The 144,179-nt window shown below is 36.5% G+C and overlaps 1 protein-coding gene across 1 annotated transcript; it reads left to right on the top strand.

Moving 5' to 3' along the window:
- Positions 1-24,035: 24,035 nt before the first annotated feature.
- Madm (MLF1-adaptor molecule) lies at positions 24,036-136,937 on the top strand. Its single transcript, XM_068773465.1, has 10 exons — positions 24,036-24,483; positions 131,682-131,906; positions 132,744-132,874; positions 133,332-133,510; positions 133,800-133,974; positions 134,160-134,278; positions 134,835-134,982; positions 135,726-135,906; positions 136,347-136,466; positions 136,750-136,937. The coding sequence occupies exons 1-10, from the start codon at positions 24,358-24,360 to the stop codon at positions 136,849-136,851; spliced, it is 1,506 nt and encodes a 501-aa protein (XP_068629566.1). The 5' UTR covers positions 24,036-24,357; the 3' UTR covers positions 136,852-136,937.
- Positions 136,938-144,179: the final 7,242 nt, after the last annotated feature.

Below are 144,179 nucleotides of genomic sequence, written 5' to 3'. Positions count from 1 at the left end.
TTTGACGCCATATTTTTAAGCATAATCCTTGGTCATTTATATGATTCGCGATAAACACATACACACAGAACAGTGGAAAACCACGTGGATTATCCGCTAATCGGATTAAGTTAAATCAATATCTCGTTTTTCCATTACTACTGCCCTGAGGAAAGCAGATGAAGGTATGGAAAGAGCTTGTCATCGGTTTCGTCAATGTGTTTTAAGATAAATATAACCTTAACACACATAACACATAAATGAAGAATCTACAAGCAGAAAATTGCAGAGTCCGCTTCCAGGGATATACCTATGTAGATGTATGTACCATTGTCGATTTAATTTTTTCGGTTTTCTTTACTGTGGTACAGTTTATCTAAGACCATAGGTACTGTGAACCACATGAAATGTCGGAAACATAAAAAATATTCCCCAATACGTTTTTGTATCAATTATACTTCCTACTTCGATCTCGTAAGAAAATGGTGCCTCCAAATGATTACAATTTTTAAATAGTAAATTATATATTTTAAATTTATGGTTAATATTTACAATTATATAGTTTTTACAAAGGTTCATAAGCCTGCTATAGCTTGTATGAATTTCAGTCAATTATTTTTTTACCTATAAAGATTTTATTTAATTTAAAAACACTGTTCACAGTTCCACTAAATGTGCTTTGTTCGTTCTTTACATTCGAAACATATTGTAATGCCCACTCTTTAAATGCTCGCTTATATGAAAAGAGTTACATCTGAATGTTAAAATACTTTTCCCTTTTAACAACTCCTGCAGTAAGGTTATGAGAAATAAATAATTAATTAAACCTTTCATATTAATAAATAACCATTAAATAATTATTTATATTATCTTTCTACACAACTGCTACAAGCTTGCTACGCGCTACGTATCTGCTACGCTCTACAAAGTGCTACGCGCTACACATTTGCTGAGTAAAAATCAAAGTATCATTCATGTCAGCTTTGCTGATAGCAACTTAAATTTGTAATCACAACATGCTTACAATTCAACGTAGTCTGACAATTTTCATATATTAAATTAACAGATAACAACGTATAAATCCGAAGGTTCTGGCAGTTCGAGCGACGAATCTCTATTCTTTGATCAGTTCCTATTTGTGCCAAATAACATTCCACGACCTACAAATATTCGTACCTTCAAAGATTACTTTTTTAATAATCACCCAATTTTACAACATTACACAGTCTTTTACATAAACTAAAATAATATACCTATATTTTGGCGAAAAGTTGTCAGTTCATAGGAGTCGTGTAAATTGCATTTTAAAGAGTGAGCCTCGGAGTTACATCAATTAATTTCCCTGTCTCCTCTTTTCATCGGTCATCAAGAAGCACGAATTCTTGACATCCATACTCGGTTAAAATCCCTTCGAGCCACAATAAACGTACTACTTTTATAGTGCGAACAGCGGAAAAATTAAACAACCTATCGGCGACGTTGTTTCCAGGTAGCTATAACTTAGGAATTTTCAAGTCAAACATATAACGTCGTAGACCTCGTCATCGCTTCACATCAGGCGATACAGAGTTTAAACGCTTTACAGGTTGGTAACTAGATTTTTTTATGCTTTTTAATGCAAGGAAGATGATGTCAGTCAAGTGTGATTAATAGTATTTGCATATTTACAGAGAATATTAACAATATAAAGTTTCGACCTCGAAGTAATGGCAGCAGCTATAGTCCTAACGGCGGCCCAATTTGAATTCAAACACACAAAAATAGTTTAACAATAAAGAGTATTGTGAACGTAGTGGGTAGTTATACTCAGCGTGAATGCTACAGTTCTGTTACGGGTCTGGAATTGGTGAGGGTTCATATGCCTTTACATTTTTTACTAAAAACTTTAATAGCCAAACCATAAATTTGGTGCCTATTTACTACGTATAAATATGTCACCGTCGTTATATAATTTTCTTATTACTTATTATTATTACGGACTCTGTGTTTGGCACAAATCGATGTAACATAGCTCCTGAAGATGCCCCGTGGAGGGGTGAAACACGTGTTGAGTGATTTGGCGGTGGCAGTTTTGTGATTCGCATTGTTTGCCGCATACGCATTTATCAGCGGGCTGGCGGGCGGTGCACTTTGTTGCACGACTACTACTGCATGTGCGGATGTGGCTAAATATTGGTCCTTTTCTTACTTATAACATGACAAGGCATACGCCTACTTCAAAGAATCGCCAAGATATCGCCACGTTGACGGTCGCAGTATGGTATTTTGATACGCAGAAAAAGCTGCTTATCCTCTCGAAACTTGTTTTTGATCCAACCCTTTATAATGAATGCTAAGAGTGTAAATAACCTAAGGTTGTATCTTAGGAATCAATCCCGTGATGACGATCGTAAATCTCACTCCACTACCTCTAAGCTACCACTACACAGTCCGCATACAGTGGCAAATTGTAATATTTATATTTTACACCTTAAGAAAGTACCGATAAATATCTCTATCGATTATATAATTCTAATTGATCAATTACTCGGCTGTTCGAATAAATCTTTCATTTCAATACCGCCATTAAATAATTTATAAGCCCGATTTGGCCGCGGAACGCTTTGACGTTTATAATTTTCCGAATTATTAATTTTCGCGGATCGCGTGATTGTGACGCCGCTGTGTATTCGCGAACGAAAATCCTTAGAGATACTTATGTAAGATTACAAAATAAGCAGGCGCCCATCTGACGGGTGCTTTAACTTAAATATTTCATAATTTAGAAACGGTATTAAGAAGTTACTAATTTTGGCAACAAAGCGAATATAATACCATAATCATGAGAGATAATGGAGAGCTAATTAATTATTACTTCGTTGTTAAACGTTCATTCGTTCATTTAATACAGTGGTTCCCAAAGTGGTCTATATCGATCCCTAGGGGTCTATGACAACCTGCAAGGGGTCTACGTCAGCGAAAAAAATTTGGGGGTCCATGAAATGAAAATGGGGGTCCACCATAGTGGATCTCAACACATACACTGATAGTACCTATTTATTTACATCATACTATCTTATAATATCAAAACATTTATATTATTTATAAAAGTACCTATGAAGTAAAAAATTATTAATATGTTAGGTATATTATACATAACAGATACAAAATTTTATTTTTAGTAGTTTTAATTTAAAATCAATTAATAAATGTATTAATTAACATGTGTTTTACTTTAAGTTTTTAAAAGTAAACTTAACTACAGTTAGAAATTAACATGAAATCAATATCAGGTAAGTAGGGGCGTCTACCCAACATGGAAAAACATGGCAAGGGGTCTACGACACAAAAAAGTTTGGGGAACTCTGATTTAATACATTACTGAGAATACGTCATGACAAGTATACCAAAGAAAATCCGCTCTGATGTGCGAAGACTACAATCTCAGGCAGTTTTTTTTTGTGACCACTTACCTAATATCACAGCAGTTGCAGAATCAATTTTTAGAACAATCTAACACCCCAAAATTAAACTTTTTAAGCTGATAAATAACAATATATTTAATAGTCTAGATAAAAGAGAATTCTAATAACCTACAGTTGCCCATAATTATTAAAATGTGTGTGTATATAGAGAGGATAATGTCTAAAAAGTTTAATAAAATGGAAACTAGATAATGTTATAAAAAAAGAGATGCATATAACACAAAGCACATCTACAGGATGATTAATTATAGATATAAATGCTTCAAAAGTATGAATGTGTCTCTTATTTTCAGCCAATACACAGTACGCTTTATCCAGAAATGTGTAGTTCCATAAATAATAAATAACTTAATGATAATTATTGCCCCTCCGCTTGGCTTGTAGCGTCACACGTGGAAATATCTCCGAAAAGAAACGAGCGAGACGATAACGTGAACAAACACCTTTTTTAACTTTAAATACACACAAAAATACAACTAAGTATTTATACTAATTTTCACACAAACTACAGCTAATTATTACACACTAACTATGATAAACTATATTACGGGGTACCGTGTCCGAGAGAGAGAGTGCGTTTGGTTACGTTACCCTGTTCCGTACTTTGAATTACTCAGGTCTGCGCGCTGATGGAGAGATCGCTGATGGAGGTGGGGGTCGCAGGGTGGGGTTCCGCACATGCTCGCTCTACGCTATGCCAGCTGCCCGTAACAAAAAAATTGTAAAAATAATACTATCTAGTATTATTTCTGATGATGTACAAGCTAGTAGGCCGTGTGGCTTTTACAGCTTCACCGGTGATGAGTTTAAAGAACGGACGGATCCGTTAACAAATAAATTGCTGGGTTAATCGGGTTAATCGTTAGGCAATGACGAAAGTTGCACGAATAGGGATGATAGCAAGGATCGCTCGGCGATCTAAAGTGGGATAAGCGATCTCACCTCTGATATCATTGTACGCGCAGGCGAGGGCGGGCGGTCGCCCCCGGAACCGAATTGGAATTTTACCATCTATTCCTTGAGACTTTGTACAGGCGGAAATTATTAGCTGTCGGAATCGATTACAAAAAATAAATTAATGTAAACGTGTTAATAGTGATTAGTTTATACAAAATTATTATAAATAGGTACACATTCACACCTTTGAAACTTGGACTACTAATTAATCACCCTGTATATAGAATGACGTCGTGGTATTGCAGCGCTGCGGTCACGTGACCCGATTGGATTACACTCCGAGTGGTAGCTAACTGATTTATCCACGCAGATTGTATCCGGTCGCCGGATGGCTCGCGTCAGCTCGGCCCAATTACATATGCCCCCTACTCATGCACTAATTAGGTCTGAAATATTGTTAAAATGGTATATCCTTTTACATCTATAACATAGAGTATCGTAGAATATGGATCACAGGTTTGGAATCTTAAGTAATCTTGCTATGTCGATAGGATCGAGCGCATCCAACACCGGTTCCTACATTATCTTCAATATAAATGTGGTTTACATGACAATGTAAACTCAATCGATGTAGGCGTCACCATCTACTGCCCTTGGTGAAGCTAAAATTTTATATGACTCTGTCGATTGCCTCGGACTCGTCAGTTCTATATTTATACGTGTTCCATCTTTTCAGCAAAGAAATCCTAAGCTACTCTCTGTTCCTAATGGTCGCAGTAACTATCGAAATAACTCATTTCTGTTACATGTGCCACGTACGTTAAATGAATTGGTCGAAGAATTAGAATTTGACGTTTTTAATGTGACGATTTCTTTGGTTCTCGAATTTAAAATTACAACTTTTTTATTTATTTGTACATTGTACAAATATATGTATGTGAGTATATGTTTATATGTATCTTGTAAAACTTGTAACATATGTTAGTATATAGAATAACAATACATTACAAATATTTAAGACTCAGTTGAAAGGATTGCAATTAGTTGTAATAAAATTCTATAAACTTTGAAAACATTTATTAAAAGTATTCAATCATTCATAAAAATGAATGACGCACGATTGGGGGAAAGTACCAGCAATTTTAACATTATTAAAAGGCTGAAAAATGATATTCAAAACCATTTCAAACGCGCCATGGTTTATTAACAACACAGAGATCCACGAAGTACTAAATATAACTTTTGGATGAGATAAAAGAAGCAGGAAGTAAATATATACAGGGACTAGAAAATTACCCGTAAGACTTAGTGCATTAGCAACTATAAGCCACACCCAACGACTGAAACGCCATGATATACAAAAATTTGGTTAGAGGTGATGAAGGGTGAGGTAGCGTGCTAAAGTAGTGTTTTTCAAACTTTTTCTTGCCATTCTAAAATGATTATGCCTCCCTATATTACACACAAATCTTATATTAAAAAGAAGGAGTTAAACTCGCGTCGAGTCCATTTTCCAATAGCCCTCCTGTACAATCAAATTGCCCGCCTGTAGGGCGTGGGCCTCTCGATAAGACCACAGTGCTAAAGGAAAAGGAACAAATCTGCTTATAGTCCGAAACTGATTGCAGATAAATATAGAAAAATAATTAAAAATTCTTTCATTTCAGCCGATAGGCGTCAACTGCATGGTATAGGCTTCCCTTGAAAATACCTATCTTACCTAATAACTAGTTTTCGCTACCAGAATCTAGGGACTACACGCATCCTTGATTATATGTTGATTATATATATTATATATGTGTGACAAATATTAAAATCAATACAAAATTACGATATCAGAATTACTATTTTAAAATATTTTTTACGTTAAGTACGTTGATTTAGCAATCGTCAAAAGAAAAACAAATTCAAATGCAAATTCTTTAAATTACAAAATTAATAATTTTTAAGAAGAAGTTTAATCTTAAAAAGCTTATTTTAATTTATCTACAACAAATATCTAAATATTACTAGATAATATTCAAATCAGCGTCGGACAAAGAGAAAGAAGCACTTTTTTAAATAATAATTTTTTCGAGGTGAGAAACGGTTGTCGCGGTTTCAGCCCAAAAACACCCACTGCAAAGCTTAGGTCTCCCCTAAAGATATCTATGGAATGATATACCATAATCTAAACGCTTAGCGAGGGTTGGCGATCATAGTGTGGTATTATGGTACGCAGAGGATGCTGCTATCCATCTTCTATAAACTTCTTCGTGAGTAGTAGAAATCTCATGCAATGTGAATTACATAAAAGAATAAACGTTGAATCGAATCTGCTATCTACGATCACAATTCTAAGTCCTCTACCGCTTGGCTACCACTGCTAACAAATCTAAAATATAAATACGTATAATATTAAATAATTACACAATATATTACGTGTAAAATTCTCAAACAACTCGACACGAAATTAATACGAGCATGTCTCACGTAATTTAATTACACTGACTTGCCTTGTGTAGAACAATTGTGAATTAATATTAATGAAACTCTGTACTTTGTTACAAGAATACGACAGTGTGTAAATGGCTTTAATATTATATGCGTATGAAGTAATAACACGACGAAAAGGTATTGAGTTAATGGATGGAAAAAGATTCTTCGTTGTTTAAATTAATAATGGGTGCGTACGCTATTGTTTGCAGCACTTAATGTAACTTAGTTCACAACTTCACCACCTTCCTATAATCACTTAAGCACTGTTACTATTTATCACCCATCATAGCTCAATTGGCAGATATCCAGCATGTGCAAGAAAGGCTCTAGGCAAGCTTCAACAAAAGAATAACGGAGCTCAAGGCACAGCTACAATTTGGCTGCACTGCCAACGACACAGTTGCACGAGCTGCTGAGGATTTCTGGACTTTCCGTGAGCTTATATTCAGCATGCTTAAACTATTTCGTCAAATATCGGAGGGTTCCCACAAGGTAGATTCTTTTGAATCCAGTCACGGGCGAAAAGCGACCCTATTCCTGGGAATCCCAGAGAGAATGAAGATTGCCCTAATATCGTAGTCAAACTCCTGAAGAAGCTGTTGTAATTGTCAGACATTTCAGCATCCATATTCAGTGTCTGCTATAAACTTGGGTCCAAAGACAAGGAGCGTCAGCGGCCCACATAGTGAGGTTCTCTAACCTTACTGTGAGGTCTGGAGAGCGAAGACTAAACTCAAGGGTACGATGGTGAGTGTGAAGGAATTACCAACAGGAGCGCGGCAGCTATTTTCGCAAGAACACGACAACATTTTGGCATACGTGAGACACAGGATTGTATTATTAATATAGAAACCAGGGACGCAGGTCATCTCAAGATCACATCAATCTAAGAACTGGAAGAGAACTGAAGAAGCTGCGTGAGTAATATGCCAAATGAAGAAAATCTTGCTCATCCCAATTATTAACGTTAGCTCTCTCCTTACTTCATATTATAACATAAATTTACTACTCAAAGACATGTCATGTTCTTGTCACATGACGAGTGTCAACCGATATTGATTTCTTTCTTTTTAGTATCGTTTAGGCTACGCCTCCATTTTTCGAGCCGTTCGCTTACAATTCAATTCTCTTGTTTTCAAATTTTGTGACTTTGTTTTTATATTTTTAATTGCGTGTACCCAGCCGGTGGGTGGTGCACAGATTATTGTTTATACTTTATTATATCCTCTCCCTGGATTCATTCCTATTCGTAATCACCACGTTGGTAGGAGAGGCGGTGGATGGCAAAATTTATAAAATTGTGGTTTATCAAATAAATATTTGTTAACATCCCTCTGCTTCCTTTAAAAAATATTTATAGTTTTTTGAAGATTACGGCTATTTGTTTTTCTTCTTCTTAATTTTCAGCCGATGAAGGCTGACTACAAGGCTTTAGGCCTCTCTCAAAGATCGCCACGATTATCGGCCCTGTGCAAATATAGACTCCACTGGTACCTTGCCCAGAAAACCTCTAGCATATTAAATCTAGCTCAACTACAGTAATAAGCGAATATATGTTACGACGTAAATAATAAACATACATTTCAAAATATACATCCATTACAAAGAACTAATGGCTTTTGAAGTTTATATGAATCGTAAAACGAATCCCGGTGCGAATGCACGCGTATTGTTAGAGGACACTTTAAAGTTTTAAATTATATACTCGGGGATCAAAGTTAACGGCTTTTATAAGCCTTGTCTCCATGTTGTGGGCTATCTCTGCGGCTACGTGAGTGAAATCAGACGCGCAACTAATATAGAACGATGTACAGGTTTATGTGTTGTAATGTTGCAAGTTAACGTTCTATAAATCTTAGTTAAAATTTTAACCAAAAAAATATAAACACGAGAAACATCTCATAAATCGTAACACAGCAAAAAATTGTTCAACCCGTAGCGAGGAACGGTACATCTCAAGTGGCGTAAAATCGTGGAAGCGTGCTATTGGTTCAGCGGACCTTTGTTTTTATAACAAAAATTCCAATGCGCCCGCGCACCATTCGCAGCAGTTTACATCCATTGCCCGGGAGAGCTACTCTTGCCGGTTCATTGTCTCCTTTTCAGAAATTTAAGAACCCATCAGGTGATGTGGCCTGTTCGCTGCCCCTTAGAATAAAACAAAAGAAAGCGTTAGGATTATCTTTGGTTAGTCACATTATTACTAAGGTTTTGGTTTGAGTAAAAACAAGACATAGACGCAATTCGTCAACCAGTAATTACGTCTGTTATAGTTAAAACAAATCTGTAATATCTTAGGAATGCAGAAGAGAGATGTGTGATAAAGTCTGAATGAAACACGAAGAATATGTGAAGAACGAAAGGTGATGAACAAAAGAAAAAATGACACTCGAAAGTCATCATTTACACTTGTAAGCAAAGTTCCTATCCCACATGTAGCGATAAAACTAGAACCATTAAAGAAAAGTTTTAGATCGTCTAAAATAAAAAAAACTGACGAAGTATGCTATTGTAACAATAACTTATGTTCGATAAAACTTAAATTTTACTCGATCGATCGACAATCTAGCGAAAGTCTTCCATTCTTCTATAGTATCGCAATATACACAAGATTTCGTTAATTATTTTCATGAAATCATTTATTCAAGCATTACAATATCTATGATTACAATTGCATTTTTACATTTTATACCAAATCCCGTTAATTATTTTCATGAGATGATTTATTCAAGCCTTACAATATCTATGATTACAATTGCATTTTTATATTTTATGGAAACACAAAATACACATTTCATTATTAAAATGTAATTTCTATTCCTAACATAACCATTTAGTCTCTGCGACTCCATTACCGTGTCTCGATCGTCGGTTTGAACATAAATGCATAAAGCCTGATACGTTCATTGCAATTTCATAAACCTTCGTGTAATTATAATTATACTTATTTGAATATGAGACCTGTATTTAAGTTGACCCTGGGGATTATGTGATTAGGTAGACCGATTAGTAACTTCGTTTCTACGCAATTCTTTTTACTGCCATTTGACTCATTGCGTACATCGATGTTTTAGCACAGACTTTATCTTCAAAAGATCTCGATAGTGAATTGATAAGTTGTAAATAAAAATATTTATACTTTTAAGTTCCAATTTTCATGCAAAATTTAATTTTATAGTATAAGAAACAAAAACTGGTACAATTTTAGAAAAATCAAAGGTCGCTGACAAATTTGTCGAAATCTTGGAGGAGACGAGATCTAATAATCATTCTCTATTAATCAACAAGATATTATTGGAAACTTGAGTTTTGTTACGCGTATCACCTTGTTGTTAGAAGACTGACTAATATTTTGGTCATCGTCGTCGTTTTGACCCGAAAATATCTATGCTATATATAATATATACCATATTCGCCACGCTTGTCAGGCGGTTTGGCTATCGCAGTGTGGTATTATAGTACGCAGAGGACGCTGCTGCCTATCCTCTGGAAACTTGTTTGTGAGTGTGATTGTGTCTCGGGAATCGAATTCGCGACTTAAAATCATGTCTCAGTTCTCTACCACTGAGCTACCACTGCTAGTAATATTTTGATAGAAAGTATCATTTTGGTACTTTAAAATAATTAATCTTGTAGTTGTGCACAATTTTTTACAAGATGAGAAACTGTACAAATGAAAAACCTAAGGTAAGAACATTCAAGATAATGTGTTCGATCGCACATTTCTTTCGGGCACGTTTTTGCTTTTTTACCTATAGCAAAAAAATCACAGATAGGCGTTTCATTAACAACGCTATGGCTTTGCGACTTTTAAGTTCACTTACAAAAAATGTCTCTTTGGAAAACATTTGCATGAATAACAAAAAATATTAATTTATATATGGTTGTTTTTAAATTCCCCTACTGTTGTTTTCTACAGTTAAATAACACGTAGCTCGTTGCAGGCAGATGATAAAAAGCATGTTTTGAAGCCAATGTCCGTTCTATGTGATCTCTTAGTTCGAAATACGAGGAATAAATCATGATTAAAAAAAATTATTAAATTAAAGATTAAGGTGGCATTATTAAAAGTACTGCATCAGTAAAATCATAGCCTGTAGACTGGAACGATGTTTTTGCCTTATATTAGAGCCTATTCCATTACGTCATTCCATCATACTGCCATTACACTGATATACAGTAAAGCTTTTAAGAATAAACTTTACGAGTCGCAAAATTAATGACCTTTAACGTTGAATAAACAAAAAGAGCTAGAACCTTTTTACTGATGTTTTATTACCTCCACAAAGCACGAGAGCTTATGCACGTAAACAGAGCTTCGACACTAATCACGAATCCTTGCATGTAGAGACATAGAACAGAAATAAAAAATAAAAAAGGCTTATCATTATCTTACTATTATACTTGTAGTATTATACATCAATTTTATAAAATTATTAAAATTACAACAAGCAAGATATTATAAAAAGTAATGCACTGCAGTGCAGGTTAAACCATTTCACAGCTATATTTGAATATTTATTTTTTATATGTCTAATGACTCACAATATCAATTAAAGGGATTTAAATATGTACAAAAAATACTTATACGAAATAATAATGGAATGACATAAAATTCACAAATAGAGCTACAAATTCAAATATACAATTTTAGCTAGCGAATAAATAATTGTAATTATAAACAAAAATATTAAAATTAAAAATTATAAACAAAGATAAATAATACAAAAGACATAGAATTTATGTAAATAATAAAAGCCTGACATATACTGTAATGCCCTATGGTATTAAGTCCGATTTTATATACTCTGTGATAAAAATAAAGGTAAATAGTCAGTTAAAATAGTAACAAATTATCTTTTATTGGCTCCCGAACATTAGGAAAGCAGATATTTTTTCCCTAGGGTGATAATACTGTCTGTAAAATTTTTTCAAGCGTCTGTTGTCCGTCAAAAGGTGAAAAATCATTTGGCTAGCCTAAAACCTACTGCATTGGTTCTTCACGACTTTCTTTGCTAAAACTTCGATTGACATCAATCCGTAACCACCGTATTTGAATTGGCTCTGTGACTTCTGCCAATTAAGCAAACTCAAATAACCAATGCGGGGATGCCGTTATAACAAGATTAAGGAGATAAAAACCAAATCGAAAATCTTAATGGCTATAACGTAAAAAGACTATTTCGAAGACCGGTAAAAGCGTTGGTAAAAGTGCGTTTTATTGGACGGGGATTACTCTGAAAGGGATAAAATAGATTTAGGAGAATAAATAAAGGATTTACATTTTATAAACAAATTCACCTTACTTTTTGATCACAGTTTGAATCTAACAAATATATCTCCCGTCTCATTAAAAAAGTTTTATACAAATAACTAACAATACTTGTTAATTAAATACCTATGACTGCCTCCGAGGTATAAAATAGAAAGTAATTATTTTTTTTAAGTAACTAAAAACTATATGTAGACATTTCTTAAATTAAATAATCTTTTTTTAGGTAACATAAGTACATAAAAAAGATTTAATTTTAGAAAAAAAAGAAAAAAAATTAGTATATAATTACATACTTTTGCAGCTTCGTATTTATCTTGAATAATAATTTAAAATGATTGATTGAATAAAAAAAAAAAGGTTTTCTCGAAGAAATCATCAGTTTCAGTTAAACAACCACTTTGTATTGTCTCGTGTGTTTAAAATCATTATCAACATCAACGTATACTCAACTGTATGTCGTCCACAGCTGGACATGGGCCTCCCCAATAAATTTCGAATAAGACAAATGGATACAACCTGCTGAGTTTTCCGACCACGATCAGTCAAACTTGTCATTGACTTCTTCCAATGCGCTTATCGGCCCACAGTTTTTACTGCAGAACTTTAAGTCAGCAGTCATCTGTTCTGAGTGCCATGTGACCTGTCAACTGACCCGCTGTGCTATGTCGGTTACTTCAGTTTGACTAAGGATTTTAAAATAATTAATGATTTATTTTTATTTTCCTATACATTAATGTACAAGTTAACAAAGTTAAGTTACAGAAGGTTTAGTAGTAAATTCAAAAAATAATAAAGCATTAAATAAATATTACAGCGATTAGCTTCCTTATTCTCCGAAAACAATAAAAGACTCCATCAGAAAATGTTATAATATGTTAATAACTTTAAAAATAGATAACTTTAATAAATGATAACATCTTAAATAGATTAGCATTGTAACGGATGTTTCGCAATACATTTTCAACAACATGTTATTTATACGCCATAATTAAATATCTTGACATACATAATAAATACAAGAAATAAAATTAAACTCGTAACGCCTACATTTCGTCTTTTAAAAAGTTAACAAATCCTTCATGGATCTGAGTGTATGTATATATAATAAAGTTCCACGAGATATCAATAATCAAAATGTGTTGAACTTGGTTTGTTGACTCATTTACATGATTGATGTTATAATGTACACATAAAATAAATACATTTAAAAAACTTTTAAGTTAAACGGTTTTTTGATACCCTTATTGTAGTAGTTGTGGAAAAATATGTACCTAGTCCGCCATATTGGAACGGCGTCCACCTTGAATTTTAAATTTTGACATAATCATCGTGTTTTACTAGTGTAGCCTTTTCATTTTATACCCATATTGAGGGGGTTAAGGAAAAATACGTAAACCGCCATTTTGTATCGGCGGCCATCTTAGATTTATAATGTTATTGATTTTATTATATTGTATTGTCATCTAAATTATATGTGTGTACCAAATTTCAGATCAATCTGACAACGAGAAGGTGCTTAAATTTCAATTTCTAATTTTGATCCAAATAAATTCCGTACGGGTCGAACTAAATAAAATTGTTAAAAAAGCAACTGCTGAGATTCTGGGCCGCTCTTGTCAACAGATCAGGGTTCCGAACCGGCGGTAGCTTACTGCTTATAATGTTAAAATAATCGACGATTCAAAAGCGCATGTTAATATCGACTTAAATAAATATATTTTGTATTTTGAATTTTGAAACCATCCGTCCAAATTCTTTCAATATTTTCCTCAGCGGTATGCTTATGCAGATGTTGAAGAATTTGCAAGTTAAGCGCTGGCTTGCGTTTGATGGATGACATCTAAGGAAAATATATTTGTATGATTTGCGTTTCGCCTTTTTTATATATTTTTATTGGGATAAACTTAGTTACGATTATTAACCTATAATGTTAATCATTAATCATACACTTCTTACAATTGTGATGATCGCTCATGAACAACAAGGAGAGTCGCGGAACCTTTCTATAGTACTGGAGAAGAGTCATAGAAAAAAACAATTAAAAGGTACAAGCAGACAACAATAAATAAAAAAGTGTATAAGACAAATCAAAAGAAATACCTAAATCAGTGATAAATGAAAAGAAAATAGGATTATATAAATTAAATTATAAAGGAATATAAAATCTGTAGTGTTCTAGTGGGAAAGAGACGAAAGTGAGGTGAGGAATGAAAGGATCAGGAAATAATGAAAGAATGAAAATTGAAGTGAAGAATAAAAAATTAATGAATAAATGACATTGAGAGAAAGAAAAAGATGAGAATTCAAAAAATAGGATGAGAAAAATACAAACGTATTATTAAAAATAGTCTCTGTGTACCCAAGACAGTGGAAGTAGAAAGGGCCTCCAAAGACGTGGACCATATAAAAAAACAACTGTGATACATTTATATATATTAAACTTTAAAAACTCTGGGCCAGTGTTTCTCAACGAGGTGCCCACGCCACAAGCGAGCAATTTGATTATTAAGAAGAAGGCGTGAGAATTTTAGAAAGGCTTGGCACAAAAAATATCGGAAAATAACGCTGAAAATTTACAAACGCGAGATTAATTTAATTTAAAATATTTGAAGGTTCTTTTACAAATTACCTTTGATGTACAAAGCTAGTAGTTTATACAGAGGATAATGAAAGCATTTGGAGACGTCCTTGCCCGCCCGCGCCGCCCGCGCCGCCCGCCCGCGTCGCCCCGCTGCCTCCGCGCTCGCGACAGGCGTTACTCGTAATTGACATCAACGTATTTACATAGTAATCGGATTAACTTAATTAAAGATGAATAAAGGTTTAACCGCTCCATACTTGTGACTAAATAACTGAAGAAACTTCACTGCGATTAAGACATGGTTTCGAATTTACGAGATTAGATGCTCTGAATATAAATTACAGATTAATAAAGGTTTAATCTGACAAAGCAAGATTTTAGGTTTTAAAGTTTTGTCTGCGCATGGCACCTGTTTTTAATGATATTGAGATGCTATTTATCTATTGCGTAGCTGTTACCATATACAAAAGTCATTGGCTTATCACAAAGTATTAAAAGTGAAATATAAAAATGATAAATTTTATCAAATCAGGATTCGGAAAGAAGGAGATAGCATCGACATAGTCACGGAGAAGTGAATAAAAATAGAAAGCAATAATTTAGACTTTATAAAATATAATGTATTAACCGTTATTGGGTTCGATGTTCTTTTTAAATACGAATCTAATACAGAAGCAACTATGCTTAAAAGTAGACTCCGGTGTAGTTAACTAGATTTTTTACGGTCCCCGTTTTTGTGGACCTCTTATACTTCTCCTGTCTTGGATACATAAGGACTATTTTTACAAATACATATTTGTTTAGTACTTACGTTCTCATCATTTTTCCGTCTCAACGAAATTTATTCATGCATCTTTTATTTTTCAGAAATTTTTTCATTCTTTTCATTTTTATTTAATCTTTTCTTCATCACTTTTATCGCCATGCCACTAGAATACTAGAAGTTTACATTGTCCTCGGTTTGCTTTATTTATTATTTTGTTTGCTTTTTTCATTCATTTACATTCCTTTTTAATTTTTACTTTCCTATTTTCACACTAGATTTATCACAAATTTAAGTTATTATTTTGACTAGTATTAAAAAGATTTGTTAATTTTTGCCTACTTGTTTCTTTTAACGGTCTCTCCTATGTACCTTTTTCAGTACTCTAGAAAGGTCCAACTCTCCGTAAGTGATGCGAAGTTTATCTCTTTGACCCCTTGCTGCAACCAAAACTAGCAATTCGTTCTTAACGCGCCAAATACGGGACAGTAGGTGATCAGGTGCGGTCTAGTCTGGTCCTTACTTATTAGTTTACTAGATTTGAGGCAAACAGAGCAATGGGCGCGCTTAGCTTAGACTTATTTACAGTAACAAAACTCGAGAGCTTCCACTAGAACTTGGCTTGACCGTTACATCGATTTATTCGACCGAACTAATCACTTTAGCGGACGTTACATACAGTGACTAGATGTAATGAACTCCAAGAGACCGAGGTATGGGTCGTCATTCTGAACACTTTTAACATTTCAACTGGCGTAACATTTCATAATGTTTTGAAAGTAAAACATTATGTACTTATTAACTTGTACTTAGTAACTTAATATTGAACAAATTCAAATTTAAATAATCATCATAATATATGCCGATTGAGGCCACTTCAAGGAATAAGGTATTCGTATGCACACTTAAAATCCAAAAATAATTTTACATTAGAGTAATTTGCAATATCTCATCCAAAACCACTATACTGATGTTAGTGTGTGGAGTTAAATATTGTTGAAGCTCATTAAGGAAGATAATAATTGTCGTGGACTCTTTATAACACTGTTTGTAATGAGCAACCCTGTAGGACTGCCGATACTGACATTTTATGTTGATTGACGATTTGAAAATGCTTGTAACAATCTAATTAATTAAAGATTATTTTCATTATATTTGAGATATCTTTTCTAAAGATCGTCACGATGACAGGTCCTGCGCTGCCCGCATCGAGTGACTTCCTGCGACCTGAACTATGTCAGAAAAGGACCAATATTTAGCCACTTCCGCACTTGGCTAATTATTGGTCCTTTTCTTACTTAGGATGGACTTCCGCGAGGTAACGCCCGATTCCATTAAATACTGAACTATGTCGTCGGTCCAATATTGCACCTTGAAAGAAAGTTGCGGTTTTATCTGCATTATTATTATTATTAAGTTATGATTCTTTAAAGATGTTCTACCTAAATAATCTTTAATATTCGATTGAGTTGGAATAAATTAAAAAAGGTTTCGATCCGTGGGAGCTAAACCATTACTTGATTAGTTTATTAATTTTCGGAATCTCAGATAACCAACTTATAAAGAATATGTTTGCTTTTAATATTCAAAAGTGAGCGTGCAAACAATTTTAATTTCAAACTTTATTTTAGAGCACGTTGGATTATAACTTCAATATTCATGCAACGAAGGTAATCGAGTGCAAATCTCGTTTTCTAGTTTTTAACTTTAATCAAATTAACTTGTGACGTTTACTTGAATTTTTTAACGCAAACTTTGAATTTGTTCAAACAGTAATTTAATATTCTTAGTTTAAGTTTTGACGAGTAAGATTATTCTTATATTATTCTAATATTATTAACTAAGAGGCCGACACAATTTATACTGTCATAAATAAACCTGTGGCATTACTTAAGAATAAGTAAGTTAATATAAACAGAGTGTGCTGGTTCTATGAACTGATTAATAGAATCAACGCACTAACTGATGGAACTTAGAATTTTTACTCTCCTTTACATTGTATTTACAAGGATTTTTTATTTTTATTTTAATGATCACGTATTTAAAAAGATAAAGATAGAGTGGCCTGGCGCAAATTGATAAGGAGACCCGACCCCAAATAAAGGGAAAAGGGAAGGAAGAAGAAGAAGAAGATCACGTATTTAAATAATACTGTGTGAACATGAGAGAAAACGTATATTGAAAGGCTAGATGGACAAAGACCATGATATCGTAGCCCCATACGCTGGTTCAATCAAGTCAGAAACACCAAATACCGTGCAAATCCCACGACATAGTGCGAAGTAAAGTTTCGAAGGTGGAACATAATAATCCAAGGAGGAGGACTTCAGAGACTTCAGAACTTCAGAGTGATCGCTTTATTTATTGATTAAGTGTGAAATAAGTTATTTAATTTAGTTATTTATAAATGCTGAGAGACGCATCTTTTAAATGATAACGCCACAAATAAACCGATATTAACTGTCAATCGCGCGCGTCAAAATAGTTAGCATCGGTTTAAACTAAACTGTTAAATGCGAAGTTTCATTAAACTTTCTTAAAATATTTAAAGTTATTAAAATTATTTTTCAATCTTATTAACCTATACAGAGTATTACAAAACCTTAAAAAAAGATAAATAAAATCGGTAGTCGTTTCGAATGTATGTATTATATGTCGTAAACATGAAAAATACGAAATCTATTTTATATAGAGGTGATTAGGTTTAAAATCGTATAGAGGTGAATGTACACATTTACTATCAATTGTATGAGATATATAGCACACTATAAAAATCAATGGTTTCAGAAGTTATTAATAAAGTAATGATATTATAATTAGATGAAGCGTTTTCAAAATTCAGAGGTACCCCATCAGCAGAGGACTGAGACTAACGATCGTAGGTCGCGGGTTCAATTCCCAGGATACAATCTTATATAAATCCGCTCACAAACAAGTTTCCAGAGGTTGGGCAGCAGCGTCCTCTGTGTTTCATAATACCAAACTGCGCCTACGCCTGCCAAGCGTGGCGGTTACAGTATATCTCTCCCTAACAGTCTTTAGGCTAAAACGACGATATATCCCTAAAAACTTTGTACTCCTAGTACAATTAATTCATCGCATTCCAATTACGAAAATGAATATGACATATTATATAGAGTAAGAACAAAATGAAAGATATTGTGATGGAATTAAGGTAAGAATAAAAGAAATTGAGAAGTATGACTTAGTGAAGAATAAAGATGAAAAATCTGAAAAACTTATTCGTAAACAAAGACCCTGATCCCAACTAATTAGAGGTACGAGAGGCTTCCAATAGCGGGGGCCATAAAAAAGACGAATTAGAGTGATCACTTTATATAAGTTGAATAGAATAGAATGAAAGATTATGTGAAGTATGAAAGTAGAAAATGAAAATAAAAAAATAATTATGTGAATAAATAAAATTGCCCATAAAGTCCCTGTCCCACCAAAGATAGGGGTACGAGACGCCTCCAATAGCGGGGGCCATAAAAAAAATATAGAAGTTGAATAGATGTAAAAGTTTGAAAGCTTTTTGCTTACAAATTAGCTATAGATAAACCCTTTTAAAGCAGTCATAGCTATACGGTAACAGTAAACCTTTTCCTAATATCTGATTGTTCTTTCAAATGAACAAAAGGACACACAATAATTATTTCAACAGATATGTTCACAGGAATGCACCGATGTCGTGCCAGTGTCTCGGATCGCGGGCATCTCGCGTGCGACGGCCGCGTCACTCAGAGTGTGCACTGGTTTGCAACCTAGTTGCTTACTATTTATTGGGTCAGCTCTTTTAAGTTATTATATGAATGCATAACTGAAAACCTTTGCAGAGTTTTTTTAAAGGAAAAATGTGTCCAACGTCGTGAACATTTAAAGCTACATCGCCGATGAGACTTGGATTTATCTATCTCTCTCTCTCTTCTAATAACATATATAAAATTCTCGTGTCACGGTGTTCGAACTTGAACTCCTCTGAAACGGCTTGGCCGATTTTTACCAAATTTTATATGCGTATTTAGTAGGTCTGAGAATCGGCTACTATCTATTTTTCATACCCCTTAGTGATAAGGGTGGTCCACCCCTAAATATTTTCTTTTATTTTTTTGACGAAATTTTTTGTATTTATTTTTTTATGATACAACATACAAAAATACATACAACTCTAAATTTTCACCCCTCTACGATTGACCCTTATTTTTAAATTGAAAATTAAAAATATTTTTTTTGCAAAACGTTTGCGGGATCAGCTAGTAGATATATAAAAAACAAGTTATTTAAACATACATGACTTTACAACAGATGATACACAAAAACTTGAATAATAACAATTATTAATTCAAAAAGACTTATTGACTTCCAGTGCAGCAGTGAACAGTTACGCTAAATAAAAAGAGAAATAAATTAAAAATTACAATAATCCTCGGTTACGCATAATAAATGGTTTCTCTATGAAAACAATTTTCAATAAGAATTTTTAAGCACAAACTCACCGGGAATCGTTAATTAGATCTGGCGCTTGTTTAACTTATGAAAACGGATGTGGTCCGCTTAGAACCGGAACGCATATATTTATACATACACATCGCTGGTTTTATATTTAAAAAAATCAAATCGTTCGAATGAAAGCCAGTGATGTAAAGCTAACTGCGATTTGCGGCTGAATTCATATATTTATTTGCAAGCATTGTACGCTTCTGGTAGACTTTCCTTAGTCTGGTTGACTTTCTTTAGTATGACCAATTTCCAACAGATGGCGCCACTGTCAATACTATGAATATATATCACCCTGACAGTTCACGCTGATTTGAATTGTAACGAAAACAGGGAATGAATGATGTCAAGTCGTGGGTGACATACTGATTTATGTAAATTGTGATATTAAATAGAAACGAAAATAAAAGCTAATTAAACGTATCATATTTTCAAATTCCACCCGGACAAAGTCGCGGGACGCAGCTAGTTAGGAATAAATAATAACTTATTACACCTTTCCCTAAGTACCATCTACGGTCTTACAATACACTTACATGTAATATCTCTGGATTACCGTGAATCGTGCAATAAATTAAATAAATTTCATCATTTTATTATTGTGTGAAAAATTTTAGTGATAATAAAGATCAGGAATGAATTACTATACTAATGTGTTATGTATTTTGTAAAAGTTTATTGTCGGCTATTCTCAACTCATGATACGTTTGGAACTTGAAGGCAACAAATTACTGTGGCAACTCTCTCGCTGACTTAATATTGAAGGTTTAATATCTGACGTCACTCCTTCATCTGAACTTCTTGAAGACACACGTCCCGCATTGGAACTCGAGATGTTCGATGCATATGAGTCAACATCAACAATCCTAGTTTCATTACACCAAAGCAGAAGACAACATGCCATAGATACCACTACAAGGGAGCTCAATTTGATTCTTGTTTTTTTTCTAATTAGACACACCTATCATTCTTCTCAGTGATCACAATAAATGAATAATAATAAATGTTAATGAAATTATTATATATGTACATACAACCTGTCGTCACAAATGACAAGCGTAAGAATAGGCAGTATTATTATATGTAACATGTATATAGACATAAACATCTCAGCCGAAGACTCAACAATCCGTGTTTATAAAACTCCGACGGCAAATGGCGAGCTACGAATGTCAATATTTGCACTGGAGATGTTCCGCGGAAGTCTGAAAGGAAACATTTTAAAACGGAAACATTTTTCTTACGCCGTCGAGTGTTTGTTTTTGTCTTTTGTCCATTTAGAAGAGTTATATCGTAATATATTGAAGTATAAATTCTTTAGCATCCTTACAGTCTTTTGTTACAATAGGCATTATTGTTATAATAAGGTCTCTAAACTTTCGAGATAATGCTTTTTCAATTGGTAGTAATGCTAGCCAGGTAATAGCAATTAACCAAGCCGAGGTTAGGTCTTCTCGGATGGCCCTGAGGTGGCAATGCTAAACGGATTTTATCGACAAATGAGTCCTAGCTGAGATGTCCTTGAGGGAAACCATGAGCGTTTTAATCGATGTAGTGTCCGTCTGACCATTCTAAGAGCTCTGCTCCCCACCAACTCGGAGAAACTGTAGTATGTAGCGGTCCAAACCGAGGATTCCCAAGTAGACCTCTGCGCCATGCTACCTGGAACTGGAATGTCGAGCGCAACGGTAACTAGGTACGATTTCATTAAATATTCAAATTAAAAATAATCAACAACACGTCATCATCCCAGTGTCCGCAGATTATAAAATGACGTAAACAAAGATGGCGCGGCACGATATACATACATATATAAGTATTAGGGGGACCGGAAAGTAAAGTCCTTTCTGTCGGCATGTTTCACAAAAAAACCCGATTGATATTTACCTCGCCGGCATTAAAAATATATATCCTAGATGGCAAAAGGTCATTGATAACGAAGGTGAATATATTGTTGATAAGAAATAAAAACTTGTTAAAATGTAGTCGTGTGAATTTAACTTAAGAAAGCGACTTAACTTTGCGGTCCACCCAATACATACACCCAGAACACCTTCATTATAAATTCTTAAAAACTGCTCATAGACGTCTGAAACTTAATCTTATATGAAAAATAGTGTCAGACACAATATCAATACACTCTAACTTACTCGGTCTAAATTTCGACTTCATAGAGTTAACAAATCCTTCGTTAGTATGGGTGTACACATAAATAATATATTTCCACGAGATATCTTAGACCTTCCGTTTCTTAATTTTAAACCTAAATTTAAAAGTATATCATTAAATAAATCTTATTATAACATTGCAGGGTTTTTAGTTGACGAAACTGTGTGGAACTTGCTTTTTGATTCCTTTACATGATTTATATTATAATGTACATATGAAAAAAATGTTAAATTTATTTTAAAAGAGCAATTTTTGAGTTTCTGCCCTCGTTTAATTACTGCGAGTCTCACCTACTCCTAATATCTAGAGTCGAGTCTTATTCGTATTTATTGTAATCTGCACCACTTTTTTACAATACCCAAGAAATGGGAGATAGTATAAATGGTAATAAGATAAAGGGCGGCGATGCTTGCTCCCTCTATCTTTCTCTCCATCACGGCCTCGCAAATAAACCGGGTCCTCAAAGCTCAGGACAGCTGGCAATAATATGCACCACGGTCTGGTCCACGGGTGAGCTTAAACCTGTACAGTGGGTGGGTGGTTACAAGCAGAGGCGTTGGCCTACCACCAGAATATTATCACCACTCGAAGGTCACGCGTAGGGTCCCGAGAGTAAAACTACGGACGCGGGGTCTCCAACCAAAATCAGAGAAATCAAAGACTGTTGTGTTAAGTAAACCGTGTAACTATTCCACACGGAACACTATCACGAAATCCTTTATTCGATAAGATTACATTGCTATCTATGCACCTGGAGGAATAATATTGACATGGACCTTCCCCGTAAACTTCCAACAGGACCAGTTGGAACCAGCGAGCATCCAAACTCGACCGCAAATAGTGTACTAATAATCAAATTCTCTAATTGGTGACGTTCATACCACTTCATACAATGTCTCGTTGGATCAACGTCCAACGCGACCAGTCCTTTCTGGTGATGGTTACAAATCCTGCTTGAGAACACGTGACGTTGACATTTTTGAGTTTACATTATTTATCAAGTATCACTATTAGAAACAATATAAAAATATTTTTATTAATTAAATAAGGTAAAACTTGTATTTATTTCATATATTTAGATCCACGAGCGACTGTTCAATTTATGACATAATACAAGAGACTATAAGTACCATCATTTTAAGTTCATACAGTTGTCCGGCAATCAAATTATAATAATTATTATTTAAAACCAATTGTAAAAAATATGAAGCAAAATAAAATTTCAAATCAGTATATACAATGCTTAAACAATTTGTGTAGATAATTATTGAAATAAAATTTAAGTAAGCGCTTCGATTTAGTTTATCTGTATAATAGTACAATATTGCAGATACTTTAAACCTGATACTACATTTTCGACTAACATAACTGCGAGTTCTACTAATAATGTTTGTATTACGTCTTGACGCTAATACTTTTTCTATTTTGAATCATGAAATCTCTCAATCCTGTTTAAACTTTGACAAGTATAACGAGTTTACAAGTTACAAATTAAACTACAATGTATCGTAAAGGGTTATTAAAATCATTGTGATTTCAAGGAGTTGCAGTAATTTTTTCGCCGTATATATTTACGCTATCTATTATAAATATCTTAAACCGTATGTAAATTGTATGTTTGGCTGCTGCTGTTTATTAATTTCATGTGTATGGCATAGATGGCGCTAAATTGAAATTAATGAGTGGGTTTAATATTTATTTATACCTAAATTAAGTTTGTAACGATAGATGTCGTACAGAAATAATCAAAGTATTTAAATAAACGTTAGTAAATATTATTTATTATAAATTTTATTACAAAAATTATAAATATGTTGTTTTCTAATACGAAACTTATTATTAAAAGGATGTAAATAAAACTGTCTATGGCTAACTTGAAAGACAGCGAGAGTTAACGTTGCTCTATGGTTTTATATTTGTGTCGGACAGAAATACGTCGAGAGTTACGCCGGCGAACAATTTATTTCAATTATCATGAGCGCGCTCATTACACGAGCTGTGCGCTGTCGTCTCGAGTAGAGAAATACCTAAACCGTGTAATGTGTCGATAGGCGGTCGTATGCCAGTGTCGTGTATCGAATAATGGTTCAGGATGAAACATTAGTGACGTCTCGCCTTGCAACCTTGCTTATGGTTACGAGAAAAAGTGTATTTTGAAAATATTCCGAGTGTTTTCTATTGGGAAACGTTCCTGAGATATTTTTCAAACTGTGCGGTGGCGGTTTTTGCGCTGTGTTGTCCGTAAAACAGTGTTATGTCGGGGGGAAGGAGTATCGACAAGGAGCGCAAGTCGCCACGGGAAAGCGGGGAGGACTCTGAGGATGAGAGCGAAATCCTCGAGGAGAGTCCCTGCGGGCGCTGGCTCAAGCGTCGCGAAGAGGTTAGTGCAAGAATTATATTTAGTCGCACCAATACTAATAAGTTGTACTAATTTAGGACGTTAAACATGCCATCAGCTGATTCCAAGGTTAGCTGAACGTTCAATTAAGACGCAATACCCAATATTTATTAGCACGTCTATTGTGTGTCAATTTGCGTTCAATAAGCGCCACTTTGCCTGGTTATGTTTATATATGAGTTGAAGGGCTTGTTTAGTTGTGTCAATGTTAAAAATATTGGCATTGGTGCACCTAACGAAAACATACCGCGTATTTTACTGAAAGCACTAAAAAGGCCAGAGCACTTGAACAAGTGACCAATGATATTTTTTAAGTTTTTTGTAGTATTAATCAAATACTTAAAACATTAAGTGTTGTTGTGATGCTTGAAGTGTAAATATTATCTTTGTCATGTTTCGTTTTGACATACTTAATAAATGTTGACTTTAGTTTTATTATGTAAATTTTAAATAGAAAAATGAAGACGTATTATTTTGTTTACAATAATATTTAGGTACTTGGGCCTCTTCTTAGTCTGAAGGCCAGTGTAGGGAATGTGGTTTTATTGACATAATATAATACTGAATATGAAAACAAACAAAAATTGCTATGGTTGGTGTATTCACATATAACTCTTGATTATATAAAAATTTATATTAATTGTTAGTTATGTATTAATTTAAAAACTTCTTCTGGTATTTTTTCTATAACATTTTTATGGTGCGATTTGTTATGAAGTACATATATAACATATAAAGTCATTTATTAAATAAATTACACTTTTCTCCATCATATTTTTTATCTCTTATTATAATCATGTGAGAGCTTATAACAATTAGACATACTTCTTTAACTTTATTTTGAATTTCAAAATGGTATGTCTATTTTGTTTGGGGTAAATTTTAACATATATAGACCATCACATTAGAAGATAATTATAGTTTTATACAATCAATTATATAAAGATATTTAAATTTTCTAAAATAATTTGCTGGTATATTTCATGAATTCTTAAATTTAGCATATTCTCATATCTGTTACAAGTAAACTGAGTATACTATATAATATAACAAACAATGCCTATATGTGGATATACATTATTTATATTGTAAGCACAAGCTATACAACATATACTGACTTTATGGGTCATATTGTTTTAAAAGCTTATCAGAAGCTTATTAGAGTGGAGATGACATGGTTGATCTGTAATTTTTTTTTTTGTTAAATATATTTTTGAATTAAAATTCTTATTATCTTTATTCAAGTAGGCATTTACATGCACTTTTCAATTGTCAATCAATTTTACATTAAAAGTAGTAAGCTAACACCAGCTTTGAATACTGAGAAGAGCCAGGCAGAAAGTTATGTTGCTATTTTGTTAGAAATTTAACAATTTTTATATGTAAAAGCTCTTGAATGCTATAATACGATTTATTTATTAATATAATTTTTATTTTTGATTTAAAACTAAGAAAAGACAGATCCAAGATACCTTTGGAACTTCAAAATGTATATTTACACTCAGATCCATGAAGGATTTATTAACTTTTTTAAGGCAAAATTTAATAAAATAGTGAAATTTAATATTTAAATATATATGTCAGGTTAAAGACATAAGTGTAGTAGAAATTTGATGAAATAAATAGATCATTCTCCTGAAATTTATAAAGCCTACCTATATGTCTTTAATACAGTTTTGTATTAGAATAACTTCATCACCAAGGAGGATAAGTTATATTTTTATATCCCAGTATTATTTGTAATTAGTTACCGTCTAACCAAAACATGTTGATGCTTCAGGACTACTATTCAACTAAACTGATTGCATATTTCTATTATTGATTTAGTCTTATTAGAGATTAAGTTTACCAAAAATGTTACGATAACTTACTGTACTTACTCTCTCTTTCATTAGTTACCTTACCTTAACTATTCATTTAAAAATTTATCCCTTTTCTTAATTTTCTCAGTTGATAGAGGGCTACTGTAAGGCATTTGCCTCAAAGATGGCAATACTGCCCACACCCGGTGACTTCCCCAGACCATGACTGTGTCATCGACCCATCTGTTGGGATGTCTACTGCATATTTTAATAAATAAGGATAATTATTAGTAATGCTTAGTAGTAGTAATACGATAAATAATTTATTTCAATTATAATGAGCACAATCATTACAGAGCTGTGCTTTAGCATCTCTAGTAGACAAATACCTAAATCATGTGTTGATAGAAGGTTAAATCACCGGGATTTGCCTTGCAACTTTGGTTATAGTTACAAGTAGCAGTGTATTTTGAATATATTCTGGGAGTTTTCTAATGGAAAATGTTCCCAAAAGATTTTGCCATCTAGTGGTAAAAATGGCTAATTATTAGTCAATATGCCAATTTCGTTATGTGTGATAAATTATTAATATATTATTTTTGAAACAACTATTAGTTTTCTTGTATACTATTGCCTATTTGTGTTTCTTTTGCTAAACTATGCACAATAGACAGTTCTTAGTTTATAAACCTGTAATGAATATATATACATATGTATACATATAACATAGGCTTAAATATTTTTTAACAATATTATCTGTATGTAGAAAATAATATATTAATGTAATGGTATGTGTACAAATTTATAAAGTATCAACCAACTAGTTAAAATACTATTAACTAATTACCTTTTATCTAAATATGAAATGTTCCTTATCTGTCTAATGTTATTTCCTTTGAGGTTTTTTCTGTCGCTTCACCTATATTTAAACACAATTCCTTTATTATTGTCATAATGTTTTGTAAATTATTTCTTGGCGCATTTACAAAGTAATCTATTTCTCTTTTTAAAATGTATATCCTCATTTTCAATTTTAATTTGGATATCGTAAGAATATTAGTAAAAGATTAAAAGTAGTCTTTCACTTCGGGCCTGATTGGCAAGATAACAGTCACTTATAAAGCCATGGGTAGAACTTAAATTGGGATTTCTCCTAGCTTGAATTAGGAATGAGGATATCTTTAAATGAAGTAGCTGTGGTCTGATCACTTAGTGCGCAGAACTGAGGCTGCTTTAAAGATCTGAAATGGACACCATAGACCGGCAGGTACATTGAAGGACTTCCTACCCAAAATTAGGAACAACAACTTTGTTTATGTTGTGACAGTATATACTCCGATTACAGGATGCTTATTACAGGTTATTTTGGAAATCTACAGGGAGGTGTATGTCCAGCAGGTGGACATCCTGCAGCTGGAATAATGATGATTAATTGTGATTTGAGTCCCACATATTTCAATTATTTTTTAAAATTGTATTATAATTTGATGGGAATGTAAATCAAAACAACTCATTAATATTTTTTAAAGCTGTGTTAGTCATTGTGTAAATCAAATAAGCATGTCCCTGATAGGAAGTAACATTGTTATTGTTTTCTTTTAACTTTATGTAAATCAATTTTTTATCTGTGTACTTCATATCATGATTGTATTTTTTTTACTTATTGTTAGTGAAAATTGTTGTCTGGAATTACTTTACTGATGCCCGTGTACCATTTTTGGCCCTGTATTTGTGGCCTCTCCTTCTCTTATCATTTCTTAGAACAGGGACATCTATTTCAGATTTTTTATTTACTCGTCCTTTTATTTTTATACTTTCATCCCTCACAATTTCTCTCATTACTTTCCTTCTTCGGTTTTTTATAAATATGTGTAATTTCCGTAACTTTTTTTTACATATGGGTATGACATTTATTACTTAGTTCATGCATATACATATTCTAGATCAGATAGTTTAAAGGTTGTTGTTAATCTACGAAGGCAGGTTAAATTCAACAGTGGGCGACCTACTGCTGAAAGTTTACTGTATAGACAATAAATAAAGTGATTCGTAACAATTTGTCTACTAAAATTCTCGATTCATGTAATAACTTTTGAAAAGACGAAGTCTGTCAGGGACAGCTAGTAAAAATGTCATCTGATAGTCCCCCTCTGCAAGGCATAGGCCCACTCCTAAAATCACTAAGATGACCAGTTCCATCTTGACTATGTCGTTGGATGTACCCATGTCTATAAGTTCGTGGGCTCCATACGAGTCACTTTCGGACCCTATGTTGCCACTTCAGATGAACAATTCATTCATAGTTTGGATCTGGTTTCCGATTCATACTGGCGGCGAAGCTTCAAGCTAGTAATAGTTAAATAAATGAACCGTCTGACGCTGCGGTTCGTCCCGCCGTCTGCTTATCGGCTGCGCCTGCGCGTAGTCAATTGAACAGCAGTCAAGTCGACTTTCCCCGGCGCGCGGTCGTCGACCGCCGGTTCGGCGCTTACACAACCGATTCACTGTCACTTTCTAGGCTTAGGGTCTCTCATAAGCGGCGCGAATTCTTTTCATACCTCTCAGCTTTGTAGCACCCTTATCTTCACGCTTCACGCTTTTTTCAATTAATAGGGTAAACAAAAGTTTGAATCTTATGTATACTTATCTATTTAAGAAAGCAAACTGAACACGATTTGATAGAAGTAGAATAAAATTTAGCGTCTTTTTTTGGACGAATAGAGAGGTATGTTCTATGAAACTAGTACATTATGAAATATAAAGTATTCATTTATTGATATCGGTATTCAGTTTGAATCATTAGTAGTGGTTAATTGTCTAGGTAATCATATAAAATGCTAGAAGATACCAATTTGGTGTATTATGATTGTAATTAGAATTAATTTAAAAATAGTTTTCATTTAATAACCACGTAATAAGCATTTAATAATCTATACCAAAGCTATGACCAATTTAATATATATATATATATATATATATATATATATATATATATATATATATATATATATATATATATATATATATATATATATATCGCAGTTTCAACCAATAGTCGCCAATTTCAAGGCTATATAGTTAATGTGCACAAAATGTGAATTTTCACCTCTTCCTGGATCTTCCTCTGGGTCTTGTGTTTGTTGTGGGCTCCACTTGGAGATGGTTTTAACAGCCCTGGTATGTAATGGCAACCTATTACTAATAACGTGACTACGAGAATTCCAAACGCGCCCTGATTTAAGTAGGTTCCAAAACAGATTGTTTTTAGTTTTAAATGAGTTTCGTTATGATCGCCTCATATCGTATAAATGTGATATCTATTGTTGCCTGTCGATTGTGGCGCGATATTGAACTGTGTGATAATTACATATGAGTGTTTTGCTAAAATCATTTAAAAATAATTCATTGTTTGCATTATATACCTTGTTAACCTTAACTTCAGAAATATAGTAAGAAATTAATTTTTGTTCAAATCTTCCCTATAACGAAAAAAATATTACGGTGTAAAATGAAAAGATTCAATATATAAAATAGTATAAATATCGGTGAAAACTCTTAACAATTGGAGATAATACAGAAAAGAAATAGAAAGGAGAATAAGTCTAGCCTGGAAGAAATCCTGAGGGTTGTGTGAAATAACGAAATTCATATTGACTTGCTTAACATACGGATGTCAGTCGGGGTCATTGAGGAAACAAGATGAAGATAGAAATAAAACTGCTCGGCTTAAAACTATCTGATAAGGACAACAATATCAGCATTAGGAATATAAAATTAAAATAATATATGTGAAAAGAAATATTACTCAAGTAGCATTAAGAAGGACACGACTTGACTACTGTCAGAAGATATTGGCCTGTTACATTCGAACAGAGTACATATTTGAGAGTGATCACTTTATACAGAATGATTAAAATAAGGCGTAAAACATCTGAATTTTCATTTGATTGTTTATTTGGTTACTTCTATGACTAATCAACCTGTGTACATAGATTGATTTGTAGCTTGTGTCCCATATCCTGAGATAACTCTTCGACTGACGTGACCAAAATCACCTTAAAAACTATCTCGTTTCAATGTATGACGCTATCGTACGGTTTGATAACGTCAGCTTTGTGCAAAAATTGTAATTTTGAGATGTCGATCAAACTGTACTTTAAATAATATTACATTTTTACTTGCAGTTTATCGTATAACAATGTATTAAGAAGTTTTCTTATACTAAAAAGGTGCAGTAAGGGGATTCTGTTTTGATTAGCATCAAAATTCATTATGAAACAACCGCTCGGGGTGGAGGGGGGGCGTTGACACTTCGCTTCGTTCTGAAACCGAGACACGTTCACCACTATCCGGACGAAGGGACGAATAAGACAAATGGGTAACAAAGCTATTGGCAGATAATCAATACCCTGCAGTACGTATAGACGAATATAAGCCCCTATCGTCCTAGACTGAAGAACTGCAGGAGTGGCTAACCTAACCTAACCTAACCTAACCTAACCTTTTTTTTTTTTTTGTTTCGGTGGGGGAAATCTTCCGGTGTTCAAGATGCCCTGCCTCTGGGGGAAGGACAGGGGTATGTGGGATTCCTACCCACTAACCCCCCCCCCCGGTGGTCGCCCTCTGCGCTAAACGGGGGACCGCGGTATCTCCCGGTCAGGGATCGCCTCGCGGTCTTCCCTTGCGCCTTGCTATTTTTCGATAGCCCGTCCCGGGGTATGCGTGGATGCGCTACCCCCGAAACCCTCGTGGTACTATCACGATGGTTCGGGACCACGTCGAACCATGGGCCGTCGCGAGGCACGTCTCTGCGCTGACGGCGTCGTCTCCGAGCGGGATCTGTCCTCTGCCGATCCCGTTCGGCTGCCTCCTTCTGGACCATGACGGTCTCACAAAAAGAGGCCACGGCCCTCCACGCCGATGACCCACTCAGCATCGCCGACACGATTGCTGGCAAGGAAAGGTCCTGTCCGATCTCGTCCGCCAGAATCCGCCGCTCCGACTGCCATGCCGGGCAGACCGCAAACGTGTGCGAGGCGGATTCCTGGGCGGCTCCTCCGCAGTGGAAGCAGTTCGCCGTCGCTTCGCGACCAATCCTACACAGGTAATCACCAAAGCAACCGTGCCCGGTGATCATCTGCGTAAGCCTGTAGGTGAGCCTTCCGTCTCGTCGCTGCATCCAGGCCTCGAAGACGGGCAGGATCGCTCCAACGACGCGTCTGCGCGCATAGCGCTCTTCCGAGAGCTTAGCGCGCCACGTCGCGAGCGCCCTGCGCCGTTCCTGCCGTCTGACCGCCTCGAGCACACGGTTCGGCTCGCCACCGCCGTCTCGGCGGAGGGTGCGGACTTGGTCGTAGACCCTCGCATCCGACTCCGCTAGAATGTCCAGGGGCGGAAAGCGCGCCAGGACTGTCGCCGCCTCGAACGATATCGTGCGATATCCGCGTACGATCCGTATGGCCATCCTCCGCTGGACGCTGTAGATCTTAGTTCTACAGCGTCGAATCGCCAGCCTTTTTGCCCACACGGGCGCCCCGTACAAGGCTACGGACCGTACGACCCCTGCATAGAGGCGGCGGACTTCCTCCGTGGGTCCCCCGAGATTAGGCAGCAGTCTATGCATGGCACCCGCTATCCTCTCAATCCGGGGGACGAGGCGATCGAAGTGCTCTTCGAAGCCCCAGCGACTGTCCAAAGTGAGGCCGAGGTACTTCATGTACCGCCCCACCGTGACATCGTGCCCACCGACGCGAACGCGCGAGTCGGGAGGTTCCCTCGTTCGAGGCAACCGGTGGAACCATAGCGCCTCGGTCTTGTTTGGCGCTATTTCCAACCCCAGCCCGCGTATTTTAGCGACGACGACTTCCGTCCCAAGCTCGGCGAGCTCCCTGGTCCTCTCGAAGTTGTCTCCGCTGGCGACTACCAGCGTGTCGTCGGCGTAACAAACGACGCTCACGCCGGCGGGGAGACTGACTTGCAGAACCGCATCGTACGCGAGGTTCCACAAGAGTGGTCCTAGGACCGACCCCTGCGGCACCCCGCGCTTGATCTCCCTCCGGTTACTCCTTCCGTTTTGGTCCATGTACACGATGTACCTGTCTCGCAAGTAATCGCCGATGACGCCTCGCAGGCAGGGAGGGACCTCATGCTGGATCAGTCCCTCCCTTATCGCATCCCAGGGCAGTGAGTTGAAAGCGTTGACGATGTCGAGGCTTATCGCCAACGCTACACCACCCCGCGACACGGCCTGCTCCGACAAGGACCGAACGCGCATGATCGCGTCGACGGTCGAACGCCCCCGACGGAAGCCAAACTGGCTGTCGGCAAGATCGGGGCCGACGCGAACCTAACCTAACCTTTCTCGAAGTGAACCAGACAATGTCAGCCGACTTAAAAAGCTATAATACCTTAGATATGATGGTGAGGGATGAATGGAGATGTGTGAAACACATGTTAGAAATTGAGAAGCAAGAAAGATGGATAATATAAGAAAATATTGTAAGAATGGAAGTTGAATTTAAAATAAAAAATGTAAACCAAGTCCCTATTCCACATATAGGAGTCAAAGCAAAGTTGAAGTTAAGTAATCTCGGGATTGCTCGAGTCGATGTTATCAGATATTAAATGACAGCCTCAAGCCGCCTCAGAGGTCCTCTGAAGGTGTTGCGCCAGGTTACTTTTTTTTATGGCCCCCGCTATTGGGAGCCTCTCGTACCCCTGTTTTGTTTGGGACAGGGACTTTATTTACAAATAATTTTTTCATGGTTTTATCTTTATTCTATACTCACTTTCATTCTTCTCAATTTATTTTATTCTTTCCTTTTATCCTTCACAATATCTTGCTATTTTTTTTGTTTCTTCATTCCTTTTTGCTTTCATCGCCTTCCTTTCCTCATCTTTTTTACTCTTAGGTAGCTAGGTACAATTTTATTTCTAATAATTATTTTATTCTTACATTTCTATCATTATCTTTTGATATTACAAAATTGTTTAGATTGCGCCAGGTTACTCCATGGAGCGCCGACCTAGTTGATCTCAGAGCTTTGCAGCCTTCCAATCCGATATAACTGTATGCGATGTAACGGCTCGAGTCTAGGTTTTCGAGGAAGCCTTCAAGCTAAGTTATGTAAACAAGGCTAACAGTACATTTTATATTACGCGGGTTGCAGTCCGCTTCCACCAGGTCCTGTTGAAAATCTATCTGTGATGCCTATGTTCAACAGTGAATGTCTTATGTCTGAAATTAAAATGAAGATTGATGAAGAAAGTTTAAACGTGTGTACCGCGTATCACAGGCGCGTCACCACTATTTACAGCGCGTTTCTCTTGGAACTGTGTGACGTGATTCGCACTGTTCGACCGTGAAATCGGTTTATAAAAACCATACACGACAAATGTCATGTATCTGGTTTTTAGGTCGCATCTCTTATTATCGATTTGCACAATTAGCGATTGATAGAAACATGTGAAGATTTTTGCAAAAATAAATTACGACGTTATCGCTTATGACTTACTTATAAGACAACCACCCACCTAGAGAGCAACAGAGAGATCTATGTTTAGGGTTTTGCTGCGAGATTGAATCAGAAATTATTATGCACACAAAAAAATGTACAATGGCGGACTTAACGCCATAGGCGTTCTCTACCAGTCTACAGTATTGAGAGGATCTATAGAACAACCAAGGTCACCGACGTAGTTGTGGAGCACATCCCTCGTGGAACCGATGGCTATTAGAGCCCAAAGGTTCTCGGCGTCCACGAAACATTTGGCATGGGTAGTATCTTCCATTAGGTGTATCTTCCATTAGGTGGATTGAGGACCATTGTTAAGGTCACAGGAGGTCACTAGATGCGGGCAGTGCAAGACAGGTCATCTTGGCAAGTTATGGGGAAGTCATATAACTTACAGTGGGCATCTATTGATGATACAAAGAAGTTACTTAAAATTAGAGCTCTTCTTTTGGCTAAGTCGTACTGCATGCAGTACATAGCTAAGTATGAGTTCCCATTGTTAGTACTGAATATGTCTTACTAGTATTCATTTTAATTAATCTCTTCTTCGAGATCTTCCTAAACTAGATTTCAAAGTTATAAGGTTGATATATGATACTTTGTGTTATATTAGTTACAAATCCATTAATCATATTTGGAAAGTCTTGTACCCAAGTATGTATGATTTTACAATGCACTAATGCAGTGTTTCTCAACGTGGGCCTTCGTTCCATAAGAGAGCACTAGATTATTATAAGGAGGAGGGGGGTTCTAAATTGACTTTCCATGAGTGAGAGAAAGAGAAGAGAAGAATAGAATGAAAATTGAGAGAGAAATGGCTAACATTTCGTCTGGGCCATATAAATGCAATGCTAGATTTCCAATCCAAAATAATTGCGCTTTATATTATTGGGTTCGTTTCATAAGACCGAATATCAGATGGCTGTATGGCTTCTTCAGGCAAACTTCCTGAAGCAGACAGTCTCTCCACGGAAATACCGGACGTTTTAAAATATCCCTAAACAGCACAGTTATTCGCATCTGAACGGACCTTCGCAACTTCTGTAGTGTTAATTTGAAATAAGTATTCTTCAAAACTATTGTAAAAGCTCGTTGATTTTCTTCCTGGTATATCTTTCTAAATCCTTTTCCTCTCCTTTCTGAAATCAACTTCTCATTGTTAAAACTATGTATGGGGCCTGTCTCAAAAAAGGTTGGAAAACACTGCTCTAGTGTAAGTGTGTAATGTTTCTGAATTGTATAATACATTTACATTGTAAAGCACTTTTTAAAGTATAACGCCGTGAATAGGGATCAAATTGATACTATTGTATAAAGGATAACTTTCTTAGTGATCACGATCAAAAATCCTCGTTAGGGCCATTAAAAGATAGTTCAATTCGATTCCAGTTTCTATCTAATTAAGCTCTGAGAACGTGCAATCACGTTTTTCTTTACACTAGTCCGTGTTATTACTTCACCGCATAAATAACAAATATAGCTCTAACTATTCCGAACATTGGCTATTGACATCAGCCCCGACGGTCAATTCAAACAATGACGCGGCATGTTATTTATTCCATGTATAAATATTTTCAGTTAGCTAATTTCATATATTACCCATGACGAATTGTATTTTTATTTTTACATGACTAACCTTTACTTCACCTTTAAACGACGTAGGTCGAACAAGTGCTCGTGTGAAATGGCAGTGGGCGAAAGGTTCTCGAGTGGCCACATGCCAGTAGACGCGGCGTGGGTAGGCAGCCCACTAGATGGACCGACAACATAGTCAAGGTTAGATACGGACAGCGCTGGACTGTTCATCGTGGCGATCTTTTAGGGTGACCTATACCTTGCAGTGGGAGTCGATTAGCTAAAAAGAAGAAGGAGAAGAACCCACTTCACTACTCTTAGGCAAATAATTTGTATTTAATCCTTATACAGAAAGTCTAATAAATAAAAACCGAAAAGAGAATTAATTAAAAAATGGTATTTTTAAAAAAACACGGCAGAAGTCGGGTTGTGTAATAATTTGAAGTACATGATTTGACAGAAAGTGTTTTTTTTTTTCTTTCAAAATCTAGCCAGAACAAGCAAGTGAGTTTTGTATGTCGTTTAGAGAAGAATAACATGAAAATTAAAAAAAAATGGAAATCGTTTGTAGTCATATTAATAGAGAGCAAATTACACGGTGCTTGAAAATAATTTACATTTATAAATCGAAATAATTTCATGAAAACGTGACATAGTTTTAATTATTGATTTTTGACATTTATAGGAAACCCTATGTAAACTAAAACTATAAATATCATCTTTCGTATCGACGTCTATCCGATCCCAACCTCTGATAGGTATCAGTGACGTTCCCGATATCGAAGTAATTCGAATATTATCATTAAAAGGTTTCCGCGCGCGGACAACGCCGGGGGGTGAAAGGTCGTTAAGGAAACTGCTGATAAATATTTAAGACGAAAGTGAATGCGTAGAATAAAGACCGTTAATTTCACGATCCAGCTCCGCGTGATTCGAGAAATGAAGGCGGAATTTTTTTCCGCTCCCCCCTCTTCATTGTCTTTCGGAGACAGATGCTAATGAATTATGAGTTATAAATTTCGCTTCAAATGCTCATTCATCTGTTGTAATGTTTTAATCAAAAATATTCTCATGTGATTTAAATTATTTTTGTCAGTAGAAAGTTCAGCTTTATCGTGTTTAATGTTGTCCTTGATTTGTGTACGTTGGCGTACCGCGTTGAACCACGGCGCGGATAGGTCCTCCACTAGATGAACCGAACACACAAATAAAGTCGTGAAAAGTCCCTGGATGCAGGTAGATCAAGACTGATCATTGTGACGATCTTAAGTGGATGCCTATGTCTTCCAATGGGTTTCTATCGGATGACATAAGTGAATGAATGAGACGCATTGCAAGGTGGATGATATTTCTAAGTCATCGTTGCTCATAAATAACGAATCAACGACGGCACCAAAAAGTAGATTTGATCGTCCATGTCTTTTTTCCTATAACCAACATTTTGTTAAAATTACAAGTATGTTTGCACTTAGCATATTAAAGTAATATAGGTAATGGAGAAATTGTAACACTATTTAAACAACAATGACTTGTTTTTCAAGATCCTTAGTAATTTCTGCTTTGCGGTATACGGTACGTAATACGGTGGTTGCTGAAATATATGATTCGAGTTTTTGGTAAAAAAGTCGCAAAGAAGAAATGCAAAATAACATTGACCAATCAAGACTTGTCACGTTTGGGTAATAAAATATCCTTAAGAATGGTTTTGAGCTGAGTCAAATGACATTTCAACTTTTGACAAACACGCATGGCAAATGTATAGAAAGTCCTACCAACATATAAAAAAATCGTGCCTTCCTATTGCCCGGGAGTTTAAAATACCAATGTCACTTTGATCACAGTAGTATATGGCTCAAAATACAGAATTTTTTCAGTTTTGCACGGTTCCAGCTGTGACCCTTACGGGACCTCTGATGCGTAGCTTGTTAGCAAGAGAGAGAAGGCGGGACCAGTGGAGAGGGTACGGCGACCCTTGCGATGATTGCATGCCATGCCATGTATGATGATCCATTTGAGGGAATACACATCCCATATACGTAGAGAGCAACTCTACCAACTAACATCGTATAACTAATTAGTGCAGAAATTTCATCGCTCCTAGATGCGAAAACACTTTCATTTGCAATGTCTAAATCGAGAGAGCACGATCTCGGAGCTTACGTACAAGAATTTTTATCGCGCGTTTGTTTTGATGCACCGCATCGTGGCAGAAATAATCCCGTCCAGATAAATCAAGCGTTCGCTATTTTTGTATTGCCTCGATTCATTGCTCCTCTCGTTTCCAGAAACGCGGAGCTCCGACTCCGTCGGGCCGATGGATGTGAAACAAAGTTTTAGCGAAAAATGTTGATTCTTTGGAGCGAGTTCTGCGGATCGGATAAAGGTCTTTGTTTGGTTCCGTGAATGACTATTGTTCGGTCGCGTCAACGTGCGGCAGAGCCTGCGGCGACCGTGACCGTCGCCCGGCATTCCGCCGCCCGGCCGCGCTGTCTTTATTACGCCCTTTTACAGCGGCTGTACACGTTTCCATGATTACAAATAGAATCCTTACTGTGAATAGCAAACAAATACTGTTATGTTTACGCTTATTTCAAATTCAATATACATCAGTTGTCATCGCATTTTTGAACGAGAATTCTTTTGACATATACCGTTTTTCCTAATCATTTACAGGTTAACCGAGTTTGTGGTGAATTACAGTAACTTTAAGATTTCCTTAAGGACCATGGCCCCGGCAAGTATATTAAGTTCTTTGCCAGATACAGTGGTTTTTAAATTAATACGATAATTAGGTAGCCTGTTTAGATTGTCAACTGTATGACTCAATTTTTCTAAAAGTTTACGATTTAATGGTTTTGTTGCAAGTTTTGTCGTTGTGCTTGCTCCAAAGGTTATGTTTCGCATTTAAATGTTTTGTTTTCGTAGTTCGTGCGCAATTACAACCTTGTTAGAACTCCAAAACTATCCCTATTTTGTTTTACGTGGGGTAAATACCTTCGAAAAGTCGAACTAAGGATGGATCTGATATAGATTTCCACTAACCCAGGGTTTTTTGCCGATATGTCTTCATCATTACTATGTCTTTTCGCAAACAATCTCATCTATTAACCAAATTTTTCAAAACATACTTTGACTTATGCCGTACCTCTGGACTTGCTTATCTGTTCACTAAGCTATTTCGGCTAAGCCTATAGCACTCACCTCTTTAAATCTTGTCTTTCTGTGTCAAAAGGAAAAGCAAACGGAGTTTTGGAAAAAGTGATTGTTTATGTAAGATGAGATAGTAAATGAGTATTTCGATAATCGTGATGAAGAAAAAGAAACATATTTATTGAGATTTATATGCGGGTATATTTAATACGGTGGATATAAATTTGAAGTAAGAACACAATGTGTAACACAGGCGTCTTAGGCGAGATTACCGGATGAGGCGGAGGTGGGATTAGCTGTGCAGACGGGAATTTATGGTCTGGCAGGCGCACCACACGGCACGGTTGGTAACACAAAACTTGATTGCTTCACTGTACCTATAAAACACTACGATGTTGGGCAACTTCCATGACAGTCCGTCATTTTTTAAAATTTAAAATTCCTGAGCCGCATACGTACGTTAAAGATATTAAAAATTAAACAAATTGGGTTGACTTATTTCAGATATCAACTAATACGAATCGATGTTTGTAATATGCTGATTCAGATTCGTGCCTTATTCTGAGTAATGAAATGATATCAAGAAATACAAGTAATCCATCAAAGAGCCGTATGTAGCTCAGATTTAGTTCTCCCTTCCCGTTCACTCCTCCCCGATACTACATTTTAAAAATGATCTTTCAATTGGATTTTGATGGAAGGGAACCAGAGGAAGGTAGACTGACCAAATAGGCGATTTGATGTCATAATCATAAATAAGGGAAAAGCTAGAGTATATTTTAGGGTTGAAGAGCAAAGATAGTCATGTATTTAGAGGAACCATATCTCGGAAGGTAAGCTTGTGTTGCAAGTATATTGCAATGGTACGCAGGAGGCTCGCCCCGCCGCATGGAAACAGCCCGACCTTTGCGTTTCAAATGCCTATGTAAATGTATGACCGCGCGAGTTCGCTCGCTGCAAAGCGTGAGAGTTTAATGAGTTTCACTATACACGGTATTGAACAAATAAAATTGACAATTACACTGTCTTTGGTCAACGCTTGTGTTCGTTGATGACGTAGTTTTTTTTCCTTCCGAAAATGACCTAAACGTTTTATGTCTTTACATTATTAGACCACCGGATGTACTTCAGCTTGTTAAATTAAACTTCTATGTTTATTCAATTTATAAAGAATATAAAGTCATGATCACGGAGCTTGTTACTCCTATATATTGGCATTGCAACGTTCCTAATTAAGTGACAAAGCTGCTCTCAAAGTGCGGGTAATTCCGTAAACTGAAACTCTATCGAAATGGTAGAGGCCTAGAGGAGATAGAAGTTAAGGTGATTCTGGTTTCCCGGGAATCACAATTACCAACGATAAACGAATTTTATCACTAGGGTTGTCACTAATAACTTTTTTATTTGAAATGAAAGTCATCGTTTAATAAAATATTTATTTATTTAAAAAATCAAAGGCGATTACGTTCTGTAACTTAATGCCTGTAAATATATTTAAGAGAAGAATACAAAATATATACCTTGTTAAGGACATCTGGCAGACGATGGCGCAAGATAGAGGAAAGTGGAAGTCTCTCGCTTCGGAGGACAAGACCCACTTTGGGTCACTGAGCCAGCAGAGTAGTAGTAGTAGTAAGGTCATCGGAGGATGCCGGATGCAAATACGTAGATGTCCTCGAAGGAAACGTGAATAGACTATTCGGTTAGTGCGTGTTACCAACTAAGACAACGTTAAGGCTCGTTTTTATTGTCCGTTACATGGGGAGTCCCCGTTTGCGGCCTAGCCAATGACAATTATCGGTTGGTATAACGTGGTGTGGTCACTTAATTTACAAGTGTCAGTGGAGATTATAATTCAGTGGGCCAAGTCAATTCGACTGTTTAAAACGATTATTGCATACAATTTCTATGGAATTCATTTATTTATGTCAGCTAATAGAAGCCCACTGCAAAACTGCCTCTCCCAAAGATCGCCACAATTACCAGTGTTGTGCTGCTCGCATCCAGTGTGACAGGTCCTCACAGTGGGGGGCCTAACCACGCCTGCCGGCTCGTGGCCATCAGTTACATGAGTGATTTGCCACGCCCACTTCTGACGTATAATTCTTCAAGCCACATCTGTTTTTTTTTTTTGTTTATGACCCCCGCTATTGGGGGCCTCTCGTACTCCTATCTTGTGGTGGGACTGGGTCTTTTTTGGGCAATTTATTTTTTTCACTTAATTTTTTTTATTTCCGTTCTCTGCTTCCATTCTTCACATGATCTTTTATTCCATTCTTTTATACTACATTTCTTCTTTCTTACCCTTTTGCTCTGTTCGTCTATCATTCTTCCCTTTTTCTTTTTACATTTTTTGATTTATATTTTTATTTTACATTTTTTTACACATTATTACTTAATCTATAATTATTTCTATCACAGTTTTGTTTCTTTTTACGTTTTTAATCTATTTATCTTTTTATACTCTGTTTCGAGCTACATCTGTTATTTTCATTCTGCTGATTTCCTCATGTCTCATTCAACCTCGCGGTAAACCCTACAATTATTAAAAAAATGCCTCTACATTGACAGGTGAGTCAAGGTGCAGTAAACTTGTGATCTCATCTCCGATGGTTGTCATTGATCCGGTAATTAATACGCGGCCAGTAAACCCGGGGAAAGTCGGTGACGAGTAATGTGTTATGGCCTGTTTTATTGCTCGCACCGCAATGACCCGCGCCGCTGGTGTTATGTAATTAAGCCCTGCTTGTTTTCGGATCGTTATCACAACACTCCGCTTTGCTCCGGCAACGATTTTTTTTGGGTTCCGTACTGATATATTTTCTGGTAATTATCTGGGATTTCTTTCAAGTAATACTTCTACCGCTTGTTTTAATAATAGAGAAGTCGTTATCACAATACTCCGCTTTGCTCCGGCAACCATTTTTTTGGGTTCTGTACTGATATATTTTCTGGTAATTATCTGGGATTTCTTTCAAGTAATACCTTTATCGCTTGTTTCAATAGCAGAAAAGACCACAAAGATGTCTTGTAGAATGCTATTATGCAACTTAAAGCTGTTACAATGCTATTCGTAAGCGACAACTTTAACATGAAGACACTTCATCCCAAAGTTTGTCTTCGTTTTAAAAAAATATAAATAAATCCAATATGATGCTGAACATAGGTTCACCATAGATTTCTAATAACACAGTTTGGAATCTGCCTGAATTCAGCACTTGGAGATCTTATGGGGATCATCTGTCCACCGTCTCAATATCATCTTGATGTTTTCAGCAGATCGACTATCATAAGCATACGTCTCCCCCAAAGATCGCGACAGTGGCCGGTCTTGACCTGCCCGTATCAAGCGACTTCCCACTTCCTTAACTATGTCCACGGTGTGGATAGGCCGACCCACACCACATCTATCGGCTCGTGCTGTCATGTAACGGCCATCGGTTACACGGGCCATCTGCCCAGTCTATTGCCACTGCAGATGAGCAACTTTTATAGCTACGTCGGTGACCTTAGTTTTTCTACAGTTTTTTTTTTGCGTATCCTTCTTAATATAGTGTATATATATATATATGTATATACACACAGTTAAAGTTTTTTTTTTTTTCAAACAATTGCTTATATTTCATTTTAATATGTACACATTGTACTGTTGTGATTGGTGAAGTTAAAAGAAACAGCAAATTCGGCAACAGAAGAAAAAAATATTTTTATTAAAAGTGGGCAGAAGGCCTTGTCTGGTCTCAACGTTACAGCATATCAAGTTATAACCCAAGGGATAGCATGAAACATTAATCCTTAAATGCATGACTTTTATTTATACTTTAAAAAAATATGTATTTTGCAGATAGGTACACTACAATGCAGAGGAAAATATATTGATATTATATATTAATTTTTTTCAAAACCTTATGTTGAAGGTATACAACACTATGCATTTACTGCTACTTATACCGTTTTTAGTTGTATGTTGCAGATTTTCATATTTATACATTTAAGGGTTAAAAGAAGAAGTTCACCACTGTTGAAATAAAACTATTCCCGAAGTGTCGGGAGTTTTGTAGGGATTGGATTGATACATCATGTCGCTGTCCAACGCGGTAGACACGTATCCGATATTCGGACTTATTCACTTGTCGGAAAACAGCGCCGGGCGCTGTGTATTACGCTCCAATAAATGGAAAGGGTTGTTGCCGGGTCCGATACATTTTTCGCCATAGCTCCGAGCTTTTAGCTCAAACAAATGTCTGTTATATTCGCACACACGCGCAACTGTTACGAACACTGAACTGTACGCGTGCGTTAGAAAATATTTGTCGTTTTACCTACTCTATTAAATTCCGAATTCCTGTTTGCTCTCACAGTTCGGAATTTTATCCAATCTGCATTTATATTAACTAACTTTACAAACATGAACTAATTTCACAGTTTAACCTTTTATCTGTAGATATATAAATCAAATCTTTATTTTCCCGTAATTTGAGGACGACTATAAAATTGTGGTAAACTTTTGTATTAAATTTGTCCGGTTTGATATCGAAATACTATGTTATATCTTGATTTTTTCTAGCCAGTGAAGTACTTAAAAATTTACGTGTCCGTCTTTAAGGACACGTTTAATTGCAAATGTAATATTTGTTTTTAAAATCAACTAATAAAAAGGATGGAAATAAAACCCTTAGAGAATTAATTTGCTGAAAACTGCGGCTCACTTCAAGTTAGTTTGTTTATTGAGATGTAAAAACTTTTAAACGGATAAAACTATAGCTAAATTGTCAGTAAATAGCTTTAGAGGTTTTACATCTACAATCACCCTGTATAAAGTAATCAATCTGAAATATGTTACGTTATTTTTTTTATTGGAATGCAAAAGGCTAATTATTTCTGGCAATACTAATTCTGCTGGGACAAATAGTTTCTTTTAACATGTAGTAATTCGAATTTTAACCCTTAAATGCATAATGATGTAAAACTGCAACATACCACTTAAACGTAAAATGAGAGAGTAAATGCATAGAGTTGTATATATGCAACATAAGGTTTTTTAAAAAGTAAGTTTAAAAAATATTATATACATTTTTTTGCCCTGCATTTTAGTGTACTTATCTGCAAGATAAATATTTTTTAAAAAAGTATAAACAAGTCATACATTTAAGGGTTAAAAACGCTTTTTCTATGTTATTTATTATTTCTGAAACCATTAATTTTGGGATACGCTCCATCATTCATTAATTGTTAGGCAATTAGATCATACATTCACCCCATTAAAGTCCAACTAGCACTTATATCACTGTTTAGAAATCAACAAGGCCTTTACCAATGCACATGCAATAACACGATCGGTTTGTTTTCAAGCTAGCTTTCAATGAGAGAGGAATGTCCGTATCCAGTGGTGCAGGTGTATGTAGCTACCTCTATAAATACACGATTTAATCTTTAATCACTTATCGTGCATTACGTGTAGAAGCCATAGAAGCATTGAGCGCCGTATCAAATCAATGCTTTAAATATTTCACAGACACAGACAATGTTTTTCTTGTTTAAAGGTATATTACTATTGTAGCATTTATAAAATAAGGACTAATGTACACGTGGACTAATGACATAGTTAAAGTCGCTGGATGTGGGCAATGCGGGATCTTTTGGGGTAGACCTCACAGTGGGCGTCCATCGGCTGAAAAGAAAAATTGAAACTTATTTTAACCACAGTAATGAATAATTAATGATATTTAATGTACGCATAAGTGATTTGTTCTAGATAACCTTCAGATGTGCATGTATTTGTGTAAAGCTGATCTGAGTTGTTCTTACATTTGTGTATACCACACATGGTGATTATTTAAAGGTTTAAAAGCCTTAAAAGGATTATTATATATAAATATATAACTCTTTTGCTGTCAATTATTGTATAGTAGATAAATCAAAAAAAAAGGTGTCTTGAAAATTCAGATTAGTACATATTAAAATAAATTATTTTTTATTGCTAGAATTTATTCGTTTATTGGGTTGGTCGCATTCGTGTGGAGTTTTAGAGTAAGTGCTTTATAAAGGTGATTGGAAATTGGTGTAAAAGTTAAGTTAGATTAAGTTCCCCTCTTTAAAGAGGCTTTTATATCTACACCTAAACAGCCTGTACATAGATATATAATTGAGTTAAAAATGTTTTGTAGTTTAATTTGGTTTCATTTAATAAAACGAAATGTTTGCTCTTTTTTATTCTGTATCTACTTCTGTCATTATATCTAATATATAAAATTCTCGTGTCACGGTGTTCGAACTTGAACCCTTCTGAAACGGCTTGACTGATTTCTACCAAATTTAATATGCGTATTCAGTAGGTCTGAGAATTGGCTACTATCTATTTTCTATACCCCTAAGTGATAAAGGTTGTTCACACTTAAATTTTTTTTTATTTTTTTAACGAAATTTTTTGTTTTTATTTTTTTATGATACAGCATACAAGAATACATACAACGATAAATTTTCACCCCTCTACGATCAACCCTTATTTTTTTATTTGTAAATTAAAATATCAATTTTTTTTTGCAAAACAACGTTTGCGGGATCAGCTAGTATACAATAAAACTATTGTCAAGAATAACGTCATTTCATTTGAACTCATATTTCGAACTTGAGATTTAAAGAAGTAACAAGAAATGAGTATTCGGTGACCGCAGGCACGGGGTCGCTGACCTCAAAACAGTTTTAATTGCTTCGGTTCGTCCACCGCCTCGATAATTCGTACCTCGAACCTTTCACTGAGCAAGCGGCCCGTACACCCGCTCATCCGATGTGAGCAATAATTGTTTTCACTTTCGTACAAAAAGCAAATCGGAGTACTTAATAACCGTGCCGGTGACCCACTGCCATCTAATTGCTTCTAAGCAATAACGTACTCTATGCCATTGAAATAGGAGTCACGTTATCATGTGGTTAGAGAGAAAAAAAACGACAAAAAAAAGCATTGAACGTGAGTGATGAATGGCCGGTGCGTGGGTGCCGCGCCGCGGGCGACCAAAAAACTATCGAATAGAAAACTATTCGCGATTGTCTGGCATTAATGTTTCTCGGAAGTGCAAATATCGCGGCTGTAAACGGTGTTGTCAGCTCTGAACTAGCGCGTTGCTATTGCAGATAGATATCTTACGGAGACGCTTCTGCACTGGTGTTAAAATTGATATCGAGCTAGAAATGGTACAATACTGTGTTTAAGTAAATATAAAATGATTCAAGTCGCAGCCATGTACTCAATAAAGCTTTCGATGTAAAAGATCTGAAACGTTCCAATTTTAAAATAGTCGAATGCATGCGTTTGAGTCTCGAGTTTAGTTTTCTGACTTCCAATAGGATTGGTTGGTAACGCTTACCGGTCCGCGGTCTTCAATGCAGTCTTAAAACCAAAAGGGTCAAGCCTTGAGAGTGATAAATAATGTGATGAATGGGAGAAGAGAGAATATAATAAATAGCGATGGATGAGAACTAGAGCATTCTAATTAATTAAGTAAGAAAAGGACCAATATTTAGTCACTTGCTCACAAGCAGTGTCAACTTGACTCTGTGTTTAGCACTAATCGGTGTAATGATGTATGATGCCCGTGGAGTGGTGAAACACGTGTTGAGTAATTTGACGGTGGCGGTTGTGTGATTCGCATTGTTTGCCGCATACGCATTTATAAACGTGCTGGCGGGCGGTGCACTTTGTTGCACGACTACCACTGCATGGGCGGAAGTGGATAAATATTGGTCCTTTTCTTACTTAGGATGGACTTCCGCAAGGTAACGCCTGATTCCATCAAATATCTAATAAATTAAATTATTAAAAAATATTTTGTAAGAAAAAGTCTTTGTCATAGAATGAAATAGGGGTTACGAAAGGTTCCAAATGGTTTGCCCATTGTCACTTCAATTTGCAATCAGCCGAGCAGTTCTGATTTTATTGTAAAACCTCATGCATAGCCGGCATAGCTCGGTAAACGTCTATGAGCTTGCCAATGAAGCTCAAAGTTTAGGCACTAAGAACAGGGATAAGAGATGGTTCGATGTTCTCTCACCTCCAATCCACATATTTGTAAACGTCCTTAAGCTAAAGATTGATTTCCCGCTAATAAAAAATATTCCTGAGGAACTTGCAAGGCTTATAGTAAGTAACAAAAGGTTTTCTGTGTGACTAGGTACAGCAAAATTATTAAAAAAAACAGGAGGTTAGACACTTCGCGGGTGTGACTCAGAGACATTCGACGGAACACTACGTGTCATTAGCCACGCGGCAGCCGGCGCAGACGCCATCGACTCGCAATTATTAGCCGTAGCAGCAAAACGGCATCATCGTTTATAAAAACACTTAGCGATACATTACCGCGTCACTACGACGTACCGGCGGCGCGTGCTTAGAACAACCAATACGCAGTGGCACCATTGTTAAAATTCCTTCTACATGTCGCATTACCGACGGTTCGATTAAAATATTAATGTCGTATTACTTACAAGTTAATATATACTTGATTAAAACTAAAATTACACCAAGTGAAGATATAAAATTCATTCATTCATGTTAGCCGGTTGAAGTCCAATGCAAGGCCTCCCCCAAAGATCACAAAGATGACCGGTGTTGCTGCTCGCATTCAACAACTCTTCCGACCTCAATTATGTTATCGGTTATGACTCGTGGTCGTCATTCGAGAACATTCGGCACCAACAGTCTTCCAAGAACTTATGTTTTTAATAATCTAAAAAATAAAGTTCTGTTAGTATTTTCTCGTTCAATATATTATGTCTCTCATTTAGATGTGACTCTTAACATAGGCCTCCATCTTTCTCCACTAAGGTCTATCTTCTGCTCTTCAAGTCGATTGGAGTCCTAAGGTCAGGCAGTAATCGAAATTTTTGTTCACAGTTCCTTATACCGACATAAGACGATAAATAAGCGCATGTAAACCAATCCTTAAATATATTTACAGTTGTTGTCGCTGCCGCTGCTACTTCTTCCGTCTCTTTCACATCTGCACTTAAAAAAGCTCCGTATTATCTCGTACAAGCACTAGTTAAATAAAAATAAGTTTACATTGAGTAATTCCATAAGTGAAAGTAAGAAGTGTATTACAAAAAAATACGCAATCTATTTAAAAATATAATTACATATTGCATGCTAATTTACATAAGATATCACAGTTGTGTAACACCGCAGATAAATATATGTTTGAGAGCTGAAAACCGTTGTTGTCCCAATACTTTCTCTCTGTACTGTGCGGGGTCAACGCCCCGTTTAGAGCTAGAAAGGCGAGCGTAGCCGCGGGCGAAGTGCAGTTTGCTTACATAAGCCTTGCACCGGCGGTCTCAGCTAGAAATGCCTTTTATCCCTAATGCAAATACCTGCAGGACGAACAAAGCAAATGGTTCTCTTTTTATTCTAACTTTTATACTTAGAACTGTCATGTAATCAATTTAAAGGATACATCGAACATCGAAAAAAAATCTACTATGACTTTGTACTGCCAAACTTTAGTTACAAAACTCGCATTTACAAAGAACAATAAGGAAATGTAACACATTTCAAGTAATCAATTTATTTAATGATAAAGTGTGAAACCAATACTGCTGTACCGCGCCTTAGGTATACGCGCGGGGAACGGGGGGCGAATCGACCGATTCGTTGCATCAGTCAACGGTCCTGGCGGCGATGGTCATGCTCTTTGGCCTCGTTCCTCGCTTAGGCGCGATTTCCAAAGGTGGGTTATAGTGATTTGAGTAGCACACGACCCCAATTAAGTGCAACGATGACATAATAAAGATCGCCTTGCAGTGAGTGTTTATTGGATAACATAATGATAAAAGGCCTGAGTACCCACGCGGCCCTAGGCCCATATTCGTCTCATAGACCTGGGGTAAGAAGAAGCATATTATAATTATTACGTATCCAACAACAGCTACAAGGTGTGAATGACATGTATATGGAATTCTAAAATAATATTCTTGGTTATTCCATTACCCCCTATGATGTTGTGGTCAAAGCATTGCAAAGAAAACTTGAAATTTGCTCGCATCTGTTGTCCGGACTCGCCCTACCGAGCTGCTAAGATGCTAAAAGTTATTTTCCAACTTAAGATGTTTTACCCATATTAATAAATGCAGAGATTTTTAATAAGTAACGAAAGTTATGGAATTAAGGTTCACTACAAAAACTGGGAAACGAAATTAGAAAAAGAATAGAGATTATTCTGCATTGAAGCGTCTTAACAATGATTGTCACCATTTCTTAGACCCTAGCTCCCATCACTCTTGTTACACAAAGCTTTCTCCCTACACACCTTAAAAAAGAACGTATTTTATTAACAATCCTAAAAGGAAAACGACTACCAAGTGTGTTCCTAGTTGATAGAAATCCCACATAACCTTGTTTAGAGGATGGCGGTGTCATATGCGTATTCAGATAAAATACTCCTGTAACCAAGAAAAGACCTCCAACAAAGATAGCTTATTCATTCTTCTCTTGAAGTACATTTGAACGAATTCTCAAACTAAAATAGTAAGTTAACTGTACGCAATAAATATAACGAATTGCAACTGAATAGTAAATAAAAAAATATTGTTAGGAATATAAAAGTAACCGAACGAGTCGAGGTACATCCCCCTCGGGTCGATCAAGCTGAGGTTACCTCGAGGAGGTCCTCGAGCTTGGGGATTTCTAGAATCGTCCTCTTTAGTAATCTCGAAATTATTATGTAGCGCACCTAGCCCAAGCTCCCCCGGGTGTCTTCGTGTTTTGCTCTCTTTAAATGCTGGGCAGCAGTATCAAATAGGTCTTAAGAAAAAAAATAATAAGTAGAAAATGTGTCACAAAATATAAGTGTCGATGCTTTTATACAAAATTAATATAATATTCGCTTTGTACATTAGAGAAACCTCCATTCTATACATAGTATGGGGCAATTAAATACAAAGTAACACAGCGTTTCTACCTAGGTGCACTTTCTAGTAAAGTTCAAATTAGAGGCCATCTATTAACTAAGCTAACGGCCTGCGGTACAAGGCGGGCTTATCGGGGAGCGCAGACAGCGGTTTAGCGTTATGGTATGAAATTTTATGCGATTGGTTATAGATGTAGAAGTTAGGAAACATCTGCAGGATGAACAACACCAGATGGGCAAAAATCCCACCCTATTGATGCAAAATGACATGAAAAGAAGAAGAAGACGACCAAATAAAAGGTAGAACGGAACATTTAGCCAAAGATGGAGACCCTTGTAAATGCGACCACTAGTTAGTAGTAGAAATAAATCATTTTAGTAGTTTTTTTTTGCACATATAAGTTCAAACTTAAAGTTTTTGTGAATGGAAAATGTATAGCACATTCGCTATCTATGATTGTATAATGCATTCATAAATCAATAGTTTTAAATAGATAATGTAACCACAATAAATTAATGTAACATATTACTTTATATAGGTTGATTGGAAATAAGTGTAAAAACATTTTGCTGATAAATGATATATACATTCACTTTAGATCTGTTACAGCTACAATAAATCGTCCTGTATGTAACTAGCTTTCTAGACAGAGTTTAGCCGGATGCAAGACAATAGAAATAATACATTAATAATACTGCAGCCTTAAGGCTAATTATTTTTCAAGATGAGCGTGATTTCTCAAATATATTGGGGCGAATGGAAAGTAATGTCGTTTTTGTTGACATTTTTACCGTCGTTTTCGAAAATTTTTATGCTAGATGGCAAAAGTTTGTTGATAACAAAGGTGAATGTATTATTGATTAGAAATAAAAACTTGTTAAAAATGTAATCGTGTGAATTGAACTTAAGAAAGCGACATTACTTTCCCGTCCCCGTAATATATGTGAGGTGTGGGCAAACACCTACATATTAGGTCTTCGTGAAGCTATAGATGCGTTATTGCCGGAGCGAGTTACAGAGTTTTCCTGTGTCGTCATTCGTTCAATCAAGCTGTACTAATAATATACTTAACTTTTGGGATGGGAAATGTTGGTAAACTTACGCGATGGGAAATGTTGGTAAAATAAAAGGATTTTTTTGACACATGGCATCTATTACGTCACGTCCGGTGAAGCTTCGATGAAGTTTTTTTTTCCATTTGTACACATTACGACGGATATTTTTTCTATGTATATCATTTAATTTTATTTAAATATTTAAGTTTACTAAGCTGTACATTATCTGATAATGGCAGCCGAGTTTCTGTCGTCTGGGAAACCCAATAAATAAAAGTTAAACGCAATAGGAATGACAATCTAAGCCTAAACCCTTGACACATTCTCAACCTGATGTTGATGAAGCAACTGTCTAAATTATTTACTGCAGAGTAACTTAGACCACCATAGCTTAAAGACACTTGAAAGTTTTAAACGCTAACTAGTAAACAGGGTTTGTCGATAAAAAAAAGGATAGTTTCAACTGTCTGAAATTAATGTTTTAAATTATTTACAAAGCACACTGGAACGAATTTTATATTAAGCAAAAAAAGCACAAGTAAATGACTTAGCTGAAAGTTACGATTTAAAACTTTTAATTATGGTTAATTTGTAATGAAACTTTTATTCTGTTTTCAGTACATAATTTAGTTTTTAACGATTTAGTTAGTTTAAGTTTTTCTTTTAGATAAAGATAAAATAGTTTTGTTATAGCAAATAGTTTTAGTACATACTTAATTTTTAATAAAGATGAAATTAATTTATTTAATATGAGAACTTTTGGTCGTCAACTTCTTTGTTAATCTATTTTATTATTGTCGCTATGCTACGCAAGTTGTAGAGAAGAAGCAAGAAGAAACTCCACAACATCTTTTAAGCAAAAGTCTAACAATGCCGATTGATATATGAACACTTTCCTCCATATATAGGCTACATGAAAACAACAGTAATCAAGCAATATCGTTGCCAAAGATTCTTATTGTTTAAATATTCGTATGAATGATATGCCTTTTTCATCAATTTACTTTTAATATGAATTTATAATTTTATGAATGGTAATCCAATAACGCTTTGTAAAAATATATATATAATAATATACATAAAAATGTGTGTGTGTATGTATATGTATTCGTATGCATCACATAAAAAACGATTATTTTGATATTGCAAACAGACATTCCAATTTTATTTATTTTTCTTCATTCATATCATTATTTTTATAGATTTTTGCTGATCAATAAGCCAACCATTCACTACTTTAAGGCTCTTACTACCAATTACTTTGTTATCATCATCTTATCAGCGGATAGACGCGCTCTGCAAGGCTCAGGCCTCAAAGATCACCGCGATGAACGATTTTACGTTCCCCATGTCTAGACGACGTGACGCTGATCATCCTGTATATTAACCTGATTTTTACAGTCATTTTCGAGTTTTACTAGTATGAGCAGTCTTTAATATATGCATTCACTTGAAAATACGTATCGAAAATGTGGAGGTTTCATTTAATTTACAACGTCTCTCGACATGCCCTCGAGTGGGTGCGGCTCGTTATGTATAACCGCGAAGCAATTACTGCGGTTCTAGTAAGAACCCACATTGGCGAGCTTTGGAATATTTTGTACTTTTTATTACTCTTATAAACCCATGATTTTTTAATGAAACTTGTGTTCATAATATGTTTAGTTAATAAATTCGGAAAGTATACTAGATCATTTTGAAACTAAGTATTGATCAACACACATGAAGGTGCATTTTATATAACAAATAGAAACCAAACGCACAAATTATGGGGATAACTTATATCGCAATGAAAACAATTACAAACGAACATTTGAAGACGACGAGATTCATTGATGAATTTTATTATAAATTTAAAATTTCATTATGAACAATAGTAAATCAATAAAGAATAATAAAATGTAAAAGTGAGTATTCTAAAGGTGAAGTATGGAAGGCGACGTTAGAAAGGAAAATAAAGTATGGAAAGGAATGGAAGAGAATGTAACGAATAAAAGAAAAATATGTGGATGATAATGTGAAAGAAAAAAGATGAGGATGAAAATATAAAAGTCAGATATAAGATTCTCCTTTCCTCTTATCCGCCTAGTTAAAAGATGTCTCTTAAATCGGTCGAAAATATAGCGGGCCGTTTTCTAGCAATCTGATTAGAAATCTGTAGGTGTTGCCTGACTCTAGTTGTAAATGTCTTATAGCTGATATGATTAAGATTTCGTAGAAAGTCTCTTGGAGTTTTTTATTTCCTAGATCCTGTATTTATATCAAATCATAAAGCTGCATTAACCAATCATAGAACTAACTTTATTTTTTCAACCAATCACAATTTCTACTTTTCAGCCAATCATACGTGTCGTTTGTGTGATCGCAATGGAATATGTCTGACAGAGAAGGGCATATATAACGATATAAATCAGTGATTCCCAAAGTGGTCTATATCGACCCCTAAGGGTCTATGACAACCTGCAAGAGGTCTGCGTCAGCAAAAAAAAATTTGGGGGTCCATGAAATGAAAATGGGGGTCCACGATAGTGGATCTCAACACATACATTGATAGTACCTATTTACTTACATCATACTATCTTATAATATCAAAACATTTACATTATTTATAAAAGTACCTATGAAGTAAAAAAATTGTTTATTTAATGTTACGTATATTTTACATAACAGATACAAAATTTTATTTTGAGTAGTTTTAATTCAATTAATAAATGTAATGATTAAGATGTGTTTTACTTTAAGTTTTTAACACACTTCACTACTGTTAAAAATTTACAGGAAATCAATATCAGGTAAGTATAATCCAACACGGAAAAACATGGCAAGGGGTCTACGTTGCAAAAAAGTTTAGGGAACTCTGATATAAATAAATACGAACGCTCTTAATTTTGTAGCGCTCGGTAATCTATGTTGGTTGTTGTAGATACAATGACGTTGGTAAATGAAATGCATACATCCCGTCTGTAAAATAGTAAATAAACCAACGTTCGTCAATATTTAAAGCCTATAAAAATTTCGTTTTCGACCTTTCGACCCCTGAAAATCCGATATCGTCGCCTTTGTGGAATTCCCGATTTAAACGTTACAATATGAGTGTAAACACGCCGTCAGATAATGCTATTACAGCTGGCGTCCTCTAGGAGTGTCGTGCGCTAGACGTCACCCGAGCCGGCGACGCTAAAGTCAAACGGATACAGTTACTAAGTCGCGTCGGGAGCCACCCCGCTGGAGGCTCCGGCGGATGACATGACCGAATTCCGATACCGGCTATAGCAAGGAAATTACTAAATCGAGCCAGCGGAAACCGCAACACGACCAAATGTTTCAATAAAAAGACAAAAAGTAGGTCTTGTCGTATAATAAATGTGAAAAAAATAATTAAGATTAAAACCTTTAATAGTTAACGATTTTGATTTTGAAATGGCAGTAGGGGGGCCCCATCGCTCCTGCAACCGGTGGCGGTAGGGGGCAAGATATTCACGAAGATGACCACAGATTGGTAGACGCAGCGTGGGTAGAATTAGGTGGTAAAGACCCTGGATGCAGGCAGCTTTGGAGGAGGTCTGTGCGTTGCAGTGGGTGTCCACTAGCTTATATGACAATGATGAAGAAGGCTACAGCAGAATAGCTTTAATTACTATACTTAGGATATTTTTGAAAGTGATTACAGAAAAAAAACAGTCGAGTTTGTTGTGGACTCTTCTTAGGATGGGACACTTTTGGAACCCCCATAGCTTTAAGTTGAAAGTTGCCGTTACAGGGAAATTCAGTTGATTCTAGTTCATATCAAATTGAGCTATTCTAGACATTCCACGACAGGCCCTCTGCTATTAATGTATAAATTATGTACAAGCAGTTACAGAGGTTCGATTCCTAGGATGTCTTATATAATTAATACTATGTGCATTCATTATATAGAATTACCACTGTCCACGAAATTTCCAGGGAAAGTGGGTACCGTCCTCTGCAATAGTAACACTTTGCGATCGCGGTAATTATGATATATTTCTCCGTAGAAATCTTAGAGAAAGACTTGCAGAAGGCATCTATCTACTGAAAAATATGTACTAAATGTATTTTATTCATAATCAGTATGATAATGAACCTAAGTAGATAATAATGATTAAGTAGCATAAGTTAAAGTAAACGTAAAAACCGTAAGGCTTTCCACAAGAGTATGGAAAGCAAGCAAAGGGCAACAAGTAAAAATAAAGATAAAATGATAAGTGAATTAGAGTAGCCTCAAGAATCGGATAAAACAGGAAAAAAAATAAGAAACGGAATAAGTAATAATGTAAACAAAAATCCAATTGAAAATAATTATTAACCCTATATGTGATAAAGTCTCTGCCATTTGACGGTAGAGGTGTAAATGCGTGAATATAAAAATAGATAATAATATAATTAAATAAATTATAGTAAATCGTAGGAGCCCCGCTTTGTCGCCGCAAATGAAACTGCGCCTTAACTAAGTCACAATTAAGTTCAGCACTAATGTTGATTAAGACGATCCCGTGGCCCTCGTAATGAACGTCGACACCCAAATCACTGCTAATGGCGTCTTCAATTACTCTCCTACTGTTCGACACGTACTAAGACGTTTTCATTTTATTCGTTTAAAGCATATTTAACCTTGATAAAGTCGGTGAAAGACGCTGAATGGTACCGTAGAATCCAGTTCTGATGGAAATCTATTGAGTAAGCATATATCCAGATGGCATGTGACCGTGGACTTCTATCGCTGGAATGATGATAGTGTTATTTAAGCGCACAAAGTCTCGGAGATCATATGTTTATGTATATTGCAAAGCTTTTTAGTTAATATATCTATAACTTTAACAAATAAACGTTTATTGACAACATTTATTTAAAACCAGCAGTAGAAAATTTCTGTAAATTTTTCTGGATTATTTCGTATAGTGAACATTTAACATAGTAATTTGTCTAATAGATTTAGGCGTTACTTTGCGGATGTCCATCCTAAGTAAGAAAAGGACTAATATATAGCTTCTACCGCTATGTAGCAGTAGTCGTGCAATAAAGTGCACCGCCCGCCAGCCAGCCCGCTGATAAATGCGCATGCGGCAAATACCGAGCACTAATCGGTGTAACATCACTCCTGAGGATGCCCCATGGAGAGGTGAAACACGTGTTGAGTGATATAACAGTGGTAGTTGTGTAATTTGCATTGTTAGCCGCATGCCCATTTCGCAGCAGACTGGCGGGCGGTGCACTTTATTGCACGACTACTGCTACATAGCGGAAGTAGCTATATATTAGTTCTTTGCTTACATAGTAATTTGCTTCCTCGATAAAGTCAAATCTTCACCATCATGTTAACCCGACAGATGCCCGCTGCAATGTATAGATCTTCCCTTAAGGTCGCCACTACGACCAGTCTTGCGCTGCTCGTGTTCAACGACTCCCCTTGACCTTGGCTATGTCGACGGTCGAGTTTTAGACAAACTAAGTTTTATTTGCTTTTGACTTTTATATAAATATTGTACCATTATTACTTTATAGTAGTATTTTTTAACCTTTAATGTGCTATGAAACATGTATTTTTGTATTAAAGCGAAAGGGTTAAACTCGTGTCTAGTCCACTTCCGAATTGGCCCTCTGTAGGACGGAGGTCCCACGTTGGGAAACACTTTATAGTGAAACAGTATAACAATGTAACTTTAACAACGGCTGCAACAAGCGAGACGGGCAGGCAGAAAATGGGAAAATTTCGCATCCGCGACATCAATCTCGCGACAGGCTAGACGCGCGCCAGACGGGAGAAAGGCGTGACTCGGTAGCGCGCGCCGACACGAGAGCAAGCGCCCGGGCCGGAGACCGCTTGCTGGCTCGCTTCAGCGCAGGGAAAGCGCTCAGAGCTTTCATTCAGTTTACTATTGCAAAATATTTGTCCCTTATTCATTTATTCGCTTACATAAAGTTGTTTAATCCTTTTCGGGACAAGGTGAACCCTTGTATAATGAAATCCTTGAAGCATTATTACGTTTATTCGAAAATTCGAAGCTTATGTTAAAGCACGATTGTACAATAAGACTTATTATTGTATTAAGTATTATATAAGAGATAAATATGCCTACGATTTAGTATCACATTGATTTTCACATAACATAAAGAAGGTAATAGGAAAATTTTGAAATTAGCGTTGGCAAGAGTATAACTACACTATATGAGGTAACGCCTAATTCCATTAAATAGTATCGTGTTTCTTGCCGTAGTTCTAGATAGAATAATAATATATATTTGAATGTACATTTAAATGTGCATTACATCAAAGTGTAGACGGTTCCAATGTGAGGAAATATGAATAACAATAATAGAAATATGAATAAAGAATAATCCTTTACTATGAAAAGATTTTATACGACTTTTTGTTTTATAGACATAATAAATTTATAACATGACAATTTAGTAATAATATACGGGAGCACGTGAAACCTTTTAAAATTTTTCCCACGAAACCGTTATATCCTTGTATTCACTGTCACGTATATGAAATGAATAATAGGCAGATAAAGTCAATAAATAGCATTACGCAGCAATGTGAAAATATTAGAAAAATGTTATTTTTTTTGTTTACTTATTGCACTAAACGATATTCAGATACAAGATGATTGGTTATAGGTGGTTTTAATTTATAGAGGAGAATATGTAGCTTATTGTCAATTATTATATGATATATCCAATCGAATAATGATAGTTTTAGAAATAATGATAAAGGATGAAAAAGAGTTTATAAAATTCGAATTTCTATAAATTAAAATGAATTGTTATTTACTATCTAATAGACGTAAACGTTCCCTAGAGCTTTTAGCTGACAAATAAAACATTAAATAAGACCAATAATACAATAAATACATTCACTTTTTTAAGCTTTTACACTTATATATAGTCATACTGTGTATACCAAGAATCTAACTGTTAATACAATAGATAACAATTGTCTTGATGATCCAGAAAGAGCTATTAGAAACAATATTATAGCTTGCAGCACGTTGCAAGAGTTTGATAAATATTACTAGACCGATGTATTCCTGTTTAAGTTTAAAAAAAAACATATTTCTACAAACGTCGATATTCCACGAGAAAAAGTTTAAAAGCGAAAACACTAAACAACATTGCGTGTGGGGGGGGACGCATGCTTACGGCCATCGTGTAAAAAATAAGATTGTCTGTGGTTGTAGAGACAAAAAGAAATATTATAGACGAGAGTACGAATTATTGTCGATGCTATGGAACGATTGCAATTTGATTTTAATATGTTATATATGTATGTATATGTTTAATATGTTTTATTTAATTTTTTTGTCTGCAAAAACAATTCAAAATTATTTAAAAATTGTGATAGATACGGTATTATTACAAGGAATAAAAATATGCTGATTAATCCTCATTTTCGTGTTCAAAAATTTAATAAATTATTCATTTCACAAGGTATACGTATGTACAATAAAATTCCGCAGTAAATTTCAGATCTACTACGAGAGAACCAATTTTAAAAAAGTATATGTTGAAAAAAGTATATTAATCTATGCAAGAATACTATTCTGAGCTGTGTTTAGCTGTATTCCGTGCTTACCATACTATCACACTGCGATCGCCAACTCGCCTGTCAATCGTAGCGATAATGGTATATATCGCTCCATAGATATCTCCAGACGAGTCCTATGTCTTTCAGTGTTCGTCTAAGGGTTGAAACGACGACTAATGCTATAAGATTTTTATGAAAATATACCATCATATGCAACTAAACCTTCCAAATTACTGTTATACGGCTTATCCGTGCTCCGACGCTGAATACACACTGTAAACAAAGTATTATGTAAGCCGACGCATCTGGACTGCAAGGTTGAACACTTGTATGTATATAAGGTTTCATTTATCCATTCAGGGTGAACAAATATCGCAGAGCTGTATTTTTAAATTGATACATTGATTAATATTCCATGTTATTAATCAATTTAATTGAAGGGAAACGTGTTGTTAGGTTGGAAGGAAAGTTTCTTTGCATTTTATACGTGAATTCGATGCGTGTTTTTAAAGTTTAGTGCATTTTAAGTAACTATGTCTAGTCTTATTCAATCTATATATTTATAAATTAATCCTAATATCTTTTCTTACCACTTTGCTAAACCCTTGTAGGTACCTTATCGAAAAGAACATATTTTATGTGCGGTTTGCATTGGCAATGTCGAAATTATCCATAGGGCAGTCGTAGAGTATTCGAGGCATCAATGTAGAAAAAACACGTTTTTCATCTGGGTATTGTAAGTCGCCAGTTTTATGTTAAAAAAATATTTACTCTATTTACGAAAAGCATAACAATTTTTTTAATTGTTCGAAATAATTATTGTTTCATTTATTAACATTCGTATTGATTGTTCATAGCAAAGATAATAAAGTCTGTTGTATCAGTTAATGGCTTAGAAAATACTAGTTAAAGGCATTTAAATAACTATAGACAAAAAGGCATGAGAAGAATAATTATAATTTAATATCATTACGTAAAATAATGTAATGTAGTGTTCAAAGAATCACCGCCACAAATTCGAACAATTACACTTTCGTTCGTTTTCCAACGGATTCGCTGATTGTCTGTGTGTGAAACTATAGATTTCCGCGTAAGCAATGCCGAAGGCGAATGCAATTAGTTTTTTTTTAAATGCAAACTAAGTGCAAAGGCATTGAGTGCAGCCGATGGTCCGTGACCGGTCGCGAAGGTACTCCCCTGCCTCCTCTCCTCCGCACCTGCCCCTTGTTGGCCTGTTTTCTATTATCTTCATATTATTTTGCACTTTATATCATGTATAATGATGAAGGTTAGGCTCTCAATAGGAAAGATCGACTTGGGCTGTCACTCTAAATGAGTTTAGCAACTCTGTGTTTGGCACTAATCGGTGTAACATAACTCCTGAAGATGCCCCGTGGAGGGGTGAAACACGTGTTGAGTAATTTGGCGGTGGCGGTTGTGTGATTCGCATTGTTTGCCGCATACGCATTTATCAGCGGGCTGGCGGGCGGTGCACTTTGTTGCACGACTACCGCTGCATGGGCGGAAGTGGCTAAATATTGGTCCTTTTCTTACTTAAGATGGACTTCCGCGAGGTAACGCCTGATTCCATTAAATATTTGAGTTAAGCAAATCACTTCTAGATTATTCTGGAGAGCCGAGCCTCGTCTTTCTGGCATCTCGACTACCGATACCTAGAAAACTAATGGCAGAAAAGGTTGCGTAATAACTTATAAAGCAAAACAGAGGTAAAATGCTTTGCCTATAGTCGATAAAAAAAATCTGCCTTGTACGTGGCAGCATTTCGAGTAAATTGTTGCTAGCGCGGACATCGTGATCTTGTCTGGTTGCGGTATGAATTATTTTTGTAAAATTTTTTTTAGGTTAGGTTAGGTTGTTGCGCCAGAAAAAGGTCTAGAACGTTTTTGATTCAGACTACAATGTTTATTCCACGAAAGCATATTTATAAGTGCAAATATAGATGTGTCAATACAATAATTGTGACTGGTTGAGAAAAGTGTGTCGTGTGGAAATCGAGCCTCTCCTGAAGATGTGCGTCCAAAGCTCTAAGGAGGACCAGCTAAAGGATCATAGTAGATGAAAAATCCAAATATCCCCGATTTCCGTCTAGACGAAAAGATATTTTCACTATAGAATGTTACCATTTAAAAATAGAAAATGATTTAGTAAATGTCGTTTGCATTAGCGACACGAGCGGATGCTAACCTAGAAAGTGTCCGCTTAGGCGCTAACCGTGACAGGCTGTTCCGTTTCATAACTTGTATAAGAAATGCAATTTCCCTCATTTCGGATGATTCAGCTGCCACACCGTACCCCGGGACGACCTTAGTTTTCATGACAGTAATTCACTGTAATAGATCTATAAATAAATTCACAACAATAAACCTCGGCGCACGGTAATAGCGTTAGTTATTAGGTTTCTTGCAATTAACTAAAGTTTTTGTGTGCAGCCCAACTGTTGAGCCGACGGAACTCATTAGCTCGCTGCTGTAATGAACCTAATATTTAACGACTGCTTTTTGTTCGCTTTTGTTTGGTTACCGCTCGCACGATTGAGTTCACCCTAAATAGTTTCAAGAAACGTCCTTTGTACACTGTGTAGGTGGACTTAATCCAAAGTAATAGTGTAAATAGATAGTGCGTACGTACGTACAGGATGGTCTATAAAGAGTTGAATGTATAATTCATTTAATGTCAATAATCCTCAACATTATCTAAAAATCAACGGTAATAGAAATAAATAACTTCGTGATACTATATGTCTGTATTATGTTTTGTACTGCTAAAAGATAGCAGGGTGTCATTCACGAGGGAAGAAATAAAGTAATGTAACATACTTTAGAGTAAGAAAATTATTTAATTAAGGAGCCTTTATGACAAGAATGAATGGGTTTCTTCTGGGCAAGTAAGCATCACCAGGCAAGACAGAGGTCAAATCAGTCGCCTATAAAGAATAATTTAATGAAGACGTAATCACTTTATGTATATGATTGAATATAGTTGTAGGAATTTTAAAGCATTTTTCAGAAAAATGGAAAATTTTACGTTTATAGTTATAATCGAATGACATAGTTCACTTTCTAGTTAAAAACTTACGCATAGAGTTTGCTGTTAAAATTTGTTTCCAGACGTGCTCTCCCTTAATCATTAACGGCAGGCAGTTCCGATGCAAAAGGCGGCCTGAATACAGCTCGACACTAATTAACGACACGACAAGGCGGCCCGCGTTGCGTTTTCCAATCCGCCACGAGGCATAATCTAGATGGGACGCAGCGAGATTTACTAGCGGAGCTGCGCCCACTTTCCCAGCCCGCCGCAGATCAAGTTGAGGGCTGCGATAAATTCCGACCGGCCGCCATCGCAAATTGTCGCGCGGCTCGACGCTGTTTCAAGTCACAGGCGGTAGCGATTTTCTCACACGTCGAAATTTTGATCAATCGCTTCTGAATATTGACTGATTACAAAACAGCAGGTCGAAGATATATTGTGTGATAACAGAAGCTTCAGTATTCAACTCATCGGTGGAAGTATCATGTCATTTATCTTACGATATATTAACTAATGGTTATCTGTAACTTTGCTTCCTGTATTGACTGTTAGCAGATATAATATTGTGTTACACAAAACTTGTTAATAGGTCTAGAAACAGACAAAAATAATATGAAATCAATTAATTGTATAGTTAAGGTGATTGTGACGATCTTTGGTGAAAGCCTATGCACTGCAGTATGCCTCTGTTGGCTGATGTGATGCTTTGGTAGCTGAGCTGATGTGTCGACCACGCCATTTTGTCTTCTTGTCAGTTCTTCGAAAACAAACCCAAACTTCTTTTATTTGTTACTGTGGCGGATGTGAAATTCTCAGTTACTTACAGTCCAAATCTTGAACCATGCAGGTGTTATTTATTCCAAAAAATAAATGAATAAATTCATAGGTTGCAAAGTGTTGAAAAAGCGGTGGCTGCGTTCGAGAACGACGTGGAAAGGATCCATGAAGACGAATAAGCCTCTTGTTTATCACAATAGTTTTACACAAAGCAACGATGCTTGGTCTAAAAGGGGCATATTTTTTAAATCATTTATTTTATCTTTTAGTATCATAAAGTTTCAGTGTCAACTTGTGGTTTTATTGTTTTTTATATTAAAGTGGTTTACAAGTCCTATAGGGAAAAGCAGATAACTTACTTAATTTTTAAAAATTTTAAAAACTTTTTTAAAGCCTCGTGATTAAAGTGAGCCTATAAACTGCGTTTTATAAAAGCAAAGTTTTTAAAATAAGATTAGTAATAATCGCTTTATCTTATCACCGAAACGTCTATGAAATGGTCATTGCTGAAGTAATGTATGTACGTATTAGTTGCAATCAGGCCGGCAAATGTGCTGCCGTTTTCGAACAAAGTTGTTCAGGTCCTTATTTGTTTATTGCAAAGTTGCTCGCAGTACTCACTGGTTCTTTCATTTCTTTGTTTGAATATTTCAAAATTATTATTTATGTGTAATTGATACAAAAAATAAATTTTGGTCTCATAAAGTAACAAAACATTAGGGAATTTACTCTAACGGTTCGTTATACAAAACATCTGCTCATAGACTATCGAATGATCGCAAGATATAAGGACAAAAATTATCTGTTATTTTATTCCTAATATTGCATATTATTATTGTATCTATTTAGCTATGGCGCCACTCGGTTTCCTGTGGAATAATTAATTTGACTTTCGGCATTTAATTTCGCTAATTTTATCGGGTTTTATAAAATAAAAACTGTATCGTAAGATAGATCATATAGTCTCTCGACGTCGAGAAAAATTTGAATGAAATAAAAGAAATATGGAAAAAAGTTTGCGATAGCGAGTTGTCGAAATTTATCGCAGCCCACAGTTTGATCAGCGATGGACTAAGAAAAGCCCAGCCTAGTGTTGAACTGTAAGTTAAAAAGCAATAGATTACAAGTTGTATTGTACCGCTTATGCTTGCATATTCTCAGTTCAAATTGATGCTGTTAGCCCGGGGACTTTTACAGCTTAAATAAATCTCTTACTTATTTGTATTATACGGAATTAGATTTCGTTAATAAAATTCCGAAAAATATTATTGGACTAACATTTATAAAATTCAAAAGGCATGTTAAAAGTAAATTGACAGAAAACGTTTATTATTCAATAAACGAGTATTTATATAACAAGAATCCTTGGCAGTGATGTCGCTTGATTGTTTTGTTTTTATTTAGGTTATATCTGACAAAGTTTAAATGCATAAATCTGTATTGTTCTACGTTAAAAAACTGTGTTGTCGTTTAGAATCTTCCTGCTTATTCTCCACAAGTATAACACCTTGCGAAGCAGAGGCAACAATAAAATACATTAAAAACAAATTTTAAGTCCGATTAAAACTTCCAATGTAATATTAGTAAATTGTTCGTTTTGAAATCGTTTATTTATTTTTTTGATTGCGATAAATAAAATACCTTTTGAAAAAATGGACGAAAAATTTTTTAGTTTTATATCAAAAATACGACGGGAATTCTTAAGAAGGGTGTGGATAAAGCGTAAACTTCTGATGATGGAGTGTTCTTGAGTATGGCACACCCCTTATTCAGAAGTTGTTCAATAAGAAGTTTTATTATATCTACGAAGTCGCATAAAATGGGGCTTCTCGAGTCCACTACAATTGTTGGGGACACAATACGCGAACATACAATATGATTACAATAACTTTGTAAAGAAACATAAATTTAGTAATGTAATATTTTAAGGTTGAATCTGTCTCTAATACAACTACAATATCCATTATATATGCAGCCATAATCAAACCAAATAAATGAGAAAAAATATGATTATTTTGTTGGCTTACCTAAATAAAGAAGAGATGATATTACTAAACATGTCACGTTTTTTTAACATAATCCAACGTTATGAACTTGGCAGTAGTAGTATATGGAGCTAAATTATCGAAAATAATATTATATACGAATTTATATTTATTCAATCACGTTAGCCGATTGACGACCACGGCAAGACATAGACCTCCACGAAAGATGGCCACAATGACTGATCTGGCGCTGCCCGAATCCAGACTCTTCCCGTAACTTTAACTTAGTAAGTCCCAAGTTACGTTGTACATAAGAAAAACTTACTCCCAACCTTTTGTGTACCATGCCCCACCTAAACCTTTCTAAAATTCTTACGCCCCCTATGTAACATACATGTGTTTTTAAATTTAAAAAAATACATAAATTTTTGAGTTTTAACCCTTAGTTAAAAGCGTATAAAGTCTATTTTCTAATTGTACTCTTTAACAATCAAATTGTACTTCTGTGGTGCGTGGACACCACGTTTAGAAACACTAGTGTAAAATATTTTAAAGTTCTTGGCAAAGCCTATTCGAATGAATAAATATTTGTTAAATACCAACAATGGGAGCCTCTAGCTACGTCTTGTTATTAGGTTAAAGTGATTCAAGATAAATAAAAAGTTTAATTTAATAGGATCTGCAATGAAAGAAGGTCATCGACTTAACTCGAACAGTTGCTCGTCAGTTGCATGGCAGTGGGTAGTTCACATCGCTGGCAACCAAAGGCCGTTGGGGTCAAAAGGTTCAGAAGTAGAGAGACCACGAGCAGGTAGACGTGCCGTCGCCCTCCACTTGGCAGACCGACGACATAGTCAGGACCGGCCATCGTAGCGATCTTTGGGGGGGCTTTTTGCCAAGGTTTAATAACTATCCAAAACCGTACGATAAATTCAACTAAAAAAATTTAATCTGAACTATACAAAACCAAATTAAAAACCTTCGTTTGTGTGTATATATGAACCCGCTTAGTGTGAGTACACAAACAATGTACATGCTCTTGTCCCATTTATTCCGACATTATCGTCGGGATTGCCCCACCCACCGCCGGCTCGCCATTGTCTGCTTCGTTCTTTTATTGTTTATCGTCGTTGAAGTTCATTTCTTGTGAACTCATTTCGACTAATATTTTGTGTAATAAAAACTTGGTAAAATATTTTGCAATATCTTCCGCTATGGAAAGAAAATTTAGACGTAGTAAAAAAAAAACTAGGGGTGGGCCTGGAAAAAAAAATGGACTCTTATAAGAGACTCTTATAAGGGCGTATTAAAATCACATCTCCCACTACCTACCAAGAATATAGTTATGGACTCTGAGATTTTGCCATGCCCCACCTACGGATGCTAACCTTGACGTTTGACCTGAAGACTAGTAACTAAATACTAACGACTCAGAGAAGAATGGATGAAAGCTACTTGGATATCAAATTAAAAGACAAAATAATTAACACAGCCGTCCGCAAGAGGGTGTATAACAGATGCACTTACCTATTCCCTTCAAAGAAAGTGAAGCTGGGTGGCAAAGTTCGCTGATAACAGGTGAACGCAAAGGGTTATAAAATGGACGGGAACACGAGGTACCAGGGCGAGAGGCAGATCTAATGCCAGATGGGCTGACTAGATCGTGGCTACGGCAGGTCTCGGGAGGCTTCAAGTTGCCAAAGATAGAGAAAAATAGAAAGCTTTGGAGGAGGCTTTTACCCTGAAGGGGTCCATACAACCTTAGTACAAAATTATCAAAACTACTATTTAAAATTATTAATTTTAAGTAATTTGTATGGAATGAAATAAAGCTTTACTGTTATCATTATTATAAAAGAAATATTCTGTTACAAAAAATGTTAAATTACGTCAATCGTAAAAAATTTAATCATTGATCTAGAGAATGTTCGTTAAGGTAAATAATTATCGCATAATTATCGATCAGATCTCAGCCGGCGGGAACATGTCGCGACTTGCGCGAGGTTCAATTTCGAAATCCGCTTCGGCTGCGTGATTCATTGGGTACAACAAGTGCTAGAGGATCGCAGCGCTGTACAGTTCGCGACAGACTTGTAGTCCACTCTGAAGTTGTTTCACGTGGAGGTACAGTCAGAGAGACAATGTGTAGGTCATTACAATACTTAAGCCATATTATGATAACAATTCAATATAAATTCGTTTACTTTTTCCTCACTCTGCGGCATTTGCATAGTTTTGTAATAAAACGACATGAACGACTTATCGCCACGATGACCGGTCTTGTGTTACCTGCAGACAGCGACTTCCTTCCCACAACCTTAACTATTTCGTCAGTCTACCTAGTCAGGGGCCTAGCCCACCCAGAGTCAACCGCCTCGTGATCGTTTGAGAATCTTTCGGCCTTATCAGCTATTGGGCCGAATAAATCTAATAAAATAAGATAAAAATAAACTTATTAAGTCATACCTATTATTTTTATTATATATATTTGTAATGGTTTGTCCCTTATTATAAATTGTGAAGAAAGAGGAATGTGAAATTAAAAAAATATTAACTCCATGCGATGTCAGCGACGTTAACACCCAGCCAACATAGCAAACCCAGAACAAGAGGCCCTAATAACGGAGCCAAAAACCCTTAATTTGCAGAACAGTATTTCTCTGGGGAATTTATACTTGAACATAGAAGAAACAACTAACTAAACTACTACTAGCTATGTATGATGAATTAACAATAAACATGTTATATACATGACTGTAATTTCAGTGAAATATTTTTCACCTGACTTACACTGCTACCTCATAGGCATTTGCAGGTTCCGCGGGTTTAAGGTAGTATCGCGCAGACGACGCTTAGCATAAATTATCTGTTAAGAGGGCTCCAAGGGCCACCCCTTCGAACTCAGCTTGGGCTATCATTAGATATTATCCGTTTAGTAATCCTATATAAGGGTGTCCGAGAGGGCCGGAAGGCTTTAGCGCAGGGAGAAGAATTAGCGAAAGGAAATCCAGCAATGCTTTTGTATATATACCAGCCGATTCGATTCCCACGTAATCAAAGGTATACCTATCATTCGTTGTTCCGCCACGACTCGTCCCGCTGTTCAGAGCGCACTAGAAATTCGGCGCGAACTGTACCTTGATGTTTAAACACTTTGATATTTTAATGTTGACGTGGACCCCACACATGCTTACACGTAATCTTGAGCGGTTTTCCTTTCTTTATTTATTCATTAATTCTGTTTATTTTCTACTTGTTATCCGACGAGAGAATCTCAGAAAATCCCAATCTCATACAAACTAGAATCAAATTTTCCTCCCATAAAACCTCTATTTTATAACAAAACAAAGCTAGAAAAATCCATACGCGTCCAGATATAAGAGATCGTTTTTTTTTTATATATAACCAGGTTGAGTAATAGAAATTCTACTGTTGATATGATAATTATGAAGCTAAATTCTATAACTACCGTAAAGCCTTGTTGTTTTGTAACTGGCACTTTAATGAGTTTTTGATGAACACCAGCTGTATCCTCTACTCAGCATCAGGATAAATACTGCGCAGTTAATTCTTTCAACTGAGATTTGTAGCAAACTTGAATGGGGATAATGGGTGGGCTGTGAAGATTGGTCCACCTCTCCCAGAGATATAAATAATGATCGGTCTTGCACTACCCGCGTTCAGAGCCTTCTCTCGTCCTTAAGTATATCCTCGGTACAACAAGTTTTTTCTATTATGGCCGACGTTTTTGGAGGTCTCTCATGCATCCCTTGTATTGGGTACACGGGGAAATAATTTTTCGTAATAAATTTTTCATCTTTATCGTTTTTGTGCTTCTCATTGAGATTTGGTTTTATTCACGTCTTTCTTTTATTCGTCGTGTTATCTATCATTCCTTTCCATAGTTTTTTTTTTCTTTCTTACATCGCCTGTCTTACTATGCCTTCACCTACAGAATACTACATTTTTTATATATTCACTTTAGTTTGAATTTGTTTTCCAGTTATTACTTTACATTTTTTTGCTATACTATAAGTCCATATAGTGGAACCTACCTACTTATCGGTAATATATGGTAATGATTTTTTTAGTTCATTTAATCTTTCACTACTGGACATACGAGGGCCAAACTAAAAGTTTTTAGAACTGGCAACTTAAAAGCATTATATTAAAAAAATAAGTTTAAATTTTGAAAATAGAACTCTTTACCAATAATATTGAGTATACATTTCATTCATTTGTCATTTGTTTTACGATTTGGCGGCAAATTGAAAATTGTCTGTGCACGTCAGAATGAATTTAAGCCGAGAAAATTTTCGTGCAATGATTTTTTATGACTTTCGATGTCATATAAGTCAACAAGAAAGTTATGATAGACTTCGATTGGCTTTTTACGATGAAGCCCCATCTCGTGCCACAGTTTACAACTGGTTTAATGAATTCAAACGTGGTCGAACTAATCTCACCGATGATTTGCGTGAGGGACGGCCTTCTACAGCGACGACTGAAGACAATATCAGTGTTGTGCGGCGTAGGATAGAGACTGACAAAAGAGTGACCTATCAGCAGATTTGGACAAGTCTAGGCATAGGTATGAGTCAAGTGCACAAAATCCTCCATGAACATTTAGCGGTCAGGAAGCTTTGTACCCGCTGGATACCGCATAATTTGACCGAGGCTCAAAAACTCCGCCGTGTTGATTGGTGCCGAGAAATGATCCAAAAATTTAACGGAGGTGACTCAAATGCTGTGTTCGACATACTAACGGGTGACGAAAGCTGGATTTACTGTTATGATCCGGAAACCAAAAGACAGTCTGCTCAGTGGGTGTTTCCTTCCGAAGAGTTGCCAACTAAAGTGAAGAGAGGTCGAAGTGTTGGAAAAAAGATGGTGGCCTCGTTCTTCGGAAAGACAGGTCATTACGCGACAGTTGTCTTAGAGGATCAGAAAACGGTTAATGCAGAGTGGTACACTAACAACTGTTTGCCACTTGTCTTGGAAAAAGTTCGAGAGAAACGACCTCGCAGCAGGATCCTCCTTCATCACGACAATGGCTCGTCGCACACCGCCAGGCAAACGATCGACTATTTGGCGACCTCAGACGTGGAATTACTGGGTCACCCGCCGTATAGCCCCGACCTCGCACCCTGCGATTTTTATTTATTCCCGAAAATAAAAGAAAAACTTCGAGGAAAACATTTTATGGACGCCGAAGAAGCAGTGGCTGCGTTTCAAAACGCCGTCGAAGAGACCCCTAAGGCCGAGTGGGCAAGGTGCTTTTCTCAATGGTTCCATCGAATGCAGCGATGTATTGATGTAAATGGACGCTATTTTGAAAAGTTATAATAAAACTAATAACTTGCTAGAATGCTTAGTTTTTGATTTTCTAAGAACTTTCAGTTTGACCCTCGTAAAACCTCCATCCTTCTTGGATTTTATTTACAACATGATTAAACACCTGATATATGTATGATACAAATAATATAGGAGATGTGCGCTATCTGTTTAAAATCTGCTATGAGCCATGTTTATTCTTTTCAAGTATTCTCACGAAGGGCGTTCATGTATAGAAATAGTTTGCGGAAATAGAAGCGCGTACTCAAAAAGTATGGGGTGGTGGTTAGTGTATAAATAGAAAGATTCAAATGGACTGCCCGCCCCTAACGAAAAGCTCGCCCTCGAACTTCCATTCCAGGATCAAATCTGATTATCGACTTTATAATGATAAAAGCTGGATTTCATGTCGCAAGTGACACTAATTAAATCATTTACTTAACTTTTTACTTTCATGTCACTATAGCGAAAGTATATAATCTTAGCTAAAACAATTTTACGTATTTATGTGATTATTCGTTTATTATTTTATTGCTTAGAGCAAGGGCGTTGGACTCGCGGCCCAAGATGAACATTATTGCGTTCCACTCAATATATCCGAAGCAAAGTAAAAATAATATGAATATGTAATTAAGAAACGAAACATTTTAAAATTATAAAATACTATATTGTTAATTTTTTGGCCGGACATTGATAATTGTAAAATCTTTCAAACACTATCGAAACCCTTTTTTATATGGCAGATTTGGTCTGTCATATATTATTTGTATATTTCAATATATGCAAACACAAATAAAGCAGAGACGCGACATCCACGCGCCAGGCCGCGTCACGCATAAGTAACGAGCGCCGATGAATCATCTAACGCCGGCCGCGGTGAATCACGGCACCTTATAAAGATCACTGGAGCGGGCGCAAGCCACACTCGACCCCGCGGCGCGTCAATAAGCACCGAAATGGCGCGCCCTGCCCCCGTTACGAGCGCCGTCCCTAAATGACGACGGAAAAAAACACGAACGAAACGTTACTACCGCTTTTAGCTGTTTGTGGCAGCGCTATCTATATAGCTGCCACTAATTAGGGATTGGAAAACATTTTTGTGTTCGTCTTTATTTGGGAGATAAAACGAGACGATTTTATGGTGTGTTTTACATAATACGACACTAAGGAGCGTACAAGTAATAAGAAAACTTTATCCAATGCCAAGCCGTACGTCCTGTCCACTATAAAATTTGTGTATAAAACAAAAAACTCAAAAGATCTACAAATCAACACCAAAATCCCGTGGCGCGTATAGTGTGGTGTGCTGTTGGACAATGAGGCATTGATTTCCTCCACAAGGAAAGGACCTGTATTTGCGACAGATTGTAAATGATGTAATAAAATGGTTTTGCATCGACATTTGAAAGAAAATTACGTTCCAACAGTTGTAACATTACAATGTGACTAACAACTATTTGAAATACTAAATTCTTTTTCAAATCGTGCCTAAAGTTAACTGGAGGTTTAGCTTTAAGTTAAAACAAATTAGGGATGTTATAAGAGAACCAACTGCAGTACAGCTTACCCTGGGCCATATGGATAATTGGAATAGGAATTTCTACTAGTCGAAATATCTTGCAGTCTTCGTAAATCAGTCGAGTTCATCATCATTGCATGGTCCTTCTCATAATGCTCCGCAATCTTTTCCTCTCATTTATTCAGGAGTGAAGGTCCTTGATCTATCGTCCTGGGCGATCTCTGGATTTGAGTCATTTAAACTACCCTGGTGTCGTAGTTTTAGCATAACGTGGCCATAAGTTTAAAAAAATTGTAATTAACAATTAGTACAGAAAGATGGTGAATGCAAGCCGCTTTCATCGGGTCCTATTGGAAATCTAGAGAAGAGAACGAAAGACGTTGCTTAACCATGTACTACATCCAAAGCGTGAAAGCGGTTTCCTTACATCTTGTATTTGTCGCCTTTTTAATATTACAAGGCCGACTTTATAAATTATTTAAAACACCACAAACACCGCGAAGCTTAGGGGGGTTTTACTTCACTGTTTTCTGATTTGCAAGGCGCCAACGATAGAGATATGTTGGCCTAACAAAATATGGCGCACTATGTCCCGAATCGCGCAACGCAAGCATTGGTTCAAATTGACCATAAAACGTGCACAAATATATATTATATGGAACTGTTTAACTGTACTCTATTCATAACTCGATAATAACAACAGTAATACATAGAATTAAAAGAGTACGTGTTTAGATATCACGTGATAAAATTGCATAAACGCATGACATTACAATTGCAGGTTAATAACAATTCAAGTGATTGTAGTAAGTACTCATTTCCGGCGCGAACCTGTCGCCGATGACTGTCCACTTAGTCATAAGTAAAAATATAATCGAACGTCATGTGTTTCGGAATGTTCTGCGAAGTGTCATAATTCGATTTTAACAAATGACATCTCACACTGAGGTCATCTGAGGAGAGACATCGGAGGCTTTCCAATACGGTGAACATTATGTAGTGGCCAGAGCCGAGCCTCCGCAAAGAACCTCCTAGCTTCGCTACCTTTAATGAGGTTTTAGACTAAGTGATTTGCCTTAGCTAGTCTAAAAAAAATCTACATTCAAACCTTCTCGTATAAGAACACTAAACTTGTATCCTGTTACAGTCTAAGACAGTGTCCAGTCATCCTGTGAAGCGTCTCCATAAATTACATAAACTTTGTGGCTTTCCAAACATCATCATCATTAATTCAAACTGAACATACTCCACAGATTTCTAATAGGAACGCGGAAAGCAACCTGTGAATCGAAGGCCTCAAATTATTCAACCTGCGCCCTGGTTGGCACGGGAGACCCACCCGCTTATGTATTGTAAATAGGGAGAAATTTAAATGTTATCCAAAAAACAAGCAACATTCTTCTTCAAGTCTTCTAAACTATTTTAAATGGATCCTTGTGGCTTTAAGTTGAAAGGTGCCTTATAGGCGAGTTCAATCTGATTGTTGTTTCTATCAAATTGGATTCTTCTGATATTCTTCTTACAAGAGGTTTATTTTAAATAATCGTATGTGGTTCATATGTATACATCAATATACTACTACTACTACTCTGCTAGCTCAGCGACCCAAAGTGGGTCTTGGCCTCCGAAGCGAGAGACTTCCACTTTCCTTTATCTTGCGCCATCGTCTGCCATTGGTTGACATTCAATTCGCGCAAGTCTGCCTCAACGCGATCGATCCAGCGATACCTGGGTCTACCCACTGGTCTTCGACCCCTCGGTTTTTCCAGATACGCTACCTTCACGCTCCGATCCGATCCCATTCGCTCCAAGTGACCAAGCCAGCGGATTCGTTGAGCTTTATATTCGCCAATGATATTTGGCTGTGCTACTAAAGTCTCAATTTCGGCATTCTTTCGGAGCCTCCATCAATATGTTAAAAAAAATTGAGCACGAATCCACACGCTAGTACCAGCAGTGAGAGAAATGCCAGGCATGTTTTGCTTCAATAAAAATATTTTTTTAATACAGTTAAAACTTAACGTAAAAAATACGAGGTGCTACCAATCGGGATTTGTAAGAAATTAAACACAAATTTATTACTTCATAAATTTTAAGCTCATTTACGAGAGCAATAACTTTTTTATTGCAACAACATTGTCAATCTGCAGTATGCGGCGGATTGAATTGATTATTTTTATATCGATTAATTTCATTTAGTAGAGAGCAACTGTGAGGCCTTCAAATGAATATGTTGACAATAATTATCTCATATTAGCGAAAAGATTAGCTCCGTCACCTAATATTTAGTGATGGTACCTATCTTTCTGTCATAGGTGGCTATTTCACTAACCTGTTGTATTTGCTGGTATAATGATAGAAAATCCACGGCTTATTACCTAGTGACAACTAGGTAAAGTTGCGTTTACATGGAGCCAAAATATTAGTCTTTATAAGTCGTTTAGAGGTGCAAACGTTTTCTCTTAGTGTCCCTTTTAACCTTAAGTCAAATACCCTTTATGTTACGGGATTGATTTATATTATTGAAAGTCAGAAAACATGCACACAGATCATAATATAGAAACGAGAATCTATAAATTTGTCACTAGTTTTAGGAATTCAGAAACTGAGTGATGATTTAATTTTTATATAAAATTTGTTACATACTCTTTAAAAAAATTACCACGTGTAAACGCGTTGACGTCCATAATCAGCTGTCCCTTTCAGTTCTCTATAAAAGTGCGGTTGAAAGAGTGCTACATTATCTCTGTAAGGCGAATACATTATAACCACGGCTGCAAACCGCGAATACAAGCTCCGGTGTGATACCTTTGCGGCCTCTTACACAAGAAACCGACGACAGTGTAAAATGATCTTGTGTATAAGGTCCTTTAAACTATTAACGAACTAATTTAGTTGTCTGATTTCCCTCATACTTTGTATATCATCATCATATCAGCCAAAAGCCCTCTCCAAGGCATAGGCTTCCCCCAAAGATACCCACTAAGACCAGTCTTATGCTGTCCGCATACAGCTACTCCTCGCGATCTTAACTATGATCGCCATCCGAAAACCTTTTTGTCGCAACGACCGACGCACACGGTCGATGCGTCCACGACACCACGGTGAGTTTAGTTTCTTCTGCGGATTTTGTTTTTGGATTCTATTTCGCAGCAAAGCTTCGAGGAGGACTCTTGGTTGCTCTCTGGGTGTCCATGGGCCATCTTATGAGGCACACCGTTCTTATCGTGTCAAATCACTCTAACATTGATTATTAATCAATCTTGCGACAGTTAAAAACATTTTCTTATGTAAGATTTGATTTATTGTGGTAACAATTGGCAGAAATCTGTCGGATTCAACTAGAAATTTCTAGAATCTTATATTATTCACTCCAGTCGTACATTGATCATTACATATATATATATTACAGTCCGCGAAGTGAGAACAAACAAACGTAGAACAATAGAAGTAATAAACAATAGATCTATATGGACATCAGGGGCAGTCGGGACGCCGGCAGTCGACTTGCCGGAGGCGTTTCAATATGAAAGCATCCGCGGTTTGTAGGTCAACGCAAGAGAGACACTCTTGATATACAGGATGATTAGTTATAGCTGTAAAAGCTCTAAAACGGTTAATGTATAGCTGAAATCATAATATTATGACAACGTTTTTTCATAATGCGGATATTAAAATTATTGATTGTTTTAGTACCTGTTCGCATTCCAATAGAAGAAATATATTAATGTAACATATTTAATATGTGTGAAAGTTTTAAAGATTTTTGCAGTTAAATGAACTACACATTATAACCATCCTTATTATATTTTATAGAGAGAATATTACCGTGTCTTACCAAAAATAAAAGTTTTGCTGGAGGTTCTTCAAAGAATTTAGATTGAAGTTTAGATTTTTCATAACGAAATTCCATTTCATTTCAAACGAAAGACCTTGTTAAGGCCACTTCCATTGGGCCCTTTGAAGTTATATGACAGAGGCTTATCCAGCAATTGACCTACGTCTAATAAGAACTTGAGAACACATCGAGAACTAAGTTAGTATTTTCATTTATAACGAAGCAATATTTAAATGAGTAAATAGCATTTGATTGGATGTAATCATTCCACATCAGAGCACATTGTTACCGCGCCCTGGAGTACATCCATCAAAGTGTCTGACTGCGAGTGCACCAACACCTACGCAAGCAAATTTATACTTTGTTTACCAAACAATAACGACCATTAAGACTCGCTTGCTCGATATTCAGATTGTGATCCCGGCTTACCTTAAGGGTTGCGGTACACCGAGCCAAAGACACTTTTTTTTTTTTTTTTTATTTAATATTATAATTATAAGACAATTAATTTTGTCACCAGTTTTTATCTAACCGCAATAGGAAATTTAATTTTGTCGATAAAGCTAAAACTATATACGGCATTTTGTACGTAATTTAAAAGTCATACTACAGTTTTATGCATACTTACTTATATTCTCATTTATTCTACATAACGGATGTTTCAATGAGCATAAAGTATATCATCATCCTAGTGAAAGATAAAGTGATTTTTTACTTATTATAGTTTAAGCGCCTGCCTCGAATATTTCCCTTCTGCGTAAGGTAGACTGGTAGAGAACGCCTATGGCGTTAAGTCCGCCATTGTGCATTTTTTGTGTACATAAAGATTAAATAAAATAAAATTATTTTAAGCTTTTTACACATATTTCCTATCACTTTTAAAATGATGTTTCTGAAATATGATACATTAATATATTTATTCTGTTTAAATTGTTGAATAACTTCTGGCAGTACAAAGTCCGCAGGGAATTATGAAAACGGTTTTTATTACTTTACAAACATTGCGTTGACCATTATTTAAAAAAAAAAAACCTTGATTTTGGTTAGTAAAAAGCAAATTGATAATTGATTAGTATGATACATTACATATATACAATTGACAACAAATGAGTATATACGTGAAAGTGAACGTATAAGATTTAACAACTAAATCAGCCTCTATATAAAAAGGATTTCGTAGTTCCCACGATCACGACATAGTTTGGGAACGACTACCGTTATATATTAAAAAAAACTAACTACATTTTAATAGTTTCGGAAAATATAATGAAACTTCGCGCATTCTCAGTCAGCGTGCTGCAAATTAGTTATCTTTTAATGGGTACTTTGGTCATTATTTACGTATTGCTAAATTAATTTGTGTTTCACATTGAATCAATAAATAAAGCGATCACTCCTCCTCCCGGGTTCTGAGTTTGAATGTTATATTTGTTTCAATTTTTTATCAGATTATTTTTATTTTTATATCGAGATTGTAATGCATTGAATAGGTTTAATCCTTTATTTGAATATAATATTTTAAACTGGTAGATTTGAATAAATAAAATATAATTATTATTTTTGCTTGCACTCGCTGTGCCTCCGGCTTAATTCAGCCGTTGATAGTGACAAATGAGGGAGAGAGGGGTGCGTCCTGTCCTTGGGCCGAGATACGTGACTCGCCGCGCGTCACCCTGCCTCACTTCTCTTAGTTTTTTTTTTGTTAAACTATTCCATTCAAATTCGGGGACACGGAAAACCGAGGATCCATTTTTTGGCCGCGTATGTGCGGTCTCGGTGGCTAGCTTGTCTCTCACTGCTGTCCAAATGACATTTGCAGATTCCGCTTGAGGTGGCAAGATACAGAGTGCACCTAATTTAAGACCTTTTTTAAAGTAGCGAAGATCGGGGGCTTTCCCGCGAAAACAGCCTTGGGCTGCTATATGTTACATACTGTACAATTTTACCCTTGTGAGTACTTTTTCTTTGTGTAAGCGTTTTGTATGACTATTGCTATTTTTTGTAGGTATTTGTTGTATGGAGTATGGCAAGATAAGGGTGATATTCACCGAATCCACTCCCTTTTCACAGAGTTACATTCGTTGGTTCAGATTCAGGATGTCACGCCTCATGATGCGTTTGATGTAAGGAAAAAAAATGTACGAATTTCAGGCCTTAACTCAGAGGACCACAGGCGGAAGCTCCATAGAATATAACTAGGCCCAAGAGTTGCATTTGTGAGCGACCAGTGTTCGATCGGTCACTGTTGTCGTATTATGAAAATAACATTGACTATCACTTAAATCGTTCGTAACCTAAACAATGCTTTAATTTCAGTAAACCCGCCTGGTTTTACAAATGAACATGCAATAGGCTGGTCCTAGCTAAGATGGCGGCATGTGATCTGTCTGTAATGTTATATCAGCTGCGACACCAGCGCCATCCCATAACATGCAATACGTATTCGAAATGTTACATACGAGATATACTAAAGTGTCTTTCACCGTTTGTCAGTGGTATATATTCACACGATTTCATAATGGTTGGAATCGAACCCGGTACCTATCTATAGTAAATCGCAAGACTGGAACTTGACAACAGCTAAATAACGTAACTTATTAATCCATGGATTTACAGTGGAAGTGCCGGCCTGATGATATTGCAGGAGTGGGAGCGAGTACGAAGCTCGGCGTTCACTTTAAAGACAACACTTGTGTGATCGTATCAATTCTGCTTTATAAACTTGTTCACGAAATGAGCTGATATTGGTTATTGACAATCCTTCGGGTAATAAAGAGGATGTTATTCACTATAAATTTGTTTCTAGTTATTTCGATACGTTAGTTGTGTGGTCTTAAGATGCGTTTGTAACCAAAGACCAGTCAATGAATGAACGGTATTGTGAATGAAATTAGAGAATAGAATGAAAGATATTGAGAAGGACGGAAGATGAGTATGGAAATTAATTAAAATTATTTAAATATAAAAAAGACCAAGACCCTGTCCACCCATGTTAGGGGTCTTACGATAAAAAGATGCATGTTCTATTACATGTTTCAATGTTCTTGAAAATTGAAATAAGTCCGGTTTATGATATGACGTCACGTCTGTGTCCTCTAGAACTACATATAAATATATGTAAATAGATAGTCGATGTGTAGGTAATTGAAGAAAAAGTATCCGGTACAAACATTAAAACACACTGCTAATGTTTAAATATGATCTGTTGACTTTTGACGATTCTTAAAACGAAGCGATATTGGCATTAGTTGACTCCATTAGCTGAAGTTTTCCTCGTCAGATTTACCTTATGAGTGTTATTCTTGGAATTGTTTACGCCCTGTAGTTTACCTCGATTCTCGACCATGCTACTTTGTGGAATAAACCATATTTATTGGAGGTAGTTTTTCGAGTGTGACCACGAGTAGATGCGAGTGGGCAGGCCCACCACTAGGTGGACAGAAGACATAGTCAAGGTCGCGGGAAGTTGCTGGATGCGAGATGCGCAGGAGCGGTCACCGTGGCAATCTTTGAGAGACGGCTATGTTTTGCAGCTGGCGTCCATCGGCTAAAAAGAAGAAGAATGGAGAGTCGAATTCTAAATATGAAATGTTTTGTGAAGAATACAGGATTGATTTGTTAATCTCTTACCTTCCAAAACTCATTTTGAATTTCGTAGAAAGAATCGCTTACTTTCATATAGAGTGACATATAAAAACATACTTCACCAACACGAGACGAGAACGAAGATGGGAGAAAGCAAATTAATTGATAACATCGAAACCTTCAAACCCGTGTGGTTCCAAGATTTGACTGCCAAATTTGTGAGGAAAGAAATATCGCGAAAAATAAAATAATTAACATTTTGCTTATTCCATGTAAACCACTGAGTAATTAAATAAATGAATAAAGGCAAGTTGTGTGTAGACGAATTAAAAATATTGCGTACCGTATAGGGATAATAGTCATCATATTGCGAAATATTGAAGGTGCACGAAAGAAAAACCTTGTTTTTGTACGTAAACATTAGTAAAATATTATATCGATGAACAAAGTGATCATTATTCGTTAAAAACAAACGAGATTGAATAAATAATCATATTAATTAGTTGATTCTTAGTTTTAAACAGTTTACTATTAAGTTAGTAAATAGTTTAAGATACTTAAACACTGTAACATGCAAAAACAAGAGCAAAAAATGTTCAGAAATATTATTTTTCTATTAATTTTATTTAAAAAAAAAATCATTTTGTGAAACGGCGAACTTGATGCCGAAGGCGTTCTCTGTGCCAGTTAACCGTTTGGGCGGTGCTGAGATAAATTGATAAGGTAGGTGAAACTAGTTAATATCATAAAATACTAGAAATAGCATAAAAAAGTAAATCAAATTGAAAAGGAAAAGAATCACGTATAAATATAGTAATGACTTCTACATAATATAATTGTATATAAATATACCATAAAATATTAAACGTAATTTTAAAAACAATGGCACGGACGCTAATATCAGTGGAATATGGATCCTAATATAAAAATTAAAATGATCATTGAAAAACGATTTATAATGATCTTTGCCTGGTACAGGCTAATGACTTTTGACAATACAAAGTCTGTTAGTTTAAGATGTACAGTTAAGTTAATGTGATAATAATTTTGTTTTTATTGATAATAGAACAGCGAGTACATAATAATAGTAATGAGAGTAGGCGAATTAAATGTAATGTTTATAAAACCTGAGAGACATACGATCGCATGTCGCGAATTCGATTCCCAGGATACATTCTTATATATATATATATATATATATATATATATATATATATATATATATATATTCACATTTAGTGCATACTAGAGGATGTCCATCTCGTCTGATTTCATTTACTAATGTACAAAGCGAACAATACATACATTAATAATAAAATACATACCCTATTCAATTCAAAGGAAAAATGAGTGACGTATAATCTGTTTGTGCCTCAAAACACTCGTGTAAAAAAACATAACATGCATTATATTGTAGGACAATTCTAACTAATTTTATATTTCTAAGTTTATAATTTCTTACTGCCTTTTGTTACTGTTTATCTCCAATAATGTTAATAAATAAATAAACTATATGCTGGTTAGTATAAGAAATGCATTGTTGTGATAAATTAAGTTTACACGAGGAAAATTCAACAACAATTCTAATATTCTCTACAAAATATTCGTCGTGTTGTTTATACCGACTAAAACCGAACTTTGTAAACCAGTTAGTTCTACTTCAGATGACCAATTAAATATGTTTATAGGTATAGACTTTAATTTCATAGCGGGCCGCCGGATTAAGCTGGATTACTAACTTAGTGAGTAATAAGGATCGATCGCAGCGGGCCTGGTTAGGCTGCTTGCACAATTGCGATTATTCGACAACCTTATATTTAATTATTTTTCTTTAACAAACTATAAATTAAAATTTTAAACATAACACATTAACACACAGTTTAAAACATACAAGTAGACGTAAATATTATCGTCAACAAATGTTAAGACAGAATTCTTTTATTCATAATATTTCTCTAAGATAGCAGTTAGTTTGATTCAAAAAAGTATGAGGATAGTGAAATAGAAATGCTATTCATTAAATTTCGTTCCTCTACTGTTTATGTTACCCTGTAATAAAAATAAATTAAAACATATATAAGTTAATATTTTACCTTATTTGTATTGTTTGCGAATCGCACTATTTCATAAGATAATTGCACCGTGTACAGACGCCCTTAGTTAATAAATAAGACGACACGCAACCATAAAAGTAGCGTGTTTAATTGTTTTTATGCCCTATGATGTGTGTACAGAGGTGATTTTGCTTTGCTTTTGTGTAAGATAAATTTACGTTGGATAAGCCCTTACACTAACTGTTCATATTAGTTTCATAGTAAAGCATTCCTTATAAGAAAGTATTGATAGGGTAATATTTTATAAGGCGGCCGGTGCACGTTCACTGAATAACTGCAAGATTACAACTCGAAGTCCACCCACAAAATGATCTATTCATATTAATCACTAAGTAATTATATAAATAAAAAAGGGCGAGTCGGGTGTCGACGAATAAAAAATATTGCGCACCATATAACAATAACAGTCATCATATGGCAAAAAACTAGGGTGCACGAAAAAGAAACCTAGTTTTTGTACGTGAGCATTTGAGAGACATTATGTCGATGAATAAAGCGATCATTGTTAGGGCGTCGTTAATAATAAACAAGAAACCAATGATTTAAAATAAAATAATCATAATAATTAGTTAACTTCGACTTAGTTTTAAATAGTTTACTATTAACCTTTAATAGCCTACAGATTCAATTTTGATATCAATCTTTTAATGTTCACATTACTATTAGTTTTTTTATAGGTTGGCTGTACGAATTTTACTGTTGTATAATATTCTCTGCAACAAAATTTAAAAAAAATCTATATTTACCTTCATCTAGACCCTCAAGCAAACACAGTAATATTAAAAAAAATCACTTACGTTAATCAGGCTATTAAGGGTTAAATTAGTGAATAGTTTAAGAGACTTAAACACTGAAAAATTAAGAGCAAAAAATGTTTGGAAATATGATTCAACTATTTATTTATTTAAAAAAATATTTATTTTTGTGTAACGGCGAACTCAATGCTGAAAGCATTCCTAACAGTTTACCGTTTAGACGGTGCAGAGATAAATTAACGAAGGTAGGTGAAACAAGTTACTATAATAAAGTCCAAAAGAAAAATCAAAAATGAGAAAGAAAATAATAACTAAGATAAAAACGCCTCATATAAATATATTAATAGCTGCTACTTTATTTAATTATATACAAAAATAATAAATATTAAAATCCAATTATAGTGATGATTCCGTCAGCTTGTCAAGCGACAGCTTTTGAACCTTCGCTTTGAATGCGCAACTATTCCTGATCATCCTAATATCGAGGGGGAGCGCGTTCCAGAGAAGAATACATTGTATTGCGAAGAAGTTAGTAAAGTCGGTACTATGGGGAAACATCAGTAGACGATTGCTCGATTGTCTAATTACAAGTAGGTTGTAATTGCTCAAAATACATATGGTTTTCTTGTATGTATGTATGAACTATGTAAAACCAATGTTGTGAGCCGTTAGTGACAGATACTGGCCACTAGCGTCTCCCTCGCGGCGGATTGACGTCAAGTCGCTCGCACTTGCGCACACAGATCTTCTTGCGTGTTATATGCGCGGGCCCTAACGTATTGTTTGCGGTCTTGCTTAGAAGCGGTGCATGTTAAGAGCGGTAGCGGAAGCACGATATGTTTTGTGTCTTTTCACTTACATCTCTTCGTTGCACTTTGCATTCAGAGACACAAGGATGGCTTCCACAAGGACCTTCGCTTGATCCATCCAATGTTTCTTTAAAGATTTATTTTTCGTTTATTTCGCAATAGTGTTTTGTATAAATCATCCAAAGTAATTGCATGCCGGAATTAAATGACCCAGTATATACTAAACGAATGTCAAAACATCGTTTCATTTTAATTCGCATACTACACGTACTAATTTAATATACCCTTGTATGTGAGCAGTGGAACATTCTACACCCTGTCACTGGAGACTTAGACCTTAACGTGTCTTTTGACAACATTTGACATATCACCCTAATACAGGGGTGTCAAACTCAAAAGCTAACTTATGCCAAATAAACAAGAAAAACCAATTTTGCAATAGATATATATATAAGTTAATCTATTGCTAACGTATTCATACTTGATAACTCTTCTCGGCTTCTGTCTTTCATATTTCGCGAGAAATCTTATTGGCCGAGACAAGTTTCAAAATTGATCCAACGTTATACATTACGAGGTGTGATAAAAAATACGGTGAATGATTTTTTTATCCTAGGAACTACTGTATCTACATCCATTTGAGTGAATAAGTTCTATGGTCTGTTGCGAATTTGAACAAGGTGCAATCTATCTGTCTACCAGTTTCTATAGCTGAAAGAAGGATCTCTTATTCGCTATACTTATAGCGTATCGTGGATTTTGAACCACGCGTTGATATGAAATATTAACTTGCAAGAAAGTGCAAAAGAAGCTTGTGAAATGTTAAAACACTGTAGAACAAGGAAAGTTCAGGGCGGCTACGACCACGCCGAACGAAGGAAACGTGTAAAGAACAGTAAAAATAGTTCGATCAAACAGGCGATTGATGATTCGAGAGGTTGCCCAGTAACTAAACATCTCGTATGAGGTCGTAAGAGACGCGGAAAATGGACCAACGATTTCCTCCACCACGACAATGCACCATGCCACATATATCTACTAATTCGAGAGTTTTCGGCGAAAAAAATATGACTGTCCACACCCGCCTTATATATTTCTCCGGATTTAGCAGCATACGATTTCTACCTCTGCCTAAAAATAAAAATTTTGCTGACAGGAAACCGTTTATACTATTACCAATATTGAAAGGACACGGCGAAGCAGCTGAAGTTCCTTCCGAAAGAAACACTTCAAAAGTGCTTCCAAACGTGGAACCAATATTGGGATTATTACATCGCTAGCCGAGGAGATTAATTTAAATTTGATGTAAACTTAATACTTTGTTCGTAATGAAATCAGGAACCGTATTTTTGGTCATGTTTCGTATATATTGACTGGGCCGTAAAAATTTTCTTCGCGGGCCGCGAGCTTAACACCCCTGCCCTAATACATACAACGCCTCAAAACGTGCCCGTAAAGGTCCCCCGATAACAGCACCGTACGCACTTTATCGTAACTTGATAACCTATTTATAATTACGAACCTTTTTAATTAATTATTTATATTGTTGTAGTGATTTCAATTTATAATGAACTACTATTAGCTATAGAAAATAAAATATAACCTGTTTCCGTATGATCAATCTAATTATTGACATAATAATTAACAGCTATTGCTGACATAAAAAGTTTTCTATGAAAGACGAGGTAGATTTTATCTATTTAAAAACATCGTTGCATGTCTTTGAGCGGTTTGTATGATATGTATATAAATTTGAAAGAAAAATAATAATTACCCGCAAACTTTTTCCTTTTATAAGAAACTTTTTTGTTTTAAAGGAAATAGCCGAACATTCAGAGCTGTTCTCTAAACTCTAATTTTGCTCCGAGCAACGGAGAATTCGATGATTCATTTTTAATTTATATCGACGATACTAACTTTTAAAATTAGAAGTTTTTATGATCCACAAGTGCAACTATGCAATCACATATTACCTAATGCTATGAGACTATACAGCGTGATTGGTAATAAGTATAAAGCATTGGAGAGGTCAATGTAAGCAGAAAGCTTTTAATGCAATCACTCCGAGATTGCATATTATTTTTTTTTCTATACGACAGACCAATTACTACTGGCGATACAACGTCAGAAGGGACAGACAAAAATGATTAATTTTGATATAGAGCAAAACGAATTTTCGAAACGCTTGCTTGCTCTTACAATTTTCTGAATCTATTGATTTTTAGATATGGTGTACCATATATTAATTGACAGCAAACGAAATATACATTCACCAATTTAAAGCTTTTACACTTGTTTCTAATCATCCTGTATGCAGCCGCGAGGAGTCGTTCACCCGCGCCCGCGCTGACCTTTGATCGGCACCGCCTTACGTAAGCGCAGATAATCAAACGAAACTCATTGCACTTCGCGAGCCTTGCACAATGCGCCCGCGATATATCTCATGCTTATTATCCGTTACACTTGGAAACCGTTGTAACTGAAAATATAATAAATATGTATATATAAGCACTTTAGGAAAGCTGCTAATAATTAAAATTAAAATGAAAAATAATTAAGTTAAAGTACAAGATACAATACAAGTTCATTTACGGCAGCACATTATTGTTCCTCTCCTCCGGTTAATGGACAGAGCTAAGAAGCATAAATTGCGCCCAGAAGACCCTACATTTAAGTCTATTCACTTTGTTGTAACCTAAGAAATAGCAACCTGATGTTTTAATCATTTTTCTTGCGGCGCGAAAAACTATGTCTTTTTTAGGGTCCTATTATTGGGACGTCTCCTTCAAAGCCTGTAGTATGGGCAGGGACTTTATTATTCGTAGGCTTAATTATTCTGTTCAGTTTTAGGTCTTTTATACTTCACATTTTCATACACATTTTCCTTCATTCTTTCTTCGCAAATTGTTACTTGATCTAAACTGGGACAAAAACTTACTCGCTTTAGATACCAATTGGCGCAGCTTGAGGCTGAAGGCTAAAGTTTGATACATTATATAAATTGAAATTCATAGCAGATGATAGACGCCTGCAACAAGACCTTCCCGAGGAATCGCCACGATGACCAGTCTAACAATGCCCTAACCTAATTATGTCAGTACATTTAATGGCGCCTACCCACGCCGCATCTACTGGCTCGAGGATCTGCTTTTGCTTGCATATATGCCCCACCCAGTACCACTTCAAGCGAGCGATTCTTCGAGCAACGTTCTATCTACATTGCTCTTTGGGTGACCTTGAGCCCATCACAAGCGACCGCATCGCGGATGCATCGGGCACCACTGGTATTTTGAACAAGGTGTTTCGACGCTTACCGAACGCTCACCTTCATATGTATGTTACAATGTAAAATAAAAGTTGTTATAAAGACAGATCTCATCTCTCTATTAATTGGTATCGTCTCTTTTTATCCGCCAAGCAATACTAAGTTTCTATTACACCATATCGATTCTAAACTTTTTATTAAGCTTTTGTACCATCACACAAAAGCTCACTTAGCAAAAGTCATTAGATCTCTGTTATCTATTCGTTTTGACGCCTTGGTTATTCCTCTATAGATTTAAAAATAATAACAAAGCGTAGATCTGTATTATAATCAAACAAAATATCATTTAAAACCGAATACTATAAGAAGCACTTAAAAGTATTTACGACAATTCCAACATATAATATTAATTTTATATTTAAATATAATCGATAGTACGAAAAAATATGATGAAAATTGCAATATCAAATCTTCATATGTAATTTATAATTATAATAATAAATGGGTATAATTATTTTTTAAAGATATATAAATCTACCAGAACTTCCGACGACGAAACCAAATAAAGCGCTTAGAATGTCAAGAGACGCTTCCCCTCATACAACTTGCAATGTTATGAGACATTAGTATCTCATAATCGCCATACTTATAAACTCATTTTATCTTAGCAGTCCCAAATCCCGTGACGCCGATCCAAATTAAATGTTATTTTCTTCGAGATAAGAGTCATTTTAGAGGTACATAAATAGACGATTATACGACTTTAGAAACCGTTATTTGGTAGCAGTTAAACTCTTTACGGGGCGTCTTGAAATAATCCCGACGTAACCTTTCTTGGTAAGATCAGTATGAGCATATCTGTTTCATCTTGTCGAATTCGGTTGCACGTGCGATGTTCCCGACCCACTGATACTTCGAATGAGCAATTCTTTGAGATGCTTTGATGACCGTGATTCATCTGCGAATCTCGTAATTTCTTATTTGATTTCTAAGTAAAGTTCTGAGCTCTCCATAGATATCTGGATGACCTTGAATCTCATTATAAGTCCCTATCTAAAAATCGATGCCTCCACTGCCCAACGGCTGATATGGCTGAAAGATTCTCGAGTGGCGACCACGGTAGACGCAGGATAGGTCAGGTCCCCCACTAGCTGAACCATCGACAGTTAAGGCCGCGAGATGTCGCTGTATGTAGACGACGCAAACCAGGTCATTGTGGCGATCTTTTGAAGGCGGTATATGACTTGCAGCATGTGCCTATCTGCTGAAATAGATTAGCATGTATTATTTTTAAAAACATTATCGTGTTAAATGTAGTAATGTAGCCAGTCGAGTAAGGTGACACCGCTGCGAGCGAGCCGCTCCGGTAGGTCAGACTACCTGGCAGCTAAGCGCCCAGTCATGTAAAACGGACTATTCTATTTCCAACAGCTCTGCTAATTATTCTCAACACTTATAACTAATGCTATTTTTTTTAACGAATGAGGCCTTGAATTTGCGGGCGTTTAGGTAGTGAGGCAGCCCCGTGCTCTGATCTGATCAAGTCTGAAGGGTACCTAACGAAGATCTGAATAAATGTCATAATATAGTGCGTCATAAAATTTACAAATAGAATCATGATCCTTAGTAGTGAGGGATATGATACATTGAGAGAGAGGTTGCGAGGGCCTTCATGCACTAAAACTGACCTAAATAGGATAGCAATGAAATGGTGCCGTCTTGTTCAGGCACACAAGACATGTTTACTCATGGTATAGTAGACATTCTCTAATTTTAACGTCACTAAGGCTAACAATGGGTGATGGTAGCAAAAGAGTACCAAGGGTAGCGTGAACAGTGCATACCCTGGGACCGGCTATCCGAAATAGGATAGACAGAAGTTCCCAGAGTAATTACTAGACTCCTTACCACCGCGCCAAAAAGCGGCCACTGAAGGAGTTTTCGTGAATGAAAATTTCCTTTAATCACTCTGTCCTCTTTTCTGAAGATCCAATCCAGTAAAATTGTCGTAGATAGCGGCCTGAGTCGGATTACCCATGACAACCTCAACCTTCGCTAACATAAACATTAAATATTTAGGAAATGAGTTTAATACTTTAAAAAAAATATATTTTAAAACGCTGTGTAGTTCAGAACCTATTTACCTTTGCAATGTGTACTTTAAGGTTTTAAATAATTATTCTTACTTCTTCTTTTCAACCGATGAACGCCCACTCACCCAAGGATCACTACGATAGCTATGCGCTGCACCATATCCAGTGACTTCTCTGAACCTTAACTATGTTACTTTAATTTTTGTCTATTAGTTTGTATTATATGTGTTTGATACGTGATCGATGCATGTTACATGTTTACTAATTAAATAATTTTATCATTAATGATAATCTCCTCGATTTCAGGTAAGTCACGCCGGCACGGGTCAGCGCACCGGGCCCGACTCGATTCTGTGCCCACACTAGGTATGTAGTCGAATAGTGACGTTCCGGAGCAGGTCAACGATATATCGATAGATTGTTCGTGCCTGCAATGGTGTTACTGCCAAATATCACTTTGAAGACCAAGACTTAAAGTTTTTTTTTTAAAAATACTGTACGCAAAATAATGTTCAGCTGATAATAACGAAGAGATAGACCACATACATTCGACTTGGCCAACTCTACTGCGAGGTATATAAGATCAGATTCGGTCTAGAGGGCTACCTACTTTAAGTTTGTAATAAGTGACTTCCCTAAACAAGTCATAGACATATCGTTATGCTATTTTTGCTTGAGATGAGTTAGCCTTCACAGGTCACCCTGGTGACCTTAAAGAGGCTAAATAGTTTTATAAAAAGTCCGTCTGTATAGAGTAGTGTTTCCCAACGTGAGACCCACATCCCACAGAGTGGCAATTTGATTGTTAAAACGAGCAGTTCGAAAATGGATTCGATACGAATTTAACTCTTTCACGTTTATATAAAAATTATGTATGTTGCATAGGGGGGGTGTATGAATTTTAGAACTACTTAGATGCGGCATTGCGCAAAAAAGGTTGAAAAACACAGGTGTAGAGAAACTTAAACCCTACACATGCACTCGATGGTTCAACTCTGCTGCGAAGTATATAAGATCAAATTCAGTCTAAAGAGCTACCTTCTTTAAGGTTGTAATCGAGAACTGACTTCCCTGAACAAGTCATAGACATATCGATATGCTATTCTTACTTGAGATGGGATAGTGTCCATAGGTCACCCTGGTGACCTTCAAGAGGCTAAAAAGTTTTTAAAAAAAGTCCATATATATAGAGCAGTGTTTCCCAACGTGAGACCCACGCTCCACAAAGGGGCAATTCGAAAATGGACTCTATACGAATTTAATTTTTTCCCTTATAAATAAAAATTATGTACTTAGAATACTTAGATGGGGCATGGCTCAAAAAAGGTTGAAAAACACAGGTGTTGAGAAACTTAAACCCTTCACATGCACTCGATGGGTCAACTCTGCTGCGAGGTATATAAGATTTAATTCAGTCCAAAGAGCCACCTACTTTAGGTTCATTAGCGAGCAGTGATGATCCAAAGAAAGTTATCGACTTATCGATATAGTATTAATTGCTTTACTTTTGACCTGCAACTACTTACCTTCTGCAAATATTGAACTCAAAACGATAATAATGAAAAGAGATTTAATGGAATCAGGCGTTACCTCGCGGAAGTCCATCCTAAGTAAGAAAAGGACTAATATTTAGCCACTTAGTCTGTTTTTGGCACTACTCGGTGTAACATAACTCCTGAAGATGCCCCGTGGAGGGGTGAAACACATGTTGAGTAATTTGGCGGTGGTGGTTGTGTGATTCGCATTGTTTGCCGCATACGCATTTATCAGCGGGCTGGCGGGCGGTGCATTTCATTGCCCGACTACCACTGCATGTGCGAAAGTGGCTAAATATTGGTCCTTTTCTTAATGAAAAGAGAGACAAGAACCCACACACGAACATAACTTCTTTGGCTAACTCTACTGCTACACGTGAATACAGAACCGATTGACGAACACGGCATAGGCCACTCCCCCGAGTATCTCACTCGAGAACGATTCGAACCCGACTTCCAACGGTTTTGCGAGTGATATTGAGCCTTGTCAACTGTCACTTCACATGAGCAATTCTTCTGCGTCGGTTTCCTCGGTCCTTGTGCGGATATAGCATAGCTTTCCCTTCTGCTCTCTGGTCATTGCCACACGTGCGATACTGGTGTTCGTGTGAGTAATTTCTAGCATCGATAGGAAGTGTTATATGCATTAATATAGTAAAAACATAAATCAGAACTGAAAATATCGAAATTATACCCGGATATAAACGCTAAAGTACAATTATTAATTCGCCTTCGGTTTGAGTAACAAATAAATATCGAATAATACGTGTAACAAATTGTAAAATCTAAAAGAATAAATTGAATTGTGTCGGTGACAAAATCGGAGAATAAGTGAGCGAAGGATAAAGTTTATTCACATGAAAGGCGTTCTTACTAATAATACTACAAGTTAAACATGTGAATAGGTTATGTAATACATTCAAATACAGTAAATTTTAATATCCACATAGTATTGTTTAAAGTGACGTGTGTACATCATGAAAAAATGCCAGAAGAGCACGATTTGTTAGAAATTAGGGCCAGATTAACCTCCGCTGTAAAGCATCCTTCCACTTAAGGTTATGAGGGCTCCAATAAACTGGAAACCACTATTTATTTTTGGTTGTCACTTTTAGTTTCAGTAGAAGAGATTTCCAGAAATTTCCATACTCTATTATCACTTTAAAAAATCACAATTTCAAAGGATTTTTTACACGTTTTTGTTTTATGGCTTTCCTAGATTTATTACGAGATAATTTTCAGAGATGTTACATGAGAGTGTATCGGGATCTTAATAACTTGAATAAATCCATCGAAATGTAGGGGAAGAACACTTTGATGTAATGTAAAGATATAGAAAGCAATAGAAACTATAAAAATAATTCAGTCGAATGCCAATGCAATATCAACAATTATGCAAATCCACGTAACTCGCTTGTTACCGCGCCAGTTATGCTAATTGCTACATGTCGTAACGCAACCGCTTGCCTTGTAGACGAAACGAACCTTACGCCCTGGAGATAGAGTTGACCTTGCCGCATGAACTGTGCGGACTAATCGCCTAATGCAGCGTCGCTAATTTTGCGTTCAATTAACGCTATTGAATTGATAAAGCCTTATCAGGTTAGACTTCACAGGGACCGTTCCGTTGACAACTCCTGTGGAACTCTTCAAGTGTCACAGGAAAAATCTATTGAAGACATTTCATGGACTGTAGCGCTTGAGCAGCGACTCTATGTAAATTATAAAATATTTACTTTGTGTAGAATAAATTTTAATTTCACCTGTGAATACGCAAGCACTTAACTGTATTAGGCATAAGAAATTATTGTGTACAATAAAAGGCTTCGATGGCTCTGCCGATTGTCAACGCACAGTAAACACATAAAAAAAATTATTAGCAAAACACATCAGATATACAAATTAGAGTAGAATAAAACCGACACTAAATTTTAACTACAATACGCCAGTTGTGCCTTAGAATTATGCTTTTTTTTAAATATGTGTGAACATTTTGGCATTCAATTACTTTTAGTACTGTATAAGGTTTGTAAGACCACAAAATTAAAGAATGTGTGTGCAATTACTTTAAATTTACACGTCTAACAGTTTGACTGTATTTACCGTTTATAAATTTAATTTTTAATGTCATATTGGATATTCTTCATTGTACACGATAAGATACATTTAATAAGTTTTACAATAATATACAGAAAATTACAATGGGCGGTCTTATCACACAAGGCAATCTCTTACAGACAACCATATTTTTCAAGTCATATTCAATCAATAAAGATCAATTTGAAACACTTCCTTTTGTCCTATTGGAATCCAACAGGAAACTTCTGGTACTAGCGAAATCTAATGAGACAGCTAGATAATGCGGTGAGAATCAAACACGGGACTTATTAATCCGTCACTTCTCCGGGCTTTTTTTGATGACCCTCGTTTTTGTGGATATTAACTCTACTTTTCTTCGCAAGGTGTTATAGTTGCCGAGAAGAAGCAGAAAGAAACTATTTTTTTTTATTCTTTCATGCTACACGTTTTCTTTTGTTCGTCACGTTCCTTTCGTCGCAGTACTATCACTGTTTTCTTTCTTTCCATTTCTTTCAGATATCATCTTACATCCATTACCTTAACTCCCCAGGTATCACAAATATTGGTTTTGGTTATCACAGTACATTGTTATCACAGACTCGATTACTAAATTATGGCTGCGTTTTGAACACCGATACTCATTATATCTTGACTCATTTCTTTACAATTTTTACAGGCTTAAATTAAATATCATAGTAGGTGGTGTCTTATCCGTCCATGCCTTGTTGTAACTAAGTCTTCTTACTATTTATTGCACTTTGTATTGATCGTCGCAAACTAGGCAGGCGATGTTGTTTTCCTCGATCGGAATTCCAATCTCTATTTCGCAGATAGACCGAAGTTGATCACCAAGTGCACCACGGCGGTGCTAGTGTTATTAGGCAGGTAAGTGTCGGGAGTCCTAAACAGATATTATCGAATGATAGTCCAAGCAGAGATACTCTCGTGAAAGAATTTGAGCCTAGTCACGTAAACCCATAAATTAAACTTGAAGGCTACATATTCAGATGCCGGAGGCTTAGAGCCACTACCGGTTTACAGCATAGCATTGCACTCCCAGGCCTCCGAAACTAGTGAAATAGTAGTATGCAGCAGCCGGAATTCCCCCGGAACTCGTTCAGCTTCGGTACCTTTACAGTGGTCTCAAGCTAGACGTTGCATTTGTGGAATCAGCAAATGACATTTGATGAACAGTGAAAGTCCGGTATTAAAATAAAAGTTTATTGTTGTAAGTAGCAATACTTTATCAGTAAGCTGCCACTATAGTACGTGTGTATTTTTTTTTAATGGCCCCCGCTATTGGGAGCCTCTCGTACCCGTTTTGTTTGGGACAGGGACTTTATTTACAAATAATTTTTTTTCATGGTTTTATTTTTATTCTATACTCACTTTCATTCTTCTCAATTTCTTTTATTCTTTCCTTTTATCCTTCACAATATCTTGCAATTTTTTTTTGTTCTATCATTCCGTCTTGCTTTTATCGCCTTCCTTTCCTCATCTTTTTTACTCTTAGGTGGCTAGGTACAATTTTATTTCTAATCTTTATTTTATTCTTACATTTCTATCATTATCTTTTGCTATTACAGATTTGGTTAGATTAGACTTTTTTCTTTTATATGTGTGTACGTGTGTATTGTAATAAGCTAAAGCTCCACGTGTAACAATTGCATTCAGTCGGCGCGTGCGGCCGGCGTGTGCGCTCGGCTGCGAAGTAGATTAGAAGCCCGGGGCAGCTTTCGCGCCGCCGCGTGGAATGACTCACCGCCGACCCATTTCACTCTATTGTCCGACATAGACGACAATGCGAGGAGGCTAATAGGCCCCGTCGGTGCAGGTGCACCAAGAATACAGAATTATAAGGAATTCCAAACAGCCATCACAATTGCTTCAACTACTGCTTTAATTATTTGAGAAACTAATTAAAAAAAAAACAGACTGTTATAGATCCGCAGGCATTTGAATGATGAATGAAATTTGGCGCCTCTGACATTCTTAACATAAACAAGTCATCGGTCTATTGATAATAATATAAATTAACTAGCTGATCCCGCAAACGTTGTTTTGCATAAAAAATTAATATTTTTAACTAACAAATAAAAAATAAGGGTTGATCGTAGAGGGGTGATGAAAATTTAGGGCTGTTTGTATTTTTGTATGCTGTATCATAAAAAAATAAAAACAAAAAATTTCATCAAAAAATTTTAAGGGTGAACAACTCTTATCACTTAGGGGTATGGAAAATAGATAGTGGCCGATTCTCAGACCTACTGAATACGCGAATGAAATTTGGTAAAAATCGGTCAAGCCGTTTCGGAGGAGTTGAAGTTCGAACACCGTGACACAAGAATTTTATATATTAGATAATCAAAACACTTTCAACGCTTTTTAAGATCTGAAAATGGTATTAAGTAATCTTATTTACTTTCAGATGTTTTTTTAAATAATCGCAGTGTATCGCAGTGTGATAAAAACCTATTTGTATAAGGAAATAGTTACACAATTTTATTTGAAGTCTCAAAAAGCATGCAAAAGATTTCCCGGTGCTTTAGTAAGAGCAGAAGAGAGAAGATCGTTGGGAACCAAGAATGCGTTGCCTGTAGCAGAAAATTTTGCTGTAAAGGATTATACTGCGCAAAAAAAGAGATTGTGCAAGTAATAAGAAGTAATAGCAACCTTTAGATGAAGACGTTCCGGATAAAACTGGTGATTCAAGCGGAGAAAAAGGAGTATGAATTCGTATTCCGTCATCAAAATAAACAAATGCTTTCAAGGAAATGATATTATTTGGCAGTTTGACTTCCAATTCATATAAATATTCTAGTTCCATCGTCAGCATTTAAGCTGTAGGACTTTCACAGTTGTTCATACGCCTACCTCATAGATTTTCATAAAAACCATTTGCAAACGGCTTTTCTACAACCACAACAATCTTTAGTGTTTAGTGAACGTCATTTCGGTGGAGTAGAGTGGGAAGACCCAAAGCGCTAATTGGCGTAAGACGTGAATCACCTGCAGCTGATGATGATCAGCAACCGCCGAAGAGAAAAGAAAAATCTCTTTAAAAAAATGCGACAATGCAAGATGCGACAAATTTCGTGAAAACAATCCCAAAACTAAACAGGCATTGAAGTAGATACAAGATAAGATTGATAAGGCTTTATTCTTTGGTGTTGGTGATGACATGATGACCGTAAAGGCAGCAAATATATCTACTTAAAAGTCTGCCTCTGTTGTCTCGGTAACGACTCGGGCTATGAGGTTCTATACTCAATGGATATTCAAGAAAGTGTACGAGTTTCACGGCCGCTGTCCGAATCGTATAACCAAATGTTCCCTTATACAGTAATACCCCGCTTTACGCGAGGGATACGTTCCAAAAAAAATAGCGTTATCTGAAATTCGCGTATAACGAGGTTTATGATTAAACATAGTCAAAAATTATTACAAAAAAATACAAATCATTTTAATCAATCACTTTAATTCTAGGAATACTTTATGCAATACATACTCTTATTTTTTACGGAAAAATACATCTATTGTCTTTTGGGTAACGTTTTGTTTACGTTCTTGTAAAATAAATTCATAACACCCAACACTGTTTTTAATTGTTTGACAGATGGTCAAGACACCATAGAGAAGTTGATGACTGCATTATATTTATACGCACTCTTTCGCGTAATTCGAGGCATTTGAGCGCGAAATTTGCAATTCGCGTTATAGTGAAACCGTGTATAACGGGGTCGCGTAAAGCGGGGTATTACTGTACATTTATCGTGTAGCACTAGCACAATACTGGTCTGTTCTACCGCACCCGTCTGACAATCAAACAAAGAGATTTAATTAAAGCGGTGCCTGTTACATTCTCTCCGCTCGCTAACTTGCTTGCTGTAGTGGGCTGTTTTGAATATAAGAATGAAGGTTATTACGTACGCTACCCTAGTGATTTCATATTATTCATGTTAGGTATTTTCTGCTCCAACTTACGAACATTTATCAAGTGTATAATTGACCCAGTAACACCCCAAAGTGCTGCCTGGATCCTACCGCAGCGTGCTGGACTACGCCGACGTTTTTTTTTTTGTTTCGGTGGGGGAAAGCTTCCGGTATTCAAGATGCCCTGCCTCTGGGGGAAGGACAGGGGTATGTGGGATTCCTACCCACTAAAACCCGTCCCGGGGTATGCGTGGATACGCTACCCCCGAAACCCTCATGGTGCTATCACGATGGTCCGAGACCACGTCGAACCATCGTCCGCCTCAGTCGCCGAAGCTAGTGGAAGTTTAGGGCCCCCACCCTAAGCTCCCGCGACTCCGAAGGCCCCGTTTATGGTAGGGGAGCACCATTCATCGGAGGGCCGTCGCGAGGCACGTCTCTGCACTGACGGCGTCGTCTCCGAGCGACGCCGACGTTTTGATCAACCTGTATTTGATTCTGTATTTCCCATCTAACTCAACCCTGGCGACTTTATGCCTGATGAATACGATATTGACGCTCTTAAGGGCGACGTTTATCGAGTCAACAACTTTATCTGCTTCGTTTCACGGAAGAAAATAATGATGTTATCAGAAGGATCGGCTGTGAATTACGAGTCACGTGAACACCAGCGAATTTTGGTCAGCAATGATGCAATTGGCTTAAGAAACAAACCGCCTATATCAGAAACAATGGGCTTACGAGAGGTTTGGAGACGTTCTGGGCTCCCACGACGATTACTACCCTAGATTTCATCATGGAAATAGTCAATCTAATAGAACTCAATCCAGGAGCTGGGGAAGCTTCCGCTTATAGATCATCTCTTAATGCGCAATCGTTGAAGTAACGGCTGGACGACTTTAATTGACAACATGATCGGATAATAACCCACATCCATTCTCTAGAGCTTATATCCATAGTAATTTGGTTTAATAAATTCTTTTCCCTTCGTAAGCTGCGTTTCTATTACATATATAGCTACTTGTAATAGAAATACAGCTTATAAATAAGCCCAAAACAGCACAGTGTAAACACAGTTTAAGACAGTTGCTAATTTTATGAAACGAGAGCTGAACGAATCGGCTGTGTGCACATTTACGGGAGAAATCGAATCACGGATGACTCAGCAGAGACGTCTCCAGGGATGACATGACTCGGCCGAAGACACGTCAGCCCGATCTGGAACATTGACTCATTGCGTGATCATTTATCGACCTGTAGTAAAAGTAATCCAAAGGCTAAAATATAAACATTATTAAATCAGTTTATTTATTTTATAGTTTTAAACCGTCTCTAAATATCAGGGTTGGTAATAAGGCTACATTCACGACTTACCTATAACCAATCACCCTGTATATACTAAAGATATAAACAATAACTTTACTATTAACCTTGTACTAATAGATACAGAGGTTCATCGCTTCTGTTATGTTATATAAGTCCGTCCAAGAAGGGGAATAACATAGATAAAATAATTCTGATAACATTATTATTTAATCTAGTTTCCCTGTTCATTATGGAATGGTTTTTAAATCTTATCATCATCTCTTTGATTTGAATTTTAATATTGTTCGCGGAAACTATACAGTAAATCCCCTTACAATCCTTTACTTGGCACTAAACAAACCATATCAGGTCAAATTACACATTTTGAAATTTTGCATTGAATATATACAAAACGCGGTGAGCATTGGATTAAAAATTCTTATTTTTTGCAATTGTAATTGAAATGGCCAATATACTGTTTTTTATTAAATATCATAAATTTAATGTTTATTTCCTTCCTTAAAACCAGATTTCATACATTCAAGCAGGAAACATAATGTTGGGTCGTTTCACCAGCTATAGTAGAAATAGGTATCTAGTAAGTATTGGTATGATTAGTGTTAAACAAGTTTTATCCTCATATATTATAACGCTAGGATTTCACACATTATATTTCTATACTGTGAGATGTATCTTAATTTGTACGCACTGCAAATAACATATTTTATTACATAGTTTTTTAAACCGTAATTAACGATTAAATTTCAGATCTGTTTGCTAATCTCCAACTCCTCTTCCATTCTTTTCCACTCTGCTTCCATCTTAGTGGTTTTCCGCTTTTTCTTTACCTTCCCTTGGATACGATCCTGTAATGTTCTTACTCCATTTATCATGACCTTTTATGGTATCCGGATTTAGATACTCGTGTGTAATTTTCTACCCTTGTCACTTTTGGTGTCAATCTCCGTTCTCAAAGGGGGCAGTGAAAATGACATATGTTTAATTAAAACCCTGCAGTGGCGCACACTGGCTCACGCATGCGAAAGTCTCTATATGTTCAATATCATACAACGATCATTTTTAAAATATATTGCAATTATACTTTCAAATAAGATGCGCGTGTAAGGTGTGTAATAATTTTAATTCTATCATATCTACGTTTTTATTACTTCTGAAACCATTGATTTTAAGATAGGGTGTACCATACATTAATTGACGGCAATTGAACTGTATATTCTCCCGTTTGAAATATTTACACCTATAACCAATCACCCTGTATGCGTTTCCGTTATTCATATTACTTTCCACTTTGGTTCATCTATAATTATCATTTGTGTAAGACAGAAAAGCCGGAAGGACTTAATTAGATAGAGACTAGAATCAAATTTAGCTATTGTATCCTTTAACTAGAAATAAATACGGGAATTCCAAATTCGGCGATATTTGAAATATATATATATATATATATATATATATATATATATATGTATGTATATGTATATATAATGTATCATCCGAGATATATATGTTCGGAGAAATACCATGATTGCCACGCTTGGCAGACGAATTGACGATCCCAGTCTAGTATATACACAGACGACACTGCTTTAAATCTTCTGGAAACTTGTTCGCGCTGTGGTAATCCTATATAATCAATACACAAAGTATGAATTATATAAAATTATATCCCGAGAATAGAACCCGCGACTGATGGATTATCTTATCTTTTATTTTCGTTTTAACTGTTTGCATCTTTTACTTATAATTGGTAGTTTTATTTCTAGACAAATTTTGAGATCGACAGCCTTCGTTTTATCAGACTTCTGACCAGCCGATTGGCAGATCGAAGTGGCAGTGGACACTTTAAGGTTCTAAATAGGAGACCACGGACCGGTAAACGTGGTAGGATTTTGACTGGGTCATCGGTAAAAGTTGCCGGCAGTTGTGTTACGGTTGAAATGATGATATAAAACGTTTTTTAAAATTTTAATTCACATTTGTGATTATACTAAACCGTTCTGAATATTAAAAAATATGTGCGTAACCCGTTACGAAGCAAAAAAGTAAAATTTGTGTTGTATCAAATACGATTAGAATGTCAGTGAACACAGAGATACCGTTATCGAGTAGCTTTCACTGTAATCAAATTACATCACCGCGATGTACCGAGACGCGCGGCGCTATCTGCCGGCCGCGGTGATATCAGTTATCAGTGAGATATGAAACTTACTGTATACACTTGAAGGCGCTTGGATAATCTCGACGCGAGAGAATATGTCAACCAGACATTTTAAACTTTGCGGGACATTCCTATACGAATTATTATTCCAGTAATGTAACGTTTTTATGCAATCTATCCACTAATATAGTTCAGATGTTTTTTATAATTTTTAGTGGTATTAAAAAAAACAGAGCGTCTAGGTTGATTATTTAGTGTGAACGGGATTATGGTTTACAACAATACTTTTTAAATAAAACATTAAAGTACAAAATTATTTGCGTTTAAATTAGGAATAATATCTCTTGTTTATTTGGTCAATATTACAAGAGTTAGAGTTTTAAATAGCGGATCAGGTAGATAATACGTTGAAATTTAGTATTGGATAAGCAGGCTTGACAATTTTTTAAAGTGCAATGCCAACTTATAAACAGAAAATTGTCGGGGCCCGGTGAAATAGATCTCTATTTTAATTTTCTTACCCTTTTCTTCATTTTATGGTCAATTAATCAAATTATTATTAGGATTTATAGTCCGTTTTACATTCCGGTTTTATTTATTAACTAAAGAGTTTTAATTGACACGTGATGATTGTTATTCAAAACCACAATCTAAAAATCAAGATTATCCCTTTAGACTCTCTCATATGGTCACCCTAGCAATTAATATTACTTTACGTCTTAATCACCTTACCTCACGGAGCGGCGAAGCGACATCGCGCACGGGGACGGTCGTAAGCCGTGACGCCAGCGCTGCAAATTCTTTGTCCATCATTTGATTCCTTTTGCATGTTGATACAAGGCTTGTTGTAACAAAGGCTTTATATACGAAAGATTTATTAATTACTGCAGGGCTTCTTAAACTATGGGTCGCGACCCCAAAATCGGTCGCGTGGCAAAATTCTAGGGTCGAGAGATTTTGATGTCAAATATATATATATACCATTTTATAACATCACTAGAGCTGGTGGAACACAGTGGACTTGCAGCGTCTAGATACGCGCACTTGTTGAAGGTTTTAAAGTAATATAAATACAATTTTATAATTTTTTGTGCAATTTTTAATTTTAATTTTCTTGTATATTTCAAAATAAATTCTAAAATTATATATTTTCATATGTATATTGTTACCTAATAAATAAATCATTTAAAAATATTAATTTATTTTTCTTTTATATTTGTATGGGGTCGCCAAGAAACTCGCAATCGTAAATGGGGTCGTGAATGACAAAAGTTTAAGAAGCCCTGAATTACCGTATGGTAACATGCAAAGCTCAGGAAGCTCCGAAACATCTTTTCGTCCAAAATACCACAATGTTTAAAGACGAAGGACTTTGACCAATGTGTGTTGCCGGTGATGACATATAGATCGGAGACGTGGTCACTTGCGACGGGCCTTTTAAGGTCACTCAAAGAGCAATGGAGAAAGAAAGAAAGATACGCAGAAGAACTAAGATCACCTACGCAGGTCGAGGAATTGCTCGTCTGAGCAATAGGCGGGGCACATAGCTCGTGCAAACAGAAGCCGTCGCGCTGTAAGCTTGCCTAGTGGTGACCATGAGCCTGTAAACGAGGCGTGGTGGCGTGGCCCACACCAGGTGGACCGACGACATTCGACAAGAAGGAAGTCGCTGGATGCAGGCCTTGCAATGGACGTCCACCGGCTGAATAGAAAAAGAACATGCAAAGAGTTAGCTGACAAACTACACTGGGATATTCAATTGGAAACTTTAAACGGGTGAATGTATAGCTCATTTGCTATCAGTAAACGTGTAGTACAACACACTATAAAAATGGTTTACGTCTTTATGCTGCCAAAATTTATTGGCCGGTGACATTCCAATGAGAAAAAATAATTATGTATCATATTTTAAATCGACCACATGTTGATTGCAAATAAGTGGAAATTGTAAAGATTTTTCGTAAACAAATGACCTATACATTCACGCCTTTAAAGTTTTTACTCCGTATAAACACATTTGAACTTGTACCTTTAAAGGATTCCACAAAAGCTCGCGATGCGTCGATTATTGCGCGGTAAATTCCTCTTGAAGCGGTGTATAAGTAGAAATGTATTCGAATCCGCATGCGTCTGGCGGACCTTTGCCCCCGTATACCAGTTAATAGACTTCGAAACCAATCTCCCAATGCATCTTCAAAGGCGTACCGAATGTCTAGGCGTTTCGACTTCGCGCTATGCACATTACAGCCCGTGCAAACCATTACTTACCTTATTTTAATGCAATAAATTACAGTTTAGAACGATTTCGACGAGTATATAGGACTTGGAAGGAAACTTAGGGCGATGCATGGCTGGACCGGTGCCAGGCGTTATCTCGCGCACTGCCGCCGGGTCGATGACCCCGAATCTATTTTACGATCATACTATTCCTATATTACAAATAACGTCACTATCTCTTGTAAGTTACAACCCGACGGCTACTTTCCAATAGACAAGTCGTGACTAAATATTTACTATTTAATGAAATCAGGCGTTACCTCGCGGAAGTCCATCCTAAGTAAGAAAAGGACCAATATTTAGCCACTTCCGCACATGCAGTGGTAGTCGTGCAATGAAATGCACCGCCCGCCAGCCCGCTGATAAATGCGTATGCGGCAAACAATGCGAATTACACAACCGCCACCGCCAAATTACTCAACACGTGTTTCACCCCTCCACGGGGTATCTTCAGGAGTTATGTTACACCGATTAGTGCCAAACACAGAGTCAAATATTTACTAACCACAATGTACATTTTTCGTAAGATCTTAACTATGTTAAGTACGTCCAGCACTCTACGAATATATTCATGTTAACTCTAGAAACCAGAACAAACTTTATGCCTTTCTAGAGGCAACTCTCTCTATATGCTCATGGAATAAATTTATAAAAAAGTTTATCATATGTATTTACGATTAAAGTCATAAAAAGACAGTGGATACAAACCGCGTTCAAATGGTTCTATTATAAATCCATGAGAGGTAGACGAGATTGCTGAAATGAAATTCAGGTTATGTTATAGTGATCCACTATAATATAATACAACTTAAAGCTGTGAAGGTTCGAAAAGCTTAAGAGCTTACAATAAATTATATCTTGCTATCTATGCTTGATATTTCTAATTGAGATCGAATCAGGAGTGAGAAGATTATTTGATGAAAGAAAGTAATTGATATAGTCAAGTGGCAGCGGGCAGAACTGGTTGTCGCTGCGAACTTCTGCGTCCTGAAGTTGAGATCACTTACCGCCAAGCACACCTTGTTAACAGCCTTTATGTCTGTCCTTTTAGAAATCTAATGATAATAATGAAACACGTCCTCTGTGAAATCCGTCAAAGAACAAGTAATTCAGCTGGACATCGTGTCGAGCACGGCGTGCGGTTAGACAACGAGTGCGATGGTTGCCACCCATACACTTCAGTTACACACAACCCAGTGGTTGCATTTCTTTATATTACCTTTATAATTCCATATCTACCTTACGGAAGGAACCAGATTTTTTATGTTCAATATCTGATTTTATTTAGTTATTTTTAATTGCATGGTGTATCTTATATAAATGAGGCGCTTTAGGACTTCTATTTTCACTTATACTTAATAAAAAAACGTATTTCATATAGGTAGTGCATACATGAGTTATGCTATTTACTAAACTGTGTTAGGGATCCATTTATTTACGTCTATGTTTTCCTGTTTAATTTTTCAGAATTTTAGGAAGCATATGCGTTATTTTTATATTTATTTATTTCTTCCTAGTCTGTCCTATTGTAACGTAATATATTAATGAATGTAATATATAATTAAGATGTTGAACCTACCCCATGTACCCTCAACTCGCCCGTTTGTTTAAAACTGCTGAGGTACACGCGAGTTTCCTCTCGCGAGTTTACGTTGCGCACGCGCAACCATAACAGAGCATTCGCATTCCGCCATTTTCCGTCACTTACCCTTGCCTCGAGTGGGGCACGCTCTTTAATTCTCCATTAATCTTTTATAAATGTTGCTGTCGATAACAATTTTAGACAAAATTCAATTTGGGTCCAGGACGTACCTTTCGTGCCGCTCCGACCCACATGCTTGCCCAGTACGATCTTCGAGTTTTACCCCTTCGTGTACCATTTCACCAACATCGGACCACGGACTACGGGAAGTACCACGCCTTAGCTAAAGCAGGACAGGCTACATTTCCCCCACGACTCCCAGTCGTCTTGCAATCTCGAATAAATGTTATATTTAAAGTCTTCGGCTCTCACACGGACGAGTTTATGATAGACGGGATAATCAATGTCTGTACTATATTAATATTTTTACAATTTTTTTTATTAATTAAATTCAAAATTACACTATCGATAGCAGTTTCGATACGTTGGCCGATTTAGTCTGATATGTATCAGCGCCGTTATGCGCGGTTTCACTCTTCGAAAGATAATACAGTCACACGACTGTAAACTATTGTCTCATATTGATTCATAAATTTGTCTTGGAAAGGAGAAAAAATAGCTCGAAGTAGTCATGTCTACCTGTAGACGCCCACTACACTGCAATGACGTCGGTTCTCCTAGTGGGGGACCAAACCACGTTACGACTGCTGACACGTGGTCGCCTCATGAAAACCTTTCATCTCCAGTGACAATACAAAGTGCGCACACCTTATAAAAGTTTGAGAACGCTCAATTCAACCGACATTCATAAGTTAAGTGTTAAACCAAAAGTGTTCATTATCGTAGGTGACGTAGATTTTCCGAGTGACGTACCATTTATATTATTAATTGTGCCGGCACGCGAAGGTACGTGGGCGGTATGGTTACATCACGCGCGCGATAGGTGCGTCGATCGTGACGCCGCTGGTGACGCAGCAATGTATTCAGAATAGATTTTGTTCTTGACATTGCGAGATAGCGTGGCCGCGGGGCCGGGATCAATCAGCTTCCGGCGCTCACGGGATCAATGTCGCGACTCTGGGCAGTTTCATGAATGCGCACGGCCGCCGCACACCGTCTGCACGCTGCTTCGTACATCGACTTTCATGTTGATAAATTAAAAATAAAAAAACTATACTCAAAATTATTGTTGCTTTTTATTTATATCGCCGTCACCGGAGAGAACCCACAGCTGCATGTTTTTATATGTAAAACTAACAATGACCGTGGCTCTCTTTTTAAAACCTGATCAATCAAGGTATTTTTTAGACAAAGAGTACCGTTGTCTAGTAGAAGATGGAACTGCCTCTTCATTCATGTGATAGATTGAACTAAACTTTATATTTAACAATTAATTTCAGCCCATATATACCTACTGCAAGGCGTAGTCCACCTCCAATTTAGGGGGACCAACCATAATCGCTATTTGGCAGATGGTTTGGCGATCGCAGTGTTGTATGATAATATGCAGACGATACCCGTGATCCGTTTTCTGTAAATTTGTTTGTGAACAGTGGCAATCCTGAATAATTAATGCACGAAGTATGAATTATTTGAGATTGTATCCCGCGAATCGAGTCCGCGACCTGCAATCGCAAGATAGATCCTGAAGATGCCCCGTGGAGGGGTAAAACATGAGTTGAGTTGTTTAACGGTGGCAGTTGTGTAATTCGCATTGTTTGCCGCATACGCATTTATCAGCGGGCTGGCGGGCGGTGCACTTTGTTACACGACTACCACTGCATGTGCGGAAATGGCTAAATATTGGTCCTTTTCTTACGCAAGATAGAGAGTTTTAGAGTAATATAAATATATTCTTCAGGTTACATTTACGATTTAATGCTCCTATCGACACAACTTATATTACTGCAGAAAACAGCTGTTTGTGCAATGTATAATATGAGAGCCATCAAAAAGTCTCAAAGACAAGAGTGAATAGGTACCTTGTAGGCAAACACATACCGCGTCGTAGACCTCGTCATCGCTTAACATCCGGCGGGACAACCGATGACATAGCCCAGGTAATTATTAAGTTGACGTGGCAGTGTGGCCACATAGGACTCTGAGTAGATGATCTCTGTGACCTTAAGTTTCAAGTAGGAAACCACGTTCCAGCTAGCACATCGTGGGACGACCTCTTACAAGACGGATAGACGACCTCGTTGGAAGACTGGATGCAGGCCTCTTCCAACCGATCTGTTGCGAACGACTGGCACAGCGCTGAGTACCTGGTAGGCCTGTGCCGAACATGCATACGCAGAACTCCACCTCACGTCGAGATCTCTGCTGCTATAGCGCATACCCGAGTGAATGAAAGTGAAAGAAAGGGACCAGGGTACCATAACCAAGCGCATTCTCTCTCAAATACAGTACCTCGTAAAATAGCGTAGTTAATTTGTATACATGTTCAGCAGAAGCCATTTTATGGCTAGTTGAACAGATCCTGTCACATATTCTTATTGTTAGACACTCCCGTCTTGTACGAATGTCTCGTATGATGTAAATTCAGTGTGGCTCGCAAGTACACACGGTTAGTACGATTTACAAGCGCGCAGCCGGACATTGTGTTATTTATAACGCGGAACGCGCCACGCGTTATTTACGACGCAGCCTGTCACTTTGCCAGAGATAAGGCTCCGATAGCGTCGGACGCGCTACACACGGCCGCGTAGACTCACGAGCTTTCACTACAGAGCATGCTTCGCTACGATTCGTAGGTTTAATGAAAATGCAATTTTACTTAAATGAACTTGTTACAGTAGTCGAAATAGAACTCGTGAATTCTTCAACTTGAGATATAAGATGTATTTATTACAAAGGTCCCTAAACTTTGACGCTTTTTAAAGTTTGCTATCGCTTTGCCTACCCTATCGCTTTTAGTAATAAGTAACCAAAAAATATATCGAAATATTATTTTTATTAGAAAACAAAAACATAAAAGTGGAAATTACATGAAATGTAATTTTTAAATATTTATTTTACTATCCACTTTGTATCTTTAACGGTGTCCATTTGAGTATGTTACAAGAATGTCAGAAGAGTTCAATTCGCTAGAAACTGGGATAAAACTAAACTCTCATGTAATGACATCAAGGAGCCATGGCAATGTTCGGAATTTCTCTACGAGATTGAAATTAGAATAAGGAGTTCCGTAGACGAAATAAAGTAACAAATAGCTCAACGGATTTAAAGTGGCAGTAGGCAGTCCTCGTAACATGTAGAATAACAGAGCGACAAGCGTGTTATGGGAATATAGAAAGTTCACCCATAAGGTTGACATTGACCTGTTCAAGGTTGTCGAGAGACATTTCTCTGTGTGATCGTGAGCCTGCTTATTAGGCCCATCGTAAGCGACCACGTCTCGGATCCGTATGTCATCGGGCAACACAAATTGGTCAAAAAGTAAACGATTTAGTTTATAAATATTTTACTATATTAAAGTTGTTGTCATCGACTTCGTTGAATGATAACGTTGCATTTGTGTTTATATATTTCGAACATCAGAGATATATTTAAACGCAACTGTAATTTTATTTGTAAAATGCCCAAAGACTCGTATTTTAACTGCAATAAGTGTACTATAGTGTTTTGAAGTGTCGAAAGACGTTGGATGCAAGCCGCTTTCAACGACGCCTATTGGAAATCCATGAATCAGGCACACGTAAAGCTGATGATGAATGGATGATGTAAGTTTTTATGGTCATACTGATCGCTTATTGTTTGTGAGTGATAACCTGAACAATTTGTCCAGAAATGGGTAACTAATGCTTGCCGATATTCGTATAATATTCGCCGCGACACGCTCACACGTCTATCTGTCGGACGGTACATATGCCTCATAAAATATGAGCTCCGATCAGAGCGCGTCACGGGCGTCCGATTGACGTCTTTCATCCGCGGCAGATTGGCCGCCGTAAACAAAACATTGGCACGATTAAATCAGCGATCTTTGAAAAATACAGAATGATAAACACGAGGATACAGAATACGTAATCGTTACAAGACTAGCACACCGGAGTATTGAAATCAAATATGGTTTGTGGTCAGCAAACATTTACTTGATTTGGTAATCATTTGCTTTAGAAATAAGGTACTCGTGGCGGATCCAATTTGCAGGTGACCATCTAATCAACCATCACAGAGACTGTTTATGCTGTTATTTTGAAGGCCATCGTGACCAGGAAATTAGTTATATTATTCGCTGTTCTGTATTTTAATATCAAGCTTGTAGCTAATGACCTGCTCGTATATCTATGGTATATCATTACTGAATACCGACAAAAGTTCTAGGTCTGTAGCAATCTAGTAGAAAGAAATGATCGGCATAGATCTGCATTGGGGCAAGCGGTCTACTGTGGATGTACGTTCTATGTAATAAATAAATATATATTACGGAGTGAACATTTTAATTATTTGTCTCTAAGAGAGTTCTAAAATAGATGAAACGAAAATGACATAAAATAATTATTGTATTTCACATACAGATTTGAATTATTGTGATTATATTTTCATTGATTTTGTTTGATCGACGCCAAATGTTTAGGACAGATGTCTAAATTTACTTTGTGTCAGAAAAAATCGTAGTGTTCACTATTTTTTTTCTTAAATCCATTTTTATCTCCATAAAAACTCTTTCCTTTAACTTGATTGAACTAAAATTCTGTGTTCTTCGAAACTGCAATTCGGGCGTACTTCTTGGCTTGAAAGATCTCAAAGCCGCATAGCAGAGCCATTATGGAAGTTTAATATAGTATGTAGAGTAAATACTTTATTGTATCCACCATTTCAGTTCAATCTCTTTTACCCGTTATTAGGAACTAGAATACATTAAATTTATTTAGCACGTGTTTAAATATTGCAAGCTAAGGCATGCGTTATATGCTATAGGATGTTAAATGTGGACGCAGCTTTATGTGCCGGAGCGTCTTCTTCTTCTTCTTTTTAGCCGATGGATGCCTACTGCAATGTATAGGCCTCCCCCGAAGATCGTTCCGATGACCGGTCCAGCCCTGCCCGCATCTAGTGGTCTGCCTAGAGAAAGCCTACACACCCCGCGTCTACCAGCTCGTGGATCAGCCATCAATTTCACGAGCGTTGTGTTGCACCCAGTACCACTTCAAGAGGAACAATCCTTCGAGCTACATCAGTGACTTTGGTTCTTCGGCGAATCTCCCTGTTTCTAATTCGATCTCGCAGTGAAATTCCGAGCATAGCGTTCTCCATCGCTCTCTAGGTGATCTTGAGCCTTCTTATGAAGCGTCCGTCATAAGTGACCAAAGCGTCTAGTTTGCACTAAAGAATTGAATAATGGATATTCTGAAATTGTACTCTGTGGGTACACCTGTTCCAAGATATCGTGGAGTCAACCAAGACCGATTACTCTCAGATCGCGCTTTAGTGTTAAGTATAAACAAAACCGAACTAATATTTGTCCGGCAGCGCGTGCGTCTCGACCGCTCGCTAATTTGTCGCACGCTCGCTGGTCTGCGTCCCTGCGCGGCCGGCGCGGTCCTTGGCGAGGTGACAAACAAAACAATCTTCTACATTGCGCAGTAACTCGAACATTCGTAATTTTAAATGCAAATTTTGCATTCCCGTTTATGTATACTTTTGTAAATACACGTTTCTAGAATATTATTGTTTGCATGTATACGTATTTATTAATTACGTAATTTAAAGTTCTTAGAAGAATTCATTAAGCAAAGACCGACCACTGGTAGATTTTTAATTATTTACTTTTCGTTTGCTGTTTAATTAACAAAACATTTTTGTCTGTTTTCAATAGTTTTATGTACGTCTATTCAAACATTTTTTTTTAGTTTACATTCTTTTACTATCAGCCGATGAACTCCCACTGCAAAGCATAGCCCCTCCCCTCCAAAAAAAAAAGCAGTCGAGTCTTGCCAGCGAGTTTTCGCGAGTTTTACTATGAAGTTGGCAAACCTAGTGGGGGGTTAACCCACGCCGCGTCTACAGGCTCGTCACTGTCACTCGAGAATGTTTCGGCAATGAACCAGTGAGGCATAGCGATGAAACGAACGATGTACTCTGCCCAAAGTCTGAAGTGACAATTCAGAAGAACAACTCTTCGAGCTACATCAGTGACCTTGGTGATGTTTATGATAACACATCTTTTATTACTAAAAATAAATAAAATGATTACTCGGAAATCACAATAATTTGTTTTTGTATTGGAACGCGATAGGTGAATAACCTTGGCTGTACAAAGTCTTTCAGGATAGCTAGTTATAAATAAAGCAACAAATAAAAAGTTAAAATGGTGAATATTTTAAACTTCATGAAATAAAACCAAAAATAAAAATATACGACTCGCCCACGAAATCGAAAAGAGACAAAACTTCTCCGTAAAATAAAATCCATTAGTGCAATAGTATTTGGCGAACGCGGGGGAAAAGTTCCTCGGTCTGAAATTGCTGGTATTCCGCCCCGGGCTTGGACGACGGGCGAATTCTGCGCGGACCATACGTATATACAAAATGATATATATAAGAATAAAACATCTTATACCTATCTCTAAGTTCTATAAATTTTATAACTCAACGATGATTTAAAAGAAATAATCATAATAATTAGTTGGCTTAGTTAAGTTAGTTTAACAGTTTACGATTTAAGTTAGTGAATAGTTTATGACACTTGAATACTGTAACATGCAAAAATAAGAGCAAATTAAAAAATTTAGTAAATAGTAAATATTAAACGTAATTGTAAAAACAAAGGCACGGACGCTAATGTTTGTGGAATAAACATACTATTATATAAAAATTCGAAAGGTATGTATGACTTTACAATAAACTCCCATGTCAACATGTCAGCTGATACACGCCCCTTGCAAGTCATATGTCTTCACCAAAAACAGCCACGATGTGCAGTCTTGCGCTGCCGTTGTCCAGCTACTTCGGGCGATCTTAAGTATGACGTCGGTGCAACTAGTGAGAAGCGTAACCAGGCCGCGACCAACAACTTGGTCGCCAATCAAAAGCTTTTCGGTCCAAACAACCGTCGACAGCATCAGCGATGTGCCCGCTGTTGCTTCAAACGAGAGATTCTTCTAGCTGCGTCGGTGACTTTGGGTTCCGTGAATATCCTTATTTGTAATTCAACCTCACAGCGAAGTTCCGAGCATAGCTAAAATTAACTTAATTATTAATTTTTACTCTGTGTTTGGCACTAATCGGTGTAACATAACTCTTGAAGATGCCCCGTAAAGGGGTGAAACACGTGTTGAGTGAGTGATTTGGCGGTGGCGGTTGTGTAATTCGCATTGTTTGCAGCATGCGCATTTATCAGCGGGCTGGCGGGCGGTGCACTTTGTTGCACGACTACCACTGCATGTGCGGCAGTGGCTAAATGTTGGTCTTTTTCTTACTTAGGATGGACTTCCGCAAAATAACGCCTGATTCCATTAAATAAGTGTATACACGTAAGCAATAATTTAGGTTTATATATATTTGTTATAACGTACCTCGTTAAAGTGAAATAGTTTTAAAAAACATGGTCTTTTTTACGGCTCATGTAAAGTTATTTGTTTTTATCTTGGCCTATGTTATGCTTTTTAGTTTTTCACCCCTGTTGTAAAATAATTAATCGACTAATTGTTCAAGACAATTAGTCGATTTAAAAAGCGATTATGCGGACATATATATTCTATATTATATTATATAACTATATTCCTAAATAAATTAAATTAAAGATTTTGACAATTTCTACACTGCTCGGTGTTGAGATTTTTATATATCTATTATTAAGTAAAGAAAAGGAACGGTGAAAGCGTTCGCAAAGTTTAATAAGAAAATATAATATTCGATCTAAGGTTAATCACTTTATTATAAAAATAATTTAAAAAGCACAGACAATACATCGCAGATTCTAAATAACTACTCGTGTGTGATATGTAATTACGTAACCTGCGATAGCGGTTGACCTGGATCTGGACACAATAGTGTATATGTCCACATCGGCGCGGACGGGCCGAGACAAAGGGATCAACAAAGTCTGGGTCGACGTTTCCTTACGTTTCTGCAGCAGTGTATTCTAAAATCTCTGCTAGTGTACTTTTTAAATACATGTCATGTTATAAAAAAATATTTCGTAAACATCCTTAAAGTTCGTCATCATATTAGCTCATAGACACCCACTGCAAGGCTTAGAACTCCCACAGAAATCCGACAAGATGAGCGTTTTTGCGCTGCTCGTATCCATCGACTTTCCTCGACTTTTGACACATCATCGGTTCACCTAGTGGAAATCCTGACCATGCCGCGCCTGCCGACACCTTCCTAACAGCCATGGGTTGCGATGTGCTCCTCCCACTGCAACTTTAGACAGTTATTCTTCAAGCTACATCGGACACCTTGGTTTCCCTGCATATCTCATTCTAGATCAGAGTTCCCCAAACTTTTTTGTATCGTAGACCCCTTGCCATGTTTTTCCGTGTTAGGTAGAACCCCTACTTACCTGATATTGATTTCCTGTACATTTCTAACAGTAATGAAGTTTAGTGTTAAAAACTTAAAGTAAAAACACATGTTAATTTATACATTTATTAATTGAATTTAAATTAAAACTACTCAAAATAAAATTTTGTATATGTTATGTGAGATCCACTATCGTGGACCCCCATTTTCATTTCATGGACCCCCAAATTTTTTTTCGAAGACGTGAACCCCTTGCAGGTTGTCATAGACCCCTAGGGGTCGATATAGACCACTTTGGGAATCACTGTTCTAGATTCTCAGCGAAGTTCAGTACAGTATTTAATACACTAGTTAGAACAATTCATTTCCAATTATTATTATCACTTAAAGCTATTGTATTGTAACAATGTATTTTAATGACTTCTGTAAATTGATTACTTTTCATGATTACATTTCAGAGGCATTCCACCAGAGTATATTGTAAAACCGTACATACTTGGGTCATCATTATCATCGTTTCAGTTGTCAGACGCCCACAGCTGGGTATAGGACTTACGCATAAATTTCCAATAGAACCATATATATACATATACTAGCTATGCCCGCGACTCTGTTCGCATGGATTTTAATTAAAAAAAAATAGTATATTTAGTACTTTTTTGGTTCAAGAATATTTCTACGAAAAAAGTATCCATGTTAGTCAATCTTTATTATATCAACTTTCTGCAAATATAAGTCGCGTCGAAATTGGTCTAGCCACTTCAAGGGTAACAGACAGACAAAAATTTTAAAAATATCCATGTCGTAAAAAGCCGTTATTTTAATATTACTCGAAGAAACACTAACTTTATTTATTTGTATAGATATATGTATGTATGTTATTATAATTCATTAACATTTAACTTTTACATATATTACAGACACGAAAATAAATTCTAATTGGTCGTGCCATTCTCGAGTTTCGCTTAGCACAACATACAAATTGTCGAATCGTTTTTATTACATATTTTATTCAAAATAATGTGACTTATTAAAAAGTATAATTCCAATAAGATAGCAACCCTCTGAGCGCGGCCTAAGCGGGCGTCAACTGCAAGTGAATGACCCTTGTTCTGACAAACGCGTGGGCAGTTTCCAGCGACCGTCCTGTTGCAAATAACGAAGGAAAACCATACCATGAATAGTTTTAATCCAACGCAATGCATTCTCCAATGTTAAAGTGTAACTTTGCACACAGAATGATCAGTTATAAGTATATAGGTATAAAAGAGATGAATGTATAGCGCATTTGCTGTCAATTAAGGTTTTTGATTTTAAATAAAAAAATGTATAAAGAAATCTGCGTATAAATATATACATACATACATGTAAGAAAAGGACCAATATTTAGCCACTTCCGCACATGCAGTGGTAGTCGTGCAATGAAATGAAATGCACCGCCCCAATGCGAATCACAACCGCCACCGCCAAATTACTCAACACGTGTTTCACCCCTCCACGGGGCATTAAGAAGATGCCCCTGGCGGGCGGTGCATTTCATCGCACGACTACCTCTGCATGTGCGGAAGTGGCTAAATATTGGTCCTTTTCTTACTTAAGATGGACTTCCGCGAGGTAACGCCTGATTCCATTAAATACATACATACATGTAAGCATAATACATAATAACGTTATGATAATATAGTCAAAAAGGCGTTTTCAAAAATCATATAAATAAATAATAAAATTAATTATACTGTCTGTTATTGTAGAGTTTATATCGCCTGAACTTACATATACGAGTATGACTTATAATGGCCTGTCCTATTGCAAGAGAGAAAAAATAATTTAATGTAACATATTACAAGAATGATTACTTTATACATGTTGAATAGGTGTAAAATCTATAAAAGTTTTGATTGACAAATGAACCATACATTCATTCACTCTTTTATAGTTTTAACACCTATAACCAATGTAATAGTAATGTAAATAAATGTACTATTATTTTTGTTGTGACGTAACATTGCATCGCCAATCATATATGTGTTCGCTTTTGAAGTCAAAGACCCGGCGGTTCAGTATCGCAGACCGTTATCTGCCACGACGTTAGCAAAAGCCCATAAATCTCAAACCGTGCTAAACAAATTGCATAAGGCGAGTATCGTTATCGCCGCCACTGTAATCGGGTTGTATAAGCGAGGCATTACGTGAAGTCGATGCTGTTTCACGCCAATTATCCCATGTGGGTCCCTGCGATATGCGCCACGATGGTTTGGCACACAAAACTTATTGCGCCTACAACGAAGTGTATACAGGACATTATGTATAAAATAAAAACCTTGAAAATTTTATCAGAACTCTTGTTGATCATTTTATGATCTTAATTGAATGCTTCGCAAGGTATTATTTTTGTAGATAAGCAGGAAGAAACTTCACAACAACGCATCTTTTTGGGAAGTATAAAAATACAGAGCCTTAATTATAATAATCAGGCGACATCACTGCCAAGGATTTTTATCATTTAAATATTCGTTTATTGAATAATCAGCCATTGCGTCAATTTATTTGTAATTTGTGTTTTGAATTTTGTTAAAGCAAAGAGCTACAGTAACATACGTATAACATCATCATCTTACTAACTGTCCGAGTTTCCGAAATTCAAGAGGAACCGCCGTGTTAAAATATTTTAAGATACTCCTCATACTTTATTAGAGATCATTTAGAGAAGAATAATAGAAGATCGTTTCTTAAAAAAGAACTAGAATTAGATTGTATGCCTTCTCAATCAGATCCTTCAATTTAACCTACGAGAATTCCAAACGCACCGGGACTAAGAAGACTCGAGCGTGTTTTTTGTGTTCATAAGTTATTTAAGTGTCGCAATGGTTTGTTTACTTTGTTGTACTAGGCATAGAAGATTGATACTCAGAAAAACTTAGGTCACCAAAAATGATCGAAGAATTGCTCGTCTGCAGTGGGAGGTGAGGCACATGGCTTGTGCAATGATGGTCCATGACCGACGACATAGGGTCGCTAAAGTTGCCGGATATAGTCGATGCAAGGCTTATAATCATGGTGATCTTTAAAGGAATCTTTGTCTTTCAGTGGGCGTCTATCGTCTGGTATGATGGTGATGAATAAGGTAAAATCTTTAATAGAATCAGACGTTACCTCGGGGAAGTCCATCCTAAGTAAGAAAAGGACCAATATTTACCAACTTCCGCACATGCAGTGGTAGTCGTGCAATGAAATGCCCGCCCGCCAACCCGCTGATAAATGCGCATGCGGCAAACAATGCGAATCACACAACCGCCACCACCAAATTACTCAACACGTGTTTCACCCCTCCACGGAGCATCTTCAGGAGTTATGTTACACCGATTAGTGCCAAACATAGAGTCACTAATTTGCGACTACCACTGCATGTGCGGAAGTGGCTAAATATTGGTCCTTTTCTTACTAAGGTAAAATCTGGGTAAAGTCTGGTATCTTTTATTTGGATGAAAACACTCGTGATCTTCTAATGTAATTATTTCATCGACATTCCATACGTAAACACGGGTAAGCGCTTGATGCTACTGAATATTTTTTTCACGTGCGTAGCTCGCCGATATCGCATGCAGATTGAACTGTAACAAGGCGTAACAGTAATTGGCCAAACGTACGGACTGCATCAGCGCCGCTGTTATTACCTGTAACTAGCCTTCGATGCGCTCGATCCGGTGTAAACGGAAATATATTGGCAATGAAATTTATCGTGTCGGGTATTACGGAATGTACTTATATTTTATTTTGAAGGTAATTTTAGTGGTCGTCTACACGATATATGTTGCGGTCAAAACTCAACACGCGGTAGAATAAAACCTAAGCCAAAGATATGCTTCATTTGATTTTGTCTTCAAATTCACAGTACAGTACAATTTTGTTTACTCGTTCCCTATATCTTATAGCGGTAACGGGGACCCTTTGTGCTCTTCATAATTTCTTCCATTATATCCTCTTTCAAACATTACATCTTCATACATTTACTTTCCTTTCATTCATAATTCTTGCATACATCGCCTCTTTTTCTTCGCCACAATCTTTACATTTTGGTTCTTATCTCTATTTCTATTCATATCTCTGTTTTAGCACCACTTTTCGGCATAATATTTATTTAATGTTTCCTACCTTTTATATGTATGTATAAATGTAGTACAGTGTTCATAGTTTAGTATGCATATAGTTAATCCGCTAGTGTTTGTTAATGACATGAAATTAAATGCCGGGTACTACACGTCTATTTCCACTACAAAACAACCTACACAGAAAACTTTAGACAGTATAATTCAAAGAGAATAAACAAAGTCTGCTGTTAAATCCTTTAAAATTCAAGAGTTGAAATATCTAAGAAATACATTTAATATTCTACGCTATTCCATCGCATCTACTGTTCTTAGTTTAACTTATACAACTAAACGAATGCAGCAATACAGAAACGTCCATTGTATTCAGAGTTCGTTTCAGAATAGAACAGTTTCATACATGGAGTTTATGAAATTAATGCTAATGCTATATTGAAACCGTATCGACCGTTCGGTACCACATGGCTCTTTAATATGATTTCCAACGCAAATGCGAGCACAAAGGCCTATGTTATCAATTGCTATTGTACTATGTCTATTGTTTTGCTTCTTTTATAAGTAAAAACTATTGCAACTCCGCCCAGGAAACTGTACAGCCCGAGCTGGGGCTACTCCGGGAGCTCTAGAGTGCGAACATCTCGAACCCGCAAAACCTGCAAATGCCAGAGCAGCAGTAATATTCCGTGTCCAATGTTACATACAAATTTATTCTCGACTGGATCTATGAAACGATCTAACTCAATAATTGTCTGTTTTCTTGAAAATCCACTGCCCCTTCGGGCGACCGCATGTTGAAATGTTCAACAGGTATTTTCAAGACCATTGTACCTAGTTACTCTATGAAATGTCCACAGGAGCGATCTAAGAGCTTGCAGGCATAATCTGGTAAAATAAAAATATGTCTGACCGTAATACACGCAATAGCAAGCTTTCCCGTATTCATTAGGGAAAGATTCGGGTGCGAAATTGAACTGGAAGACAAGATGAGAAGTGACACCATGACCTCCCTGATGGGAGACAGAGAACGCATCATATTTTCTGAAAATATTGTCACAGAATTGTAAAGGAGGTGATAAATAAAAATAAAAATCAATAATAAATTTGGTAAAACGCAAAAAATGTAATAAAAAATGGAAGTAAGTTGCGGCCCGAGCGATCCTCTGGGAGTCATTGTGCTTCGTTACCTTTAAAGAGGTAGACTAGGCGTCCTCTGCGTCCTGCAGATGCCATTTGGGCAGCAGTAAGAGTCCAGTCCAAATAAAAACGTCACTAGAAAGGAACCACTGATACTTGCTAACTCACAAGCGTAAGGATTGCATAATTTGAAGAATCCCTTTAATATAAATCTAGTTTCTGATACAAATCAGGCTCTTGTTGCATTCTTGTACATTTTTTTTATCTATCTATTCCACAAACATTAGCGTCCGTGCCTTTGATTTTACATTTATGTTGAATATTTCCGTTTTTTTTTTTTTTGTCACACGTTTTTGCATGTTACGGTGTTTATTAAGTGTCTAGATTTATTTTAACAACGCCCTAACAATGTCTTCTTTTCAAAATGACGTTTCGTGCGACCACTTGCTCATCCCTACTCCATATTACCATCCTCAGGTTGTGCGCCAGTGTCTGTGCGGTGGTTGCCGTATTCGGCACATCGATGAACCTTGCGATCGCATCTTGAGTCTCGTCCGTGCAATACACGCACGTGTGTGTCGTGATATCGCTACCACCGCATGATGGACACTGTTATACAGCCTGAAGGAGTATGTTGTTCGACAAACAATTGTTTTCTTGTACATTCACGACCTATTATAAGTAAGTATACTTACTGACAGTAAATCGATAATAAAAGCCAAACTTAATTTTCATATATATGACGTAGTTGTAGAACAAGATGGAAATCGGAAATCCGCACCGCGTGAAACATAATCCGATTTACTGGTAACTAGCTACACAGACTGAACATTCTGATTCTTAGCGGGAAAAAGATATAATCTATAATCAGAAATATTACATAACATCCGACTAAATTCATTATGGCAGGTTTATAATGATATAATTTCATTAAGGTTTTATAATGATTTCGTTTTGTTGTTTTTTGGGCTTTGATAAATCCTGCCACCACAGGTAGAAGTGATGGTTGACCATAAAGTTTGACTCACGATGGTTGGCAGATATCAGATGCCAGAAATAAGAACTACAACTACCTAAGAAAAATTAATAAAACTTTAGAGGTGTTATGTATAACAAAAAGAGATTGGTTATAGCTGTTAAGGCTTTCAAGGTGTAAATATGTAGCTCATTTGACGGCAAAAAGCTTTAAAGCTTTTATAGCTATTTTTAATCAATACATTATGGTAATTGATGTTAAATCTGTCAGACTTACTTTTTTTCTCATAGAATGAGAGAAATTAATAACTTGTGGAAGTAAGTCTGCAAGGATAACTGCAATAATTAATATGAAGTAATACGAATTTTGAAAAGAATTTGTCTTACTATATTATCTCTGTTTTATTTATTATTTCTGAAACAATTGATTTTTGGTTGAAGTGCACCATACGTAAATAAAGCCTTTACACCTGTAATCCTGTATAAGCATATCCGGTGTTCATGGCTGACAACTCGCGCTTGTCCTCTGATCAAACGTGTCGAGTATTCGAAAAATAGTCATCATAAATGTATTTATATTTCGTGAATGTCAATACGTCAAGTGCACAGAGAGTAATAAATGGGCACACACTGCCGGCGGCAGATAAAATATGAAGCGAAATCGACTCTGCCGGCCTCGCCTGGGGCGATGCGACGGCTCGCTATATGCGATGCCACGGTTTCCGAACGGAAGTGTTTGGCTAAATGTAAAAATGTTCATTTTTATTATTTCAATATATCTCATATGTAAAAGCATACATTTAAACATTTTGATCTAATAATGATGAACCCTATTGGCAAGTTCGCCTCGATTTTTCTACGAAATTTAATCTGAAAGGAGAATATGCGTAGACGAACGAAAGAACCTGGTCATAGCCCAACTGATTGGAAAATTGAACTAACAGTGGGCAGGTGAACACACAGGACAGATGGCCAGAGCCTAAAGGTAGAGAGGAGACCATTAATCGGCAAACGCACCGTAAGATGTCCAATAACAGGGCTGACAGACAACCTTGATAAAGTTAGTCAATTATGCTGGATCCTGGCCTCTTCCAACCGGTGTTATTGGCAATCTATAGGAGAGTCTACGTTCAGCTAGCAGTGGTTTGTAATGTCGGTATATCGACATGTTTTTATAACATATGATAGTTGTAACATTGTGTTCTCGCCCACTCTGCGAATAAACGGCTATGAGAAAAGACGCGTCATATTGTAATTCCTAGACTCCTGTGCCTACCTAGATTTTCGTCCTTTTTCGTACTTATCTGTAACAAAGACCACACATAACTACGCAAGCTTAAAGTTAAAATAAACTTGGTCTACGAAAATAATAGTTATACAAATACATAGTAGTTTCAACCAGTGTCGACAGATGGCGCTAATTGTTTTCCGCATAAACTTATAAAAGGTGCACCGTGCGGTCAAATCGTCATTAACAAAGAAGACTTAACAACGACAAGACCTATATTTATATATAAGCTCTGTGATATTAATGTGTCTCACGGCATATTTTTTTTTATTGGTAATTTTCCATTGCCTCTAATCCTGTGCAACTCATCTCTAACTTGGAACTGCTATCTATCTATCGTTCTTTTTTATGTGCGCTGTCTATCTTTATATCTCTACGTCTGCTTTTGCCTTTATTTTCTTACAGATTTTAGTAATTGCCAGGTCTATGTTTCTAACTCTCTTTAATCAATGCCAATGTTTTACAACCATAAGTCAGGCAAGTCATTTATTTCAAGTACTGCACGTTTTTCAGACGGACTTCTCTGGACACGATATATACCTGTGTTATTTATAATAAAACATGCTATAACGGATTAAACCTTATAGGTGATAGTTTAAAAATATTCTTACCTTGTCACAAAATAGTATAAAGCCTCTTAAAGCCAAACACTCGTTGGCAGCGGTTTGAGTTTTTGAAATTATAGCTACAATCGCTTCGTGTTGTCGTTACACTTTGCTCACTGTATTGACAACTGCGGTGTTGATTTACGTCTGTTCAACTCGTTAATTGCTCTAGTATTTCGTCTTTGATAAATATTAGGAGGACCAAAAAGTAATGCTCCTTTCTGAAGTTATATTCACACGACTACATTTTAACCAGTTTTTTTTATTTCTAATCAACAATAAATTCACCTTCGTCATCAACAACCGTTTGCCATCTGGTATGCAAAATCAATGTCGTTTTTTTTGTAAAATATGACAGAAACGACATTACTTTCCAGTTCCTCTAATATACACCACGCACAAAGGAATGTGCCGAGAAGAACCGGCAAGAAACGTCACTTGCATGAAACCTTAAATGTTTTGTTGTTACAACTCTTACGGGAATGTGTTACCAACACATTATGGGATGTATTCAGGTTTATTTGATATAAAAGAAAATATACTTTGTTAATATATTTTCATCATCTTTGTTTTTATATATATATATATATGTATATATATATATATATATATATATATATATGTGTGTGTGTGTGTGTGTGTGTGTGTGTATGTTTGTATGTATGTATATAACTCTCGAAGATTCTATGAAGAGAAAAAATTAGCGGAGAAATTAGTAAAAACACTACTTTTCTTTTCTAGTATAAACTACTTAATAAATTAAAACACTTGTCATCATCTGTGAGATATTAGACATCAATCAAATACAAAAATGAGACCAGCTAGGGGATGTAACAAATCAAAACAATATCTATATGGCTCATGCAGCACAATGGAAATATAAACACGTGAATATTAAACTTAACTTGTTTTTGTAAGTAGTCGTTGTTTGTTATTTATACATTATATCAATAAACAACGGTATCACTGTAAAATCTGTTTCATTTCAATAATCATTGACAATAATGTTGACTGTCAGAGCAACTAGCGCAGTGATTCCCAAAGTGGTCTACATCGACCCCTAGGGGTCTATGACAACCTGCAAGGGGTCTACGTCAGCGAAAAAAAATTGGGAGTCTATGAAATGAAAATGGGGGTCCACGATAGTGGATCTCAACACGTACACTGATAGTACCTATTTACTTACATCATACTATCTTATAATATCAAAACAATTACATTATTTATAAAAGTACCTATGAAGTAAAAAAATTATTGTATATGTTTATAAAATTGTGTAAGTTGTAGGATGTTGGTACAATAGATTGGTTTAGTTGGTATAGTAGATACAAAATTTTATTTTGAGTAGTTTTAATTTAAATTCAATTAATAAATGTATAAATTAACATGTGTTTTTACCTTAAGTTTTTAACACTAAACTTCACTACAGTTAGAAATTTATAGGAAATCAATATCAGGTAAGTAGGGGGTCTACCCAACACGGAAAAACATGGCAAGGGTCTACGACACAAAAAAGTTTGGGGAACTCTGAACTAGCGTATAAATATCAACAACCTAATAGCATTGTCATTGGTGAGCTTATTGTCGTTGATGTCACAGGTCTTTTCTACCTTTGGTCATACAGGTTTTGTTTTTGTGGATTATTCAATATTACCCTGCTAATATCGGAAGGTTCCGCAGGGTAGAGGAGCGTAAATGGTGCCTAACCTATCCTTCGATTTTAATTAGCAATAAAGATAAGATAGAATTTGTTTATCCAACATTAGAATTTTTAACAGAACTCTTTATTGATTGTCAACTAAATTTTTTTCAATTTTCGACTCTACTCTGCTTTGGAATGTGTTGTTGTTGTGGAAAAGAAGCAGGAAGAAACACCACAACAAATCTTTTAATAAAGTTTAATACATATTTATAAAATTACACTTTATCAGATATAGCCTAAATGAACCAAAATAATCAAGCGACATCACTGTCGAGGATTCTTGTTATATAAATATTCGTTTATTGAATAATAAGCGTTATCCGTTAAATATTTTTGAAATGCGTTTTGAATGTTGTAAAGAGTAGTCCAATAACGTTTTTCGACATTTTATAAAAAAATCTGTTTTAGTTGGTTTTTGCATTCGAAACTTTGGTACAGCAAGTTTTTCACGGTGCCTTGTAAATACACTATGGATGTCCCCTTTTTTTTGTATTTTGCTCGAGTGGTGTTATATTACTTTATGACCGAATTCAGGAGGCATGGGAGCTATTAGAGGTCGCTTAAATCGCTCGATTTTATTGTGACCTGACGTAAGGGTCACCAAGGTTGGGCTCGACTTAGAACGTCACTTGTGGGCTTTTAATTACATGTTCCGATTCAAGGTTGCCCGAAAAGGCATAATTGTTGAACTATAGAAGGTCAATATTCAATGAGGATATTTGACCACTCGGCTATATTTAGACAACCGCCACGAGCACTCCTACATTATCTGTTAACCGCATAGGCCACGCGAATGTTTGAGAGTTGAATTTGTTCAGTTAATATAAAAAAATAATTTCTTATTAAATGTCGTATTTCGTCATCTACGTATAAAGTATATAAGAACAGAGAATATTATTACCCACGGTCGTTAAAGTTCAACCAGATTTGCCAGAACTTTATTGTCACTTTTATACAGAACTTTCACATGTATATATGGTTTTTATGTATCCATTGCGTCTCTACATAAATATTACATTTTATTTTACACGTGCTTTTCCATTTCTCGTTTTATGGAAAATGGGTTACCGGGAAATCTCTAACAGGGTTAAGCTCGCCTACGCACTTTGTCCTTTATTTTGTTTGTAACGATGTCCTTGTTTGTACCGAAATATATTAAAAAAGAATACGTGGTCCTAGTGTTATTAGTTTTTTTTTCTCCATACAACCTGGAGATAAGTCGAAGAGGCTACTTTAGCTGGTCTGGTCCGGGAAGAGCTGGAAAATGCACAAGTTCGTTCTATATGGGGAAATGAAAAACTAAGTTTCTGATGATGAACTTCACCATTATAATCACTGTTGGTTATACTAAACAATAGGCACATGTAGAAGTACTGTAGGTAGAAATGAAAGCTATTACATATTATCAATATTTCTTTAACTATATCCGTATTATGTTTTTTTTTCTCAATTTATTTCATCTCTTTCATTCATCTTTTTTCTCTTTCATCTCTTTGTCTATGACAGCGACTTAGTTTGAGAAAGAATATGATGAAGTAGATACGAGAAAGGTATTTTACAATTCGAAAGAAATGAACATTACTTTGGCGTTGTAAAAAAAAACATAATTTACCTTTAATTAGTTAAAAGTTACATATACAAAGACACGCACGCTAATGTCTGAAAAAGACCGAATAGAAAAAAAAAACATCTAAAGCAAATCTCTTTACTAGGTTATGGAAAGCTCGGCAACTGACTTAATCTGCGACACAAGGCGCTTTACTCTACCCGACAGCTCAGAGCTTTCTGAAGTTCATTCAAACATTGCTTATAAAGGCTTAGTCGTAAGTTAAATATGTAAAAGCCCTTTGAAATATCACCACGTGCTCTTGTAATGTAGAATTGATCCTTTATCGTGTAGTTCATAAATATGTTTTTTTTTATTTATGACGTTAGCGATGAAGAGACTTACTATGGTACATGCTAGTCCAGAACAAACCCATGTACTCTTGACTTGAAGGCTTCCTAATTATAATTGTCTTGAAACAGTGACGCCGGTAGATTGTTATGCGTAGTGGTGGTGGAAGGAATTTTAACTATTTAATGTCTTGAATATGTGCGTCATGTTATTCGATGGAAAAAAGTTTATTTAAGTATGATTAATGTTAGATTGATGTTTTTTTATAATATTAGAATGATGTTTAAGTACATTTAAATTTGACGAAAAATGACTTGCCTGTCGCAAAATTTACATACCGTACCGGATATATATCAAAACGAATGGAAATAGGTATGAAAACTTTAAAGGAGTGATTTATACCGCATGTTTCGTCGAAAGCGTTTAAAAATGTTTTGTCGAGTGATGACTTTGGAATATGTTACATTAATTAATATTTTCCATACGAATACAACAGACCAATAACTTATAACAGTGGTTTACAGTGACAGATAAACAATAATTAATTTTAATATATTATCAATAGACCATTCATTATTTCTGTAAACATTGACTTTCGGAAAAGGTCACAATACTTGTAGAACAATCGAACCAGCCACGAAATACGTAGTGTATTTTATCTAATTTACGTGTTATGTAAATATTATCGTGCACTTCCCGCGTGCGCGCGCGCATTGAACATGGAATGAACAATTAATTATCAATTGTCGACGTCGGCTAAATTTACTTTTCCTATCGGGACGTTGCCCTCCTCCCGGCGCCCCGCACGCCTCGCATCGGCGTCAAATGCGACGTATTAGAAAGGAACCAAACGCCATCAAACGCCAGGAATATGCACAGTGTGACCACTGAGACAGTAGCACAAATGGAATGCTCTTCACATATCTGGACTCGCTTAGAATTTATCTATTTTTGTTTTGTTTATTTACTATTAACAAAGCTGTCTAACAATAAAACGACATCAAGGAAAATTATTATAACAGAATATTAATAACAAACTTCCAGTTATAAATGCTCGTAGTTTTAATTTGAAAGATTCAATTATAGTAGTCCTCTATTCGATTCTAGTTTATATCAATTTGGATTCTACTAGTTATGATCTTAATACAGTAAATACATAAATGTAATTATTATTTAGTCATGAAAAACCTACGAATAATTAAAAACGAAATATTATATTTTTAATAAATGTTAAATTAAAAGTTAACATTTAGAAGTTACATAAATTCATTCCTAGGTTATATTATCCGACGTATCTCAAAGAATTGTTAGTCTGAAATTGCAGTTGAGTAGTAGAGTAGAGGTAGTCGCCACTTGAGACGAAAAGATCTCAAGTGGCGACTACCAACCGGTAGACGCAGAGTGGGCAGGTTATCCACTAGGTCAGTGATTCCCACAGTGGTCTATATCAACCCCTAGAAGTCTATGACAACCTGCAAAGGGTCTACGTCAGAGAAAAAAAATTTGGGGGTCCATGAAATGTAAATGGGGGTCCACGATAGTCGATCTCAACAAATACACTGATAGTACCTATTTACTTACACCATACTATCTTATAATATCAGAAACATTTACATTATTTATACAAGAAGAAGTAAGGGGGTTCAGCGCTGTTACCGATCTCCTAACGAAAAAAATAAACAGACTGGACATCATTAGCCGAGGAGATTTAAGATTAACCCTTACAAAATTGACGCCAAATTTTGATAATTTATTAATAAAGCTTCAGGTTCGTCCTTCTCACTAAAAATATTGACTTATTGCTTATGTTATTTTATTTATAGTTTATTTATTGTAACGTATATTTTACATAACAGATACAAAATTTTATTTTGACTAGTTTTAATTTAAATTCAATTAATAAATGTATAAATTAACATGTGTTTTTACTTTAAGTTTATAACACTAAACTTCACTACAGTTAGAAATTTACAGGAAATCAATATCAGGTAAGTGGGGGGTCTACCCAACACGGAAAAACATGGCAAGGGGTCTACGACACAAAAAAGTTTGGGGAACTTTGCACCAAGTAGACCGACGACATAGTTGAGGTTGCGGCAAGTCACTAGGTCATATTTTTAACATTTAAATCATCATTGCTTTTTATAAGTTAAAATAGTAATTTCTGATACGGCAATGATTGTATGTTACTGGTCCAAACACTATGGTTTATTAAGAGTAAACAGCATACAATCCCGTCGCGAATTACAAATGAACCTTCAATTGCTTGCTGATGGCAGTCCCGGGAGAACGCAACGCCAACTCTCCGCGCGCGGCGCCAACCCTGCTCCCGGGACAATCTGCCTCTATTCAGCATTGTTATTATTCAAACAATATTACCGCTAATACGTCAATACAAATGTTTATTTATTTGAATAATGTTTGATATACATCAACATTTTACAAAGGTATCTAATAGATTCAGGCGTTATTTTGCGGAAGTACATCCTAAGTAAGAAAAGGACCAATATATAGCTACTTCCGCCAATGCATTGTTTATCAATATTCTTTATCAGATATAACTTAACAAAATAATCGAGCGACATCACTGCCAAGAATTTTTGTCGTAAAATATTCGTTTATTGAATAATAATCATTTTCCATGTTTTGATTTTGTAATAAAAACATATTAAGGAACTTCATTATCATTCTTACTTTGATAACTGAACCAGGCATTTTTTGCTGTAATTGTCCCATTCCTAAATGATCCGTAACAAAGAAGACTCCTTTCTTTCTTACTTTCGACTTTTACTTGCGTTATAGTTTGCTCAACGCCTGGAACTTATCCAAGTCTATGTCCTTATGTATCTACGTGCTTTTGTAACACGACCAAAGCACATGACATCAAATGACTTAGATATATAGACTTAGTGATAATATAAATCTATATACAGTGGTACCTCGACATACGAGTTTAATTCGTTCCGCAACCTTGCTCGTATCTTGAATTACTCGTATCTCGAAGCAAATTTCCCCATACAAAACAATTGAACTATCATTAATCCGTTCCAACCTCCAAAATGTCACCCCAGTTATTTTTGTTACGTGGTTTTGAATAATAAAAACGTATTTATAAATATCAAATATTTATTGCACAAAAACAAAAAAGAGAACGTAAAAAAATAAATTAGATATCCTCACTGGTCTTTGCCTTTTTCGCTACATTTTTCTCGCTTTCACCTGAAGGCCGTTTAGAAATAAACATGTCCAAGGAGGTTTGTTTCTTCCTCCCTCTCAGAATGTTCCGGAAATGAGTTAGGCAAGTGTCATTAAAAAGGTCAGATGCACGACCTGTTGCAACTTTTTCTGGGTGTTTTTTTCCACGAACTGTGAAACTCTCTCCCAGATAAAAGAGATCTTAGGAATCTAAGATCTCCTTTATCTCACTTGTAGAAATAACCTCCTCCTCTGACTCCTCAAAACCAATTTCTTGCATAACTTGTATCTCCTCAGTCGTCAGTTCCTGGGTGTGCTCCTCGATGAGCTCGTTCACGTCTCTCTCTTCCACCTCTAGACCCATGGATTTCCCCAGAGATACAATCTCCTCCTCTACTGAAACACTGGGTTCCAATTCTTCATAACACAACTACACAACTTATCACAGGAAGCATGCGATCGTGATGGTGCGACTGCGTGTTACTACCGAACCGAACTCGTATCTCGAATTTCGCTCGTAACTCAAAGCAAAAAATCACTTGCTCGTCGGCTCGTATCTCGAAAAACTCGTATGTTGGGGCACACGTATGTCGAGGTACCACTGTATATACAAACTTAAATATAAAAGGTAATATTGTATAGGTAACTCTACAAAGCGCTTCTCCGAGCTGAATATTGAATATTAGAAGCAATCATTTGGGACTAATAACCTATAATACTATGTTCAATAAGTCCTTTCAATAATTATTTATTGCACTATGGAAAATGTTTCATTAGTCAAATGAATAAACATAAAAAGAGAAGTTTACCTCTATATATAGTGAAATAGGCTGTATTCACAGGAGCTTGTATACGATACAAGTAACTGCAACTAAATACTTACTATTTCAATAAATGAATTCATCGATCGTTAAGTGAATTAGAATTATATATATGCTAAAAAGGTTTGATGATGGGTTTTTCTGATTACGTAAACAAATCTTGAGCAAGTGGTAGCCCGGCCGTAGACGACTGGCACTTGCGATCGTACGTCTCGTAATCGATATATTTAATATAATTCTCACTTTGTGCAATAATTATATAGGATTGCCACTGTAAGAAAAGGACCAATATTTAGCCACTTCCGCACATGCAGTGGTAGTCGTGCAATAAAGTGCACCGCCCGCCAGCCCGCTGATAAATGCGTATGCGGCAAACAATGCGAATCACACAACCGCCACCGCCAAATCACTCAACACGTGTTTCACCCCTCCACGGGGCATCTTCAGGAGCCATACCGATTAGTGCCAAACACAGGCTTTGTGTTATTTATCAACGGGCTGGCGGGCGGTGCACTTTATTGCACGACTACCACTGCATGTGCAGAAGTGGCTAAATATTGGTCCTTTTCTTACTGTGATCTTTATAAGCTGATAATAATTAATGAACGAATCAACCTTTGCTATCAACTTCTTACAAAGTACATTTAAATCTAAAAACAACTCATTACCGTCAGTTCTTAAAAAGTAATATGATGTTAGAATAAGAGACAACGGAAGCTAAAGCGAAAGTTGAATAAGAATGACAAAAGAACACTAAAATGTTGCATGCCCTAACTTGATGTCGTTTAAACACATGTTACATATTAAGTGCCCCGCTACCAACACTCTGTGGTGAAGAGTAAATGTCAAAGAGATAGCCGTATCGCTCGCTATATTTGGACAGGGCCGCCTTGTGCACGGCGAGCCATATGCTCTCATCTCATGACTAATGTAGGAAGCATTTAATACAGCACGAGCTATTTTAAACACTGTTTACACGCAGGAAACAATCGGGTCGCTTGTTCGTCGTGAGATAAATTCATCCTGTTGTCGAACGACAACTGTTTATTGCAACATATCTTAATTAAACAATAACTTTAACTCGCAACCGTATACCACTTATTTTAAGTCTCGTGTAATTGGCTTTTTTATATCTCGATGAATAATTTAGTCCACGTCCCACAGTTGGGCACGAGCTCCGACACCGGAGGGTGAATAAATTATCTTCTCGAATACAATAGGCTGACGCTTATCCTTCATACTACAGCAAGGTACATTCCATGCATTGTACAAGTTTTAATAAGAGAGCATAATGTATTGAATTTTTTATTCAAAACTTTAAGTATAACTTTCTATCGAACAATAGAATAATTAGATGACATGCTCGTCAAGAATTCTTGCAAAAGAAGCACGATCCGAGCATCTTCTCTTTATACTGGTAGATTGTTTATACGTTTTAAAACTTTAAAGTTGTGAATGTAAGTTCATTTGCTGTCAATCAGTGTATGATATACCCTATCAAAAAATAAAGAGCTATTTCATAACTACTTGTAATTACGTATTAAAAAAATACTGAAATACATGATGACGAAGGTCTTTGACCAATGTGTGTTGCCAGTGAGGATACGGATCCGAGACGTGGTCGTTTACGATGGCCTTTAAAAGAACACTGGAGAGCAAGGTGGAGTGCTATGCTCAGACTTTCGCTGCGAGATCGAATTAGAGATGAGAAGATCCGCAGAAGAACCAACATCATGGACATAGATTGAAGAATTGCTCGTCTGAAACGGCAGGGGAAAGAGCACATCGCTCGCCCAACCGATGACTGTTGCAGCCGAAAAGCCTTCGAGTAGCGACCACGAGCCGGTAGACGGGGCGTACAGGGCCTGACACTAGGTTGACTGACAACATAGTTATAGTCGCAGGAAGTTCCTGCTGGTGGCGCAAGATCGGCCATCGTTCCGATCTTTGGAGGAGGGGGGGTATGCCCTCCAGTGAGTGTATATGGCTTATATGATGATAATAATCTGTTTCTGTAGACTTTATACTGCCATAAGTCATTGGTCTGACGTATTTCAGAATTATAACTATGCCGGGATAATTGGGAATTGAAACATAAGCTATACATTCACTCCTTAAAGCTTATATTAACTAATCAGCCTGTATATCAATATCTAAATTGTAATAATACCTCGTATCTCTCTGCTGCCGATAGTCTCGCTCGAATAGACTCGCCTCCCGTTACACAATCCAAGCGGAATTCGATTCATATCGAATTTATCTATTAAATTCAAATATCTCCCGCGTTCTATTCTACATTCTATAGCGATAATAGAATGCCGCCGCGCCAGCTTACGGTATTATTTTATACCTTCCTTTTAAATGATTAAACGTGTTTAAACAAGCAGCTTCTATCCACAACTTCTATGGTTCTGAGTCATAGAAAACGCACGGGGTACAAGAGTCTTGCTTGAATATGTAATAAATATAAGTTCAACAAAAAACTGGTCATGTGTAAAAGGTTCTTAGGTTGTAATAAAGCTCGGGAATGAATTGCGTTACTATTGCAGCAGAGACGTGAGAAAGTGGTCGAAAAACAACTTATCTGTTTATTGTGAGCTACTCTCAGATCAAGGCGCGTTGGACCCCAAGTTTTTTTTTGCGTTTCATTGTTCAATTTCCTTCCAAGATTCACAATCTCTTCTATTCTTCATTTTTCTTGTTCCTCATTTTCTTACATTTTTCACATTTCTTTTATCTTTTAGATATCTCCAATCATCCCTCACCATCTTTCCTAAGGTATCACAAACAGCTTTTTATTTTTTTCTTCTCTATCTTTTTCTTATTCGCAATACATTATAATTATAATAGCATGAATTTTACTACCTTATCTATTTTAAATTCTCATTATAAACAAGTTTTTCACTGTAACTTCTCCTTGGTTGTGGGGTTTTACCCCTCTCAACTTACGTAACTAGTTCTTATTTCTAAGTATAGCACTCTGAATGATTGTCTTACAAAATCTCAGGAGCTCATGGCGACTCTCTTTGTCGGCCACTAGAGAGGCGATATTTCTAGCCTCCATACTCTTACCCAATTCTATCTCACCTACTGATCAAAGTTTTCCTAATTTGCATTGTTTTAAATTTAAGGATACCGTAATAGGTGAGCTAGATCTAATTCTAGTTAAAATCATGTTTGGTTAAAATCAATTTGGTTCTATCAAACAGGACCTGTGGTTTTCTTTTCATGACATATTTAAGTGGTTAGTCAGTATAAATGATTCAAGCATTATAAAGTAATAAATAAAAATAATATTGGTAATGTATCGTCATAGAGAATTCCGTTTATCTTTAACTTTTAAATCAATTTAGGTAACGGTATTTAATTGTTTTAGTAAGAAAATGTAATCATCGACAAGCTAATTTATTTTCGTAATTAGCATTTTTTAATTCTACCCAGAGAAACCTTGTATAATAATAATCTTTTGTTCGTTTATGGACAACAATAAAAAAATCTGTTTGAATTAATCCGGTCCAGTTCCTGGTGCAATTCCAGTCTGAAGAGAGAGGGTTACAATTGAATGATTGGCCCGCCGGGACGGGACAATTTCGCCAATTGCGGTAATGGCTCACCAATGATCACTTGAAGGTCGCTGTAATTTTAAAATTGTATTATAAACAATTTGCATGCTTTAGAACACAGTTCCCCAAACTTTTTTGTGTCGTAGACCCCTTGCCATGTTTTTCCGTGTTGAGTAGACCTTCTACTTACCTGATATTGATTTCCTGTAAATTTCTAACTGTAGTGAAGTTTAGTGTTAAAAACTTAAAATAAAAACACATGTTAATTTATACATTTATTAATTAACTACTCAAAATCAAATTTTGTATCTGTTATGTAAAATATACGTAACATTAAATAAACACGAGACTGCGACTCTCAGGTTTGCGACCACAAAGCGAATACCAACATCCTACTTATTACTAATTTTTTACTTCAAAAGTACTTTTATAATGTAAATGTTTTGATATTATAAGATAGTATGATGTAAGTAAATAGGTACTATCAGTGTATGTGGACCCCCTTTTTCATTTCATGGACCCCCAAATTTTTTTTCGCTGACGTAGACCCCTTGCAGGTTGTCATGGACCCCTAGGGGTTGATATAGACCACTTTGGGAATCACTGCTATAGAGCATAATCGAGTGAATATTCAAAAAAAAAGATTTTATTTTAATCAATGTACAGTTGGCTCCAGGTCGTTGTAAAACTACACGTTGACCTCTGATTTTAAATGCTTTTTAATATTAGACATAATGTTCATTGACGATATTAGGTAAACGCTAAAATAGTGTTGAGATTTGGATCCTACCTGTAAAGTTGCAGGCGTGCCTTATTAGTAAGCAAGCCTTAATGATTTTTGGTCACTTCGCTTTACTCGGCGAGATATATCAAGATGGCTCAAATTTGTTTCAAGATGCACCACGGTTGAGCGGATTTTAATATATATTATCGAAAAAAATCACAAAGTTTATAAAAGAAAATTTTTATTTATAATATAGTGTAGTAATAGTAAACCTATGGGAATTTTGTTTAAAAAAACACACCACTATGTAATACGTTATTTAAATGTACACCTTCCCACAATCTAGACTACATTTTCATGAAAGCTCAAAGGCACATCACTCGTGGAATGGCGGAAATATCTTCGCTTATGTTGTTTTTAAGTTGGGCAATCGTCAACGGTTTATTGGCGTAAACACGGCTCTTTAGGTACCAAAGAAAAAAAATCGTGTGGTGTGAGATCTGAGCTCTGGTGAGGCCACGTAATGTCTCATTTTCCAAGTTAATTTTCCACCAAACATTTCGTTTACTATTTTTAAAAACTCAATATATACATACATATATGCAATTAATTACGTAGTGGTTTGAATGTTGGAACACTCTTAGCTTCATTTTATATTGAGTGATGTCATTGTTGTAAGTTAAATTTGTTAAATTTGATTTTGGTTTCTAACAAATTAGGCTTTTTCTGGTATTTTTCTCTTGAAGTACACACGTGACTACTGTAAACGTTTGAAAGTGGACAAAGATATAACTAATAAAATAAATTTGTAACATTTTTCGTCCGGTACATTATCCGGTGCCGTTTACATGTCTATTTGTTTAAGTTACAAGTGTAATATATTATTTAAGAATAAATATAATCATCATCATCAAATGCCAATAGCAGAGCCCAGGTCTTCACCAAAGATCGCCACGATGACAAGTCTTGCGCTGCCCGCGTTCAGCGACTTCACGCGACTTGGACTATGTCGTCGGTCCATCTAGTAGGAGTCCATCTAGTAAAATTGTTTGTAATGTTTGGTTTTCGTGACTCCAGGTGGAGCAGCGCGACGTGCCGGGCATCGACTGCGCGCACCTGGCCATGGACACGGAGGAGGGCGTGGAGGTGGTGTGGAACGAGGTTCAGTTCTCCGAACGCAAGAACTTCAAGGCGCAGGAGGACAAGATCCAGATGGTGTTCGACAACCTCACCAGGCTCGAGCACCCCAACATCGTCAAGTTCCACCGCTACTGGACCGACACGCACAACGACAAGCCGCGGGTGAGCATCCTACGGCCTAAACATAGCTCATTACTCAACAAAAAGCTTTAAAGCAAGTAATTACTCATAAATATTTTACATAGATTTATTTTTTCGTGTGGAATGCGACACGCCAATAACTTCCGACAGTACAAAGTCTGCAAGGTAGATAGTAGACAATATTTAATTTTTTATTTAATATTGCCGAGACCTTTGATCTTTATTTATTAACAGCAAATACTTTATACATTCACCAATTTAAAACTTTCCACTTGTAACAAATCACCATGTATGACACCTCTGTCATTTACGAAATGGAGAATAAAATATCGATGATCTAACAGTAACTATAGGAGCAGTAATGAGACAGTCGTGTGTTTCTTACAAATTCAAACTTGATTCAATTGATTAAGTTACCATCCATATTCTCTGTGAAGAGAATTTGTCCAACGATAGAGATATTACTAGTCCTTTGTTGGAGACTACACATTGGTAACATTCTCGAATCGTCGTCGTTACGTCGCTAGCTTAGCTTTTGCTTCGATAAATTATTTAACAATGACCAGAATATGTGCAGTGCATCACAGATATACATTATAACTGTAGGTTGCTGTGCTGAAATATCATACTAAAGTTCAATGACAAATATTAATGTTTGGATAAAGGAAGTATATTCTGAATGAGTCCAATCTAAAATAAAACGAATCGAAGTCTGTGTGTGCTGTAATTATACGCCTAAATTTGTCGTTTATTTATATTAAATAAAAAGGGATGTCAATGTTATAACAATGATAAATCTACCAAAATCTCACCTGTCCCTTTTTTCGATCTCTGGTATCAGAAATAAATAAATTACAGGTAATATTCATAACGGAGTACATGTCTTGCGGGTCGCTGAAGCAGTTTCTGAAGCGGACAAAGCGTAACGTGAAGCGGCTGCCGCTGCAGGCGTGGAAGCGCTGGTGCACGCAGATCCTGTCGGCGCTCAGGTAAGGCACCCTCACCTTACTGCCGAATGAATGGAAAGAACAGTGCTTTCGCTAGTCGTCATCGTAACAGCTGAAAGAGGCCCGCGGCTAAGCATAGGCCTCTCTCAGACATCGCCACATCCAGCGACTTCCGCGACCCTAGACTGCAGTCGGTCCACCTAGCGGGCGACGTACCTATCTTATAGACTCACTTACAGAGCTCACACAAAAAGCTTACAACAGAACAACCAAAGAAATGCTACTCAAGGAATGGTCTAGATTTGTTTAAAAATATGACTTGATTTGTTATTAGTTGGTATCGATGAGTAAATAACAAAAGCATAAATTATATTCACCAATCGAGAAAGTTTTTAAAAAAGGATTTTTAATTAAATGACATGACTAAAATCAAGTTGGACGCGATTCTGGAAATTTCTGACGTTAACAAAGTCGCAAGTGTAAGGTCTTATCTCTCCAGCTACCTGCACGGCTGCGTGCCGCCCATCGTGCACGGCAACCTCACCTGCGACACCATCTTCATCCAACACAACGGCCTGGTAAAGATCGGCTCCGTGGCGCCGGACGCCATCCACCACCACGTGAAGACCTGCCGCGAGAACATGAGAAACATGCACCTCATTGCGCCCGAATACGGATGTGAGTCCATTGGCAACCATCACCGTATCAGGAAGCGAACACACAGTTTCCCTTGCTCAGATCCTTGCCTCGGCGATCACTTGTTCCACACTCGCTTTGTGCCTTGAGTTAAGCGTTTGGCTCTCCTTTTATTTATTGCCTTCCACTTACATTCTGATTTGAGCGCATAGTGTTGCGACGTTTAGTTCTCTTAATCTGTGGAACAGTGACGGACGCGTGTCGAGGATCGTCAGCAGGCGAAACTCAGTAGTGACTCGTATTTATTGCAACTTTATTTCCCTCGTATCAGCATCGCAAATGGTGACGCCCGCAATGGATATCTACTCATTCGGAATGTGCGCGCTGGAGACTGCCGCTCTTGAGATTCAGGGCAACGGTGATTCGGGCAGCCACGTAACAGAGGAACACATCATAAGGACGGTCGAATCTTTGGAAGAACCGAGGCAGAAGGACTTCATATACAGGTACATTTCAGGCTCCCCGCGACGGCGCGCGACGGGGGAAGAAGGTTCGTCACCTTCTTCCTTCTTCTCTCGTCCGCATCTGCTTTGCGTTGCGCTCACCGGTAAGTCCCTTGACTTGACTTTAACGCTGTGCTGCCGGACGGGAAGGTGCATCGAAACTCACGCCCTGACCTTCGTGTTTCCAGATGTATAAATAAGGACCCCGCGAAGAGGCCAACGGCGAGGGAGCTCCTCTTTCACCCCTTGCTCTTCGAGGTTCACTCCCTGAAGTTGTTAGCGGCGCACACGCTCGTCAACACCACCGGTAAGCCCTTCATCACCATCAACATTTTAGCCGATAGACACCCACTGCCTGGCATAGGCCGCTCTCGAAGACCGACGCAATGATTGCCTTATCAAAACACATCAATTATTACAATGCCACGAATTGTTTTATGAGATTTCGTTTTATCTTCCTGCCGGAATTATTAATAATCTGATTAATTATTTACAATAATTATGACGCGATCGAACGATTACTGGTCGATACAAAATTGTTTGATTACCCTGGCCTTGTGTTATAATTGATAATAATAATTTATAGGCTTAACTGTTATATCATGAGATTTTTTTCTCATGGACAATTGTTGTCGCTTGGCATTTAAAGCCTCAATTAGGCTGAGATCGCAAAGTGCTTTTTTTGTACTATTTTATTTACTATAAATTTGGAAGTTTTTGTACGAAATAATGCCAAATTTTTCCGTATGGTGCTTAGAACTGTATAACTGGCCCTGAGTGGTGGTCATGTTCTCCATTAATTTAGAATAGATCCAGTTAGAAGCGGTCTACATAACTGTATTTAATATATGATCTGCGTGCAGCGAATATCTCGGAGACGATAACGGACGAGGTGTGCGGCGGCGGCGCGGCGCTGGCGTGGTGCGTGCGCGACGGCCAGAGGCGCGAGTTGGCCGCCAGGGACCTGCAGCCACACGCCGAGAAGCTGGAGAAGTTCGTCGAGGACGTCAAGTATGTTGACGTACTAGATGTTCCTGCTCGCTGCGCATCTTGCTTTTTCTCGTCTCGTCGGACTGATTTACACAACCACGCAACTGACGCTTATTTTACGTCACGGTTCTTTTTTAAATTTTGCCAACCCAACTCCTCATTAAATCTCAGCATATCTTTGAGATAGACGGCGACGGAGATGTTCCCTCCGTGAGCCAAGGTAACCAGTAAACTAGAGGAATACGTGAGCAGGATTTTTCTATGCATGGTCTGCATGCAAACCATAATACGCCACGATGACCGATCTTGCGCCTTCCTGTGTTTCGTGGTCGCCGACAGGACTGTCTGTAACCAGAGTACACTGCACCAGCGATATTTAGGGTGAACCATTTACAAAGTTCAAAACGTAAATTAAAAATAAACTGACGGAAAATACTTATTTTATTATATAAAGGAATATTTAAATGAGAATCCTTGGCAGTGATGTATGATGTATGAATATTTTGATTTCATTCAGGCTATATCTGATATAGCGTATATATATAAATTTGTGTAAAAGATTTTTTGTTGAGTTTATTTCTACTTTCTCGCCAGAGCTGTGACACCCTGCAGAACAGAGTAAATCCAAAAATAAAATATATATGAGAGTTCTGTTAAAAGTTCCAATGTTGAAAATATGATTTTTTTTTTATTTAATCTTTATGTTTTGAACCTTTGTCCGGTATTTTGGTTGTTTGATAAACAAGTGTGTTTGCGCGGCGCAGGTACGGTATCTACCCGCTGACGGCGTACGCGTGGGGCGGGCGGCGCGCGGCCTCCCCGTGCGAGCGCGCGGCCGAGAGCGCGCCCGCGTCGCCCGAGCCGCGCGACCTGGAGACGCGCCGCGTCGTCAACATGATGTGCAGCCTCAAGCCACGCGCGCCGCACGACGCGCACGACCTGCTGGTGCGCACCCACGCCCACGCCCACACAGACACAGAGAGACGCACACATGAACCTATTTCATTTCTATGAAAACATCATACAATAAACACATATTTCACATTACATGTATTAACCCTTTTCACTCCAAGGCTGTTATGTAGCATCGATAAAATTTAATTGAATTATAGTATCTTGCGATACTAGAATATGTTTCATTCATTCGTGATTCAAACATTTTAGTAGCAAAAATCTTTCCTGTTGTAAAATTTTCCGCAAAAAGAAGTATTACACCGTGTCGAGTATAACTCGACAGTGGAGCTTGTGGAACAAAATCAGTGTCGAGTGACACTCGACATCGGAGTGGAAAGGGTTAAATATTAAGAGTATTTAAATTGTATACGTAATTAAGATGCCCTTCAAATATCAGGAAAATTCATGAGAAAAATAATGTGCTTGTGCAGATGACGATCCTGCTGCGCATGGACGACAAGATGAACCGGCAGCTGACCTGCGCCGTGTCGCGCCGCGACTCCGCGCCTGCGCTCGCGCACGAGCTCGTGCAGCTTGGTTTCATACACGAGGTGCGTCCCATGCACAAATGCAGTCTGCACCCATATATGTCAAAAACAACTATCGCTAAATATATCTAAAACTCGAGACAGAATCTTCTGATATCTTTTTCATCGAGCTTAAGATAAAAAAAAAATATTTTTCCCATACTAATCAGAATAAACTAAAACCTCTGTCCATCTGTAAAAATAAATCTTTGAAATAAAAAATGAAATAAGCTCAATTTAAGGAATAATACTACTATCATTTTTAATGGTGTCTAACGCGATGGTAGTAATTTTTGTTTGCATGCAGGCGGATCGCGACAAGCTGTGTCGGCTGATAGAGGAGTCCCTGCGCGGCAGCTTCGGGCACAGCGCGCCGCCCCAGCCGCGCGCGCAGCACGTCGCCAGCTAGTACACACGCGCACACGCACGCGCGCACGCACACGCACGCACCGCACCGCGCCCCGCCCACGTCGCCTCGCCACCGCCCACCCGCCGCGCGGCGACACGCCCCCCGCGCCGGCAAGTCGTCGACACCGTTCCTTACTCCTGTTATATACGTCACACTCTGTTACAGTCTATAAGACGTCTTCGCTTTTACATCTGTACACTGTTTTCAACTTTTTGTTACACCATCAAACTTGATTACTTCGAACCTTGACCATACACATAAATACGCCTAGACCTGTCAAAATAATAATTTGTTAATTTTAATCAAACTTTGTATAAATTTGAAAAACAAGTTCATTCAAATTTATTTAAATTGCAATGTACCTTAAGTTACTGATATGTAAATTCTTCCGATTTAAACTTACGCTTTCCCACTGTGCCCTCGACTACTTCACGAATTTTTCATTTAAGCCATTTAAGTTCATACAACTGCTCGTCGACATTTACCATAGTCAAATCTGTTATATCGCAGTGATGTCTGTATGTCTGTTGATATATAACTAATATCGGCTTAACGGATTCCTTATCTTTCCTTAATTAAGTATAATTACTATAATGTAATTTAATTAATAAACATAAAGCAACTAGATTAATCGCGTAATGTATGACTTAGTGGCTGATGTGTAAAGCAGTGGTCCTACTATGTTACTCCCAAAAACACCTTAGCTTAAATCTTAAAATATAGTTACTAGCTTGCGCTGGGACAACTGCATGGAGTCCGTTGATTTGACACCCGGGTATATTAAACTACCCGCGTAAAATTCTTTATTTATATATCATATGTAAAGCTATAGTCACTTCGCGTTGTGAAATCAGTTAATCATCATTGTCCGCTGTACTACCTTAGTATAAGACCATTATTGGTCTTTGAGTTCAGAAGTATGCCTTCGAATGGTCACTGTGAACTTATTTTTGTAGTTACAAATAATTCCATTTAAATTGTTAACATCTCGTGTGGTCTCTTGTATTGATAAAGACAAGTTCACAGTGACCAGTTGAAAGCAAGAATGATTTGAATGGTCATTGATAGACCGGCGAACTTTGATGATTCATTGCACTCCCGACACGAAGGTACAGTAATGTAAATACAGTAAAATAATTTGGTCAATTATTTAAAAATACGATGTTGGTTTACGACATAGGAGTTTTTCATAAGTGATTTGCTACAATAATCGCAATGAAAAACATATTTAAATTACAGTATCTCGTTGAACGATTTCAAAATAGTTTAAAGAAGTAAGTACCGACATATTCAATAGGGAATTGAAAAAGCTTTTAAGTGAAAATGTAACTTTGAGGGGCCGCGACTAAATCTGCGAAAATAACAGTGAACATGTGATAATTGATGTATTTAGAAATCGTACGATAAAATAATAGACAGTTCATTACATTCTTTGAATGATGACTGAATGGAATAAAAATTGAATGATATTTTTACTTCGAGTCATTAGTTCAAGCTGTCTATTTATATTTAAAAAAAATGTAGAAAATTCTTCAATTATCGATTATTTTACACAAAAACCTAGAGGATGTAATAATAATATCAGAAATAGTCAAAAATTAGGTCGAAATTGGACATAGTCGCTGAATTAAATAAATCTAATCCGATTTTAGTTAAGTCAGTAACCGTGTATGGCGTAGATTTAAATTCATGTAATAAAAATATATAGTGAAATGTCTTATGAAGAAATTTAGCTATGCGGTATTTGTATTTTTGCATACGAATGATTATAAAATATGCGATAGAATCGAAAGTCAATATCGATTTGTGTGTCGGTTAAAATTTAATTATTCATTTAACTGAACGCGTATCGGATGACGGCGAGCCAAATGAACTGACGTTGAAAATGTTCGTACATAGCAAAGAAATATTTCAGACAGATTTTTTTGTACTTTAGACTTGCTGAGGGTGTAATCGATATGTTTGCAAATCGATTTCTCATGATATCGATTTTCGCAATGGATTTTTATCACGAAATATGTTCGTAATATTGAATTTCATTTTCAACAAATTGCGATAGATTAGGTGTTCCATATCTCGTACAATAAACAACGTAAAGTAACATTTTGAACGTAATACGTCCCCGCACATAGAACAGAAAATTTTAATTAAAATCGTTTCAATTATTTTAATATACCGTTGCAAACTTTGAATAATAAATTCATGTTTTAAGTAAAAACATTTGTTAACCGCAATTTTAAATCTGAAAGATTCTTGGCGTAATTGTTTGGTATGAATAAAACATGTGTCTATATCTTCTAGACTTAGGGTTCATTTGATTCTAGTTTCTATCAGAATTGACATTTATAAATGAAGTATAAATATTACAGATGGCTTTCTGTTAAATTCGTTTGAAGATTTTGGATGCAAGCCGCTTCTAATCGGTATTATTGGAGATTTATAGAAAAGCCTCTGTTCAGCATTGGGCTGTATTAAAAATATTAAAATTGTAGTATTTCACTACTGAACATAGACATCCTAGCACCGATGGGAAGCGACCTATATCCAATGTCTACCTTCACATGTCATCTGACCGGACATCCACTTTTTCAGAACATGCTTTCGTTCTTTACTACGCTTTTAATTCAACATATCAGCCGATAGACACCCACTGCAAGGTATAGAACTTTTCCCAAAGATCTGCCACCCTGACCAATCTTGCGCTGACCGCATTCAGCAACTTCCTGCGATTATTTCTTCTGTCTGTCTAGCGATTAGCACATGTTAATGCTATTGTTATATTATATTATTTAATCTAAACTCTTTGTTTCTCTCTCATGTTTTTATTCGTATATAGCAATGATTAAAATCATGTTGATTATCACTCTTGCGGGTCTGACAGAGGTTGCTGTTCATGTCGCTCGTCACTCAAATACAAGTGTTTGCTAGTCGATAATGAATCTGAGAAGAAGCGCGTCAAACTTGCCCGCGTGCACACCGCCGACACTGCGAGTTGCAACTAATTCACGGAGTTGGGCGTTTAGTTGACATCGATAATGCTTTAGTTATTTAGAGTTTGTATGAATGTGTAAATGTAACAGAATTATATATTAAAAAAACAAACAAATATTTAATTAAAACCATTACATTAATTATATGTATAGTGAGGCTTCCTCTTAAAGCTTTATGGATATGGTTATGTAAGTATACGGAAAACTGAACATACTCACTATAGCGATAAGGTTCAAATTTGTACTGCGCCCGCGTCGGAACTCGTATGGTTTGTGGTACCGATATGTCTAATTTTGCTCATATAACACTGGCGGTCGATTTTATTTAGCTAATGTTAAATTCAACTCCAACCGCCGAGTCGTTGTGTTACCGGTAACAGGGCGTCAGGGAGAAGTCAAATTACCGAGATAGAACAAAAAGCTTATTTTGCATTTATGAATGAAACAAAAGCGACAGCACGCCGGACGCCGGGATATTTTTTTATACGTAACAGTATAGAGGTGCTAGTGTAAATTTGCTATTCGTGTAAGCGTGACGTCACGGGGACTCGTTCCTAACGGACCGGTGCCGAGCGGAGTCAGCCATTTTTCATTCACAGTTCACTGTTCGGTCGACGCGATCGGTGCCAATGCGAATGATTTCTTTTTTTAATTTAAATCGTCATCTTCCAGCCTACCGTCCCAGTTTAATTTTGTTATATATCGCCATAATTACTCAGATTATATAATGGATTTGCTTATATTTAGTGCGGAGTTGTATTCTGTAGTCATTACGTTCTAGTTTAGCGCGTACGGATAGCTTCGCGTCGGAGGTCGCCGCATCATTCATCCACAGTCACTGCGAAAAGCTTCCTATTATTTTGATTATGTTCTGCGATATCCCGAGATTGCGTCGTATGTTCATTTGACGTGTTATACACCCGTTAATTAATAAGCTATTTTGTAACTGCTATTAATAGCTTGTATCACTGCATGTTTAAAGTTATACGAGCGTTAATTGTTCACACGACGCAATCGACTGCGGAATGGTACCGTGACAGGTGACAGGCGACGGGTGACAGGCGGCAAGCCGCGGGTGCGTGGGGACGGAGCGGCGAGTGTAGCGCAGTAGTTAGTGTAGTGTAAACGAAAGACTGGCTAATGTAACGAACTAGGTGCGCCGCGGTCTCACCCGCGTACCGCTGGATTTATAACACCGCGAGCAAATCTAGCACGCTATATAGCTATGCTATATAGCACTGTTTTACGCTATATAGCAGACTATGCTAAATAGCACTGCTATATGCTATTTACAGTATAGCGTTAGTAAAACAGATACGCTAGATCTAGCTCCGAATCCAGCGATAAGCGGGATGAGAATTTCGGGAATGACGCTCTCACGGCCTGCTCTCTATTTTATCTTTATGAATTCATATTTTAGCAGGATCACGTGTTTTATCAGGAATATGCTAATTTTAACGCATGCGTGATAGCGGGCCGTGGGAGCGAAGTTGGGAAGGTTGATAGCTAGTGAAGTGGCGTGCCCTTTGTAAATATTCGCTTGTAGTCTAAAATATAAACTATTATTATTGTAACGGCGGCGTGAGCGCTCCGAGCGCGGGGCGGCCGCGGCCCGGAGTTGTCGCAGTTGTATTGTATGCGCATCGCTTCATATATTATTTATTTGAATACATTTTAATACCTATACATTTGTATACCTCAGTCGGCGCTCCGATGGACCGGCGTCTCTAACATCTGCAACAATTATATTCAACACCTGATACTACGAACATAGCTAACAATATAGTGATAAATTCCTTACAAAAAATGTCTATTTAACGTCTGTCTGAGTGAAGTATCGAGTGTAATCAACTGACGTGCGGCTGTCAAATAGCGCGGGCTCGGGTTTTTTTTTAAACGAGTGATATCGATTCGCAAAGCAGACAAACGAGCGAGCTATTATGTTTCCAAACACGACGGTTTGACAAAATAATTGCCGCGTGTTACGCATCGCCTTGTAACTGTTTTTTTTTTTTGTCAAGAATCGATGTGCAATCGATTAATTTATTATCGATTTTAATTCAGTTTTTCCCGATTAGTTTCCGGTCCATCGGAGCACGAGTCGATAAGTTATTTTGCACGTTTTCATAGACTATTTGTACGTTTATTATTTCGCTGTTTAACCACGTGGCAATAATCTGAGATTTTCCTAACCCCAACGTTATTGTTTACTACCGTGTAATGGAATATACGTGCGAGCGAGACATAAAAATGAACACATGGAATGCAGAGTATTGTATATAATCAGTGTTCTGGCGTTTATTTTATTATTTTTGTTTTGTATAATCCAAAGAGGAATGTGTTCATTTATAAAAGGAAATTGATGTGTTTTTTTTTTTTGTTGTATTTTTGTTTATACGAATTGAGATTGTAAAGTAATTATTTATTGGATCCAGAGTTGCATTTCCGTTCACAGCGCGAGTCGCCGATGTAATTATGCTCAAATGTCGTATAACCGTCTCAAACGATCGACCGATCAAGTGATGTTTGCGTACTATTCTTAAATGAAAATGTCAATAAAGTGGTATTTTAAAAGGCATTTCGTGTTTTATTTAGTCATACACCTTATGTTCCTACTGTTTATTGTACGTCAAGACAGGGTAAAATAAATCATACAAAGAAGCAAGAGAAGTACCTGATGGACTTACTTATGCAATATGCATTCATTCGTTCACCTATTCGTGTCCGCTGATTGAGGCCTGCAAGGCAGAGGCCGCCAAAGATTACAATGCACAATGGTCGCAGATATACGCATCCAGTGTATATATGCGATCCTGGTTATGCCGTTGATTCACCGCCTACATAATATACTTCCTACTCATATAGCAGAGAAAAACAGCAGAAGTAGTTTTTTTTTTTTAAAAAACAGAAAGCTGTCAGCTTTTCTGACGTCACCAATATGATTGTGAATTATTTGTCAATTACAACACATTAAAAAGAATAGTTTCAGTGCATCCTCTTATATTTGACGAAGTAGTAAACCCAGAAGGAAAGCTAATACCTTCATCTTCTTTTCAGACAATACAAGGCATAAGCCTTTCCGATACATCGAACTCCTATCCACGTCGCGTCTACCGGTTTGTTGTCGCCGCGCTTCCTGCCACTTCAAATGAGCAATTCTTTGAGTTACGTTGGTAAACTTGGTGCTTCTGCAGACCTTATTTCGCTTATATGGCTCTTTTCTCATCATCATTTCAACTAGGAGACGTCCAATGATGGACATACGCTGCTCTTTACAGATTTCTTATTTGGATTGGTTGGATGAGGCCTGGATATAGCGCCTTTCGACGACCACCACTTCTCTTAGAGTTTGTCTGTCAATCTTAACTATTAAATTTATTATTTCTATTAGAATTCGATAGACAGCAATACAGTTTATAAGGACAGATAGTAAACAAATAATTAATTTTAATATGTACATTATGTACATTTAATCGTCCCTTGAAAGTACATCTATATGTAAATAGAAATACAATTGCCAGTAATTGGTTAGGAAATGAAACTAACGTCTGTTAACTATAGTTTATTTGTATGATCACACGTTACACTTATGGTTACACTCGGCGGGTGGTGACGGTTCCGCAAGACGGTACAGTGACCGTCCCTGACCACCACCCCGCCATCTACCGCCCACCATTATTATAAATAGATCACATTTATAAATCACTTAATCATTTACACGAATACAATTCATATGTTATTTAAACACCTTACGCATATATTTCATATACTCTATAACTATGGATTATTTAAATAATTTGTATGAGTTAAGATTCGATCCGAATATAGTTTTATATATTTAATAACCCATTAACAATGATCAGAATAAGAGGAGCTATTTCGAAATTATATCGAACTCTATACATTTTTATTTATTTCGTATACAATATACACGCTTAGAATTCCAAAAAACCTGTCCACAAAAGTTAAATTTGAGTTTATAATGATATAATTGTCGACTATGTATAATTAACAAAAAATTACTAATAATAAATTTGAAGTCTTATTTTATATACTTATTTTTCCCTTTACTGATCCTTTTAAATTTTATATCTATACGCTTTAAAGTTTAAGTTGTAGAATATCTATCAGTTTTACTTAGGTAAGTAAGTTATGTTGGTTATGGATGGTTTGTGACTACTTTAATGTCGGTCTTCCTATCCTATTAAGTAAAATAATCAAGTGACAACTTCACGTTATTGAACAATATATACCTCCGTATTGTATGTTGAAAGTCAAGCTAAATATATTTTAACTTGACACAGTAAATCGCTTATAAAGTTAAAACCTCTTTGGTGT

This window comes from Battus philenor, unplaced genomic scaffold (genome assembly GCF_028537555.1).
Source record: "Battus philenor isolate CCGP_79_NKW_IND1 unplaced genomic scaffold, ilBatPhil1.0.hap1 SCAF_6, whole genome shotgun sequence".
Taxonomy (NCBI): domain Eukaryota; kingdom Metazoa; phylum Arthropoda; class Insecta; order Lepidoptera; family Papilionidae; genus Battus; species Battus philenor.
The sequence above is the reverse complement of the archived record's forward strand: the minus strand, read 5'-3'. Positions and strand labels throughout refer to the sequence as shown.

Excerpts from the sequence above, each read along its gene's own strand:
- Madm (XM_068773465.1), top strand. The coding sequence starts at position 24,358 with ATGTCGGGGGGAAGGAGTATCGACAAGGAGCGCAAGTCGCCACGGGAA. Across the intron at positions 133,511-133,799 it reads CATTGCGCCCGAATACGGAT|CATCGCAAATGGTGACGCCC; the intron begins GTGAGTCCATTG and ends CCCTCGTATCAG. Across the intron at positions 136,467-136,749 it reads AGCTTGGTTTCATACACGAG|GCGGATCGCGACAAGCTGTG; the intron begins GTGCGTCCCATG and ends GTTTGCATGCAG.